The 127,497-nt window shown below is 41.9% G+C and overlaps 3 protein-coding genes across 10 annotated transcripts; all 3 read left to right on the top strand.

The window, feature by feature from the left end:
• Positions 1–8,220: 8,220 nt before the first annotated feature.
• LOC100565127 (cytochrome P450 2J6) lies at positions 8,221–64,900 on the top strand. 8 transcript variants are annotated; one of them, XM_062976861.1, is made up of 12 exons: positions 8,221–8,293; positions 15,286–15,326; positions 15,982–16,203; positions 18,691–18,853; positions 21,154–21,303; positions 21,702–21,812; positions 22,652–22,812; positions 23,551–23,727; positions 24,558–24,699; positions 28,921–29,105; positions 31,399–31,540; positions 36,373–36,586. In XM_062976861.1, exons 3-12 carry the CDS (start codon positions 16,033–16,035, stop codon positions 36,558–36,560), a joined length of 1,590 nt encoding a protein of 529 aa, XP_062832931.1. In that variant the 5' UTR covers positions 8,221–8,293; positions 15,286–15,326; positions 15,982–16,032; the 3' UTR covers positions 36,561–36,586. The 8 variants fall into 8 exon arrangements, with proteins under 8 accessions (XP_062832931.1, XP_062832932.1, XP_062832935.1 ...); XM_062976862.1 differs by lacking the exons at positions 8,221–8,293; positions 28,921–29,105; positions 31,399–31,540; positions 36,373–36,586 and adding exons at positions 8,324–8,465; positions 60,125–60,309; positions 62,962–63,103; positions 64,688–64,900; XM_062976860.1 differs by lacking the exon at positions 8,221–8,293 and adding an exon at positions 8,326–8,465.
• Positions 64,901–69,917: 5,017 nt separating this feature from the next.
• LOC100559999 (cytochrome P450 2J5) lies at positions 69,918–93,325 on the top strand. Its single transcript, XM_003224325.3, has 9 exons — positions 69,918–70,450; positions 78,963–79,125; positions 81,044–81,193; positions 81,389–81,549; positions 84,493–84,669; positions 87,449–87,590; positions 88,818–89,002; positions 92,565–92,706; positions 93,120–93,325. Exons 1-9 carry the CDS (start codon positions 70,280–70,282, stop codon positions 93,305–93,307), a joined length of 1,479 nt encoding a protein of 492 aa, XP_003224373.2. The 5' UTR covers positions 69,918–70,279; the 3' UTR covers positions 93,308–93,325.
• A 5,050-nt stretch (positions 93,326–98,375) lies between these two features.
• LOC100559803 (cytochrome P450 2K4) lies at positions 98,376–105,323 on the top strand. Its single transcript, XM_003224324.3, has 4 exons — positions 98,376–98,700; positions 100,847–101,031; positions 102,476–102,605; positions 105,069–105,323. The coding sequence occupies exons 1-4, from the start codon at positions 98,634–98,636 to the stop codon at positions 105,257–105,259; spliced, it is 573 nt and encodes a 190-aa protein (XP_003224372.2). The 5' UTR covers positions 98,376–98,633; the 3' UTR covers positions 105,260–105,323.
• Positions 105,324–127,497: the final 22,174 nt, after the last annotated feature.

Genomic DNA, 127,497 nt, shown 5'->3' with positions numbered 1-127,497 from the left:
GTGGAACTGCGGTGTCGGCTCTTCCGAGCGGGGGGTTTGAAGTGAGGGCCGATTTGACAGCTGTCAAAGTGAGCTGTCAAATGTTTGTAGGTCCAAATAGGGGCGTTCCCGTGGTGCTAGAGGGATGGGATTTGGAGGGGTCCTTGGAGGGGGTCTTGTGCTTTGGTCTCTGGCTTTTGGTCTTTCTCCGGGCCTCGGGAGGGTGTGGGTCAGGACAGTTCGCGGGCGGCGGGCCCTGAGGAGGTGTTTTCCGGAACAACACCTTCAGGTCGTCTCCCAGCTCAGCAGTCCACAGATCTTTGTCTTCCTCACCGCTGGTGGGGGCTGGCTCAGGTTCAGGAGCGCTCTTGAGCCTGGTGTGATGGATCCAGGCACGGATTCTAGCAACCTTGCAAGCGGTGTAGGAGGTCAGGAGGACTTGGTGAGGTCCGACCCACTTCTCAGTCAGAGGCTCCGGTCGCCACGTCCGCACGAAGACCCAATCTCCAATGGAAAAGTCATGGACTGGAGCATCCAAGGGGACAGGAAGGTGGGAGAGTAGGTACCTGTTTAGAGAAGAGAGGACAGAGGTAAGAGAAGACAGTCTAGCTCTAAGGCTTTCGGAACCCACCTCATGTAGGTGTTCAGCCTTCAAGGGAACCTGGGAAGAAGGAAAAGGCCTTCCATAAAGAATCTCAAAAGGACTTAATTTTAACTTGCCCCTAGGGGCAGCCCTGACTCGAGTGAGAGCGAGTGGGAGAGCCTCTGGCCAAGGTAGGTTAGCTTGCTGACAGATTTTCGCCACTTGTCTCTTAAGGGTTTGGTTCATCCTTTCAACCTTGCCGCTTGCTTCTGGGTGCCAGCTGGAGTGTAAGTCCCACCGGATCTGAAGGGCCTGAGAGACCTGTTGGGTGACCTTGGAGATGAAGGAACTCCCGTTGTCCGAAGAAATGCAGAGGGGCAGACCGAAACGTGGGATGATGTCATGGAGGAGGGCTTGAGTGACTTCTTTGGCAGTACAAGTATAGCAGGCGAAAGCTTCAGGCCACCCGCTGTAGCAATCCACAAACACCAACAGGTATTTGTACTTCTTACTGGGGGGCAATTCAGCAAAATCCACCTGCCATACCTGTCCTGGTTGCAATCCTGCCCTGAGATGCCCCACTTCTGGCTTCTTCTGGATCTTGGGATTGTTCTTCAGGCAGAGGAGGCATCGCTTGCAGGCCCAGATAGACTGTTGGGCCATGCGTGGTCCAATGAAGAAGGATCTGAGGTGTTCCAGCATGGCATCATGACCCCAGTGGGTGCTTTTGTGAAGACGGAGGGCCACTTCACGCATCAGGGGATCTGTGAGGAGCAGACGGCCTTGGCTGTCCTTCCACTAACCCCCATCCCGTGTCAGGCCTTCCTTCCTAGCAAACTCATCGTCTATAGTTCCGTACAGAGGGAGGCTGGTGATGGTGGTATCTGGGATGAGGGCACCCTGGAAGGTGAGCGTTTGGTTGGCGGCCCCCTTAGCCGCGGCATCTGCTCTCCTGTTTCCCCTGGCGGCGTCCTGGTCTCCCGTCTGGTGTCCCCGACAGTGAATGACAGCGACGGCAGTGGGCTTGCAGACAGCATCCAGCAGCCTCAGGATTTCTGCCTGGTGCTTGACTGGGCTGCCAGCAGTGGTCAGCAGTCCCCTCTCCTTCCAGATGGCTCCGTGGGCATGCAGGACATTGAAGGCGAATTTAGAGTCTGTGTAGATGTTAACAGTCCTTCCTTCTGCCAGCTCCAGAGCTCTGGTGAGGGCGATGAGTTCTGCCTTTTGGGCGGAGGTGCCGGCTGGCAATGGTTCTGCCTCTATGGTGTCCCACAGAGTAACAACTGCATAGCCCGCCTTCCTCACGCCCTGATGGACACTGCTCGACCCATCAGTGTAGTATTCCAAATCTGCCTGGGGAAGTGGTTGGTCCTTGAGGTCCGGCCGGCTGGAGTAGACTTCTTCAATGGTGGCGATGCAATCATGTGGTTCCTGGTCGTCCCCTTCGGCTGGTTCGATGGGCATCAGGGTGGCTGGGTTGAGGCAGTTGGTGGTGGCCAGGGTGAGGTCTCCCTGGTCGATGAGCAAAGCCTGGTAGCGAGTGAGCCGTCCTGCTGACAGCCAGTTGGTCCCCTTAACATCCAGGACTGCCAGGACGCTATGGGGCACATAGACAGTCATTGGTTGGCCCAGTGTCAGCTTCCGGGCTTCCTCAGCCAGCATAGCGGTGGCAGCCACGGCACGAAGACAGGCTGGCCACCCAAGGCTGGTGGGGTCCAGTCGCTTGGAGAAGTATGCGACCGGCCTTTTGGTGTTGCCCAGAGGTTGGGTCAACACCCCCGCTGCCACCCCCCGACGTTCGTGGACATAGAGGAAGAAGGGCTTGGTCATGTCAGGCAGTCCCAAAGCTGGTGCAGACATGAGGGCTTTCTTGATGGCATCAAAGGCTGTCCTGCATTCTGCGGTCCAGGTGAGGAAAGTCTCCGGTCCGGTGGTTGCCTCGTAAAGAGGCCTGGCGAGCAGTCCGAAGTTAGGCACCCAGATCCTGCAGAAGCCAGCCATGCCCAGAAAACCCCGCAGTTGCTTCTTGGTCTTGGGCTCTCGGACCTTGCAGATGGCTTCCTTCCGCTCCGGTCCCAGAGCCCGCTGTCCTTGAGAGACATCAAACCCCAAGTAACGCACAGTGTCCTTGCAGATTTGAGCTTTCTTTTTGGAGACCTTGAAGCCAGCCTCTCCCAGGTAGTTGAGGAGACTGATGGTAAGTCTTTCACAGGTAGGTACATCCTCACAACAAAGCAGAAGATCGTCAATGTATTGGAGAAGGACCCCCTGGTCCCGATCCGGCCACCTGTCCAGCTCCGAAGCGAGGCTTTGGCTGAAGATCGTAGGAGAACAAGTGAAACCTTGCGGAAGAACCTGCCAGCAAAGCTGCACCTTCCTGGCCGAGTCCACATGCTCCCACTCAAAGGCAAATATTTCTTGGCTATCTACTAGGCTTGCTCAAATAATTCGATTTTCCCGTTACCCGTTATTAATTCGTTATTTTCGTTTGTTTTGAAGCAATATAGAACCTTGGTTGTCCACACGTCTGGATATCGCGGTTTCGAATCGCGAGAGGCCGTTTTTTCTTATTTCTTCGTTTTTTTCGTTAAGAAAAAAAAGCTTTTGCAAATCACCCAAACTCCTTTCCTTTTGCCCCTCAGCCAATGGGAGGCTCAGCCAATGGGAGGGGGCGAGGGGGAAGGAGGCCGAGGAGGAGGAGGAAGACGGAGGGGGGAAATGGCCGCCGCCGCCGCCTCGCCTCAGCTCAGGCCTGGAGAGACCGAGAGGGGCCCGGCGGTGAGGAGGAAGAGGCCCGGGATGCGAGGGGGTGTGGGCCAGGCCCGTCCTCGGCTGCTCCCAGGGGCCCAGATTCGCACCCTCCCTCCCCCCAATACAGGTCTCCAGTCCATACCACGCTACATGAACTTGAATGGATACTGTGGTTGTGTTGTCGAAAGCTTTCATGGCCGGGATCACACTGTTGTGGTATGTATGGCTCTATGGCCATGTGCCAGAAGCATTCTCTCCTGACGTTTCACCCACATCTGTGGCAGACATAGAGGTTTTGACGTCTGTGCGAAGCTAGGCAAGTGGGGTTTATATATCTGTGGAAGGTCCAGGGTGGGAGAAAGAACTCTTGTCTGTGGGAGGCAAGTGTGAATGTTGCAATTGGTCACCTTGATTAGCATTGAATAGCCTTGCAGCTTCAAAGCCTGGCTGCTTCCTACCTGGGGGAATCCTTTGTTGGGAGGTATTAGCTGGCCCTGATTGTTTCCTGTCTGGAATTCCCATTTTCTGGGTGTTTCTGGGAAGGTAATGGCACTCCATGTAGTCATGCCGGCCACATGACCTTGGAGGTGTCTATGGACAACACTGGCTCTTGGGCTTAGAAATGGAGATGAGCACCAACCCCCAGAGTCAGACATGACTGAACTTAACGTCAAGGGATACCTTTACCTTTACCTATACACACACACACACACACACACATTATGCAGGGACTATATACACAGTATATATCACACACACACCAATTTAACAAAGTTTCAGCCACAAAAACAAAGTTTCTGAAGTAGAACAATGACTTTCACAGTAAAGACAACCCAATTTAACAGGAAATAAGACTTTCAAACCAGGAACAGATTTCTGCAATTATTAAAAAATGGTTTATTATAAAAGCTATGAAAATTCGCCAAAAATCAGAGGATAAGGGAAACGTTCCAAATTTTGGTGAGCTATCAGTTTTAAATGTGTTCTACCACTGTACCAAGTTGGAAGAAGATCACTCAAAAATGAGGGTGGGAGAGTCCTGTAAAGTCCTCTCCCTCTGTGCTGTTTTTGGGAATTGCGCATGCGCGTCCGCCATTAACGAATTAATTTAGAAAATAATGAATTTTCGTTAATCTCGAAAAATTTTGGGGGCCAAATTCGTTATTAGCAACAAAAACGAAAAACTGCCCCCTCTAGTTTTGAAACGAGTTTAGAATCAAATTTTTCATGGATCGATCAAGCCTACTATCTATGTGTAGAGGGATAGAAAAAAACGCATCTTTTAAGTCCAAAACAGTAAAGCAAGAGCAGGAAGGAGGGATAGTAGAAAGAAGAGTATAGGGGTTAGGCACCACGGGATGAATGTCCACCACAACGGCATTGATGGCTCTGAGGTCCTGTACAAAGCGGTATTCATCTGAGTTGGGCTTCTTGACTGGCAGCACAGGTGTGTTGTAAGGGGAGGCGCACTCTCTCAGCAGAGAGTACTTCAGAAAATTTTCAATGATGGGCTGGAGGCCCTTTTTGGCTTCGAGGGGGATGCGGTATTGGGGAATCCTAGGAGGCCTGATGTCAGGTTTTAGGGCAATTTTGACTGGGGCAATGTTCTTGGCCCTCCCTGGAATCCCATCGGCCCACACAACAGGGTCGACTTGTTCCAGAATGGCCAAAGGGATCAGGTCAGCCTCTGGGCTGGGCTGATGAAGCAGGAGAGCCTGTATCCTCCACCCCTCCTCCTCTGGGACAGCCAAGATGATCTTTTCTGGCCCAAAGGTGACCTGCGCCCTGATCTTACAAAGGATGTCTCGGCCCAGAAGGGGAACTGGACACTCAGGCATGTACAGGAACTCATGAGACAGAGTCTTCCCTCCCACCTCACACTCCATGGGCTTGAGGAAAGACCTCTCTGCCTCCTTCCCTGAGACCCCCACTACCTGAGTCTTCCTAGCTCCCATGTCTGTTCCCCGAAACCCTTCGGTGACCACTGAATGGGTGGCCCCACTGTCTAGAAGGAAATCCACAGTTCTTTTTCCTAACTTCAATGGCACCAACGGGTCACTGGGAGCCAAGACGATCCGCTGTCCTAGTCACATGACCCGGCTCCCTGCCCCCTTATCCTTGAGATCGGGACATTCTCTCCTGAAGTGCCCCCTCTGCTGGCAGTAGTAACAACGGAGTTCCCTTGGTGGCTCCCTCCCTTGTCCTCTGTCCCTCCAAACTGGCCTCTCTCTGTTCTCCCCAAATCCTCGTCCCCTGTCACGTTCTGCCAGTGCAGCCACCATACTGGCTGCTTGGACCTGCGCTTGAGCCTGTCGGTCATCTTCTTCCTTCTGGGCTGCTGCGTCCTCCCGGTTGTGGAATACCTTAAAAGCAATGTTGATTAACTGGGAGATGGGCATACCTTCTCCCCCCTCCAGTTTCTGGAGTTTTAGCCGAATGTCCCTGTATGACCTGCCAATGAACAGGGAATTTAAAGCGGACGCATTTCGGGGGTCAGAGGGGTCAATGTGTGTCCACTGTTTTGCAGTGCGACATAACCGATCATAAAAATCAGAGGGGCTTTCTTCAGGAGTCTGTTTTATGTCATAGTATTTAGAAAGATTTATAGGTCGAGGATAGACCAACGGCAGGCCAGCCAAGATGGCACGGTGGAAAGCCTTTAAAGACATCATACCAGCGTTGGTATTGTAGTCCCAGCCGGGGTCTTCCTTGGTTGGAAAAATAATTCAGAATCTCTACCGTCATCTACATCTGCCTTCATGATTTCAGCCTGAGCTGCGGCCAGTAGGCGGCGCTTCTCCTCTTGAGTAAGGAGAGAAGCTAAGAGAGTCATAACATCTGCCCAGGAGGGGCGATGAGTTAGAAAAATAGTTCTAAAAAGTTCGGTCATTTCCGAGGGGTCTTGGGAAAGTGGTGCAGTTGTCTTCTTCCAGGTAATGAGGTCTGTTGTACTGAAAGGGACATGGATTAGGACCGGGTCTCCCCTTGCCCCGACCACCTCCCGTAGGGGGGCCATTACAGTGGCGGGGCGGGTCCGCAGGCTATTTTTGGTGATGAGGGGCTCAAAGGGATCCTCTGACGCTTGGGAAACCCTTCGAGGGGGGGGGGGATGAAGTTTCTGATGAGGGGGTAGGAGAGGGACAGTTGAGGCTGGGTCTTTCGGGTGCTAGGAGGACTGGTGGGGGGGTCTGAGAAGCTGGGGGTGCTGAGGAGACAGGGGGAGTTCCTGCGGGGGGCGCAGATGGGAGTAATAGAGGGTGGAAAATCTGAGAGGCGAGAGGGTCTGGGATCTGGAAGGGTGATCCTTTGGGAAGCGTGTATGGGAGGTAGCCATTAAAAAATGGGAAAGGAAGTTGAGAAGGAGAGAGAGAAGTGGATTGGAGAATGGGGGGGTTGAGAGGAGGAGAGAGAAGAGAGGATTGGGGGGGCTGAGGGGAAATAGGAGGTTGGGAAACGGAGGGGAGATGGGGCTGAGAGAAAATAGACGGCTGGGAAACGGAGGGGGGACGGGGGGGAAATGGCAGGAGGTTGGGAGAGTGAGTCTGGAAGAGTGGGGATCCCGGGAAGCAGAGGTTCCCTAGACGGGTCAATTTGGGGGTTCTGGATCGGTGCAGGGCTCAGGACAGGGGGAGAAAGCGGGGAATGAGGAGGGGCGAGGGATGGGGGTCAGGGTTGGTAAGGTGGGGGGCAAGCGAATGTCTCCAGAAGTTCCTCTTCTGGTGGAGGCGGGAGGGGGAGTAGGTCTAGAGAGGAGCTTCTGAGGAGGGTTGGTTTGGAGCCCACGTCCCTGCATGGGAAGACTTGGATCCCCTCTCCCCTTCCACTCTCCCTCTGGCTTAAGGCCATGAACATCGCGGCGTAAGCAAGTTGGGACCACTTGCCCTCCCCATGGCAATGGCTCTGGAGTCTCAAAATGAGATTCTCATCCTCACTGCCGTGCGGAGGCCAAGCGACTCCCCCTTCAAGGGCCACGAGGGGCCACTTACGCGTGCTGAGTTGGACCAACCTGGCCTGCACCATGTTTTTCGATGCAAACCCACCCCAATTGGCCAGGATCTTACCCAATGGAGAATCCCTGGGGATGTCTGCTGGGGTGGGACACCCTAGACATGCTGAACAAACACCCATTCTTGGCTCAGCCCCTGCCTACCCTGACAGTTCCCGCGTTTCACCAGGAATTTGTTACCGAGCTTGGGACCTATGCACCCGGGCCTCGCAGGGCCTGCAGCTGAGTGCTGAGTACAGAGTGCTCCTTACTTGGCAATCGGCTGCAGGCCCTGCAAGGCCCGGGTGCATAGGCCCAAAGCCTGCACCCATAGGCCCGGGAGCTTTGGGCCTATGGGTGCAGGCTTTGGACCTATGCACCCGGGCCTCGCAGGGCCTGCAGCTGAGTACAGAGCGCTCCTTACTTGGACGGTACGAAACGGAAATACAAATGAAACAAATGCAACAAATACCGCACACATCTCTAGTTCTGACTACTTGGAGGAAGAGTCCCCAAGAAAACCTAAATGTCCTAAAGGTTGGATTGTGCAGGAGAAGGCCCAATCCACCCAAACCATGTAGGGCTTGAAAGGTCAAATCCAACACTTGTACTTTGCCTAGAAACTAACTGGCAACCAGTGGAGTGACTTTAGGATAGGTGTAATATGCTCACTCCTAGATGTTCCTGTAACTAATCTGGCTGCCGTGTCAATCTGTGGAACTTGATGGCAGTGCTTCAAAAATCTTGATGCCTTCTTTTCCAGATTGGCAGGCACCCTGTCAATTGGCAGCGTCATATACTACGAAGGGAGGAAGCGAACCCTTGCATTTCCCTGCATCACAGCAACTTCAGACACAGATGTGCGTATTTGAATGTTATTTTCGTTGGTTTAATCACTCCGGTCCCCCACTAGAGGACTCTGCTCTGCTACGTGTATGGACGGTATTCCAGTTTGGTTGAGTGGCTCCAATTCTGCAAGAGAGAACTTTGCTCTGGTATGTTATGCATCTGTGTGTAAAGGCTATTTCAATTGGTTAAGTTCCTCCAATTCCCCATGAGACACCTCTCTTCACAAAAAAACTGCCTTCAGTTTCTGCTCTTGTTTACTCAAAGTGCGACCTTTATGGCAAGAGAGAGAGAGTTGAAACAGAATCTCGGAAACATCTGGTAGGTTTGTTTTCTTCTCTTTCCCCCTTCTTCTCCAAAGTTTGGCTTTAGTTGACGACTGTTTTAAATTCCTTTCTTCCATGTTCAGAGCTTCTGCTCTTGTGGGTTTATCAGAAGCCAACAAACAGAAGGAGTTACGCATAAAGAGAATAAAAAGGGACATTTAAGATGTTCTCTTTGTTGCTTTTAAACAGGATAAAAAACGAACTCCTCAACAGTCTTATCTTAGCATGGGGGACTCCCTCCTCCTTAGTGCCACAGTATAATTTTGTAATTCAAAAAGTTTGAGGGGTTGCCAAAGTAGATGGTTTGTATCTTCTATCAGATTACATCCACCATCTAGAAACACTCTACATTGAAAGAAGCTATAAATAATTGTATTATAATTTCAAACAATTTCAATTTCAAATGTAGAGGCTTTAATTAAAAGTCATGCTTTAACTTGGCCCTGGAATGGTGATCATCATCATCATCATCATCTTCTTCTTCTTCTTCTTCTTCTTCTTCTTCTTCTTCTTCTTCTTCTTCTTCTTCTTCTTCTTCTTCTTCTTCTTTTTACCAGCAGACATCTAAAAAACAAAACAAACACAGTACTAATAAAACAACAGCCTGCAAATATGTCAAAGGAAAAATGACATAGAGACAAGGTGGGTGTATCCACACTACATAATTACAGAAATCAAAGCAATAAATTCTTTTAAAAGTATAGGAGGACATAGTGCTTGGGTTGTTGTATCCATGCTACATAATTATAGAAATTTGATGCTTTTTAAATTGCCATGGCTCCATTATATGGAAGTTGGGATTTATAGTTTGGTGATGTACTTAGAATCCTCTGGTAGAATGCTCTGGTTCTGAAATCCAGAATAATCTATCAGGGAATTTTAAGTACCTCGCCAACCTACAAATTTCAGACAATTACACTGATGTCAATCAGCTTTAATTGCTTATTATGACAACATCAATATTACCATTGATATTAATATCGGTAGGCATACTGAATGAATGAGGGAGAGAAGATCACTCATAAGCTGCTCCCTACTTTCTTGGGAAAGGGCGTGATTTATTCGAATTGGTTTAAATAATAATAATAATAATAATAATAATAATAATAATACACTATTTATATTCCGCTTTATCTCCTCGGAGGGACTCAGAGCTGATTACAGAATACATATAAGGCAAACATTCAGTGCCTTTTAATACAGTTAACAACAGTTACATACAATACACAAACAAAGGTATGGTCTCCCCTTTCATCTCCAGCGTCTGGAGGCGATGCTCAACTCTGGACATGGGGAGGTGCTCTTGTTCCATTTTTCCATGCTGAAGAGCCTTGTTGTCTGCCGACATCTGCAATCATGTTTTGCTGCCATGTCTGCATGGGGCTCCTTTTTCCCTTTTCCACCAAGGCGGTACCTATTGATCTACTCGCATTGTATGCTTTCAAACTGCTAGGTTGGCAGAAGTTAGGGCTGACAGTAGGAACTCACCCCAACTCATGGCTTCAAATTGCCAGCCCTCCGGTGAGCAGATTCCCTGCAGCTAGTGTTTACACTGCTGTGCTACCACGGACCCCAGGCCTAAAGGTCTTGATTTAGTATCTTCTTCTTGATAAGATATGCATCCCATTATCAATATATCTGGCCTGCTGGGGTTCATTTTCCCTTACCCAGTCTTAAATATCAAAGGCCATTAACATACAAAGGATATAGCATTCCTGAAACCTTAGCTATGAAAAAAATTCACTTCTTTTATGTAGGGAATAAGAGCAACACTGAAACACATTGTCTCCATCACCATTCATATCCATGTTGGCAACATGATGTTGTCGACCGCGTTTTTTAGGGGATCGGGCCCTTAAGGAGAGACCCGATCCGGTCCTGAGGGAACGGACCTTGGCGAAGCCAAAAGGAGAATATAAGCCGCAATACAACCTGAAGCCTGAAATGAAGAAGGTCCGCCAAGGGTGAAGGAAAATCCGCCAAGGAGTCTTTATTGAGCAATTCAGCTGAAAAGGACGCTAATAGCGATCATTCAATCTACTAGCGTAACATATGTTTCAAATAAAGCCATATTTATACAATGTTTCGGTCTGACAGCCCTTTGAATTTCCCGCCCCGCTCCCCCGCCCATCTGATCGCGGATAGGCTGGGAGGTTGAACGAGGCGGGCTTTCGTTTCCCGCCTTGCTTTGCTGGCCCAATGGGGAGCCGCTTTTTGTCCCCACTCGGGCCAATCAGAGAGGAGGAGGCGGGAGCTATTGAAACAATGAAGTGACCGGACAGGAAATATCAGATTAATCCTGGCCCGGCCGATTTCTAAAGGAATTAATGGCACCCATCAAGGATGTCCGGGGTCCTGTCACGTTCACATATTTTAGATATGCCTTGGGGTGTCAGGGGGAAGTAAAGAAGGGTGGTGATGAGCCGTCATTGACGGGCCCCACAGGGTGCCTTCCTGAGGCGTCCTGGCCTGGGATATGACAATGTTTGCCTTGGGGTCGAATCACCTTTAGGAATTTGGTGACTCAAGCCCTATATTGTCCATGCGATCGGAATGAGATTGGATTAAACTGTGGCAGATTATCCTTTTGTTTTTGGGAAGGGAGGTCTGGATCATGGGGACTAGGGTTCACGTTGGGGTCATAATATTTTCCATTTGATTTCATGATTTGACAATTATATGGGATAGAATGAAAATTAAAATAAAGTTGGAACATAAACCCAGCTGGGAAAAACACATATTTTCCGGGGATCCCAAAGAGTACAAATACATATAGGCAGATAGATAGATTTCATGGAAATAAGGGAGAATCCATAAAAGTGAGTTACATTGCATAAAGGGGAATCATGAATGATATAAACAATTGAAAACATTTGATAAGAACGCGGTTTACAACATCTGGGGAACCCAATATAGAAGTGGAGTTCTAGCAGCATGATTTCACAATTCATGAAGTTAGCCCGACGATCAGAAACTCATACAACAGTGGGTCACGAGGGTGTCCAGGTACATAGAATATGAAAATTCACAGATACATGAGGAAAAAGAGTTCATAAGGAATTCATAGAGATGGCATGGGGAAGGGGCACATGTGGGTTGTAGTCTTTGGAAGTATAAGATTTCATAAGTCCAGGGATAGGTCTGGGGAAGAGTGTTCTTCTCCTTCATAAAATTATGAAGGTATGAATGAAACGTGGAGGGCACCCGTCCGGGCACCCCCTGGCAGCTGCAGAGAGGGTGAGGGTACTTGGAGATCCATGTCTCCCCCGCGAGAGAGCAATCTCCCCATCCCCAGTTCACAGAAAGGGGCTAGGGATCTCTTAAAACCATTCCGCGAGTCGCGGGGAGAGGAAAGTCCGGGATAAGGCTGGAAGGAAGCGGTCGGTCCCGTTTGACAATCAGCTGTTGAGGTGCCGAAAACTGGTCCGATTCCGGTTCCGCTGGTTGTCTTCGAGTCAGGAGCCTTAGAAAGGGTTAGGACTAAAAGAGGAGCGTTCTAGGGGTAATTTTGATAGAGATATGAGCCGATTTGTATCGTCCGCCATATTAATCTATGGCGGAGAAACCTCAGCCGGAGTTAAAGGGACGGGAGAGAGAGAGAGATTGCATGCAAAGGAAGGAGTCAGAGAAAGATACAAAATAACCAGATAGAGAGTGTTACTGTTAAAATAAATGCTACTTTTATTGGGGGGATTTGTTACATAGTTCAGGGAAGGGAAAAATGAAGAAAAAAGATCTTTTAATAATAGTCTGCTGCGGTCCCGTTCCGTTCCTTTGGTGAGCGATCTGCGGAACTCTCCGCTGCATTTTCAAATCAATTTGAAAGCCGGGGTGACGGTCATCAATGATGTTGCAATTTATTTATTTATTTATTTACAACATTTATATTCCGCCCTTCTCACCCCGAAGAGGACTCAGGGCGGATCACATTACACATATAGGCAAACATTCAATGCCTTTTAACATAGAACAAAGACAAACAAACATAGGCTCCGAGCGGCCTCGAACTCATGACCTCCTGGTCAGAGTGATTCATTGCAGTTAATTGCAGCTGGCTTGCTCTCCCACCTGCGCCACAGCCCGGGCCCATTTTGTTGCCTCTTGCTTGTATTGTTGCTAGTCTTTACATTAACAATGTTGTCTCTATTTTTATTTGTAGCTTCTCATCTAAAAAAACCCACTGTATCAGAACATTTCCCTAAAATGGGAACTCAAAATCTACATGTAACAAATTAAATGTGAACAGATACATAAAGCCAAAACATTCCACGATGAAATGAAAATAGACCATAACATTAAAAAAACCCTAAAATAAACAAAACCACTACAGAAAATATTTAGAGGCTTATTTATTTATTTCGTGTCAAAAGCATTGCATAACAAATAGAGTCATGACTCTGCAAAGAGCTAGAAACTTCACTGGAATTAGAGGCAGCCAATAGCAACGTGTAACGCCTTCCTTTAGCCTCTAAATCCAATCTAAATCATTGGCTTTAGAGGCTAAAGAAAGGCATTACACATTGCTATTGGCTGCCTCTATTCCAGTGAAGTTTCTAGCTCTTTGCAGAATTATGACTCTACTCTTTGCAGGATTAAGAGCCTGTTGGAGTGCTAATATAAAGGGCAGAAGGCGATATAGAGCAAAAGGCAATTACAATATCATGTAAAAAGGAATTTGCATAATCCTCAACAGCATATAACTGTTACACAATCACAGAAAAGGAACAATTGCTTATATAAGCTATGTAAGATGACAACAACAACATTTTCTCCTCCCTCTGGTCCTCCTCCTCCTTCTACGACCCACCCTTTGTCTCATGCTGGCTTACAAATTGCTTTTAAATGGTGAGACAATTTAAATAAGACAAAGCATACTAAACAATATAATGTGCCAAAACAAGTTTATTATTTTAAAACTTACACACACACACACACACACATATATATAACATTCTTTGGGTTGACTTAATGAGGCCTAAAGCTTTGGTGAATAGCTTTGTTTGATACCATGGGATTCAAGCCAATTATGTACTGGTTTATTCAAGTTCATATGTTTACCAGCATTCTGAAAAATACCGAAACAAGGCAGGCTTTTACATCAAACATGTCGTTTTTATCGTGGCAGGGATTATGCTTGGTTTGCTAAATACAGTAGAGTCTCACTTGTCCAACATAAATGGGCCGGCAGAACATTGGATAAGTGAAAATGTTGCATAATAAGAAGGGATTAAGGAAAAGCCTATTAAATGTCAAATTAAATTATGATTTTACAAATTAAGCACCAAATCGACAGAAAAAGCAGTTCAATACACGGTAATGTTATGTAATAATTACGAATTTCGCACCAAAACATTGCAATGTATTGAAAACATTGACTACAAATACATTGGCTACTAACAAATTGACTACAAATAAAGATAGAATTGCATAAAATGAACTTACAGTAACAACATTTTCAGAAATTAAATCCGTAAAAACTTCAGTCCTTATTGCCTAGAGAAACAGCTGTGGATCCGGGTGGGAGGCCGACTGCGTTGGATAATCCAGAACGTTGGATAAGAGAATGTTGGATAAGTGAGACTCTATTGTAGTTGTATCTTGAATAAACTATATCTTCAATAATGCTTTCTATCAGTATGCCTATCAATGTACTAACAGGCATAGGATTTACCAGATTTGTGATATTAATTCATCTCATGCAGAGGCTTCACTGATCCATGAAACTCAATGGGTGATCTTGGGCTAGTTGCTGTCTCTAGTTATGATCCTTTCAGGCCCCTTCTACACTGCCATATAAAATCCAGATTATCTGCTTTGAACTGGATTATATGGCAGCATAGACTCACATAATCCAGTTAATGTGGATAATCTGCTTTGAAAATCTGGATTATAGAGCAGTGTAGAAGGTGCCCCAGAATAATGCCATTAAGAGCTAGCTGAGATACCATATCCATGGTCTCTGAACCCATGGAGTCAACCAACCACAGCTTAAAAATATTTGGGGAAAAAAATCTGAAAAAGCAATCCTTGCTTTTGCCACATGCTTTTGCACAACCTGTTGCACCTTCTAGCCATTACAAAGAACTTCAGATTTTCTTGAGCACCCATTGGAGTTGTTTGCCATTTTATATATGGAAACATTCATAGATATGGTTATCCATGGGAGGCCTTGGAACCCAACCTGGGGGGTATCAGGAGCACACTGTAATCAATATTTTAATATGTTAAACTTCCTCTCCTGTCATTAGTATTTCCTTCAGATTCTTGGACTTCTTTGCTGAGAACATCAGCTTAGTATCTTCTCTGTGTCTTCGGCATCAAAGGCAGATAGATAGATTTATTTACCGGTAACTTTTCTGCGATCTCTTTACTCTTCTTTTATTGTTAAATCTGTTGCCACAGTGACACAACAGATTCCATGAACAGACTTCTGCTTTTAATGTACATTCTGGTACTTAAATGAGTGAACTTGTAGATTCCTAGAGATGTATTATCTCAGTTTTTTTTTTAAACAAAAAAAAGGTTTTCCCACTTTCACAGGGATCCTGCAGCTCCTAACCTTAGCCAATGTGGAAGGCTGACTGTATTTTGCTACAAAACTGATCCCATGCTAGCCACAAAATGACGCTGAAGTCTTTGACTTTCTCTCACCTAATTTGAAAGGCTGCTTTGTTGCTTGTTGTTGTTTTTAAATATCTGAAATATATTCAATGTGAGTAGGAAAGAGAGGGAGAAGTGGAACCAACGCTGAGAAAGGCAAAAAGAAATTGGCGGAAGAGCATCTAACCTCTTTCTTTCAACCTCTCCCATTGCAGGTTGGAAAGAGTCAAATAGAAAGAGAAGTCTGGAGAATAGTGTGAGTATATTTGATTGTACCTTTGGAGATGGCAACGGCACCCCCCTGGGCCTCTTTCACCTCCCTTTATTAGAAGCCTATGGCGAATTGTGTTTGAATATTGTGAAGGTACTTTGTGAAAGGTACTTCTTTCTCAAGAATTAGCCAGTAGCATATTAAATTAAGTACGCTATTTAGTAAAGACTATGACCCTAATGGCGCTACATGCAGTCATGCCGGCCACATGACCTTGGAGGTGTCTATGGACAATGCTGGCTCTTTGGCTTAGAAATGGAGATGAGCACCAACCCCCAGAATCGGTCACAACTGGATTTAACATCAGGGGAAACCTTTACCTTTATTATGACACCTTATTATCTCTCTGTGACATCTGTGTGCAAAACTGACCCCATTCTAGCCCCAAATGTAGGCTGAATTCCTTGACTTCTTTTCTCATAATAAGTTTATGCAACACCTGATGCATAAGAAATAAACATGTTGAAAACTGCTATGTGCTCCTATGGCGGATGCCCAGCATCAAATATGAATTGTTTGTTGTTTTGAATATTTGAAGTATATGAAAGAGGTGTGAGTAGGGAAAAGAGGGAGGAGTAGAGCCAGCAGTGAGAAAAGCAAAAAGACATTGGAGAAAGAAAATCTAACCTTCTTCTTTCAGCTTCACCCATCTCAGGTTGAAAAGAGTCAAAGAGAAAGAGAAGTCTAGAGAATGGAAGGAGTGTGGGTATATTTGATTGCTCTCCTGGTGATTCTTCTGATCCTGTACCTTTGGAGACAACAACGATCACTCCGGACTTACCCCCCTGGGCCTCTTCCACTTCCTTTCATTGGAGGTCTATGGCGAATTGTGTTTCGATATCGTGAGGATACTCTGATAAAGGTACTTCTTTTTCAAGAATTCACCAGTCGCATATTAAGCTATGTAAAATAATTAGCAAAGTCAATGACACCGTATTATCCCTCTGTGATGTCTTTGTGCAAACATGCTATATGTTAAAAAAATAACCTTGAATGAACCTCTAGTTCGACGTTTCTCAACCTGGGGGGTTGGGACCCTGTGGGGAGTCATGAAGGGGGTTTCAGAGGGGTCACCAAAGACCATCAGAAAACACATATTTCTGATGGTCTTAGGAACCCAAACCCCTCCAGTATATTCTGTTGGTCAGGGGGGTTCTGTGCTGGAAGTTTGGCCCAATTCTATCGTTGGTGGGGTTCAAGGGACTCTTTGATTGTAGGTGAACTATAAATCCCAGCAACTACAATTCCCAAATGTCGAGGTGTATTTTTCCCAAACTCCACAAATGCTCATATTTGGGTATCTTGAGTATTCATGCCAAATTTGATCCAGATCCATCATCGTTTGGAATCCATAGTGCTCTCTGGATGTAGGTGAACTGCAACTCCAAAACTCAAGGTCAATGCCCATCAAACACTTCCAGTGTTTTCTGTTGGTCATGGGAGTTCTGTGTGCCAAGTTTGGTTCAAGTCCATCATTGGTGGAGTTCAGAGTGCTCTTTGATTGTAGGTTAACTATAAATCCCAGCAACTACAATTCCCAAATGACAAAATCAATCTCCCCCCAACCCCACCAGTATCCAAATGTGGCAGTATTGGGTATTTGTGCCAAATTTGTGCCACGTTTACATCCTGCATATTGTCAGAGTAATGCGCGCAGCGTAGCAGCAGATGAATGACGTCAGTTGAGCGCAGAACGAAGGAACATCAGAGACGATGTTAAAAATATTTACAAAGTTTTACTTGACAAGACAAACAGACTTGCAGACAATGGACATAAGACTTTCAATCTAGACAAACAGCACAGATCTTCTCAGCAGGCAGAATAGATTTCATCTGATGCAATCAGCAATATACAAACACACTTGAGTCTGGACACTCCTATCTGGCTCCAGCCACATATCCAAGGTCAATACAGCTTCTTACCAAATTAATTCTTTACACACTATAGCATTTCCTGGATGATGCAATACATGCTAGACACAAATTTCATTTAAACACTACCAATACACAAATCCTACATTAACACATATCAGATATTTACATTACAATTCATAAAAATTCATAACAGGAGCAAAATTGCAGTTATTTATTTATTATTTATTTTTCCCCATCATTTCTATCTCGCCCTTCTCACCCACTCAGGGCGGCTTACAAAACTGGCAGAATTCAACGCCAATACACAACAATACAAAAGAATAAAAACATAAGCAGTTAAATACAGATTTAATGAAGTAGCAACGAAAAATGTTTTATGGTTAGGGGTCATCACAACTCAAAGGACTGTATTAAAGGGGCTGTCTAAGGATCCTTCTGCACTGCCATATAATCCAGAATATCAAGGCAGATAATCCACATCAATCTGTTTTGAACTGGATTATATGAGTCTACACTGCCATATAATCCAGTTCAAAGCAGATAATTTGGATTTTATATGGCAATGTAGAAGGGACCTTAATCATAACAAGGATGGAGACTGGAGAAAGAAAGAAAAAAAATGCCCCCGATGCACATTTTGGGAGAAATCTCTCAGTAGTCTAAAGAACGGTCAAAATGCTTTTGGGTGGCTGCTAATGGAGAAAAATCATCTGAATGTACCAAGAATTTACAATTATTTTTATTTTGATTATTCATGGCCTTGTATCCAATCTATCTTTTGAAAAATATCCCTGATTTCCCTTTCTCCTTCCATTTATTCCATGCCAACATTTCAGAAAACGATTCTCACCTATTTTCATAGATTACACTGCCCAACACACATTTTGGTGCATCAAATGTTAGCCCTGTTTCTGTATATCTTTGACCTTCTGATTCCAAAAATGGCACCAGTTTTCCCTTCTCTTCTGAGCCCTGCCACATGCACAATGGATGACATTCTCACCCTAACACCAGAGGCAATCCAAGTGGCCAGCTTCTGGTCAAAGGAAATATAGTATAAGGGCAAGTGTTTAACTTTATTTGTTTTTTAAAAATACATTATACCTGTACCCTCAATTTGCTTCTGACACAATAAATAAACCAGTTTTCCCCTATCAGCTCCTGTTTTTGAGATACAGAACATATGCCATCTGTCATCTTTGCCTATAGAAAACCATGATAACCATATCTAAGAAACTAGAGGTGAACTCATAAAGAAGTTTAGGAGAGGTATTGTTTTGGGAACATGAAGAAGAGTAGAGAAGACCTCAACAGCAATCTGAGAGGGTATAGAAAACTGGAAAACAGGAGGCCAGAGATGGGTAGAAGCTGCAAAAATAAGGACTCGAGGAAAGCTGGTGTTCACATGTTAATCTAAAATAATTCGATTCATGTAGTGAAACATTTCTTTCTTCTATTTTGTACCCAATGGCAGCTGGCCAAACAATACGGAAACATTTATACCCTATGGGTGGCAAATTTACCTGTAGTGGTATTGTCTGGATTCCATGCCGTCAAAGAAGGACTGGTCAACCACTTGGAAGAATTATCCGACAGGCCACTGACTCCTTTCTTTAGAGTAATAGGACGAGAAAAGGGTAAGTTATGAAGAGGATACATGAGACCTTTCTTTAGGGAAAATAGACAAGGAGGAAGGATTACAGTGTTTCCTCACTTATCGCGAGGGTTAGATTCCAGGACCACCTGTAATAAGTGAAAATTCGTGAAGTAGGGACGCTATATTTATTTTAATATTTATACATTATTTTAGTAGTTATGCACTATTTTAAGTCTTTATCAACCAATTGTGTGTTGATAAATCGCCTCGTTCTCCTCCCGTTGCCGCTTGGGCTCCTTTTCTCTCCCTTCGGTTTCTCTTTCCTCCCTTCCTTAGGCTGTAAATTGTAATTTTTTATGATTTATAATAGCCTTTTAGAGTTTATTGAAATACAGCAAAATAGCAAATCTGCAAAAAGTGAACTGCGGAATAGGGAGGGAACACTGCACTCTGTGAAAGCTTTAGCGTCTCAGGATAGGGTCCTGCCACTGTGCTTTTTTCTCCTTTCCTTCCACTCATTTAACACTAAGGGTGTGAGCTCTGGAAATACCAACCGTAATGTACTTGCCAGCTTTCTCCCTTGGCACCAGGACTGCCACACAGGCTGGATCTACACTGTAGAAGTAATGCAGTTTGACACTGCTTTGACTGCCATGGCTCATTGCTGTGGAATCATGGAATGTGTGGTTTGGTGAGTTTCATAAAATCTCCAACTTCACCAAACTACAAAGTCCAATAAACTTTAATTTCCGTATGTTAACATGTCATGAGATAGTCCCAAAAAATCTAACATAGCACCTTCTTAATACTAGTTTATATTTAAGATAATAAACATCTTAAGATCTAGTTCAGTGAGTTAAACCACTAGCTGCAGGAAATCTGCTGACCAGAGGGTTGGCGGTTCGAAGCCGCAAGTTGGGGTGAGCTCCTGCTGTTAGTCCTAGCTTCTGCTAACCTAGTAGTTTGAAAGCATGCAATGCGAGTAGATTAATAGGTATCACCTTGGCGGGAAGGTAAAAAGGTTTTCTCATGCAGACATGCAAGCATGCTGGCAACACAATCGGAGATGTCTATGGACAACAAGGCTCCTTAGCTTGGAGAAGGAACAACAGCACCTCCCCATGGCCTGAGTTGAGCATTGCCTCCGGATGCCGGAGATGAAAAAAGGGGAGGCCTTTAACCTTTGTCTATGTATTATATGTTGTTGTTCACTGTGTAAAAGGCACTGAATGTTTGCCTTATATATGTATACGTTAATCCTCTCTGAGTTCCTCCAGGGAGATAAAGTGGAATATAAATAAAAGTGTATCATTATCATTATCATCATTATCATAATTATTATCATTATCATTATTATTAAACCTCTTGGGAATAAATGCCTACAAGTAATCACATAAATAAAATCATATAAATAAAAGTGTATCATTATCATTATAATTATTATCATTATCATTATTAAACCTCTTGGGAATAAATGCCTACAAGTAATCACATTGATTAAAATGATAGGACAAATACTTAATCCCATTTAAGGTAGACTGGAAAGGAATCTTTAAAAACAGCCAAAGGGAGGAATCATATCTACCATAGAGTTGTCTTTGCAGAATTTGTTCAGAAGGTTTTTATCTTTGCCTTCCTTTGAGGCTAAGAGAATGTGACTTGCCCACGGTCACTCAGTGTATCCCAAAAGCCAAGCAGGGATTCAAACCCTGGTCTTCAGTTGTCATCTTCCAACACTCAGAATATTATACCATACTGATAGTGACACCTCTCTATGTTTCACCATCATAATAAGCAGAAACTTGTCAGAGTAATTTATGCAGCAGTAGCAGCAGTTGGATGGAGTCAGAGGAATGGAGAACAAAGAGACATCAGAGATGATGGTAAAACTATATACAAAGTTTTACTGTACAAGACAAACAGACTTGCAGACAATGGACACAGGACTCTCACTCTAGGCAGACAGAACAGAACTCAACTGATGCAATCAGCAATGCACGCACACTTGTGTCTGGACACTCCCCAGTTCCAGCCACACATCAAGGTCAACACAGCTTCTCAGCAATTAACTCTTTCCAGACTATAGTACACTCTGGATGATGCAATCAGTATGCAATACAAGCAAGACACAAATTACATTTAAACACTACCAATACACAAATCCCACATTAACAAAACTGGTTCTGTATCAAGTCAGCAAAGGACACTGTTGGTATTGAATGCATATCCAATTTATGGGCACATTTGCATATTCTGTAGTAAAGGTTACCTTGTTTAGACTAGCAACTTAATTGTTTTGCATGAATTTTTTACCTAATAACTACATTTTGATGTCTGCAGGTGTTGCGCTTTCAAATGGTCACACATGGAAGCAGCAGAGACGGTTTGGGCTACATTCACTGCGGAAACTGGGATTGGGGAAAAAAAGCATGGAAAGGCAAATAGAAGCAGAAGCCCAGCAACTTGTAGAGATATTTGCACGTGAAAAAGGTATGCAGATCCGTAGCCAGAAAAAAGATTCGAGAGGGGTTGAAACATTTTTTTAGTGAATCATGAAGCGTAGATCCATAACACAAAATAATTTAAATTATATTATTTATTCTATATTTGTATATAGACTTAAAACACATTTCTATTTTAGTTACAAAGTTTCAAGTCTAAAAAAAACCTGAAAATGACACTTAAATGGTAATTTTGTGGTTACAAAAGAATACCTCAATGTCTGTTGGAAACACTTGAAACCTGTGTTAAAACACTTTGGCAGAAATCAGGCTCCATGGATAAACTTTGGCGGACAATCAAGAGTCCAGTCAGTCTTGCTTGCCCAATTGTGCTTCTTATGTAGGTTTCCAAATGTTTAAGAGTTGAAAACGACCTTTCATTTGTAGCTGTTGACACTGGTAATGTTGCGGAAATCGGAAGAAGTTTCTTCACATTCGGAAAAGACTGTCCATCACAGACAAGATATGTTTCCAGTGCATTTGATGGTTTTTCTGCAGGTGCAATCTTTTTTCATTTTCTATACCACAGGTCACATTCTTCTATCAGTGTTTCAGTATCTTGAACATATTCATTCTAAAGTTCTGTACACTTGTTCAAGTTGAATTTGAAATGGCCACAATTAATAGGGAGGAACACGTGCAGTTCCTCAACTACTTCCCTGTGCCTTGTAAACTTTTCTGGAGGCTGACTGCAGCAAATATCCAGAAATGGGATGTACACATTTAGCCTATAATATTCCATTGGTGTTTGTGAAATTGCCTGCATGTTGCTTTTACAAGGCTGCCTTGAACAGATGCAAGGAATCCATCACAGATTCTATGTAAATCTCCCAGTTTTTTCTAAGAAACTGTTGACATATTGCTGACCACAGAAAATGTCCATATCTACTCTTTGTAATGTTTTGCTAAGCTGAAGAGATGATGACAAAAGCTTTCTTAGGTTACTACAAATTCAGCATTCAGAACAACTAAAAGAAAGTATTCCGCTTGGGAAGAAGTCTCATTGTTGTATAGAAGACTCTCTTTTAGTGCTTCAAGTGTTCCCACCACCACACTGTACAGTTCAACAAAACTGCATCATGCCGCTCAACCCAATGCAGCAACAGGGTTTTTGCTCTTGATTCAGGGAAACAGCCTTTTATATTTTTCTTCAGCCATTCTATTTTGATGGGCCATTGTATGGTCTGTTCTGAAGATGAATTTTACATATTTCAATTAATTTGTAATGCAATAGTAAACTCATGGAGATGCCAACAATTTCTCTTCACCCAAAGAAAGAACAACTCCTACTATTAGCCTAAGGCATTGAATTCATATTAACAGAACTTTATTTACAGGGCAACCATTCAATCCTTCAATGGCCATCACAAATTCCGTCTCCAATGTGATATGTGCTGTGACATTTGGACAACGATTTTCTCTTGAAGATGAAAACTTCAAGAAATTAATTGAAGCCCTTGATCTTGCTTTAATAGCCATAGGAAGCTTCTCTCATGCAGTAAGTGAGCTTTTTTCTTACCCATTAAGTTAGGACCCTTCCAGACATAGCTAAATCCCTGGAGGAATTCCTAGGATTTAGTCCCCACTCCCAACTAAATCCATGGTCTTTCCTTTTGGGGATGGCTTCAGGCCATCCCAGATCAACTCTTCCCCAATCTTAGCGAAATAAGCAAAGGACATATTTGATCCCTGGTTGATGCTTATTGCACAGCAAAGTACCATAACCATTTCACACGGGTCTTCTGCTATTGTTAGTTTAAATCACTGTAGAGAAGGCACGGGCAAACTTCGGCTCTCCAGATGTTTTGGACTTCAACTCCCACAGTTGTACAAGTTGAAGTCAAAAACAGCTGGAAGGCCAAAGTTTTCCCATGTCTGGTGTAGAGCCACTGACTCAACTGCATTTACCTATGTGTCAATTCACCACACAATTGATTAAATGAGTCTGATCCAATTGTGACTAGCCAAAGGAATCTCAGTCATACAATTGTGCATTCGTGGAAGGTGTCAAAATATTTCTTGCTGCCTTCAATGTACCACTGCATTCGCTTGGACTAGAGAAACATCATTGTGCATTATGGATTGTAGGCATATTGATAAGAGAAACAATTGGTTGTGCAGCATTGGTATTCAATGGAAGGGCAGCACAGTGCAACCCCCTGTGTAACTACATTTTTCTAGATTTATACTACAGGTTGAACATACAGGCTGGATCCCACTTTTGTCTTCCCTATAGCTTTATGAAGTAATGCCATGGCTTATGAAAAATATTCCCGGACTTCACAGGAAGGCATTTTATGCCTCAAAGATGATCTTTTCATTAGCAAAGACGAAAATAGAGAAACACAAGGAGGACAACTCCTGCCATGACCCACAGGACTTCATTGATTTCTATCTACTTCAAATGGAGAGAGTAAGCTTTGTATCAGGGATTTTCCAGAAAGGAGGGGGGGGGAGTGTCTAAGGCCCCTTCCACACAATTGTATAAAATCCACATTGAACTGGATTATATGGCAGTGTGGACTCAGATAACCCAGTTCAAAGCACATATTGTGGATTATCTGCATTGATATTCCAGGTTATATGGCTGTGTGGAAGGGCCCTGAGAGTTTCCCATTTTTCTTGTTTAGATTTTTACCTGCATATCCAAATCCTTTTTTTGAAATATCCTTATTCCTGCCCCTTACGTTATTTCTCCTCCCTATCTTGGTGCTCATATGTCACATCTAGAATGAGACATTTCAGAAATTGATTTTTTTAAATAATTTCCACTTTATTATTCAGAATTTATATAGAGTGTGTCCTAAAAGCAATAGCTACCAATTATCTCAGCTAATTCTGATAATGTAGAATCACAACAGGAAATCATGGGTTAATTTAAACTGATCTAGAGAGTAAGAATGAAAAATTGTTGCTAACGCCAGGAAGCCCCAGAAACATTTCAAGTTGCAGAAAATGTCATGTGGGTCTTTAAAATGAAATTGATTTGTGCAGAAACCAAAACTTGGGACTTTCAGAGAATATTATTTCTAATCTGGGGGGAATCTGAGAGTGCTGTCCATTCATTCTATTACAAATTGAGCATTTCTTGTCTGGAAATTTGAAATCCAAAGCGTCCCAAAGTCTAAAAATATCCAGATTTTCTGCTAAAACAATGTGTGGCTACAGAAGTAAAGAAAGCTATGAAGGCATGCCTTTAATTCATTAAAAATTAAAATATCACCTTTTTGTGTTTATTTTCAGAGCAAGAACGATCCTGACTCTACGTATGATGAAGAAAACCTGGCTCAGTATATTCAAGACTTATTTATTACTGGAACAGAAACAACTGCCACTGTCTTGAAATGGGCAATCCTCCTTTTGGCAAATTATCCAGATATACAGGGTAAGAGAGATCTACCGTGTTTCCCCTAAAATAAGACCTAGCAGGGGTTTGGGGGGATTGCCAAATATAAGGCCTCTCCTGAAAGTAAGACCTAGCAACTAAGGCTGCAGCAGAGTTCCATTGGGAAACATGGCTGCAGGGCAGAAGCAGCACTCATTCATACACACCGGAGGGAGGGAGGGAGAGAAAGTGCTTGCTGGCCTTGCCTTGCCTGTCCCCGAGCCTCCGTGGCTGCTGCTGCGCTGCCATTTCTTCCTTCCGAGAGAAGGCTCTGTCCTTGCCATGCTCCCTTCGCCCCCAAGGCTTCTGATTGGCTCCTGGAGCCAGGGCAAGGGAGGGTGGGAGGGAAGGAAGGAAGAGGGCTTTCCACTTGTCCTGCTCCTTCTGCTTCTTAAAGGTACAGGACGCATAGGGATTCTCCTCTCATCCTTATTCCTATCCTATGCCATGAAACTTATTATTTTATACTATTATTCTATTACCTAATTATTATCATCATATTCTGTTACTATTATTATATCCCATTATTATATTATCCTATTAATATATTTTATATCATTATATTTTTCTATTATTATTATTATATCATTATATTATTATTCTATTATTATTCTATTATATTTTCATATTATTATATTATTATTCTGTTATTATTATATTCCATTTTATATTATGCTATTAATATATTTTATATCATTCTATTCCATTCTATTATTCTATTATATTATCCTATTATTATATTATTATGCTATTCTGTTATTATATCCCATTATTATATTATCCTATTAATACCATATTATTATCATATTCTGTTATTATTATATCCTATTATTATATTATCTCATTAATATATTGTATATCATTATAATATTATTATATTATCATATTATTATTATAGTATATTATATTATTCATCATTCATGACTACATTGAAACTAGAATATAGAGAAATCAGCGTGGAAACCTTGTGAAACCTAAATTGCAAGAGGTACCATAGATTGTTGTACATGTAAATAATGGTAGTAACAAGAAATTCTTGATAGGATTCATAGTTTGTCTGGTTATGCTGGTTTGTGATGACAACTACTTTACAGTATATAATAAATGTTCATTTTGTTGTTCAACAATAAATGTGAGCTCTTCTTCATGGAAAAATAAGACATCCCCTGAAAATAAGACTTAGTGCATCTTTGGGAGCAAAAATTAATATAAGACCCTGACTTATTTTCGGGGAAACACGGTATGTGCAATGGGAGCAACTCCTCCTTTTTTACCCTTACTGTGTGAATTGTAATGCTGTTAAGATGTAATATCTCTCGAAGAATATGTTACATTTCTGGGAAGAATCATATTCAGCTTGTCGTCTAATAGTTTCTGTTGGTGATGATGGATGTGAGGCGATTAAATTGAGACACTTACAGCCTTCCATCTCAATTCTCCCCTCCGTTTGGCAACTCAGCATTTGCATAGAAGCACAAACAAATAAACACACATAGCTGTCTGCCGATCCTGGTGGTAATTATCTTTTATTTACAGCTATATACACAAAGAGCAGCTGGAGCTGCTTGCACACATGTCTCTCCAACAGCAGGATTAATGGCAACATAATGACCGAAGCTTATCTGTAAACTAGCACCTCCCAAATTCCGTACTCAGTGACGTATGTCTTCTACATACGCACAAATGAAAGCTGCATTTCTGTCACTCTATCCAGTAAATCTTTACTCTGTGCAATTAACCATTTCTACTGGATTGCTTGCCGAGGCACACACATATACATTGAAACAATGAGTTAACATTTCACTACATTAACCATAGTTTCTGGTCTAATACAAATCACACTCACTTTCTAAGAGGCCTAATTTCAGTCCTACTGTCTTTCCAAGATAGAGAGCCTCCTTCATGGCTGCTCACAGGCTTTGCAATTCCCTTCCTAAAGAGATTAGGATGGGAATCTACACTGCAGATTTAAAGCAATTTGACCCCACTTTAACTACCATGCCTCAGGGCAATGAAATTATGGGATTTCTGATTTGGTGAAGCACCAACTATTTTTGTCAGGGAAGCTTAAAGGCCTTACAATACTACAACTCCCGGAGTTCTAATAGGCTTACAGGAATTGACTGCAATAAGACTTTACTGGTCGTGCTTTATTTGTATCACAGCCTTTAATTAATTTTTGAATGGTCTTAATTGTCTGTTTCTCCCTGTCTGTTTTTAATATGATGTCTACAGAACCTGGGGTGGCAATATAAGCCATACAGGGTGGAGGGAGATATGGGGATGGCAGAGTCATATTGTCATTATAGAGGAATGAGAGAAAGGGGTTTAATACCTGTCTCACCTTGCCAGCCCAGGGAACTTGGAGAGGGAGGCAGACCACCCACAAAACCTCACCTTGCTCTTAAGTGATACCAGGTAGGTGAAAAAGAAAACACATATCATAGATTCTATTATCTCCTCCAAGATGAAGGGGCTGACCTGGCATGCTTCACTGAACTGTCACTATAAAGACCACTTTAACCATAGATGATTTACCTAACTTTAAAGCAAATTATGAAGAGCTTGAATTACTTTAAGATTTTCCTGACCTTGGCTCAGTCATTGATCAGACTGGAGACTGCAGTCAAGGCAAAACTAGGATTTGGAAGAGCAGCTGAGAAGGAACTACACATGATTGTGAAGTGTAGAGATATCATTAAATAATAAAGCTAGGATTGTTTACACCATCATATTTCTGTGTGTTGTCGAAGGCTTTCATGGCTGGAATCACAGGGTTGTTGTGTGTTTTTCGGGCTGTATTGCCATGTTCCAGAAGTATGAGAGAATACTTCTGGGACATGGCCATACAGCCCGAAAAACACACAACAACCCCATCATATTTCTCATTTCTATATATGACTGTGAGAACTGGGCAGTGAAAAGAGCTAATTGTTTAACCATGAAAATTAACAAAATCTGGCTACCACTATTAAAAAACTCTAGAATCAGGATAGCAAATAAAGAACAAAACTCTGAAAACAGGGGAATTCCAGACAGGAAACAATCAGGGCCAGTTAACACCTCCCAACAAAGCATTCCTCCAAGCAGGAATCAGCCAGGCCTTGAAGCTGCAAGGCCTTTCAATGCTAATCAAAGTGGCCAATTGCAACATTCACACCTGCCTCAAGCAGACAAGAGTTTTTTTTATCCTTCCCTGAACCTTCCACAGATATATAAACACCCCTTGCCTAGTTTCCAACAGACCTCACAACCTCTGAGGATGCCTGCCATAGATGTGGGCGAAATGTCAGGAGAGAATACTTCTGGAACACAGCTATACAGCCCGGAAAACACACAACAACCCCATCATATATCTCATTTCTATGTATGACTGTGAAAACTGGGCAGTGAAAAGAGCTAATTGTTTAACCATGAAAATGAACAAAATCTGGCTACCAGTATTTTTTTAAAAAAACTCTAGAATCAGGACAGTAAATAAAGAGCAGCACTCTGAAAACAGGGGAAACAATCAGGGCCAGACAGTAAACAATCAGGGCCAGCTAACATCTTCCAACAAAGACAAAACCAGCAATTCAATTGGTGACTTATACATATGTAAGTTCCCTATAGAAACAGTTGAACATTTTTCTGCCAAAGAGTGTTGTTGTCTCACAAAACTACAAATTCCAGGATCCTATAGCATGGAGTCATGGCAGCTAAAGTGGTATCAAACATTTTATAATGTAGATGCAGCCTAAGAAACAACCATGTTTTAAAGATATCTTGTACAACTGAAATATTTACTAACTGAATAAATACATAATAATAAGATAGTGTAATTAGAAATCCAGAGTCTTTGTGGATGGCTTGGGTGTGCTTGGAACCAATTTTTTTTAAAAATTGTGGGCTTTATGTACCTAAAAGACTATACTTTCTCCATTCTGGATTAGAACATGGTACTGGGATTAGGATGAACCAAATTCATATTCCCACTGAGGCGTGAGCCTGACTTTGAAGTAGTTGGAGGAAAGGTTTGATGGAAATGTAGCAAACTGACTGTGACTGAGTGTCATTAACGTGTGTTGCATATATATATATATATATATATATATATATATATATATATATATATATATATCATTGGGTCAAAATATCACCAATGGTTTCTCAAAGTTTTTTTTTGAAACAAAATGTACTATTCAAAATGAAACTTCCATCCATTTCTACAATTTTCCCCAGATAAAGTCTACAAGGAGATAGAAGATGTTTTGGTTTCTTCCTCCATCTGCTATCAAGACCTAAAGAAACTTCCTTATACGAATGCTGTGTTTCATGAGATCCAGCGTTCAAAGTATATCTTGTTAGTTGGGTTCCCAAGACAATCAACCAAAGACATGAACCTGAGAGGCTTTCACATTCCCAAGGTACAGAATGTTGTCATGGCTGCACTTGAACATGTCCTAAGATATATCCCATATATATCTTCCACTGGATGACTTTTTGAGAAATGTGTTCACACATCTTCATAATTCCTTTCCCCCCAATGCCAAGAATGCCATCCTGGCCCTAAACCGGTGCCTGTCATCAGTAATGGACTGGATGAGGGCTAGCAAATTGAGATTAAATCCAGGCAAGACAGAGGTACTCCTGGTTAGTGGTAAGACAGAACAGGGTATAGGGTTACAGCCTGCTAGTGTATTTCTGTTGTTAGATTGAAATGTTATATCAAGTTAAGCTGTTGGGTGTTTGCAACTGTGTGTTTCCGGCAAAGCATTCCAGCAGCACAAGGGTTAAGCACAAGCCTGCTTGATTGATTGTCCACAGGACCAATAGGTCAGGGTTCCTGTTTGAATTGTCTGGCCGGAACTCATGAAATCAGGATGCGGGAGGTGCCAGGTTTGTAGAGATAACAGCCAAGCCAAGCGGAGAAGACGCGCCATGTGTCCGGAGAGTTATGGCTCTGAGTAATTATATATATCTTGTATATATCTTATATAATAAAGCAATTAGACCTGCTGGGATCAGCAGTAATTAACAACTAAGCTGTAGTTTTGTTGGTGCCACTTTTGCTGCTGCATCAGGTGGTCCTTCGGGTGAGCAGATGGAGAGAACTGACTCACCAAATCAGTCAGGGTGACGGATGATAGATTCAACTCCCTATCCCATCATCCACACCACCCTGACACAGCCTGTGTTGGATGGGGCCACACTCTCCCTGAAAATGCAGGTTTGCAGTCTGGGGGTGATCCTGGATTAATCGCTGACCCTGGAACCTCAGGTGTCAGTGGTGGCCAGGAGCGCCTTTGCACAGTTAAAACTTGTGTGCCAGCTGCGCTGAAATCTTGAGACGCCAGACTTGGCCATAGTAGTCCATGCCTTAATCACATCTCATCTAGACTACTGCAACTCTCTCTATGTGGGGCTGCCTTTGAAAACTAGCACAGTGGGTTAAACTGCCAGCTACAGAAGATCTTGCTGACTGGAAGGTTGGCAGTTCGAGCCGTGGTTAAGGTGAGCTCCCAATGTCAGCTCCAGCTTCTGCCTACCTAGCAGTTCAAAAATAACAATGTAAGTAGATAAATAAGCACTGCTTTGGCAGGGAGTTAAAAGGCACTTCTGGAAGCATGCCGGTAAAATCCGACTAGGAATGACAGGCTCTTTGGGGTGGAAAAATGAAACAACAGCACCTCCCCATGGCCAGGTCGAGCACAGCCAAATGCAGGAGATGGAAAGAGGGAAGCCTTGCCTCTGTTTATGTACTGTCTATCTTTGTCAATTGTATAACAGCATTGAATGTTTGCCATATATGTACCTGTAATCTGCTCTGAGTCGCCTCGAGGAGACAGAGTAGAATATAAATAAAGTATATTATTATAATATTATTGTTATAGAGTTTGACACCATTTGAGCTTCTATTGAGCAATACTATGGAATCCTGGGAGTTGTGATTTTACAATGCCTTTGTTGTGACTCAGCCTTTGTGTGACTCTGATGAGGATTTTGGGATGCAGTTTCAAGATGATGGGATTCAGGTTCAGGATGAGTTTCAAGATGACTCTGATGGGAATTATGGGATTCAGGTGCAGGATGTCCCTGCTGTGGGAGATGAGGAGCAGGGAGGCTTTTCCATGGGAGGGAATGATGTTGTTACTGATGATGGTTTTCAGGTGCAAGAAGCAGAAAGGGAGAGTAGCTCCCAGCCTGATAACACTAACGAGCTCTGTGGCCTTGAAAGCGATGATGAGGCCGCGTCTTTAGATCGGGCTAGTCGTTTGGAATTTCAGGGGTTGCGTAGAAGTCTCAGAATAGCAAATAAGAGGGAGGTCAAAGGGCAAAGAAATGCCTTCATGGTATGCTATTAAAACAGTATGCTGAGAGGGAAATTTATTTATTAAAATTAGCATACAGTGTAAATTATTTCATAGTATTGAGCCATGGAAGTTCAAGTGGTGCCAGGATGAATTAATTTTACAGTGTAAATGTACCCAAAGGGTCCCCATTCCTCATTAACCAAAGGGGCTATAAGCTCACATTTGTGGAACTGATTTTATCTCCCAGCGCTGATATTCAGAAGCAGGATGGTAGTTAGCTAGACCAGCATCTGACTTTGTGAGTATTGATGTACACACACAGCTCATTCCCACTGAATTTGCATTTCCAAGAGAAGTGTGCTCATGTGTGTCTCTGTGGGTGCCAATCCCTTTCTTTTTCTTTCAGGGGACCATTATTATACCAAATGTACGCTCTGTTCTTCTTGATCCTGAGCAATGGGAGACTCCTGAAGAGTTCAATCCGAATCATTTCTTGGACAAGGAGGGGAATTTTGTGGCTAGAGAAGAATTTCTGCCATTTGGTGCAGGTAACAGTAGAAGTTCAAACTTGTAGAAATGTTGAGAAACCACAGCCGAAATCCTATGTGTACTATCTTAGTTAGTTAAGTTGTCATCTTTCAAACAAAATTCAGTAAATACCCCCAATAAAAAGATAACTCAATAAGTTTTACAATGGATATTACCATAAACAATGAGTTAACTTAATGAAGGGACATCTACTCATCCAATTCCCTCTGTCAAATCCTCGTGGAAACACAATTCTCCTACAGAATGAACCTACTTCTCCCCACACAGTTGATGCTTGGTAAAGTAGGTCAATGAGGAGGGAGTTAAAATTATGACTAAGTAGGGATTGTGAATCCAAATGAATAAATGCAAATAACTGTTTCATATTCATGGTTGCTACTGGGTTATGACTGAGACACCACTGCCACAATTACTTTCCCCTTATCCCAACTCTATTACCAGTTTTATTCTGCTGGCATTTGGAGAATGGATGAGAATAATATTTACATCAAGTAAGAGTGTATGGTCAGGTCAGGAGAGGTAACTTTGGATGCATCTGCATTGTAGAATTAATGTGGTTTCCATATGTCACCGGAGGGCTACCCAGAAGTTTAAAAAAGAACAGAGACAATGGATACAGACATGGTAATTTACGCTGACCTGTATCAGAAACTCCTCGACTAGGTTGACAAGAAGCCAAACTTATGGCAAATGTGTGTTTGGGAGGTCTTCAGCAGCCACAGGTAGAGAAAGGATTCCAAGAAGCAGAAGAGGATATAACATGTTAGTGATGTAAATTTTACACATAGGATGTGCAGAGAACACTAAGTGGCAATGAGAAATTGTGGCAGGGAGATTCATCTGTTGGACACTTGCCTTTGTGTATGTGAGAAGGATTGCAGTGTGTGTAGGCTAGGGATAGCTGAGAATTTAATTTCAGTTTTTGATCACAGTATTCTGTATTGGAGAAAGTAAAACAATCTCCCCATCCCTAGCGTGAGTGCTCATTTTAGTTCAGACCAAAATTTAACAACACTTGGGTATGTTGTTGAAGCAAAACATAAGATCTGTCCGTTCCTCCTAGGGAAGGACTTGGATTTTATGTTCCTGTGACAAACTATTCTTGGGGATAGGGTTGGGGTAGGGTTGTACCCTGTGTTCATCTCAACAAGATTTTGGTAGGAGCTTTAACAATTATTTTGTTGCTTGACTAAGTCAGAACAGCAAGATTATTATTTATTTACATCATTTTTACCCCGCCCTTCTCACCCGGAGGGACTCAGGGCGGCTTACAACAGTTGGCAAATTACATTGCCCAAAATACATTCAATAAAACAAAGCCATTAATAAACAATAAAACAGTACCACATCAATTAAAACTCTAATTAGACTCTATTAAACCATGAATTATAAAATTTAAAATTTTTAAATCTGTTTGCTAGGATAGTTGTGGAAATTTTGTAATCGGTATTTCAGAGGGATATGGATTGGTAATTTTGTACATCTGTCGTGTCCACATTTTCTTTTGGGATAGTTACTATGTGTGCGGGAATCCAGGATTCTGGAATTTCTTTATTTTGTAGTACTAGGTTCATTACTTTCTTTAAATGGGGGGGGGGGGGGTTATTTCTGTCAGGGGATGATGGGTAGCAGAGTGAAATCCAAAAATTCACCATCCCGGTCTTCACCTCCTTCTCCAGACTGTCTCCCGGTGTGGAAAAACAGCACTGGACAAACACACTCCAGCAGACGAGGGTTCGGTTGGAAATCCAACGGCAATATATCTTTATTTACATGTCTATATACAAACAGAGCAAATCAGTCCTTCTCTCCATGAGTGCTTGCCGAAGCAACTCATGCACACACAGCACACTGCTCTTCTGCTCACGGAAACTCCTCTGCATTCCACAGGAACAAGAAAGAAAGTCCCGGTCAAAACAAACTTGACCCCATTGGTCCTGTGATACATCAATCATAGCAGACTCTCATTAACTCCATAACTGCTGAAATGCCTTGCCGAAAAACTAACACATAAGGCATTTCTAATAACCCAGATTGATTTTAACATTTCACAATACACAATACCCTGACAATTCCCCTCCGAAATGTTCAAATCAATTCTCTACATACTTTAACACTCTACACATTTGATCAATCTTTCTAGAACTTCCACAGGATAATACATGTATACATACAGTCTTTTTCAATCACATGTAAATTGCTTTGATCACAATATATCAACACTTTTCTTGCATCTTTATTAACACAATCGATGCTAGAACCATAACACAATACACTGATTCTTCACTTCATTAATCAATAGTTTTCCCAACCTCTGAAAACTTGATTCATTGTGCCACATAGATTCATTTGATACTGCCAGGCTATATTCCAACTCACTGCTGGCTTAACCATGGATTTCAATTTCTCTTAAAATCCAATTTCTTAAAACCAAATTAATCTCATAATCATACTTTTCCATCACAATTATTCACAAAAATGATTTTAACTCTCTCTGAACATATATACATATTTCAATTTCCGTTCAGACTAATAAACAGGCACACTCTTTTTGCATTTCTCGCGCTTTGGCAACACATGTGCCAATTGACATGTTGGAGACCACTGATCATCTGATTCAATCTCGGTCTCGAGAAGAGATATATCCTCACTCTTATCTGTCACCTGCTCCTCACTCTCAAGCTTAGGTGATTTTTTCCATTTACCCCCTCTCTTCTGACTCTTCTGGGGAGTCTGTACTTCCCCGTGTTTCACTGGAGTAACCATTTCCTCCTTAATGGTTCGTTGCATATCCTTTTCAACAACAGAACCCCCTCCACTTGAAGCTTTCTGTACCTCTGCTTCCTTGGTGGAATTGTTATGAAACAACATCTCTTTGTTCAAATGCAACCTGTCCCAGCCTTCATCCCTCTCAAAGTACGCCCTCTTTGAGAAAATAAGCCTCCCAGGACCACTGTGGAATTTAAGCTTGTCTTGGTAGTAGCCTAAGAATTGCATTCTCCTCCACTTAGGCTCTCCCTTTTTCCTCTGCTTGGCAGGAACTTGTACCTGGGCATACTGGCCATAAATTCTTAGGTGTTTTAGATTTGGAGATCTTTTGTACATTCTCCGAAATGGGTTGTCATCCAATTCCTCATCCCATAACCTGTTTAAAATATAATTACTTGTGTGTGAACACTCTGGCCAATTCTTAGTTGAGCTTTTGGAATCTCTAATCAAACACTCATTCATCCTATTTTGAGCCACGCCTTCTTCATTTGGCTTATATGATTTTACATTTTTCAATCCTATATTCCTTTCACTCAACATTGTCTTCATCTCTTCATTACACACATTAATTCCTTTGTCAAAAACTATTTGACCTACATGCTGTTCATAGACCCTTTGAACCATGTCTATCCAATTAGACACCTTTACAACAGCTTCCTTCAAATCCTTAAGGAAGTATACAAAACCAAATCTTGTGTGTCTATCAACTAACAGTAAACAAAATTGAGAACCTCCCTGGCTTTTTACATTAGATTCTGTCACATGTAGATGGACCATTTCAAACATTTCCTGGGCCTTAATTCCAGATCTTTTAGGATGCTCATTTGATTTAATTCCCATCTCTGAACAAACTGCACAGTCTAACAAATTTTCACATTTCTCACACCCAAAATCTGTGCATATTTCTAAAGTCTTTCTGAGCACCTCTACATGTGCATGACCCATCGCTCTGGGAAGATGATGGATACACCTGTCATGCATAATCTTCTGTTTCACACAATGGACTTGTGCCCCATCTGGAAAGTTATTTTTATCAAACATCATATACCTTTTGTTTCACCTTTTGGATCCTGTAGTACTCTGTAGAAGGTTTACGGTGAAACCGTTGGGTCCACGTGCCTTATTGGCTTTCATTGTCTTGATGGCTTCCCTAATTTCATTGTCTGTGATTTCCATATTTAAAGAGTCTCTCTGTGCATCTGTAATTTTTTTGCAAGTTTTGTTCCCCTAGATATTGAGAAATTTTAATTGGATCAATTTCTTCCTTCTTATATACTTGACTATAAAATCTGTTAAACACCTTTAAAATTTCTTCCTCTGATAAATGTTTTATCATCTTCCCATCATACTGTATATTCTTGTCATTCTCATTTCACAAGGGAAAATATTTAAGATTAGTAAAAAAAAGTCCCAGTTTTACTGTTGAACTAATCTCCTGTATAAATGGTGGGGAGGGAGAGAGGGAGGGAGGGAGAGAGAGAGAAGGAAAGAAAGAAGGAAAGAAAGAAGGAAAGAAAGAAGGAAAGAAAGAAGGAAAGAAGGAAACAAAGAAGGAAAGAAAGAAGGAAGGAAAGAAAGAAGGAAAGGAAAGGAAAGGAAGAAGGAAAGGAAGGAAGGAAGGAAAGAAGGAAAGAAGGAAAGAAAGAAACAAACTCCTTGAATAGGAAAGAGGTAGCCATGAATATTTGAATTCAGGACAAGCAGACAAAAAGTCACAATTACTCTTGGAATATCTCAAGCAATAGACTGGGATGGAAAGGACCTTGTGTGTGTGTGTGTGCGAGCGTATGTGTGTGTGTGTGTGTGTGTGTGTGTGTGTGTGTATACACACACACACACACACACACACACACACATACATACATACACACACACACATATATACATACTGTATTCTAACAGGTACAAGAGTAACTCCAACAAAGTCTCAAAAGCTTTGTCCAACATAGAAGAGCACTGTGACAAAAAGAATGGACTATAAGTTCCCATTAATATTCTAGTCCCAGAACCACAACTATATGCTGTCTGAGATATATACTCACTTTCTTTATTTCCTCTTCAGGTGCCCGGGTGTGTTTGGGAGAGCAACTGGCGAGAATGGAGTACTTCCTCTTCTTGACCAACCTGCTAAGGGCTTTCCACTTTCAACTGCCAGAAGGAGTCAAAAAACTCAATCAAACCCCTATAATAGGATTAACAACACCACCCCATCCATATAAAGTGTGTGCTGTTCCTCGCCATAGCCCCTAATAAAATAAAGAAAATATATTGGTTTATATATGGCTGTATTTTAAAGCTTCTGGAAAGTGAATCCCAAACACATGGAGGACCAAAGTTTGGAAGCCACTGGTTTAGAGAAGCCAAGTAGTTTCAGCACCCAGAGCAGCTTCTTGAAAATTTGGGCTAAAACCTGGAGTGCATTCACTGGATAGGCGACACTTTCACATTGTTCATCTCTTCCAAACAACTTTTTACAATTTTTCAGGTTTCTTTGGGAAAAGTAGCTAGAGTCCAAACTGTGAGCTTATTGAAGGTATTGATCTTCCACTTGTAAGAAAGGTCTGTACAGAGATGTATAGCGCAGAGTGTAACATATATCATGTGCTTATTTATTGCTGTATGTTAAAGCGTTTGCAAATTGAAACACTTGAAGGACCAAAGTTTGGAAAGCATTACTTCAGAGAAGTCAAGGAGCTTCAGCACCTAGGGCACAGTCTTTAAAATTTGGGCTAAATCCTGGAGCCGATTCCTTGGATAGGTGACACTTTCATTTTTATTTGTCTCTTCCAAGCAACTTTAAAAAATCAGAGCCTCAGGTTTCTTTAGGGAAAGTAGCTGGAGACCAAACTCTTCATCTTCTTGATGAGCTTAATGAGAATCTTGAGATGCATAGTGTATAGTGCAGAGTAGAGTGTTTCAGAAATCAATGGGGACTATAAATATTCATCCTTATATGACATATATTATTGTTAAATAAATTGCTGTTGCCTATTGTCATGCTATGTAAATTTATTTATATGGTGATTTACAGTCAAAATTAGAAACACAATGGGTACTACCAAAGGTGTACAGTAGAGTCTCACTTATCCAAAATAAACAGGCCAGCAGAATGTTGGATAAGAGAAAATGTTGTATAATAAGGAGGGATAAAGGAAAGGTCTATTAAACATCAAATGACATTATGATTTTACAAAGGTCAACATTGACATTGAAATACAACACCGCCTGAGCTCTGTGAGTGCAGCATTTTTCAGAATGAAGCAGAGAGTGTTTGAAGACCGGGACATCCGTAGAGATACCAAGGTGCTTGTTTACAAAGCCATTGTCCTCCCAACCCTGCTCTACGCCTGCGAAACGTGGACTGTCTACAGGCGTCACACCAAACTCCTGGAGCGTTTCCATCAGCGTTGCCTCAGGAAAATCCTGCAGATCTCTTGGGAAGACAGGCGGACAAATGTCAGTGTGCTGGAAGAAGCAAAGACCACCAGCATTGAAGCGATGCTCCTACGCCATCAACTCCGCTGGACTGGCCACGTTGTCCGAATGCCCGATCACCGTCTCCCAAAGCAGCTCCTCTACTCCGAACTCAAGAATGGGAAACGGAATGTTGGTGGGCAGGAAAAGAGATTTAAAGATGGTCTTAAAGCCAACCTTAAAATCTGTGGCATAGACAATAAGAACTGGGAAGCCCTGGCCCTTGAGCGCTCTAATTGGAGGTCAGCTGTGACCAGCAGTGCTGAGGAGTTTGAAGAGGCATGAATGGAGGGCTTAAGGGAGAAACGTGCCAAGAGGAAGGCCCATCAAGCCAACCCTGACTGGGACTGCTTTCCACCTGGAAACTGATGTCCTCACTGCGGGAGAACATGCAGATCAAGAATAGGTCTCTTCAACCACTTACGAACACCCCCCCCCCCAAGACAATAGAGACGGAAGTCCATCATCCTCGGCCTACAAGGGATCACCTAAGTAAGTAGTAAGTAAGTACTATTTTTATTTCATCATAGAATGTTTCGGCTTTATGGATCTGTTTCGATTTAATTTGTTACATGTAGATTTTGAGTCCCTATTTTGGGGAAATGGTCTGATCCTTCATAGTGGAGAGGTGGCTGCTAAGGTAGCGGAAACTGTCAACATTTTCTAATGTTACACCATTAAGCTGTATTCCTGGCATTGCAGAGGGATTAGCTGGTGCCTGTTGGAAGAGCACTTTGGTTTTCTCGATGTTCAGTGAGAGGCCGAGCTTCTCGTATGCTTCTGCAAAGGTGTTTAGAGTGGCTTGTAGGTCTTCTTCTGAATGCGCACAGATTACATTGTCATCGGCATATTGGAGTTCTATAATAAATGTTCACAAATTTGTCAGGGCACCCGATTTTTTGGAGGATGGTCCAGAGAGCATTGCGATTCACTGTGTCAAATCCTGAAGGGCTTGGATGTTCATTTTATGCCTTATTTTTCTTTCTTGGAGTCTGCATTTGGGGGCGATCTTAATAGCCATCGTGGATCGGATTAACCTGTGGTCCGTCCAGCAGTCATCGGAAGCTGTCATGGCTCTTGTGAGAAGCACGTCGCGGCGGTCTCTGGCACGTGTAATTACATAGTCCAAGAGGTGTCAATGCTTGACCGGGGGTGCTTCCATGATGTCTTGAGCTTGTTTTTCTTGCGGAAGACCATGTTGGTGATGACAAGGTTGTGCTCTCCACATTTGGTGAGAAGCAAGAGCTGTTTCCGATCCCGTCTTTTCCTATGTTCCCTGGCCCAGATCAGAGTCCCGTCTGACTCTGGCATTAAAGTCCCCCAGGAGGATGATTTTTTCCTCCTTAGGTATCTCCGATAGGATGGTGTCCAGCTGACAATAAAATTTTTCCTTGATGTCTTCGTCAGCATCTAGAGTTGGTGCATAGGCGCATATGATGGTTGCCTGTTGGTTTTTGGCAAGGTTAATTCGGAGGGTTGAAAGTTGTTCGTTGATGCCAGTGGGTGCTTCAGTCAGGTGCTTCACCAGGTCATTTCTGATAGCAAAGCCAACTCCTTGTATTATTCGCTCTTCTTCAGGCAGTCCCTTCCAGAAGAAGGTGTAGCCTCCCTTTTCTTCCTTCAGCTGTCCCTCTCCTGCTCTCCGGGTCTCCTGAAGGGCTGCTATGTCAATCTTAAAGCGTCCCAGCTCCCTTGCAATGATAGCAGTCCTGCGTTCGGGGCGTTCGCTGTCAGTGTTATCCAACAGTGTCCGTACGTTCCATGTTCCAAAGTTCATTTCTCTTTTTTGGCCGCAGAGTGGTGACCCCACTGGACACAACAGTCCACTCAGGGATAAGAGAGGCAGACTATGTTTAGGGCACCTTTTCTTGCCCTTTCTCCATGTGGGGTGAGCAGAGCGGATCCTAAAAAGGGCTGCTCAGTCATGGATACAGCTGCCGGACTACTCAACTGCCTTGGTCTTTGAGGTAGAACGACTGAGTCCATATCCACTGCCCATGTGCCAGTCTGTGACTAGGGGCTTCCAGATTTCACAGTCCTGCCCCCGTCGCCACTCGCTGATCGCCATGGGACTTTTGTAGGTTTGTTTTTATTTTTCTTGGAAGACGCCTGTGTGTGATTTTTTTTAAATGTGTAGAGGTCGGTGCACGGCTGGTCAACACACAGTCTTCACAGAGTGAGGTCCCAGCAGTGGTGTGGTTAACACAACGAAGAGTGGCTTCTCAGTCTGTTGCAGCCTTCTTCCGCCTTCACAGCCGTTGTAACATGTACCATGTTATCCTCCGCCTGCTCCGCCATTGAGGTCCTTGGGTCTTCGGATTGTGCTTAGTCTGGAACCTCCCCTGCGGCCACTCCTGGGAGTGCATCACTCCAGTGGTTGTGCCCACAGGTTCATCGGAACAACGCAAGCCAAATTCCAGTGAAGTTTCTAGCTCTGCAGAATTATGACTCTACTCTTTGTAGGATTAAGGCCCTGTTGGAGTTCTAGTCTAAAGGGCAGAAAGAGATACAGAGCAAAAGGCAATTACAATATCATGTGAAAAGGAATTTGCATAATCTTGAACTGCATATAACTGTTACACAACCACAGCAAAAGCTAAGGTGACAATTGCTTAAGTAAGCTATGTAAGATGACAACAACAACATTTTCTCCTCCCTCTGGTCCTCCTCCTCCTTCTACACCCCACCCCTTGTCTCATGGTGGCTTACAAATTGCTTTTAAATAGTGATACAATTTAAATAAGCTAAAGCATACTAAATAATATAATGTGCTAAAACAAGTTTATTATTTCAAAACTTACACACACACATATAAAATTCTTTGGGTTGAATTAATGAGGCCTAATGCTTTGGTGATTTGTTTGATACCACGGGATTCAAGCCAACTATGTACAGGTTTATCCAAGTTCATAGTTTAACAGCATTCTGAAAAATACTGAAACAAGGCTTGATTTTACATCAAACATTTATTTAATTATTTATTTACAACATTTATACCCCGCCCTTCTCACCCGAGGGGACTCAGTGCGGCTTACAAAAATTGGCAAAATTTAATGCCCAAAATGCAATCATAAAAACAAAACAATATAAACAGATCTATTAATAACATTATTAAAACACATTATAAAAACCTTAAAAACGTATATATAAGCAATTCAATTCGTTTTTATTGTGGCAGTGAAGGGACACAAGGGGCCTGATTTAATTTGATTCAATCTGATTCATAAATTGCAATGGTATTAAAAATAGTTTGATTAAATAAATAGTCTTCTTAAGAGTTAGAAGAGGTCAGTAAGAAATGTTTGCCATGGACACCACCAAATGGCCAGCAATGAACAAGCCCATCAATCAAAGGTCTGGGAATGTCAAGCCCAGGAACTCACACAGGCAGGCAGGGCAATAAAACCTTAGAAACAACCATCCAAGATGTGAGGGTCAGAGATGGTGTTTTCTTTCGGTTTGATTTTGATAGATGGACATTTGTTGTTTGTTGTTTTGATAAATGTCAGGATGAAACAAGATGAAAGAAGGAGGGGGCATGAGAACAAGGATGTTTGTGAAATGAATTGTACCTGCAAGAATATTATAAATACCCTATGTGAAATCTCAGTCGGGATGCCACTCCTTTTCATGATGGCCACTCACAGCTCTATTTGCAAATAAATCTGTGCATTTCTATCTCCTCTGCATCTTAGTTCCTTTCTCAGAGTTCTTTCCTGAGAACATCAGCTTAGTATCTTCCCTGTATCTTCAGCATCATAGGCAGATATATGTAACTTTTATGCACTCTCCTTACCCTTCTTTTATTGTTAGGTCTGTTGCCACAGTGAGACAACAGATTCCTTGGACAGTCTTCTGCTTTTCATGTACATTCTGGTACTTAAAAGAGCGGACCTGAAGATTCCCAGAGATGTACGAGGGTTGAATGAAAAGTAATGCCTCCACCTTCGTTACTTGGGTTTGGATGGGAATATTTTAATAAATCAAACGCAGAAATAATCCTTAGAATGTGCTCTTTAACTATCACTATTCACTTTTCTACATAGTCACCAGACAATTGGATACATTTCTACCAACGATGAACAAGTTTTCTGAAGCCGCCACAGAAGAAGTCGACACTCTGTTTCCGCAACCAGCGTCTCACAGTTCTCTCAACGTCTTCATCAGAAGCATGCTGCAGGAAAACATTTCCCTTTTCCTTTCAGACCCTTGTTAGCCATCGTTTCAAAGTTCGTAGCATTGTGATGTAACGCTCTGAATTTATTGTTGTTCCATATTCAAGGAAATCAACATAGATAACACCATCTGCATCCCAGAACACTGTTGCCATGATTTTTCCAGCTGAGGGCTGTGTCTTGAATTTCTTTCTCTGGGGCTAGTCTTTGTGTTGATATTCCATAGACTGATGCTTCTTCTCCGGGTCATAATGGTGTACCCACATTTCGTCTCCTGTCACAATTGAATGGAGAAAGGCGTCACCTTCATTCTCATAATGTGAGAGGAGTTCCTGGCAAATTTCAAGTCTGTGTGGTGTCATTTCAGGCGTCAGCATCCTGAGTACCCACCAAGCACAGATCTTCCGATAGCCAAGCAAAGCAATAATGTGACCCACACGTTCTTGTGAAATGCCAATTATGCTTGAAATTTCTCTCGGAGTGATACGACGATAATCCTGAATAAACCTTTTGCTTGCGAAACTTGGTGGTTGCTGTCACAGGATGTCCAACTCTTTGTTTGCCACGCAAGTCAGATGTTCCCATCTCAAATCTTTAAACTTACTTGCTTGCATTCTCTGATGAACCTCCTTTGGGGTGACACCTTCTGCTGTCAAGAATTCAATGACTGCACGTTGCTTATGTCACATTGACTGACCATCTGCGCAGGGTTCCATACTTCGCACTTTAACAACACAAATGTTCAATACTAAGGCTTCCCGCCAAATGGAACTTTAGTGGAGAGTCTATAACCTTAGCCAATGTGGAAGGCTGACTGTACTTTGCTACAAAACCGATCCCATGCTAGCCACAAAATGACGCTGAAGTATTTGACTTTCTTTCACCTAATTTGAAAGGCTGTTTTGTTGCTTGTTGTTGTTTTCAAATATCTGAAATATATTCAATGTGAGCAGGAAAGAGAGGGAGAAGTGGAACCAACACTGAGGAAGGCAAAAAGAAATTGGCGGAAGGGCATCTAACCTCTTTCTTTCAACCTCTCCCATCGCAGAAAGAGAAGTCTGGAGAATAGAGGGAGTGTGAGTATATTTGATTGTTCTGATCCTGTACTTTCGGAGATGGAAACGGCACCCCCCCCCCCCGGGCCTTTTTCACCTCCTTTTATTAGAAGCCTATGGCGAATTGTGTTTGGATATTGTGATGATACTTTGTGAAAGGTACTTCTTTCTCAAGAATTAGCCAGTAGCATATTAACCCAAGTAATCACTTTAGCAAAGACAACGGCACCTTATTATCTCTTTGTGACATCTGTGTGCAAAACAGATCCCATTCTAGCGCCAAAAGTAGGTTGAATTCCTTGACTTCTTTTCTCATAATTAGTTTATGCAATACCTGATGCAAAAGAAATAAACATGTTGAAAACTGCTATGTGTTCCTATGGCAGATGCCAGAGGGCAAATTGTTAAGACGATTTGGATGTGGCATTAAACATGAACCACTTATTGTTTTTAATGTTTGAGGTGTGAGTTGAAAAGAGAGGGAGGAGTGGGGCCAGCACTGACAAAAGCAAAAGGACGTTGGAGAAAGAGCATCTAACCTTCTTCTTTCAGCTTCACCCATCGCAGGTTGAAAAGAGTCAAAGAGAAAGAGAAGTCTAGAGAATGGAGGGAGTGTGGGTATATTTGACTCCTCTCCTGGTGATCCTTCTGATCCTGTACTTTTGGAGACAACAACGATCACTCCGAACTTTCCCCCCTGGGCCTCTTCCACTTCCTTTCATTGGAAGCCTATGGAGAACTGGGTTTGGATATCGTGAAGATACTCTGATAAAGGTACTTCTTTCTCAAGAATTCACCATTAGCATATTAAGCTGTGTAAGATATTTAGCGAAGACAATGGTGCCTTATTATCTCTCTTTGTTGTCTGTGTGCAAATATGTTGTATGTTAAAAAATAACAACAACCTTGAGTGTGACCCTCTAGTACAGTGGTTCTCAACCTTTCTAATGCCACGACCACTTAATATAGTTCCTCATGTTGTGGTGACCCCCAACCATAAAATTATTTTCATTGCTACTTCATAACTATAATTTTGCTGCTGTTATGAATTGGGAGGCGGGCTGTGGCAGAGCTGGTTAAGTAGCCAGCTGCAATAAATCACTCTGATCAAGAGGTCATGAGTTCGAGGACAGCCTGTGTTGGAGTGAGCACCCGACAATAAAAAAAAATAGTCCCTGCTTGTTGTTGACCTAAGCAACCGAAAGATAGTTGCATCTATCAAGTAGAAATTTAGGTACCAGGGTTGTTGTATGTCTTTCGGGCTGTGTGGCCATGTTCCAGAAGCATTCTCTCCTGACGTTTCGCCCACATCTATGGCAGGCATCCTCAGAGGTTGTGAGGTATGGAGTTTTCTCCATACCTCACAACCTCTGAGGATGCCTGCCATAGATGTGGGCGAAACGTCAGGAGAGAATGCTTCTGGAACATGGCCACACAGCCCGAAAGACATACAACAACCCTGTGATCCCGGCCATGAAAGCCTTCGACAACACAATTTAGGTACCACTTTGCAGGGAGGCAAATTTAACTAATTTACGACACCATAAAAAGTCGTCCAGCTGCCATTTGGAATGAGGAAGAAACCATCAAGATGTCATAGTGGATGATGAAGCAGCTGCTCCCCCTGTGGCCGGAATAAAGCATCCCCTCAGGAGCTGGAAGCTGGAGAAGGTTTAAATTGCCTCTGCGTCTGTCTCTGTCTCTGTTCTATTTTTATATGGCATTGAATATGTACAATGTGATCTGCCCTGAGTCCCCTTAGGGGTGAGAAGGGCGGAATATAAATACAGTAGAGTCTCACTTATCCAACACTCACTTATCCAACATTCTGGATTATCCAACGCCTTTTTGTAGTCAATGTTTTCAATACATCATGATTTTTCGGTGCTAAATTCATAAATACAGTAATTACTAGACATGTCCGATCAATGAAAAAAATGTTTCAATTCTCGTTTCTAAAGTAGGGGGTGCTGGCGCTTCGATATAGAAAGTATTTCCGATTTTTTCACCCAAAAATTTCGGATATTTCTGAAAATTCATAATGATTCTAAATGTTTCTAAAATGGCGGACGCGCATGCGCAATCACAAAAAAAAAGGAACCTGGGGGGGGACTTTTACAGGGCTCTCCCACCCTCATTTCTTGAGCTATCCTCATCAACCCTAGCCCCCATCTTTGCGTCCATCGTGGAAGTTTCTGATTGGCCGGGGAGCGGCAGCCATGTTAGGCTGCGCTAAGCTCCCATTCTAGGTAGGTTGCAGAAACAAAAAAAAACCTTTAAAAATATTTTTTAAAATATATATTTTTTAAAAAATTGGGGAAAAAAATTTAACGAAACATTAAGAGACAATTAGAGAATGGGCCAAAAATGGTTCGAATTACATTGCCGGTTGCGCTGTGAGACAATGTCTCGGAATGCGTATCAAAAAGCGAGAACAATCCGAAATAATTCCGATATACGATTCAAAACGATTTTTTGGACATGTCTAGTAATTACTATGTAGCATTACTACCTATTGAACTACTTTTTCTGTTGAATTTGTTGTATAACATGATGTTTTTGTAAAATCATAACCTAATTTGAAGTTTAATAGGTTTCTCCTTAATCTCTCCTTGTTATCCAACATATTCGCTTATCCAACGTTCTGCTGGCCCGTTTATGTTGGATAAGTGAGACTCTACTGTACTGTACTGTACTATAAATAATAATGTAAATGTCTGATATGCAGGATGTATTTTCATTCACTAGACCAAATTTGGCACAAATTCCTGATATGCCCAAATTTGAATACTGGTGGGATTGGGTGGGTTGATTTTGTCATTTGGGAGTTGGAGTTGCTGGGATTTTTATTTCACCTACAATCAAAGAGCATTCTGAACTCCACCAATGATGGGCTTGAACCAAAATTGGCACACAGAACTCCTATGACAAACGGAAAATACTGGAAGGGTCTGGTGGGCATTGACTTTGAGTTTTGGAGTTGTAGTTCACCTACATCCATCCAGAGAATATTGCGGACTCAAACAATGGTGGATCTGGAACAAAACTTGGCATGAATACTCAATACCCATCTAGTGAAACATTTCTTTCTCCTATTTTGTACCCAATGGCAGCTGGCAAAACAATACGGAAACATTTATACCCTATGGATGGCAAATTTACCTGTAGTGGTATTGTCTGGATTCCATGCCGTCAAAGAAGGACTGGTCAACCACTTGGAAGAATTATCCGACAGGCCACTGACTCCTTTCTTTAGAGTAATAGGACGAGAAATGGGTAAGTCATGAAAAGGATGCAGGAGACCTTTGTTTAGGGAAAATAGACAAGGAGGGAGGATTACAGTGTTCCGGTCGCGAGGGTTCGGTTCCAGGACCACCCGCAATAAGTGAAAATCCGCAAAGTAGGGATGCTATATTTATTTTAATATTTATACATTATTTTAGTAGTTATGCACTATTTTAAGTCTTTATCAACCAATTGTGTGTTGATAAATTGCCTCCTTCTACACTGTAGAAATAATGCAGTTTGACACCACTTTAACTGCCATGGCTCATTGCTGTGGAATCATGGAATGTGTGGTTTGGTGAGTTTCATAAAATCTCTAACCTCACCAAACCACAAATCCCAATAAACTTTAATTTCCGTATGTTAACATATCATTAGACAGTCCCAGAAATCTAACCAAGCACCTTCTCAATGCTAGTTTATATTTAAGGTAATAAAAATCTTAAGATCATAGAGCAGCGGGTTAAACTGCTAGCTGCAGGAAACCTGCTGACCAGAGGGTTGGCAGTTCGAAGTCGCAAGTTGGGGTGAGCTCCCACTGTTAGTCCTAGCTTCTGCCAACCTAGTAGTTTGAAAGCATGCAATGAGAGAGTAGATCAATAGGTACCATCTCGGCGGCAAGGTAAGAAGGGCGCCCCGTGCAGACAACACGATCAGAGAGGTCTATGAACAACAAAGAGCACCTCCCCATGGCCAGAGTTGAGCATTGCCGCCAGAAGCCGGAGATAAAAAGGGAAGAACTTTAACCTTATCTGTGTATGGTATGTTGTTGTTGTTCACTGTGTAAAGGCATTGAATATTTGCCTTATATGTGTATGCTGTAATCCGCTCTGAGTCTCTCCGGGGGGATAAAGCGGAATAAAAGTGTATCATCATAATTATTTATTAAACCTCTAGGGAATAAATACCTAAAAGTAATTGCATTGATAAAAATGATAAGACAAATAACTAATCCCATTTAAGGTAGATTGAAAAGGAATCATTAAAAACAGCCAGAGGAAGGAGCCATATACAGTAGAGTCTCACTTATCCAACACTCACTTATCCAACGATTATCCAACGCATTTTTGTAGTCAATGTTTTCAATATATCGTGATATTTTGGTGCTAAATTCATAAATACAGTAATTTCTACATAGCATTACTGCGTATTGAACTACTTTTTCTGCCAAATTTGTTGTCTAACATGATGTTTTGGTGCTTCATTTGTAAAATCATAATCTAATTTGATGTTTAATAGGCTTTTCCTTAATGCCTCCTTATTATCCAACATATTCGCTTATCCAACATTCTGCTGGCCAATTTATGTTGGATAAGTGAGACTCTACTGTATCTAATGCTTGTCATTTTGGTGGTATAAATGTAATACAAATTTTCTCTCAAGCTGCCATAATCTTTATCACTCACGACAGAGTATACCTTTTTATCACCATATGAATTGTAAGGATATCTGGGACCATCTGACGTCTCAGTACTCAAATTAAGATGGCTAAGGCTTCTTCATGGAGAAAGTGGTCTGATTCAGCAGCGAGTCTTTGGATGCTTTTGCTTAGCACTTTACCCACTTCCTTGTCCACTCAGTACTGTGGCATCTGACACCCCTAGCACCTTATAGTAGGCCACTCCGATGTTGAATCCTGGTCACTGTATCTCGCTTAGTTGATGGAGTTTTCGTCATGAGGTTTTAAGTCTTTGTTAATTGACTGTATCTCTTATGCACTTATGTTTATGTGTATTATGTTGTACTTGCTGTATGGTTTTTAATGTTTTTTATGTTGTACTGGAAACTACCCTGAGTCCCTTGAGGAGATAGGGCTGTTTATAAATAAAGATTTATTTATTTATTATGCCTCTACACTGTAGAATTAATGCAGTTTGATACCACTTTAACTGCTATAGCTCCATGCAGTGGAGCCAATGGAGCAGTAGTTTTACATGGTATTTCACCTTATCTGCCAAAAAGTGTGAATCCCTCATCAAATTACAAATCCTGGGATTCCATAGCATTTAGCCATGCCACTTAAAGTGGTATCAAACTGCATTAATTTTACAATGTAGAAGTAACCTTTGAGATGGGTGAGGAGGGCCTTTTCAGTAGTTTATGAAGCACATAATAGCATTAGTAACCTTAGTGTTGTTGTTTGCCTTGAAACCACTTCCAAATTAGAGCAACCTTAAGATAATTCTACCATAGGGTTGTCTTTGAAAAATTTGTTCAGAAGGTTTTTATCTTTGCCTTTCTCTGAGGCTAAGAGAATGTGACTTGCCCATGGTCACTCAGTGTATCCCAAAAGCCAAGCAAGGATTCAAAACCTGGTCTTCTGTAGTCCTCTTCCAACACTCAGAACATTACACCATACTGACAGTGACTCCTCCTTGTGTTTCACCATCGTAATAAGCAGAGACTGGTTCTGTATCGAGTCAGCAAAGGACACTGTTGGTATTGAAATCCAATACCAATGTATCCAATGTATGGACACATTTGCCTATTCTGTAGTAAAGATTGCCTTGTTTAGACTAGGAGCTTAATTATTTTGTATGAATTTTGTACCTAATAATTACATTTTGATGCCTGCAGGTGTTGCACTTTCAAATGGTCACACATGGAAGCAGCAGAGACGGTTTGGGCTACATTCGCTGCGGAAACTGGGATTGGGGAAAAAAAACATGGAAAGCCAAATAGAAGCAGAAGCCCAGCAGCTTGTAGAGATATTTGCACGTGAAAAAGGTATGCAGGCCTGTAGCCAGAAAAAAGATTCGAGAGGGGTTGAAACATTTTTTTTAGTGAATCATGAAGCGTAGATCCATTACACAAAATAATTTAAATTATATTATTCATTCTATATTTTTATATAGACTTAAATAAAATTTCTGTTTTAGTTACAAAGCTTTCTTGGGTTACTACAAATTCAGCATTCAGAACAACTAAAAGAAGGTGTTCTGCTTGGGAAGAAGTCTCATTGTTGTATAGAAGACTCTCTTTTAGTGCTTCAAGTGTTCTCACCACCACACTGTACAGTACAACAAAATGTAAAACTGCATCATGTTGCTTAACCCAAAGCAGCAACAGGGTGTTTGCTCTTGATTCAGGGAAACAGCCTTTTATATTTTTCTTCAGCCGTTCTATTTTGATGGGCCATTGTATGGTCTGTTCTGGAGATGAATTGTACATATTTCAATTAATTTGTAATGCAATAGTAAACTCATGGAGATGCCAACAATTTCTCTTCACCAAAAGAAAGAACAACTCCTACTATTAGACTAAGGCATTGAATTCATATTAACAGAACTTTATTTACAGGGCAACCATTTGATCCTTCAATGGCCATCACAAATTCCATCTCCAATATGATATGTGCTGTGACATTTGGACAACGGTTTTCTCTTGAAGATGAAAACTTCAAGAAATTAATTGAAGCCCTTGATCTTGGTGTAATGGCCATAGGAAGCTTTTCTCATGCAGTAAGTGAGTTTTTTCTTACCCTCTAAATTAGGGGCCTTCCAGACATAGCTAAATCCTGGGAGGAACTGGAATATTACATACCAGGTGCTCCCAGGATTTAGATCAAGAATTTAGTCCCCACCCACAACCCAAACCCTAGGCTTTTCCTCTGGGGGTGGCCACATGCAATCCCAGGTCAACCTCCCCCCCCCCCCATCTTCTTCTTCTTCTTCTTCTTTTTAAAAATAATTTTTATTCAGATTTTCTTTTGTGTACATAATTAAAAAGGGAAAGGTAAGTGAGGGAGGGTTGGTGGTGAAATTGGAATAAAGCAAAAGAAAAGGAATAAAAAATTAAAACATTAAAAAGTGATGAAAGAGAGATGAGGGGATACAGGTAAATAGTCTGGGATAAAAAGGTATAATGGGGTAAAAAGGGGTAAAAAGAGTTGGACAGTCTTATCTTATTAAAGTCTTATTATAATCTTAAATTACAGTTTTATATAAATATTCAAAAACATTTAACCTACTGCTGACTCAAATAATATAATTTTATTAATATCTATTTTTATTTTTGAAATTGACCCGTAGCTGCTGTATTTCCCACCCTTGTCTTATACTTGAGTCAATGCATTTTCCCAGTTTTTGTGGTAGAATTAGGTGCCTCGGCTTATATTCGGGTCGGCTTATACTCAAATATATATGGTATTTTCTTTGGGGCAGGGGATGGGTGGCTGGGAGGGGAGGGGGTGGGTGCCATTCCACACCTTCCGGTGTCCAAAGAACCGGGATTGCTGTGGGGATTGACACCCGGGACTGTGGAAACACTCACAGGAGTCAATCCACACAGGGCCTTCACCTGCAAAGGTCCAGACCTTAGCGAAATAAACAAAAGACATATTTGTTCCCTGGTTGATGCTTATGGTACAGCAAAGTACCATAAGCATAATCATTTCACACAGGCCGTTTGCTATTGTTAGTTTAGATCAGCGTAGAGATGGCATGGGCAAACTTTGGCCTTCCAGGTGTTTTGGACTTCATCTACCACAGTTGTACAAGTTGAAGTCAAAAACAGTGGCAGGGCCGAAGTTTTCCCATGCCTGGTGTAGAGCCACTGACTCAACCACATTTGCCTATTGTCACACCTCAGGTTAGCTTCACCTTGCTAAAGACACCAGGCTGCAAACAGAATGTAGTCTTTTGTAGTTTATTAGGAAATAAGGAAAATATAGATCATAAAAGGTAAAAGTTCGGTTCCAGAAGATAGTTACAAAAACAAGGCTGTAAGAAACAAATCCATGGAAACATTAGGCATGAAACAAGGTCCTTAAAATGAAGCCAAAGTCCCAGAAACAAGGATACATCCAGGCTGCAAAATAACACAAGAGAGCAGACTTGGTTCTTGATTCAAGCAAGGAAAATTGCTTGGACGAATATTTCCCTCTCAGCAGACTGTTTTAATAGCATAACATGAAGGCATTTCTTTGCCCTTTGAACTCCCTCTTATTTGCTATTCTGAGACTTCTGCGCAACCCCCGAAATTCCAAATGACTAGCCCGATCTAGAAAGCGGCCTCATCGTTTTCAAGGCCACAGGGCTCGTTAGTGTTATCAGACAGAGACTGGGAGCTGCTCTCCCTTTCTGCTTCTTGCACGTGAACACCATCATCATTAACAACAACATTTCTTCCCATGGGAAAGCCTCCCTGCTCCTCATCTCCAACAGCCGGAACACTCTGCACCTGAATCCCATAATTTATTTATTTATTTATTACAATATTTATATCCCGCCCTTCTCACCCAACAGGGGACTCAGGGCGGCTTACAATAAAACAGACATATCAAAACAGTACAATACACTATAAATCAGTTAAAAAATTTACTTACATATAACATTCATAAAATGCATTTATAAAATATAGATAGGCGTGTACAAGTTTAAAAGACTGGGTCTGTCAATTGAGTTCCAGCATACATAATAGTAATTAATGCTGCTGATTCTTATTCGAAAGCCTGGCCCCACAACCAAGTTTTTACCTTCCTACGGAAGGATAGGAGGGAGGGAGCCTGCCTGATTTCAATGGGGAGGGCATTCCATAGGCGGGGAGCCACTACTGAAAAGGCCCTGTCTCTCGTCCCCGCCAGCCGCACCTGTCAGGCTGATGGGACCGCGAGCAGGGCCTCATCCGACGATCTTAAGCTTCGAGGTGGGTCATAGCGGGAGACACATTTGGACAGATAAGCTGGGCCGGAACCGTTTAGAGCTTTATAGGCTAAAGCCAGCACCTTGAATTGTGCTCGGTAGCTAATTGGCAGCCAGTGGAGCTGACGTAACAGAGGAGTGGTACGCTCCCTGAACGCCGCTCCAGTTATTAACCTGGCAGCCTCCCGTTGGACTAACTGAAGCTTCCGAACAGTCTTCAAAGGCAGCCCCACATAGAGTGCGTTGCAGTAGTCTAAACGGGATGTAACAAAGGCGTGGACCACCGTGGCCAAGTCCGGCTTCCCAAGGTATGGTCGCAGCTGGCGCACAAGTTTTAATTGTGCGAAGGCTCCCCTAGCCACCGCTGAGACCTGGGGCTCCAGGCTCAACGAAGAGTCCAGGATCACCCCCAGACTGCGCACCTGCGCCTTCAGGGGGAGTGTGACCCCATCCAGCACAGGCTGTAACCCTATACCCTGTTCGGCCTTCCGACTGACCAGGAGGACCTCTGTCTTGTCTGGATTCAATTTCAATTTGTTGGCCCTCATCCAGTCCGACAGTGTTGCAGTAATACAAACAGGATGTAACCAGAGTGTGGACCACTGTGGCCAAGTCAGACTTCCCAAGATACAAGCGCAGCTGGTGCACAAGTCTTAGTTGGTCGAATGCTCCCCTGGCCACCGTGAAGACCTCAGGATCCAGGCTCAGTGATGAGTCCAGGAGAACCCCCAGACTATGCACCTGTGTCTTCAGGGAGAGTGCGATCCCCTCCAACACAGGCTGTAACCCCATACCCTGTTCGGCCCTGTGATTGACCAGGAGGACCTCTGTCTTATCTGGATTCAATTTCAATTTGTTCGCCCTCATCCAGTCCAACACAGTGGCCAAGCACCGGTTCAGGACCTGAACAGCCTCCTTAGTGACAGGTGGGAAGGAGTGACAGAGCTGGACATCATCTGCGTACAGATGACACAGCACCCCGAAACTCCTGATGATCTCTCCCAGCGGCTTCATGTAGATGTTAAACAACATGGGAGACAATACAGAGCCCTGCGGGACCCCACAAGTCAACGGTTGTGGGGCCGAGCAGGCTTCCCCCAATGACACCATCTGGGACCGACCCTCCAGGAATGAGTGGAGCCACTGCAGGACAGTACCTCCAAGTCCAGTCATCTTGAAACTCATCCTGAACCTGAATCCCATCATCTTGAAACTGCATTCCAGAATCCTCATCAGAGTCACACAAAGGCTGAGTCACAACACCCATTTGTCAATTCACCACTCAGTTGATTAAATGAATCTGATCCAAATGGGATTAGCCAAAAGAATCCCAGTCATACAATTGTGCATTCATGGAAGGTGTCAAAATATTTCTTGGTGCCTTCAATGTACCACTGCATTTGCTTGGACTAGGGAAACATCATTGTGCATTCTGGATTGTAGGCATATTGATAAGAGAAACAATTGGTTGTGCAGCATTGGTATTCAATGGAAGTGTGGTGCAGTGCAACCCCCATGCAACTACATTTTTCTACAGGCTGGATTTTACTTTTGTCTTCCCTGTAGCTTTATGAAGTAATGCCATGGCTTATGAAAAAACTTCCTGGACTTCACAGGAAGGCATTTTATGCCTCAAATATGATCTTTTCATTAGCAAAGACGAAAATAGAGAAACACAAGGAGGACAACTCCTGCCATGACCCACAGGACTTCATTGATTTCTATCTACTTCAAATGGAGAAAGTAAGTTTTGTTTCAGGGATTTTCCAGAAAGGAGGGGGGAGGGGAAGTCTGTGAAACACATCTATTGCTTCTAGGACACACTTTCTATAAATTCTGAGTAATGAAGTGGAAATTATTAAAATAACAATTTCTAAAATGTCTCATTCTAGATGTGACATATGAGCACCAAGATAGGGAGGAGAAAGAATACAAGGGACAGGAATAAGGTATATTTTAGAAAAGGGTTTGGATATGCAGGTAAAATCCAAAGAAGATGAATGGGAAACTCTCAGGGCCCTTCCACACAGCCATATAACTCAAAATATCAATGCAGATAATCCACAATATGTGATTTGAACTGGGTGATCTGAGTCCACACTGCCATATAATCCACTTCAATGTGGATTTTATACAGCTGTGTGGAAGGGGCTTACCAATTAGCTCAGTTAATTCTGAGAATGTAGAATCATGCAAAGCAATTAGAGATCTGTTTCTCATCAGAAAATCATGGATTGCTTTAAACTGATCTAGAGAGTAGGAATGAAAAGTTGTTGCAAATGCCAGGAACCCCCAGAAATATTTCCAGATACAGAAAATGTCATGTGGGTCTTCAAAATGAAATTGATTTGTGCAGAAACCAAAATTTGGGACTTTCAGAGAATGTTATTTCTCATCTTGAGAGACTCTGAGAATGCTGCCCTTCCATTCAATCACAGATTGAGAATTTCTTATCTGGAAATCTGAAACCCAAAGCGTCCCAAAGTCTAAAAATATCCAGATTTTCTGCTAAAACAATGTGTGGCTACAGAAGTAAAGAAAGCTATGAAGGCATGCCTTTAATTCATTAAAAATATCACCTTTTTGTGTTTATTTTCAGAGCAAGAACGATCCTGACTCTACGTATGATGAAGAAAACCTGGCTCAGTATATTCAAGACTTATTTATTACTGGAACAGAAACGACTGCCACTGCCTTGAAATGGGCAATCCTCCTTTTGACAAATTATCCAGATATACAGGGTAAGAGAGATTTATGTGCAATAGGAGCAAATCCAACTTAAAAACCTTATTGTGTGAATTGTAATGCTGTTAAGATGTACCACAGTATCTGATTTCAAGAGTTTCTTTGGACAAAGGTGACAGCCCAGCTGTGCTGGAGAAGAAACTGCCACACCAAAACTAGGTGGGCTTGCTCTTTATAACATCCTTCTGTTATGTGCACACTAAACTGCACTAAAGTTTCTATTTTTAAAAAATAACATGCTTTACAGGAAATCACATGTATCTAGCTTCTTTGCCCATGCACAATCTTACTTTTGTTGCATACACACTAGGAAATGACCATATAATAATTTGTATAAACTTTATTATGGTCCATCGACCCACAGCTGTTAAGTGGATAACATACAGGAGTTTACAGAACATTCAAAATGGGGAAAATGTGCTAAACAGACACAAACTACACAATGTCAGGCAATACCCTGATTGGAGACTAGGCTCTTCCTCAGCCTTGCTGCCACTGCAAGGAACTTTGCCACTGTGAGGGTCACCTCGTGGTGCTGATCCTCCATAAGATGTCTGACCTTCCCTTGCAGGGCATGGTCAGACAATCCGGTCAGGATTGGGTGTATGAGTTGACCTCGTTGGGCTGAGTAATAGCGGCACGGCAACAAGATCCAGGGAAGTTATGCTACCCCTCTATTCAGGGCCGGCCCTAGGTAATTTTCAAGTGTAAGTGAACAGAATTTTGGCACCCCCCTCCAAACCAATCACTGAAAAATAAAAGTGTTGGATAAGTGAAAATGTTGGATAATAAGGAGGGATTAAGGAAAAACCTATTAAACATCAAATTACATTATGATTTTACAAAATTAAGCACCAAAACATCATGTTTTACAACAAATTGACAGAAAAAGCAGTTCAATACATGGTAATGTTATGTAGGAATTAATATATTTGTGAATTTAGCACCAAACATTGAACTGGGATATAGGGCAGTGTGGACTCAAATAACCCAGTTCAAAGCAGATATTGTGGGTTATTCTGCTTTGATATTCTGGGTTATATGGCTATGTGGAAGTGCACTGAGGGTCCTTTCACACAGCCATATAACCCAGAATATCAAGGCAGATAATCCACAATTAAAAGGCCACTGAAAGGGAATCTGGCCCCTGGTATTAAAAAAAACTCTAAAACCAGGACAATAAATAAAGAACACCACTCAGAAAACAGAGGAATTCCAGACAGGAAACAATCAAAGCCAGCTAACACCTCCCAACAATGGATTCCCCCAGACAGGAAGCAGACAGGCTTTGAAGTTGCAAAGCCATTAAATGCTAATCAAGGTGGCCATTTACAACATTCACACTTGCCTCAAGGACTGACATTCCACATATATATAAACCCTACTTGCCTAGTTTCCAAGAGACCTCTCTGGAAGCGGCAGCGCGTGAGCTCGTCAGCCGCTTCCCCCGGCGGGAGGCAGCCTCAACTGCTCCCCAAAGGACGGCACCTCAGGCAACCGCCCAAATTGCCTTATGGGTGAACCGCCCCTACCTCTATTCTATTCTGCCTTGGTCAGACCACACCTGGAATCACACTGAGTCCAGTTCTGGGCATCACAATTGAAGGGAGATGTTGACAAGCTGGAACGTGTCCAGAGGAGGGCAAATAAAATGATCAAGGGTCTGGAGAACAAGCCCTATGAGGAGCGGCTTAAAGAGCTGGGCATGTTTAGCCTGCAGAAGAGAAGAGGAGACATGATGGCCATGTATAAATATGTGAGGGGAAGTCAAAGGGGAGGAGGGAGTAAGATTGTTTTCTGCTGCTCTGCAGACTAGGACGCGGAACAATGGCTTCAAACTACAGGAAAGAAAGGAGATTCCACCTGAACATCAGGAAGAACTTCCTCACTGTGAGGGCTGTTCGGCAGTGGAACTCTCTTCCCCGGACTGTGGTGGAGGCTCCTTCTTTGGAAGCTTTTAAGCAGAGGCTGGATGCCCATCTGTCGGGGTGTTCTGAATGTGATTTCCTGCTTCTTGGCAGGGGGTGGGACTGGAAAGCCCATGAGGTCTCTTCAAACTCTATGATTCTAAGATTCTAAGATATGTTCTAAAGATTCTGTTTCATTTCCACTGCACGGGCATAATCTTTGGGAGAAGGGGATGCTAGATAGTCTGCCATTTAGCAGCTCTGATGGAAGTACATTTAGTCGGTAATTCGACACTGCGAGACTATTAGGATAATTACATGACTCAAACGGCTCAGTGTATGGTAAATTCAAGGCCCTAGGGCAATGATGGGTAACCTTTTGCACTTGGTGTGTCAAAATTCACCAAAAAACCTAGCATGACTTAGGTGGTGTGTCACTTCGAGAAAAAACCCTTAATTTCACTATATATATATATATATATATATATATATATATATATATGTTTAAATAACAAAAATATATAATTGTAATATATAACTGTATTTAATAAATCCAAAACTATTTACTACCATTATTTCCATGTACAACAATCTATGGTACCTCTTGCAGTTTCCACGCTGATTTCTCTCTATTGTAGTTTCAATGTAGTCATGAATAATGAATATAATAATAATAATAATAATAATATACTAATATACTACAATAATAATAGAATGATATATATGTAATGTGCATAATTCCCATGGAGTAAACAACAAAACCACTGGACCAAATCACACCAAATTTGTCCACAAAAGACATTAGTCATCCAATGAATTTGCATGCGGCAGCGTGTCAGCAAAAATGGCTAGGAGTGACATTGCTGACACGCGTGTCATAGGTTGGCCATCACTGCCCTAGGGGAACGTGGTGAATTTGAGTGAGCTCTGAGCTCTCCCAGGGCAATGTCTCTTATCCGTTGCTTCAGTAATTTCTGTGCCGTTTTGAAACCAAGGTGCAGCAAAAAGGGACACTGATAGACCAATTGAGGTCGCTTTCTAATCAGCCCTCCTTGCCCAAAAGGGTTGAGTGGTTTCGGATGGGATAAAATGTGATAGGCCTGTTCCTGATTTGAATACAATTATTTTCAGCCAGAGATTCATTTTCAGAATCCAGGCCCTTGTGCTTAGAGGATTTTCGCCCATTTCTATTTAATTAATTAATTAATTAATTAATTTCTATACCACTCTTCTCTCCCAGGGGGACCCAGAGCAGTCTTACACAATGGCAGAATTAAATGCCACATATAATACAACACGTAGTAAAAACCAAACATAAAACACAAATAAAGCTGATATCCAAATCAAATTGAAACAATTAAAACCATATGACCATTACAACAGGGGAAGTTTTGAGTCAGTCAGAGCCAGTCTGTCTTCGACTTAATATTAATTCACAGAATTCATCAGGTCATATCAGCTCATATCCTAGGATGGGCCAAAAGCTTGGTCCCACAACCAGGTCTTCAGCTGCTCCTTGGCAAGGAGTTCCACAGCCATAGAGCCACTGCCGAAAAAGCCCTGGTTTGCCAATACCTAATCCAGGGGTCCCCAAACTTTTTAAACAGGGGGCCAGTTCATTATCCTTCGGACCGTTGGAGGGCCGGACTATAGTTGGCCACCAAGCAATAAATAATAATAATAACAATAACAATAATAATAACAGCAACAACAATAATAATAATAATAATAAAAAAGAGGGTTGGAAGAGACCCTTTGGGCCATTGAGTCAAATCCCCTTCTGCCTTTGTGCACCGAAATCACAAGCAAAGCACCCCTGACAGATGGCCACCCAGCCTCAATGTTAATAATAATGATGATGATGATGATAATGATAATGATAATACATTGTTTTGGAACACAATACTCCTGACCTCACAATCGTGTTAAAAAACAAAGTATGGATTGTCGATGTTGCAATCCCAGGTGACAGCAGGATTGAGGAGAAACAACTGGAAAAGCTGACACGATATGAGGATTTAAAGATCGAATTACAAAAACTCTGGCACAAGCCAGTCAAGGTGGTCCCAGTGGTGATCGGCACACTGGGTGCAGGGCCTAAAGGCCTTGGCCTGCACTTAAACACAATCGGCGCTGACAAAATTACCATCTGCCAGCTGCAGAAGGCCACCTTACTGGGACCTGCATGCATTATTTGCTGATACATCACACAGTCCTAGATACTTGGGAAGTGTCCGCTGTGTGATCCAGTACAACAGTCAGCAGAGTGTCTGCTGTGGACTTATCTTGTTGTGCTTCAAATATTAATAATAATAAGGGTTGTAAGAGAAGAAGAGACCCCTTGGGTCATTTAGCCCAACCCCCTTCTGCCCTTGTGCCATGGGGGCCGGATAAATGGCTTTGATAGGCCGCATCTGGCCCCCGGGCCTTAGTTTGGGGACCCCTGAACTAATCTATCATCTCCTCAGAGAATATTATGTTGTAATACAATGTAATAATAATTATAATTCACTATTATAATTGTATATTTATATTACATGCAATATTACTAATAATATTGCAATATAGTTGTATAATATAATATATTGTATGTATATATACTTGTAAACCACCCTGAGTCCCCTTCGGGGTGAGAAGGGTGGTATATAAATGTCGCAAATAAATAAAAATAAAATAAGGGGCTGACCTGGCATGCTTCATTGAATTGTCACTATAAAGACCACCTTAACCAGAGGTGATTTACCTAACTTTAAAGGGAATGGTGAAGAGCTTGAATTAATTTAAGATTTTCCTGACCTTGGCTCAGTCATCGATCAGACTGGAGACTGCAGTCAAGGCATTGGAAGAGAATTAAGATTTCGAAGTGCAGTTGAGAAAGAACTAGACATGATCGTGAAGTGTAAAGATATTAAATAATAAAGCTAAGATCTTTCACACCCTCATATTTCTCATTTCTATGTATGATTGCGAAAGCTGAGCAGCCTAAGAAACAAGCATGTTTTTAAGATATCTTGTACAACTGAAAACAATTTATAAGGCTGCCTTCACTAATTAAATAAATTAATAATAATAATAATAATAATAATAATAATAATAATAATAATAATAATAGAAGAAGAAGAAGAAAACAACAACGTCGACGACAATTGTGTAATTGGAAATCCATGGGCTTTGTGAATGGCTTGGGTATCCTGGGGACTGACATTTTTTAAAAAATGTGAGCTTGATGTTCCCAAAAGGCTGTACTTTCTCCATTCTGGATTAGAATGTGGTACTGGGATTAGGATGAACCAAATTCATATTCCTACTGAGGCATGAACCTGATTTGAACTCCTTGGAGGAAACGTTTGATGGAAATGCAACAAACCAACTGTAATTGAGTGTCATTAAAGTGTGTTGCATTTATATTAATATGCTCATATATATACAATCTCATTGGGTCAAAATATCACCAATGGTTTCTCAAGGTTTTTTGAAGCAATATGTACTATTCAAAATGAAACTTCTATCAATGTCTACCATTTTCCCCAGATAAAGTCTACAAGGAGATAGAAGATGTATTGGTTTCCTCTTCCATCTGCTATCAAGACCTAAAGAAACTTCCTTATACGAATGCTGTGTTTCATGAGATCCAGCGTTCAAAGTATATCTTGTTAGTTGGGTTCCCAAGACAATCAACCAAAGACATGAACCTGAGAGGCTTTCACATTCCCAAGGTACAGAATGTTGTCATGGCTGCACTTGAACATGTCCTAAGATATATCCCATATATATCCTCCACTGGATGACTTTTTGCGAAATGTAATCTCAAAACCGGTGCCTGTCATCAGGAATGGACTGGATGAGGGCTAACAAATTGAGATTAAATCCAGGCAAGACAGAGGTACTCCTGGTTAGTCATAAAACAGAATAAGGTATAGGGTTACAGCCTGTGTTGGATGGGATTACACCCCCCCCTGAAAACACAGGTTTGTAGTCTGGGGGTGATCCTGGATTCATTGCTGACCCTGGAACCTCCGGTGTCAGCAGGGCCAGGAGTGCCTTTGCACAGTTAAAACTTGTGCGCCAGCTGTGCCCCATACCTTGAGACGCCAGACTTGGCCATGGTAGTCCATGAAATAATCCCATCCCATCTGGACTACTGTAAATCTCTTTATGTGGGGCTGCCTTTGAAGACAGTTTGGAGACTTCAACTAGTACAAAGATCCGCAGCCAGGTTATTAACAGGATTGCAGCACAGGAAGAGACCCACTCCCATGTTGCAGCAGCTCCCCTGGCTGCCAATCTGCTTCCGGGCTAGATACAAAGTGCTAGTCATTACCTTTACAGCCCTAAACGGCTCAGGTCTAGGCTATCTGTCAAATCGCATCTCTTTGTATACACCAGAGATTCGCAAAGTGGGCGCTACCGCCCCCCTGTGGGCGCTGGAGCAATCCAGGGGGGCGGTGATGGCACCTATTAGGACACGGGGCAGGGCCAGAGGAGGGGCAGGACCTCTTCCCAAGTGACAGGGCTGAGCACCTGAGGCGCCTGTTAGGACACACAGGAGACGGAGCTAGAGGAGTGGGCGTGGCTTCTTCCCAAGAGCCCGAGACAAGGCTGAGAATCTTCTATACCTCTCCTGAGGCTCTTGTTGAGGCCTCTTGTGAGGGACACAGAGGGCCTTTTAGGACTAAAGTGCAGGGCTAAGGGTGGGGGCGGGGCCTTTTCCCAAGAGCGCAAGACAGGGATGAGCCTCTGTATACCTCCCCTGAGGAGCTTGTTAGAACACAGCGGCGAGGTTCCGCCCCGTCAGGCACTTGGGAAGAGGCCCCGCCCCCTCCTCTAGCCCCGCCCCCTGTGTCCTGGCAGGCGCCACAGGACACGGATAGAAGCTCAGCCCTGCCTCAGAGCTCATAACTCCGCCCATCCCAGTCATGGCTGCCCATTTGTGGCCCCGCCCACCTCTCCTCCCAGCCCTGCATCTTGGACTAGGGGGGAGGCTCAGCCCCACCCCTTTGAGCAGGAGGCATGCCCACCCCTCTAAGCCACTCGCCCCTTTCCAGGGGGCGGTAGGCCAAATAAGTGTGGTAACCACTGGTATACACCATCTAATACACTGCGATCATTGGAGGAGGCCCTTCTCCCGCTCCCACCCATGTCTCAAGCGCAACTAGTGGGAACAAGAGATAGAGAGCCTTTCTTGTAATTGTCCCCCCCCCATCTCCCTAAAGAAATAAAAATGGCCCTTCCCCTCTCTCCTGTATGAAACAATTAAGTCTTGAACTGGCATTCATCTATGGATTCAGTGGGTGGGTCTATTTTAAGTGGAAGTAACCAGAATTCTAGCCATGTAGCTGAGAATTCTTGGATTATGCATATTTATCAACACATAGTGTCCCATTCTTAACTGGGATCACATAACTAACCACAATGGGTGCATCTACACCCATTGTGTAGGGCCCCGGCTAGCACAGTGGGTTAAACCACCAGCTATAGAAGATCTTGCTGACAGGAAGGTTGGCAGTTCAAGCCATGGTCAGGGTGAGCTCCCGATGTCAGCTCATGCTTCTGTCTACAATGTAAGTAGATAAATAAGTACCACTTTGGCGGGGAGTTAAAAGGCACTTCTGGAAGCATGCCAGAAAAATCCGACCAGGAAGGCGTCCATGGATGACAGGCTTTTTGGGGTGGAAAATGAAACAACAGCACCTCCCCATGGCTGAGTCGAGCACAGCCAAATGCGGGAGATGGAAAGAAGGAAGCCTTGCCTCTGTTTATGTACTGCCCGTCTTTGTCAATTGTATAATAGCATTGAATGTTTGCCATATATGTACCTGTAATCCGCTCTGAGTTGCCTCGAGGACATAGAGCAGAATATAAATAAAGTATATTATTATAATATTGTTACGGAGCTTGACACCATTTGAACTTCTTTGGCTCAATACGATGGAATCCTGTGATTTTACAATGCCTTTCCCCTTCTCTGCCTAAGAATGCTGTTGCTTCACCAAACTTCAGCTCCCAGGATCCCATCGTATTTTTTAAAAATTATTTTTATTTATTAAAATTAGTATACAGTGTAAATGATTCCATAGTACTGAGCCATGGAAGTTCAAGTGGTGCCAGGATGAATTAGTTTTACAGTGTAAATGTACCCAAAGGGTCCCCATTCCTCATTAACCAAAGGGTCCAAAAGCTCACATATGTGGAACTGATTTTATCTGCCAGCGCTGATATTCAGAAGCAGGATGGTAGTTAGCTAGACCAGCATCTGACTTTGTGAGTATTGATGTACACACACAGCTCATTCCCACTGAATTTGCAGTTCCAAGAGAAGTGTGCTCATGTGTGTCTCTGTGGGTGCCAATCATTTTTTTTCTTTTTAGGGGACCATTGTTATACCAGATGTACGCTCCGTTCTTTTTGATCCTGAACAATGGGAGACTCCTGAAGAGTTCAATCCGAATCATTTCTTGGACAAGGAGGGGAATTTTGTGGCTAGAGAAGAATTTCTGCCATTTGGTGCAGGTAACTGTAGAAGTTCAAACTTGTAGAAATGTTGAGAAACCATGGCCAAAATCCTATGTCTACTTCAGTAGTTACTATTGAAACAAAATTCAGTAAATATCCCCAATAAAAAGATAACTCAATAAGTTTTGCAATGGATCCTATCATAAACAATGAGTTAACTTAATGAAGGGACATCTACTCATCCGACTCCCTCTATCAAAACCTCATGGAAACACAATTCTCGTACAGAATGAACCTCTTTCTCCCCACACAGTTGATGCTTGGTAAAGTAGATACCAAGGATTGTGAATTCAAATAAGTAAATACAAATAATTACAGTAGAGTCTCGCTTACCCAACCTTCGCTTATCCAACGTTCTGTATTATCCAACGCAGTCTGCCTCCTGCCTGGATCCATAGCTGTTTCTCTCGGCAGCAACGCGCAGCGGGCCAACATGTCCAACAACAACACAAGTGCAGCCACACTCCTAAACATGATGTTTTTGTGCTTAATTTGTAAAATAATAATGTAATTTGATATTTAATAGGCTTTTCCTTAATCCCTTCTTATTATCCAACATTTTTGCTTATCCAATCTTCTGTCGGCCAGTTTATGTTGGATAAGCGAGACTCTACTGTACTTCATATTCACAATTGCTACTGTGTTATGACTGCAGCACTTCTGTCACAATTACTATCCCCCCACCTCACCTATTTTACCACGTTTCTTCTGCTGGCAGTTGGAGAATGGATGAGAATAACATTTACATCAGGTTTCGGGGAGAAGTGTGTGGTCAGGTCAGGAGAGGTGACTTTGGATGCATCTGCATTGCAGAATTAACATGGTTTCCATATGTCACCGGAGGGCTACGCAGAAGTTTAAAAAGGAACCGAGACAATGGATACAGACATGGGAATTTACGCTGACCTGTATCAGAAACTCCTTGAATAGGAAAGAAGTAGCCATGAATATTTGAATTCAGGACAAGCAGACAAAAGTCATGATTAGTCTTGAAATATCTCAAGCAACTGACTCAGTTGAAAAGAACCTCGTATGTATATATATATTTAAAAATCTAATAAGTACAGGAGTAAATCCAACAAAAGCTTTTTGTCCAACATAGAAGAGCACTTTGACAAAAGGAATGGATTATAGGTTACCAACAGAGGCGGTCCAACCGCTAGGGGAGGTAGGCTTTTGCCTGTGGCGCCAGCGTCCCGGGGGGCGCCGTCGAGGCCCCAGGAGGATGGAGCCACCCCCGCCTCCTTCTCCTCCTTTCTGGGCCTTCCTGCAGGGGCTATGTGGGGGGCCACACGGGGGAGGGGTCAGGCTGCGCAGCGGGAAGGTCCAGCCAGGCTACTGGCAATGGAAGAAGCATTGGAGAGGAATTCAGGCAGAAAGGACACTGCCAGAATTGGGAAAGTGGCCCCGCCCCCGCCCCGCGTGACCCTGTGCCACGGGGGGGGGGGGGGCAAAAATTACCTTTGCCTACTATAGAAAACTACCTAAGGATGGCTCTGGTTACCAATTCATATTCTGGTCCCAGAACCACAACTATATTCTGTCTGGAATATATACTCACTTTCTTTATTTCCTCTTCAGGTGCCCGGGTGTGTTTGGGAGAGCAACTGGCGAGAATGGAGTACTTCCTCTTCTTGACCAACCTGCTGAGGGCTTTCCGCTTCCAGCTGCCAAAAGGAGTCAAAGAACTTAACCCAAACCCTATAATAGGAATAACAACACCACCCCACCCATATAAAGTGTGTGCTGTTCCTCGCCATAGCCCCTGATAAAATAAACAAACAAAATAAATTTTATCACCTTATTTATTTCTATATTTTCAAGCTTCTAGAAATTGAATTCCTAACATCTGGAGGACGAAAATTTGGAAACCACTGGTTTAGAGAAGCCAAGTAGTTCAGCACCCAGAGCATCTTCTTTAAAACTTGGGCTAAAACCTGGAGTGGATTCACTGGATAGGTGACACTTCCACTTTGCTCATCTCTTCCAAACAACTTTATACAATTTTTCAGGTTTCTTTGGGAAAAGTAGCTAGAGTCCAAACTGTGAGCTTGTTGAAGGTATTGATCTTCTACTTGCAAGAAAGGTCTGTAAAGAGGTGTGTAGCGCAGTGTGTGTGTGTGTGTATAATATTTATTATATAGTGATGACTGTGTACCTGGACAACAATATAGAGATGTTTACAGTAGAAAAATGGGCAAGAGAAACAAGAAATAATCTTCATTACCTAGATTATATTGTAATACTAAAATACAATTTCAAAAAAAAGGAAAGAAAGAGAAATAAGTAATCTTTATTATCCAAATTATATTCCAATACACAATATTTCAAAAAATAGGCAAGAAAGACAGTTAAGTAGTCTTCATTATCCAAATTATTTTCTAATATATACGATTTAAAAAGCACATACTTCATTCACCTCTATTCTACATTTACATGTTTCATTACTTGATAAGTCTGTGGTTTCAACCTCATATTTAGAATATCTCCTACTATGTTTTCAATATGTATTTCTGTATTTCATTAAAGATTTTCTGGAAAAATAAACCATTGTTTTGCAAATCCTGTAACTTTTTATTTTTTATTATAAAAATCTTTCTACTAACAAATTTAAATCTTAATACAAAAAATACAGTGTAATACAAAAATTAGAAGATAATAAAAATTCTACCACAAGACAATAATTTACATACAACAATAGAAGGTGATAGAATCACAATCCCAGTAGGCAGCCCTCTATAACCACCTTCTCTGTGTCTCAAAGTCCCTGCTTTTAAGTTTTCTGGAACTCTTTCTTTCCTTTCGGAGGAATAACAGGGGACATTTCTTCTTCTGAGCATTTCCCTGGTTTTAGAGGAGGGTGATAATTACTTGCACTCAGAGACTCATCCACATAAATGTTCACTTTGGGGCTTCTGCTCCCTATCCTGTCTGAATTTTATCAGATCTATTTATATCAATAATAATAATAGTAATAATAATAGTAATAAATAATAATAATAATAATAATAATAATAATAATAATAATAATAATATACTTTATTTATATTCCACCCTATCACCCCAAGGGGACCCAGGGCGGATCACAATACACATACACGGCAAACATTTAATTATGTTTGGAGACAGGACAGAACAGAATAAGACAGACAGAAGGGGGTAGGTAGTTTTGAAGTCCAATTTTTTTGGTGCCTTGTGTTTTACTCTAGGGCTACGAGAGCACTTTGAAAACCACACTTGAGCCAGTATCAAAAGCAAAGCAGTTTATTGAAGAATATAAGCAAGCAAATATTAAAAGGTCTCTGAAGTATATAGTCTATAATAAAAGGTACTTGACTGTGCAATTATAGTCCAACAAAGTCTTTGGAAGTTATAATCCACAGACAGAACTCGATAGTTCCACACAAAGAGTCAAAGACAGCAAGTAATCCGAGGTTGCAGAGATCCAAACAAGGCATAGCAATTTCAACAACTGTAATCCACATGGAAAACATCCACTAGGAGTAACGAGAAACAGGAGCAACAAGGCAAGGTCTACTTGAGAGTCAGCAGGCTCGAACTTTCTCCAGGTATCTTGAGAAACAGCACAGGAAACAAGGCAAGAAACAGGGACTGGAACGGAGATGCTTCTCCCAAGGAAAGCAATGTTGATACTGCAAGGAAATCCAGGAACGAGGTCCCTTTAAGGGATTCTCAAGCCTACCTGCCCTGAGAATCCAGGCAATTCCCGTTTCACAAGGGAAAGTTGACTCAACAGCATTTGGGAGCTCTGCTGCACCTTAGGCATTCTATTTCACTCCTTTCTTGTGAGATAGATTGTCTGCGGTCAAATAATGTATCCTCCCCTGCCTCCTCTCCATCTGATGAATCCAAACTTGGGTGATCATTGGAATGTTCCCCAATTAACTGTTTTTTCTGAAGGTTCAACAACAGGCAGCTGCAAGGTCACCTGGTCTCGGATCCTGCAGAGGCCCATCATCCGATTCTGCCTCTGAGTCAACCTCCATCTCCTGTGGAGGGCCTGATCCTGACGGCTGGGCTACAACACCTTGGAGGTTGAGGTTGCACTTAGATTCAGTCACAAGGGGTGCTATTGCTTCATTCTCTATGACAAAGAGCTATCAGGACTTCCTCCTTTCACCTTCCTCTTGGTCACCATATTTCTGGTCTTGTTGTTGTCGTAAGATATTTCCCCCGCAATTTGCAGTACCTAATTTCTCTACTTACAGCTTATAAGCTGTTTTGGAACTGCTTGGGTAAACAGTGAGTTGGGTTTGAGGTCGAGTGCTCACCCTGACCGGGCTTTGAACTGGCCACCTTTCGGTTGGTAGATCTTATTACTGCTGGTGATTTTCCAGCTGTGCTACAGCTCAGCCCCTTTCCCCTTTTGCATTGAAGTGGTGTAATAGAAGACTAATCCTATCTATGTAGCTCTCATACACTTTTAAAGGTCTTTGTTAGAAAAAGTAATAGTTCCACCACAACCTTGTAAAGCTGCAGTTTTAAAACTCGGCAGGCAATAACCAAGCATTTCTTGATTTATTTTGGAAAATAAGTAAAATGATAGAAGTAAAACAAAACAAAAAAAGGCAGGCAAAAAGACATTGGAGGAACTGCATCTAACCCAGGCATGGACAAACTCTGTCCCCCCAGGTGTTTTGGACTTCAACTCCCACAATTCCTAACAGCCGGTAGGGAGTTGTGGGAGTTGAAATCTAAAACACCTGGAGGGCTCAAGTTATCCCATGCCTAATCTAACCTCTCTCTTTCAACCTCTCCCATCACAGGTTGGAAAGCATCAACAAGAAACAGAAAAGGATGTCTCTAATACTTATTTGCATGACAACCTAAAATTTAAAATAATCCAATTTTCACAAGGACAGAAAGTGAGATGAAATCTTCAGTACGGGAGACTGACAGCAAAGCAAACATTATAGGGATGTTGACCATTCCCTATGCTATCAAAACTAAATAATACATTTTTTGGCTGGAGTTACACTCCAAAATGTACGTGTTCTGACTTGTATACAAATTCAACTTAAGGACAAACCTCTTGTTTGTAACCCGGGAACAAATGGAAATAATTTTAAAACAAAATGGTTTCTAACTTCCATATTCATTTGTAAATCAAATATTTGACTATAGAACATCCTCCCTGCTTAGAGCCCAAAATCTAGCCAATGTAAATCTGGAAAATAGGGTTTGAATCTCCACTCAGACTGGATCTACACTGCCCTATATTCCAGGATCTGATCCCAGATATCTTATCCCAGATGATCTGGCAGTGTAGACTCATGTAATCCAGTTCAAAGCAGATAATGTGGGATCAGAATCTGGGATATAGGGCAGTGTAGATCCAGCTTCAGTCATGGCTTAACATTATGGCATATGGGAGTTGTAGTTTTGCAAGGTTTTTAGTCTTTTCTGCCAAAGTGGGACAAAGTGCCTCGCCAATCCCGTACAGCCCCTACGATTTTATAACATTGAATCCCGGCTGTTAAAGTGATGTTGAATCATATTAATTCTACAGTGTAAATGCATACAATGATAGTTATCAAAGTCTGTAGGTGGAACATTTCAAAAGAAAGAGAAGGAAAGTAGTGGTATCATGCATTACAATAAACAAGAGAAGGGAGAAAAAGTGGGGAATCAAGAAGCGGAAACTGGAGTTGATGCATGCAGAAGGAGATACATGACAGGATATAATTACAATATCATGGGAGAGAAAAAGTTACCATAAATAATCATGAACTGAATGTCTGTTACACAATCACAAAAAAGGACAATTGCCAATGCTTATGTAAGACAAAAACAACAGCTTCTTCTCTTTCTATATCCCACTTGGAGGCTTACAAACTGCATTTAAATGGTGAGATAATTTAAATAAGCTAAAACATACTGAACAATATAACGAGTTAGAAGAGATTTCATTTTTTAAAGCTGTAAACATTATATATAGCAGTCTTTGGGTTGAATTAATGAGGCCCAAAGGCTTTGATGTTTGACTCCAGTAGGAATCAAGCCAATATTTACTGTTTCTTTCAAGTTCATGCATTTACTAGCATTCTGAAATGTAGTGAAACAAGAATTAAACTATGTTGTTGTTGTTATTATTGTTTTTGCCTAGTTGCTAAATATTTTTGTCTTTAATAATATTTACCATTTATTTTCAATATTGCTTTCTATCAATGTGCCTGGAATGTATACTAATGGGCATGTAATTTACTAGATTTGTGGTAACATTAATCCCACACAGTGGCTGGTTTTACAGGCTTGTTTCATACTTTTATCCAAGGATGCAGTGAGGTGGAATAGAAAGGTTGACTGTTAAGTGTGTTGAATTGCTAATTGGATGACGCAGAAAGGCAGGATACAAATGTGGTGTGTGTATGTGTGTATGCAAATACAGTAGAGTCTCACTTATCCAACACTCGCTTATCCAATGTTCTGGATTATCCAATGCATTTTTGTAGTCAATGTTTTCAATATATCGTGATATTTTGGTGCTAAATTCATAAATACAGTAATTACTACATAGCATTACTGTGCATTGAACTACTTTTTCTGCCAAATTTGTTGTATAACATGATGTTTTGGTGCTTCATTTGTAAAATCATAACCTAATTTGATGTTTAATAGGCTTTTCCTTAATCTCTCCTTATTATCCAACATATTCGCTTATCCAACATTCTGCCGGCCCGTTTATGTTGGATAGGTGAGACTCTACTGTATTGGAGTTCTTGAATAACTCCAAGAAGGATGCTATTAAGAGCTAATGATGACAGTTGGCCTGCCATATCAATGGGTTTTGCATGTATTTTGGTGCAAAACAGATTTCTTGCCAGCCACAAAAGTATATTCTTTGACTTCTTTTCTTAGTTTGTGCAACACCTGACATATCAGAAATAAACATGTTGAAAACTGTTATGTGCTCTTCTTGCTGATGCCCAGAGGGCATGGCATAGCTTGGCTATGGCATCAGATATGAATCGATTGTTGTTTTAATATGTAAAATATATGAAAGAGGTGTGAGTAGGAAAGAGAGGGAGGAGTGGAACCAGCAGTGAGAAAAGCAAAAAGACCTTGGAGAAAGAGCATCTAACCTTCTTCTTTCAGCTTCACCCATCACAAGTTGAAAAGAGTCAAAAAGAAAGAGAAAGAGAAGTCTAGAGAATGGAAGGAGTGTGGGTATATTTGACTGCTCTCCTGGTGATTCTTCTGGTCCTGTACTTTCGGAGACAACAACGATCATTTCAAACTTTCCCCCCTGGGCCTCTTTCACTTCCTTTCATTGGAGGCCTATGGCGAATTGGGTTTGGATATCGTGAAGATACTCTGATAAAGGTACTTCTTTCTCAAGAATTAGCTAGTAGCATATTAAGTGGAGTAAGATACTGTATTTAGCGAAAATAACGGTGCCTTATTTTCTTTCTGTGATGGCTCTGTGTGAAAAAACAACAACCCTCTGGAAGATATGTTTGATATGGAAGCATATTTCTCCTTCTGCCAAATGCAGCCCTGTTTCTGGTGGAACTTTGCATGATGTCTTTCTACTCCAGGATCAGTTGCAGTGGTCTTCAACCTGTGGGTCCACAGATGTTTTGGCCTTCAACTCCCAGAAACCCTAACAGCTAGTAAACTGGCTGTGATTTCTGGGAGTTGTAGGTCAAAACACCTGGGGACTCAAAGATTGAGAACCACTGAGTTAATGTTAAAAGTGTAGCTGCCTCACATGTAATGAGACAACTTGACATGATGGACATAAACAAAGGAAAGACCCCACAACGAAATCTGGTAATTTGGCTTTTAGTGATTAATAATATGTCCTGAGGTTTAGTCCAAACTTTAAAGAACTTATCCAAGATGATGAATGAACTTTATCTGCAAATAGGTCTGCTAATTCAAGATCATTCTGGGCCCTGAAGTTTCTAGACCAGAACTAGGGATAGCTCTTGAATTATGCATTCAATACCAACTATAGTTGCTTACAGCTTGTCATTTAAACACACTTAGGACTTTATTGCAAAGTCTTATATCCTGATGATCTTTGCCTACTGGTGCCTGTGGGTCCTACCACATGATGCAACGTCCCTTTTGTCAGACACTCATAGGCAAAGAATCTTTTAGAAATATGGGAAACAATCAGCTTCAATCATCTTTAATTTTGCCACACATGTCAGAAATGTGATAGGTGGACATGCCTGCATCTCATCTTCTGTGCCAGTGTGTTTTTGGGGCATGTTTTGGGGCTGGTCTTTTTATCATGTTTGATTCTCCTTTGTATATAGTTTTACCATCGTCTTGGATGTCTCTTCATTCTGATTCCATCCAACTGCTGCTGCGCTGCTAATTACTCTGACAAGTCCCTCAGCCCCGAATGGCACAGCGGGCTAAACCACTGAGCTGCTGAACTTGCTGACCGAAAAATCGGTGGTTCAAATCCGGGGAGTAGCGTGAGCTCCCACTGTTAGCCCAAGCTTCTGCCAACCTAGCAGTTTGAAAACATGCAAATGTCAGTTGATAAATAGATACTGCTCCAGCAAGAAGGTAACAGTGCTCCATGCAGTCATGCTGGCCACATGACCTTGGAGGCGTCTATGGACAACGGCTCTTCGGCTTAGAAATGGAGATGAGCACCAACCCCAGAGTTGGACACAACTAGACTTAATGTCAGGAGAAAACCTTTATCTTTACCTGTAGTCCTTTACATTCCTCCTTGGTGGAATTCATTTTGTTAGTTTTAGTTCAGCTCAATAATCTGCTGAATTCATTAGGAGTCCTAATCTGGTGTTCTCTGCAAATTTGATAAACAAGTCCTCTATTTCATCATCTTTTCATTGTTGTGCAAAGACTATTCTGTGAATATTTGATTTCATAGGTAAGGTAAAGGTTTTCCCCTGACATTAAGTCCAGTCGTGTTCGACTCTGGGGGTTGGTGCTCATCTCCGTTTCTAAGCCAAAGAGCCGGCATTGTCTGTAGACACCTCCAAGGTCATGTGGATGGCATGACTGCATGGAGCACCGTTACTCTCCCGCCAGAGCAGTACCTATTGATCTACTAACATTTGCATGTTTTCGAACTACTAGGTTGGCAGAAGCTGGAGCTAACAGCTGGCGCTCACTTCGTTCCCTGGATTCGAACCTGTGACCTTTCGGTCCGTAAGTCCAGCAGCTCAGCACTTGAACATGCTGTGCCACATATAGGAACCATAAGGAAGGTAAGGAGATGTATTGTTCCAGCAACATGGAGAAGAGTGGAGAAGATATCACTTACCTGAGTGTGATGACCCATGGGCCATGTAGTCCTGCTCATGACATTGTGATGCCTGATGAAGAAGAAAACTTGGGTTTTTTACCTTCCCAGTCAGAACTGGATTCTTCCCAGACAGATTCTTCCCAGCCAGATCTGGGAACCTTGCACCTGCAAGAGGGTTATGTTCCAGAAGTATGTCAAACAAACACTGAGGCTACATCTCCTGTGTTTTCTCGCCATGAGTTTTGTAAACAACAGAGAGGTTTGGAAGCGGCCTCGCGCAGGAGTGCTAGAATAATTGCTAAGAATTTAGCCAATTAAGCCTGCTTTCCATGAGAATCTTTAAGGAGTCAAACATCTGGTCTCAGAGATTAGCTTTCGTTTCTGGTTCCCAGAGAACTGCTCTCGGCGGGAAAGTTAGACTCTATATAGGTGTTTTACCCGCGGAATAACTTTGCGGAGTCAATTCGTCAGCCTCCGGAGCGAGTTGTGTCTGGACAGCGCGCTCCGATCCAAGCCTCGTTCCTGTTCAAGCCTTGTTCTTGTTTTCAAGCCTTCGCTCCTGTTTCCCAGCCTTGTTTACCTACGGACCTTGCCTCGCCTTTCAGGACTAAACCTTGCCTTGTTTCACGGATTTTACCAAGTAATTCCACGGATCTTGTTCTTGTTCCTTGTTACCTTGTGCCACGATTCAAGCCTTGTTTTCAAGTATCAAGTTAATTCCTAGCCTTGCTCAAGTTCATGGACTAAAGGACCTTGTCATCTCCCCTCACTTTGCCTGGCAAAGTGAGTGTTTCGGTTATTGGATTACAACTTTGGACCTTAATATTTCATATTGGACATTGTTTCTTTGGACTAATTTTGACCTTTCCTGAAAGGTCTGCTTCTGGACTAACTTTTACATTTGCTTTTATTAACTTTATATATTTCCTTAATAAAGATATTAGATAGAATCTGGCCTCTGCGTATGGTTATTGGTGCTCTGTAGCCTGGGTCGTGACAGTTTGACTCCGCCACCCTAAGCACCAATTAACCTCGGCCAGAATGTCTACCGGAGCCGGACCTGGACCGGGCGGCCAGCCGATTACCTACACCATCGACAAGGATGAGGTGGACCGAATCCGTGATAAGCTCAATGCACAGGATGGGGAAATAAAGGGTTTGAAGGAACGCGGAATCCGACTTCCGGCCATGGCGTTGCCAACCAAGTTTACTGGAGAAGCTTCTAAGGTTCATGTTTTCCGTCGCCAATGCCAAGCTTATCTAGAGGCCCGTGATGCCGAGTTTCCCCAGGAAGACATCAAGGTGGCGTGGATTTACAGTCTCCTAGACGGGCCAGCGGCTAACTGGGCGACGGCTCTGTTCGACCAAGCCTCCCCACATCTAAGGTCAGCGCAACATTTCTTGGACCACCTTAAGGCGACCTGGGGAATCGAGGACAATTTGGAGGCAGCCGGTCACAAACTCCGCCGCCTCTTCCAAGGAGACAGACCCATGTCTCAGTACATAGCCGAGTTCCGAGTGCTGGCCCACAACACCGGCTGGAACGATGTTGCCCTCAGAGGACAATTTCGGGAGGGTCTCAACATTGAAATGCTGGAGGAAATCTCCAAGGTGGATCCTCCCCAAACGCTTGAAGCACTCATCGATCAATGTTTACGGGCTGAAGTCATGATTGCCAACAGGAAACAGTGGGTACGAGGCCAGAGCGGTAGAGCTGGGGCAAAACCCCCCGCTCCCGCCAGCGTTCAGCCGCGTCCAGTGTGGAGACCCCCACCACCATCCCCATACCCCAGAGGGAGCGAGGAGGTGCCGATGCAGTTGGGCAATGTGCGTCCCAGATTAGATGCCGCCGAGAAGGCCCGCCGCCAACGCCTAAATCTCTGTTGGTATTGCGGAAATGGGGGCCACTTCGCCAGAGAGTGCCCAGCCAAAGGGAAGCCCGCCGCCCGTCTTGCGGCGGCGTCCTCCACGGAGACGAAGGCGTCTGAGGCGGCTGGCACACAGCCGGCGGGGGAAGCCAACGACCGGGCGTAGAGAGGCTCGCCAACCCAGTCAAGAAACCCATTCAAGAGCCGCCAACCGGGGTCCTGTTCCTTCTAGTGGTCACCTTATGGTCAGCAAAAAAGGGACCCGTCATGATCCACGCCATGATAGACTCAGGAGCTACCAACAATTTCATTGATAGAGAGTATGCCGACTCTCTGGGATTACAATATCATGACTTCAAGAATGCCCGTGTGGTGCAAGCCATCGATGGCCGCCCTCTCAAGACGGGCCCCGTAAGCCAGTGGTCGGAACCCACCAGGATGTGGATAAGGGAACATATGGAAGAGATTTCCTTCTTTGTTACTGAGGTTCCCCATTTCCCTGTGATTTTGGGGATTCCATGGCTGACACTTCACGACCCAAGCATCTCCTGGTCCAACAGAGAACTGCAGTTTGCTTCAAGGTACTGCCAAAACCATTGCCTCGTAGCCAAGGTCTGCCATGCCACAGACACCGAGCCCATTATCACCTTGCCAAAGAAGTACTCCGAGTATTGGGATGTATTCAATGAAAAAGAAGCCGAAAAATTACCCCCACATAGACCTTATGACTGTGCCATTGACTTGGTGGAGGGGGCCCCGATCCCGCGAGGGCATCTCTACTCCCTGACTGAACCAGAGCAAGAAGCTCTCAGGGAATTTATAGAGACAAACCTTCGCAAGGGTTTCATCAGACCCTCTCAATCCCCAGCCGCCTCCCCAGTGATGTTTGTGAAGAAGAAGTCAGGGGAATTACGCTTGGTGGTGGACTACAGAGCATTGAACAATATCACTAAGCGGAACAGCTATCCCCTGCCCTTAATCTCGGATCTACTAGACCGACTTCGAGGAGCCAAGGTCTACACCAAGCTGGACCTACGGGGGGCTTATAATCTAGTTCGCATCAGAGAAGGGGACGAGTGGAAGACCGCCTTCCAGACTAAATTCGGATTATTCGAGTCCCGAGTGATGAATTATGGTTTATGCGGAGCTCCCGCAACGTTCCAGCATTTTGTCAATGACATTTTTCAGGACTATCTAGATCGGTTCTTGATCATCTACCTGGACGATTTTTTGGTGTTTTCTAGATCACAATCAGAACATGAGAACCACGTTAAAATGGTGTTACAACGATTGCGGGATCATGGACTTTATGCCAAGCTGGAAAAATGCGCTTTTGATCTACAAGAGGTAGATTTCCTGGGGTACCGCATCTCGCCTCTAGGGCTCTCCATGGACCCGGCAAAAGTTTCAGCAGTATTGGAATGGCGGGCGCCAACCAACAAGAAAGAGGTGCAGCGATTCTTGGGGTTCGCGAACTATTACCGCAAGTTCATTCCAGATTTTGCCCGCTGGTCTGACCCAATCACCAGCTGCATCCGTGGGAAACAGCCCTTCCGCTGGACTGATCAAGCAGAGAAAGGGTTCCAGCAACTAAAGAAATTATTCACGTCCCAGCCAATCCTTCAGCATCCAGATCCTGAAACCCTTTTTGTGGTGCAAGCGGACGCCTCTGATGTGGCAATTGGGGCTGTGCTCCTACAACCGGTGGGAGATCACCTTCATCCTTGTGCCTATTATTCTCGTCAACTAACCGCACCAGAGAGGAACTATACCATTTGGGAAAAAGAACTATTAGCCATAAAGGCAGCTTTTGAAACTTGGAGACATTGGCTAGAAGGGGCCAAATTTCCCATTGAAGTCCACACTGATCATCGGAATCTAGAACATCTAAGAACTGCCCGCAAGCTAAATCAGAGGCAGCAACGTTGGGCTTTATTCTTTGAACGTTTCAACTTCCAGATTCATTATGTGACCCCAGCCCAAACCAAGCAAGCAGACGCCCTGTCACGTAAACCGGAATACGCTGCAGGACGCAAGGAGACCTTTGAATCCCAACTACTACAACCCGAGAACTTTGCCACGCTCACAGTGGGGAACACCAAATCCACTCCCATTGATTCAACTCCCTCTACTCCAGGACCCATCTGTGCTCAAGAAATCAGGGCTAGTCAGCAAGCAGATGCCTGGGCGCAGGACCAACTTCGTCAAGGTTTGCATTTTCCCTTTTCGCTTAAAGATGGACTGCTTTGCTATAGAAATCATGTTTATATCCCACCCGGACCGGGCAGGGAAAAAGCACTTCGTCTGTGTCATGACTGCAAACCAGCAGGGCATTTCGGACTATTTAAAACCATGCATTTGATCCTAAGAGATTTCTGGTGGCCCAAGATCCGCAAAGATGTGGAAAAATATGTCAACACCTGCCCAGTATGCCAGCGCTCCAAGATAAGAAGGGAGAAGCCCTCAGGGCTTCTACACCCCCTTCCTACCCCATCTCGCCCATGGGAAATAATTTCTGCGGATTTTATCACTGACTTACCACCTTCCTGTGGATTCACCACGATCCTAGTGGTGGTGGACCTTTTCACCAAGTTAGCCCATTTCATTCCCTGTGAAGGCCTTCCCACGGCCCAAGAGACTGCAGATTTATTCCTCCAACATGTTTTCAGACTACATGGATTGCCCAAGAGTTTGGTCACAGACCGTGGATCCCAATTCACCTCTCGTTTCTGGAAGGCACTACAAAAACTATTGGGCATAGACTCTCGTTTATCTTCAGCTCATCATCCCCAAACGGATGGGCAAACGGAGCGCACCAATGCCACTTTGGAACAGTACCTTCGCTGTTATGTAAACTACCAACAGGACAATTGGGCTTCTCTGTTACCACTGTCGGAGTTTGCCTACAACAATGGAGTCCAGGCTTCTACAAAAGAAACGCCGTTCTTTGCAAACTACGGCTTCCATCCACGTTTCTTTCCCCCTGTCATTGAAACTTCAGAAGTTCCCGCAGCAGAAGATTGGCTGCAGGAACTCACAGCGGTGCAACAACTTTTGCTCCAGCAACTGGAACAAGCCAAGGAGGACTATAAACGTCACGCGGACAAACATCGCCAGCCGGGCCCCGAAATCAAGGTAGGAGATCGGGTTTTTCTGTCCACTCGCTTTTTGCCCTCCCATCGCCCTTGCCGGAAGTTAGATGCCCGTTTCATTGGCCCCTATCCAGTGGTGGCGCAATTAAACCCCGTGACTTTCAAACTCCAACTTCCGCGTTCAATGCGCATTCACCCAGTGTTTCACCGCTCCCTGCTCCTTCCGGCGGATGGGGTGCGGCCAGATGTAGACCGGCCGGCCCCCGTCACTATTTTGGTAGATGGGGAGGACGAGTTCGAGGTTCAGGACATTTTGGATTCTCGCTTTCACCGCCGCCGCCTGCAATATCTCATTGACTGGGTGGGTTTTGGCCCTGAGGAACGCTCTTGGGAAGACGCCTCCACAGTCCATGCTCCTGATCTAACCCGTCGCTTTCATCAGACCTATCCCGCCAAGCCACGACCTCGCGCCTCGGGGAGAGAGTCCCAGTTTGGGAGGGGGCTTGAGGAGGGGGATAGTGTGATGACCCATGGGCCATGTAGTCCTGCTCATGACATTGTGATGCCTGATGAAGAAGAAAACTTGGGTTTTTTACCTTCCCAGTCAGAACTGGATTCTTCCCAGACAGATTCTTCCCAGCCAGATCTGGGAACCTTGCACCTGCAAGAGGGTTATGTTCCAGAAGTATGTCAAACAAACACTGAGGCTACATCTCCTGTGTTTTCTCGCCATGAGTTTTGTAAACAACAGAGAGGTTTGGAAGCGGCCTCGCGCAGGAGTGCTAGAATAATTGCTAAGAATTTAGCCAATTAAGCCTGCTTTCCATGAGAATCTTTAAGGAGTCAAACATCTGGTCTCAGAGATTAGCTTTCGTTTCTGGTTCCCAGAGAACTGCTCTCGGCGGGAAAGTTAGACTCTATATAGGTGTTTTACCCGCGGAATAACTTTGCGGAGTCAATTCGTCAGCCTCCGGAGCGAGTTGTGTCTGGACAGCGCGCTCCGATCCAAGCCTCGTTCCTGTTCAAGCCTTGTTCTTGTTTTCAAGCCTTCGCTCCTGTTTCCCAGCCTTGTTTACCTACGGACCTTGCCTCGCCTTTCAGGACTAAACCTTGCCTTGTTTCACGGATTTTACCAAGTAATTCCACGGATCTTGTTCTTGTTCCTTGTTACCTTGTGCCACGATTCAAGCCTTGTTTTCAAGTATCAAGTTAATTCCTAGCCTTGCTCAAGTTCATGGACTAAAGGACCTTGTCATCTCCCCTCACTTTGCCTGGCAAAGTGAGTGTTTCGGTTATTGGATTACAACTTTGGACCTTAATATTTCATATTGGACATTGTTTCTTTGGACTAATTTTGACCTTTCCTGAAAGGTCTGCTTCTGGACTAACTTTTACATTTGCTTTTATTAACTTTATATATTTCCTTAATAAAGATATTAGATAGAATCTGGCCTCTGCGTATGGTTATTGGTGCTCTGTAGCCTGGGTCGTGACACTGAGGGGGAATGATAAACTGGAGACCATGGGCAGAAGCTGCACAAGTAAACATTTCAGGACAGCTGGCATTCACATATTAATGTAAAATAACCCGATTCATCTGAGTGTAACATCTCTTTCTTCTACTTTGTTCCTAATGGCAGATGGCAAAGCAATATGGAAACATTTATACAATATGGGTGGCAAATTTACCTGTTGTGGTACTATCTGGATTCCAAGTTGTGAAGGAAGGACTGGTCAACCACTTGGAAGAATTATCTGACAGGCCACTGACACCTTTCTTTAGAGATTTAGGAAGAGAAAAGGGTAAGTTGTGAAGAGGCTGCACTAGACCTTTCTCAATGGAAAAAGGCAAGAAGAAATGAATACTCTATGAAAGTTTCAGTCAGTGAAAAACAGCACTGTGGTGCTGCCACAATCTTTCTTCCCCACTCTTTTTCTCCTTTTTAACACTAAGAAAGTGAATTACCTAAACCCTGAGGAGCACAACATCTCTTATCACAAAAGTTTTGATGGATAAGCTTGGCTTGAAAAGTATGAATGGGAAAAAAATCAAGCAGAAAGAAGGCAAGCATGTGGGTAGTTCTGGAAAAGAAACCAAGGAAGTCAAGAGGAGATGAGTTATCTGCAAGATGAAAGGTAGTAAGGAAAGCACGCAGAACTAAATCTATGGCACTACTACAGCTAGGCCACATTGCAAAGCAACTCAAAGTGGTAGCCCCCAAATTGGGCATTCCAAACAAGTTTCCAGGAAAGACAGATGATGACCAGGGATCTTGGAGGTCTTTCATTCATAGGGTCACCATAACTCAATGGCAAACAACAACACAAAAGTAACATTCACTCAGTTGACTCTGAGATCCACATAGTTTGTCTGTGGGACTTGCAAAAAACATTATCCTTCTGATGAAATAATGTTTTAAATTGAAAATATAAAATCAACTACACACAGTGCTGGTATTGGAAGCATATGCACACATCGGCACATTCTGTAGTAAAAGATGCCTAGCTTGGGCTAGCAATAATAATAATAATAATAATAATAATAATAATCATCATCATCATCATCATCATCATCATCGTTGTCATTGTCGTCATCATCGTCATCATCATTATTTATATTCAATCCTATCTCCCCGGAGGAACTCAGGGCGAATTTCAAACATAAAAGGCAAACATTCAATTCACCCGGGCTGTGGTGCAGCTGGCTATTAACCAGCTGCAATAAATCACTACTGACCGAGAGGTCATGAGTTCGAAGCCCGGGTTGGGTTAAGCCCCCGACCATTAAATAGCCCAGCTTGCTGTTGAAGCCATAGATGTGGGCGAAACATCAGGAGAGAATACATCTAGAACATGGCCATACAAACTGGAAAACATACAACAACCACAGTTGCATCTGTTAAGTAGGGAAATTTATGTATGCTTTACGTGGGAGGCTAATTTAACTAATTTACAACACCATAAAACTGCCAGCAAAACTGGAAGTACAGCCACTAGTGGACGGTGAAGCAACTGCTCCCCCTGTGGCCGGAATCGTGAAGCTGGAAAAATGTTAAATGCCTCTGTGTCTGTCTATACTGTATGTTGTTTGTCTGTTGGCATTGAATGTTTGCCATATATGTGTTCATTGTAATCCACCCTGAGTCCCCTTCAGGGTGAGAAGGGCAGAATAGAAATACTGTAAATAAAATAAATAAATAAATAATGCCCGAACATAACAACAATACACCCATAATAATGACAATTGACAACCTAACATATGAAAACAAATTATGACTTAAGAACTAAAATTAAATTAAAACTTATGTCTGTTATATCAGACATAAAACAAAACATCAAACATCTAACAGAAGCATTCCCAGTTCCTTGGGGGCAGATAGATTGATCATTGCTCATGATATCTATTGAGCTGGTGGGGCGAACAGGGCGTAGATACGTGGTAGCTATTAATCAGAGGTATAATGGTAGTATTACCATTAATTCCTCCTCCTCTTCATAAGCCAGTGTGCAAAGGTACGTCTTCAGCTGTTTCTTGAAGGCGAGGAGGGAGGGAGCTGTCTTTAACTCCTTAGGAAGGGAGTTCCAGAGGTGGGGTGGCCACGGAGAAGGCCCTTTCTCTCATTCCCACCAGCCATGCTTGAGACGGAGTGGGACCGAGAGCTACCTAAGTATTTTGGCATGAATTTTGTAAATAATAGTATCATATGGATTCATTATGCAGGTATTATACTTTCCAATGGTCACTTGTGGAAGCAGCAGAGACGATTTGGACTACTTACGATGCGGAAACTGGGATTGGGGAAAAAAGATATGGAGAGCCAAATAGAAGCTGAAGCCCAGCAGCTTGTAGAGATATTTGCACATGAAAAAGGTATGTAATATTAGGCACTAGTTTCTAGCACTTGTCTCAGCTTGAAGAAATAATTGTATAACCTGTTCTGCTCTTTGGAGAGGAATTTAGCTTATTGCGGTTGATTTGTAATACAGAGGTAAGCTCCCAAAGAAAGAACAACTCCTGCTATTAGAGGAAGGTGGTGAATTCTTGTTAATAGAACTTTATTTACAGGGCAGCCATTTGATCCCTCAATGGCCATCACAAATTCTGTCTCCAATGTGATATGTGCTGTGATGTTTGGACAACGGTTTTCTCTTGAAGATGAAAACTTCAAGAAATTAATTGAAGGCCTTGATCTTGGTTTAAAATTCATAGGAAGCTTTTCTCATGCAGTAAGTAAGCTTTTTCTTACCCGCTAAGTTCAATAGAACTCCAAAGGCTCTAATCTATAAGAATTATGAAAAAATAAGTTAGGTTTAAATTCTTCCTCAGCCATAGGTTCTTATTTCATTGTGAGAAATCATTTAGGCAATGTATTGTCAAAGGCTTTTATGGAAGGAATCACTGGGTTGCTGTGAGTCTTTTGAGCTGTATGGTCAAAAACTTCTGAATGGCCATACAGCCCAAAAGACTCACAGTAACCTATTTAGGCAATGCTTTCTCACAATGCTTTAGAAGTTAGAAGAGTGATGGATAGATCGTGTAGCCACACTGAACACTTTGCAGCAAAGAGGAATTAAAATCAAGAAATAATTGTGTGCATGAAAGTGGAACAGCTCACAACATTCCCAAATTAAACCAGTAAAGTCAGTTCAGAGCTTTACAAATATCTCATTATGGGTCAAGGATAAGTATGGTGCTCAAATTAGCCCAGTCCATACATTCACCAAATTTAGATGTCTTGAAGCAGTGCATACATTATCTGGAGTAGGCAGCATAAAAAGGCACCATTCAGAATAACTGATATATTTCTGTATGAGCTTTTGAAGATATCAAGCTACTTCTATTCTTTCAATGGAACAGAATATTAGAATAGCCACAAATATTAAAGCTGTAGAAGCCCAGCTGCCTGCTTGATCCCCTTTTCACCCAAACATCACATAGATCAACAACAACAATATGTTTATTAAGAAAAGAGTATCTAATATAAAAACCAGTTTCAAAATAATGTTAAAATAAGCAGACTAAGCATTCACTAAAGTACCAGCAAAACCCAGTATGTAAAAGGGCTGTGGCACAGCTGTTGAGCAGCTGCCTTAAATCACTCTGACCATGAGGTCATGAGTTCGAGGCCAGCCCGTGGCGGGGTGAGCACCCGTCAATTAAAAATAAAAAATAGCCCCTGCTCGTTGCTGACCTAGCAACCCGAAAGATAGTTGCATCTATCAAGTAGGAGATAAGGTACCACTTATAAAGTGGGGAGGCAAGATTAACTAATTTACGACCTGGAATGAGGAAGTGCCGTCAGTGTGGATGATGAAGCAGTTGCTCCCCCCTGTGGCCAGAATCTAACATCCCCTCAGAAGAACGTTAACTTGCCTCTGCGTGTGTCTCTCAGTCTCTGTTTGATGTGTTTATGGGCATTGAATGTTTGCCCTATGTGTGTTATAATGTGATCCGCCCTGAGTCCCCTTTGGGGTGAGAAGGGCGGAATATAAATACTGTAAATAAATAAATAAATAAAAGTAGTTTGCAAGTTACATCCATGACCTAGATTTCCAGGAGCTTAACAAAAAGCAATGACCAACGCTGAATATGAATTCCAAACCGAAGGTAAAAGCAAGAAACTGTAATCTAAGGTTTGTTGCACTCAAACTAGAATTATATCCAAAATCTTGAAAACATGAACATGGCCATAATCCAAAGGCTTGATACTTGAACTTGACCATAGTGTGAAGATTTGTAACTTGAAACAAAATTTGTAATCCAAACAGGAGGCAAGGAATTTAAACAGGAAAACAAGATACAGACCCAAGAACAGAACTCATAACTTGGAACTCCCAAGACAGGCAACTTGACAAATGAAAATCCAACGTTGATCTCCTCACCAAATGTTGACTCCAATTCCTTAAGAATACTCCCTCTTGCCCATGACATCACGCTTTCTCACACCTAGGCTCCCTTTGTTTATCTTTCCGCCTCTGGGAACAATGAATTTGTCTCTGCTTCACGCTATTTCTTCTGAGTTATAAACGCTGGGTTATCAGTAACCTTTTTGTCTCCTCCACATTCCTTTCAGTGTCAATACCTGGCTGATTCTCATGAGAATCATTGCCTGTTTCCCTGACAACAGATCTACCCAAAACATTTTCATCTTCTCAAAAAATACTTTTGCTTTTCCCCAGAGAAACACCAGGCTCAAACAGAAAATCCCTGTCCTCATCCTCAGATGCTTCACAGGCCTGAACAAAAGCATAATTACCAGTTGTGAAAGTGGGACCAGAGTGTAATTGAATATAGAAAGATGCAGATTGTAAACATGATCTCGCAAAAGGTCCATATCTAAAAAGGTTCACTGAACTCTTGAGTTGTCACTTGTCCTATCCAAAAGTATTGAAAGGTCCCATATAAGGTTTTACTAGTTTTTATTGTGTTCTCATAGCATTGGTGAATATTTAAGCAATTGGAAGAATTGACTCAGGGCCCTTTTGTAGTTTAGAATTCAAGCTTTATTATTCATCCTTTGTTGACATGACAACATTCTGTGAAATCCCAGGATCTGCTTTTTAGGGGGACTTATTAAGAAATCTCTGCCAAAATGCAATTTGATCCTGATTCAGACATGGCTGAGATGGGGAGGATATAACTCATTTCAAGAGAAATTCAGACTCTATCAATAATATTATTGTAAATCTGATAATAATTAAATTTATAGAAATGGTCCTATTGCATATCTGCCTCTCTTTCTCTCCCCTTACTTCTGTTGGTTGTCTAACAAGAGAATTACACCAATGCAACCATGAAATCTGCAGCCAGTGCAATGTAAAGGCATCACCCTCTTCTCCTTTCACAAAGCATAAAGCAATGAAAGAATGCAAGTATTGGGAAGGAAGTGATGGGAGACACTGGCATTTTTCTCCATTTTCCAGCGGCCAGAGCAAGAGCTGATATGAATTATTTAGTGAGTTTAATTAAACTCTAAATAGATCTTAGAGTTTGAGGGTCGTCATGGATAAAGTTAGGAGTTTGGTAAGTGAAACAGTTGGTCAACAAGAAAAACAATTGGTTTTGCAGTGTTGTTGTTCATAAGAAGGGTTCCTGCATAACTGCATCTATCTAGATTTATTCTACAGGTTAAACATACAGGCTGGATTTTATTTTTGTCTTCCCTGTAGCTTTATGAAGTAATTCCATGCCTCATGAAGCATCTTCCTGGACCTCACAAGCAGGCATTAGGTGTTTCAGAGATGCTGCTTTCATTAGCAAAGGAGAAAATAGAGAAGCACAAGGAGGAAAACTCCTACCACGAGCCACAGGACTTCATTGATTTCTATCTACTTCAGATGGAGAAAGTAAGTGGGGTATCAGGGATTATCCAGAAGGGAGCAGAAGAGTCTCTGAAAATACTGAGAGTTTCCCATTCTTCTTGTTTGGATTTTACCTACATATGGAAACCCTTCCTTGAAATTTTCCAACTCCCCTCATTCCCACCCCTTGTGTTCCTTCTCCTCCCTATTTAGCTGCTTACATGTCACATCTAGATCAAAAAACAGTTTTTCACTCATTTCCAATTCTAAGATAATTGCCATCTTAAAACCTGGTAAAGATGCCTCCAATGCCAGGAACTATCGACCAATCTCCCTCTTATGTCATCTATAATAAAGTCTATGAGAGAATGCTATTAAATCGACTAGGACCTGTTATCGAACCCAAGCTTATTGCACAACAAGCAGGTTTCAGACCAGGGAAAAACTGTACAGGTCAAATTCTTCATCTGACTGAACATATCGAGAAAGGCTGCATTACGGGAACAGTCTTTGTGGACCTTACGGCAGCCTATGACACATAGAAAAATGCTGCATAAAGTCTACCATATCACCCGGGACTTTGACTTTACAAAAACTGTCCAGACCCTCTTGGAAAACCGCAGCTTCTATGTAGAGTATCAGGGCCAGAAAAGCAGATGGAGGAGGCAAAAGAATGGTTTACCCCAAGGCAGCGTTCTTGCACCAACCTTATTTAATATCTTCACGAACGATCAGCCACTACCACCACTCACAAAGAGCTTTATATATGCGGATGACCTTGGCCTTACAACACAAGCAAAAGATTTTGAAACAGTTGAAAAGCAACTCACCAATGCCTTGAAAGATCTCTCCAGCTACTACAAAGAGAACCACCTGAAGCCTAACCCTGCCAAGACACAAGTGTGTGCTTTCCACCTACGTAACCGCGAAGCCAACAGGAAACTGAAAGTTACTTGGGAAGGCCAAGAGCTCGAACACTGTTTCCATCCTAAATACCTTGGTGTCACCTTAGACCGAACACTAACATATAGGAAACACTGCATGAACACCAAGCACAAAGTAGCTGCATGCAATAACATCCTGCGGAAACTGACTGGCAGCGCATGGGGTGCAGACCCACAAATAGTAAGAACATCAGCCCTGGCCTTGTCTTTCTCAACTGCAGAGTACGCCTGTCCTGTTTGGCACAAGTCTGCCCATGCAAAGCAGGTGGACATAGCACTGAATGAAACATGCAGAATCATCACGGGATGCCTTAAACCTACACCTGTTGATAAATTCTACAAGTTAGCTGGCATTGCCCCTCCTGAAGTGCGACGGGAAGTTGCTGCTAATGGTGAGAGAAAAAAGGTTGAACATTGTGAAAGCCACCCACTGCATGACCATCAGCCTCCTCCCACCAGACTCAAATCAAGGAAGGGCTTCATGAGAACCACCAGTCCTCTTGATGTTCCTCCAGCAGCAGCAAGGGTGTCTCTCTGGGCAGCTAAACCTGGCAATTCTAACTGGATGGCCCCCCAAGAGGGTCTTCCTCCAGGGGCAAACCAAGAATGGGCAACTTGGAAGTCCCTGAACAGACTCAGAAGTGGAGTGGGCAGATCAAAAGACAACTTAGCAAGGTGGCACTACCTGGAGGAATCCTCCACCTTGTGTGACTGTGGAGCTGAACAAACAACTCAGCATATGTATGCTTGCCCACAATGCCCTGCCTCATGTACGGAGGAGGAGTTGTTTAAAGCTACGGACAATGCGGTTGCTGTTGCCCGCTTTTGGTCCAAAACTATTTAGTTGCTTGTGATTTCTTTTTTTTTTTTTTAAATTATTTTTATTTCCATTATTTGAAATGTACAATGCTTTTGACACGAAATAAATAAATAAACTCATTTCCAATGAGCATTCTTTATTATTAATCAGGAGCATGATTTCAACCAAGATGTTTTAAGGAAGAGTAGATGTTTTTGGGCAACTGAAAGGAACACTTCTAAAACTCTGCTATATACATATACAGTAGAGTTTCACTTATCCAACATTCACTTATCTAACATTCTGGATTATCCAACGCATTTTTGTAGTCAATGTTTTCAATACATCATGATATTTTGGTGCTAAATTCGTAAATACAGTAATTACTACATAGCATTCCTGCGTATTGAACTACTTTTTCTGTCAATTTGTTATATAACATGATGTTTTGGTGCTTAATTTGTAAAATCATAACCTAATTTGATGTTTAATAGACTTTTCCTTGATCCCTCCTTATTATCCAACATATTCGCTTATCCAATGTTCTGCCGGCCCGTTTATGTTGGATAAATGAGACTCTACTGTATGTGTGTGTTTTTGTGCATTGGCATATCTTTGTTCCTAACAGTTCAAAGAGATATCTAGGTACATCAGTTTAACAGCTGAGAAACCTAATGGCCTTGCATGAATGCCATTTTCCCAAAAGGTTATGGCATCATTTTCCAAAAAAGGTTATGACTTCTAACAAGGTCATGCCTTTATTTATTTATTTATTTACTACATTTATATCCCGCTGTTCTCACCCCGAAGAGGACTCACAGCAGCTTACAAATCAAATGTACATACAATATATTATTAGCATAGCACAATATAAGCATTAAATTACTATATTGTACTATATTGTACTTTCCAAAGATCATAAAATTTCCAAAAGGTTATGGAGATTTTCATTTTCCAAAAATCTCAGATCTCTTTAAAGGTGACTGGATGGCTTTAATTATGACAGGGATAAAGGAAGCTCTGAAGGCATGATTATAATTAATCAAAAAATTAATTTCACCTTTCATATTTTCATCATCAGAGCAAGAATGACCTTAATACTACATATGATGAAGACAACTTGGCTCAGTGTATCCATGACTTCTTTATTGCTGGATCAGAAACAACTGCCACTACTTTGAAATGGGCAATCCTCCTTTTGACAAATCATCCAGATATCCAAGGTAAGAGAGATCTCTGTGCAATGGGAACAAGGGCTCCTTTTGAAAACTCCTATTGCATGAATTGTAATGTTTACAAGATTTAACATCTTTCAAATGTATGTTAAAATGAAGGGAAATCATATTCAGCTTCTAGTCTAATAGCTTCTGTTCTAAAACAAACACACTTACCTTGTAAGAACTCATCCTTTCAGTCTGTCTTTCCAAGAGAGAGGGCTTTCTCTATATCTGCTCACAAGCTTTGCAGCTCCCTCCTTAAAGTGATAAGGGCCCATTTATAGAGCCCACTTAGGTCAGTGTAGATTTGGATCAGCCCTGTGATGGCTCCACACCATATGTGACTGATCCAAGGTAATGTGAGCCAAATATACTTTAACACATCATTCCCCATGTTACCCAAACTTGCAGGTTATTCTGAATTCTGCCCCTGACAGAGGCAGCAAAGACAATTGGGCCACTCATCTCCATTGACCATATAATGCAGTTCAAAGTTAGCAAAAGCACTTTCTTCGATTTGGTTTGAAACTGCATTAAATGGTCAGAGTAGATGGGCACTATGAGTAGTGCTATGGCTAAAGATGCCACTGAATTTAAACAAAAGGGATGGCCAGCTCTTGATTTGCTCAGAAGATAAAGAAAAGTCTGAATTTGCATAAGCTGTACAGCACATGTTCTAGGAACATGGAGTCTGTAAAGCACAAATTAGGGAAAGCTAAACATAGCAAAACAAGAAATGGAACATTGGTGTGAATTAGTCAAAGTGGACAGGAATTACTAATGAAATAAATACAAATAATAATTCAATTGTGTCTGGTTTGGATAATCTTTGGTTGATTTTCACCTGAAAATTTGTTTTTGAAAAAGATTTGGAGATGCAGGGGCTTTGTCAGTGGCTTGAGCATGCTGGATGCCAACAACAACAACAACAACAACAACAACAACAACAACAACAACAACAACCCCACAGACTATGTGCTCAACAACGTGTACTTTCTCGCCCTGGATTAGAATGTGATCCTGGGATTAGGAAGAACTCCTTAAAGAAAAAATCAGATAAAAATGTAGCAAACTGACTGAACTGAGATTCATTAAAGTGTATTGCATTTATATTAGTACACTCATATGAATAATTTCATTGTGTGTAAATATCATTAATGATTTCTCAAGGTTTTTGAAACAAAATGTATTGTTTAAAGTGAAGCTTTTGTTTATTTCTAACATTTTCCTCAGATAAAGTCCACAAGGAGATAGAAGACGTTTTGGTTTCCTCCTCCATCTGCTATCAAGACCTAAAGAAACTGCCTTATACAAATGCTGTGTTTCATGAGATCCAGCGTTCAAAATATATCTTGTTAGTTGGATTCGCAAGGCAATCAACTAAAGACATGAACTTGAGAGGCTTTTGCATTCCCAAGGTACAGAATGTTTATGGCTGCACATGCATATAGAGCTCCAGAGGATGGCATTTTGACAAATGGACACACCCAGATATATCTTGTGTAGTGCCAATATATATATATATTTATTTATTTGCCATATTTGTACCCTGCTTTTCAAGGCGGCCTTACAACAGGCAGCAATTCGATGCCATACACACATATATTAAAATAATAGTTACAATTAAAACCAAAACAATGAAAATGTAAATTATAAAAACAACAATTAAAACCACACCATTCAAATCATAATCCAGGGCCATTCCATTTGTCAATCACTTTCATTCATGTTTACTTATTACACTGCTCTAATTACTTGAAAAAAGTAATTGGAGCAGATCCCAAAGCTTACAAAATATATTTTGTGTATTACAAAATTTATAATATTTTGTAATAGGCTCATTAAAAAAAATTGATTAAAACTGGGAAGTAATGAAAATACCATTGTATATAAACATCCAATAATTATTACAGAAATAGTACATGAAACCTGGGAATGAACTACGATTCCTAACTCCCATTTGCCATACTGGTGGTTTTCGAAGTGGGAGCAGAAAAAGATATAAAGTCTAGTTGAGCTGCTTGCCATGGGTGGCTAATAGGGCTGTACAAAATAATCTTTAGTTCTCGTAAGTTGGATCAAATAGTTAAATTCTTACTTACGATTCAATATCTGACACATGGGTGTGGCCTGTGCCAAAAACTTAAGAATTGAAACTTACCCCATGCTTTTCGTTTGAATTTTGTAAACCTTGGATGCCTCTCAAAGTCAGTTTCATTTTGATCTCAAGGAAGAAAACAAAGCCAAAAAGGCTCCTTTCTTCTTTAAATTAGTGTCCTATAGCTAGCCATTAGGAGAGGGAAGCAGAGTTTCCTGGGAAATAGACTGAGAAAGCACAACATTCTGGTAAACATAGTTTGTGAAGGCAAGGAGCCCTATTCCAGAGAATTCAAAAGGCCCTTCCCTAAACTATATTTCCCAAAATTCTGCTCAGCATCAGAAAGCCCTAATCAGGAGAGGGGAGAAATGTGTCCCTCCGTATTGCTGAATCTGTAAAGAGGAGGACTGGCTGATACTTCTAGTAAGGAAATCTCTGTGCTGGGCTGGGAAGAAACCCCTAAGTGGAACTTCTATTGGTTAATACAAGGACTATCCAGAAAGTACATTACGTTTTGGAATTTAAAATTAACAAAACGTTGTCAACCACTTGTTTCCAACCACTGGCAACACAGCGTTTTGGCGACGCTGCACAGCTGCGGGAAGGGGGAAGGGTTGATGACAGAGGCGGCAGAATTTAGTGGGGAAGGAGTTTCCAAGCTCATTTATCGCTATGATAAGTGCCTAGGTTTGAATGGTGACTACGTGAGATGTGGTATTTGGATGTGGCTTTCAACTGCATATGGTAAATGTTTTCTCCTATACGTTGCTCATTTTTAATTCCAAAACCCTCATATGAGAGATATTCAATGAGACAGCTCTTGTGGCTTTTTTTTTTTTTTTAAAAGTTTTTGTCAAAACTTTTTTAAAATCCCAAAACTAGTCGATCTATGAATACAGTGCTCCCTCACTTATTGTGGGGGTTGTGTTCCAGGACCACCCGCAATAAGTGAAAATCCACAAAGTAGGGACACTATATTTATTTTAATATTTATACATTATTTTAGTAGTTATACACTATTTTAAGTCTTTATCAACCAGTTGTGTGTTGATAAATTGCCTTCTACTCCTCCTGTTTCCACTTGGGCTCCTTTTCTCTCCCTTGGGCTTCTATTTCCTCTCTTCCTTAGGCTGTAAATTGTAATTTTTTTATGATTTATAATATATTTTTTAGAATTTATTGAAAACCGCAAAACAGTAAATCTGTGAAAAGTGAACTGCAAAGTAGTGAGGGAACACTGTATTTCGGAAAGTTGGGGGGAATGATCCCCTGTTATCTTGTGTCATTGGATAGAAAATTCAAGGTGATAGCTCTTGTAGTTTTTTTAAAAATATGTTGTTTATAAAAACTTTGAAAATTCTTCAAAATTTCATGGATAAGTAAAACACTCTGAAACTTGATGGGCTAACAGTGGTAAATGTGTTCTACCACTGTAGCAACTTTCACCCCAATAGCTGTAAAAATGAGGGAGAAAGGAGCCCCTGAAGCTTCGCCACTTCCACGATTACTATAACAAAAAAACAACAAAATTTCCTTACTCTCGTTATAGTAATGTAATTTTCACTAACTATACTTTAGAAACACTTTAGAAATGAAACACCCGTGCCCCGAATTTTGTAATGAGTTTTGAAACTTTTTTCATCCGTCCCACTGCCCTGGTGGCTAATTCTCCTGAAGACATTCCTTTATTGATAAGTTGCTTATGCCGATAATAACAAGAATATCCAAGGGATTAATTTCTCCGCCCACCCATTAAATGTCAAGTTTTAAACCAGGATTCTGCCTCTTTGCAACACCATTGGCCTAACACCATTTCAGGGCTGTGCCTGAGTGAGGAAATCTGGGTGCAGCTCTTGATTTGAGGCTTTGGGTCTGATGGCACAGTCGAGGAAAAGGAAATAATCCAGTCTTGTTTACCTGCTAACACTTACACATACAAAATATGTTGCCAATATACAGACCATGGGAAATTATCCCAAACAAAATGTCTGGAATCTTGTTGGTGTCACAAACCTGTGTTGGTTCCCTTGCACTTCCGGTGGTAATTTTTTGGCCATTATGCATACGTTCATTTTCAGTTCATGGTTGTATGAATAAGTTTAAACATCTCACATGGGTCTTAGTCCTACTGTTAATAGAGTAGAACTGTTGAATCCTATGTCTTGATTCAATGAGTTTATTTTGGTTGGGAGTAGTGCTTTCTCTGTGCCACTTCCTTAACTAAGGTGCCTTCTACATAGCTGTATAAAATCCACATTGAACTGGATTATATAGCAGTGTGGACTCAGACAATCCTTGATATTCTGGATAATATGGCCCTTAGATCACACAAATAACCTCAATAAGTAAATCTACACTGTAAAATTATTGCAGGTTGACACCAGTTTAGCTGCTATGGCTCAATGCTATGGAATCATGGGAACTGTTGTTTATAAGTCCTTTCACCTGCTCTACAATGAAAGGCTGGTGCTTCACCAAACTACAACTCCAAGGATTTTATAGCATTGAGTCATGGCAGTTCAAGTGGTGTCAAACTGCACTACTTCTACTGTGTAGGCCAGGCATGGACAAACTTTGGTCCCTCCAGGTGTTTCGGACTTACACTCCCACAATCCCTAACAGCCTACCGGTGGTTAGGAATTGTGGGAGTTGGAATCCAAAACACCTGGAGGGCCGAAGTTTGCCCATGCCTGGTGTAAATGCACCCAATGCGTTCCTCATTGGCCAATGGGACAATAAGTTCACATATGTGAAATTGACTCTGCCTGTTAATGGTGATATTCAGCAGTAGGATAACTAGACTGACATCCGATCTTGGTCACTTGCAGTTCCAAGAGAAGTGTGTCTCTGTGGGTGCCAATCATTTTTTCTTTTTCTTTTAGGGGACCATTGTTATACCAGATGTACGCTCCGTTCTTTTTGATCCTGAGCAATGGGAGACTCCTGAAGAGTTCAATCCGAATCATTTTTTGGACAAGGAGGGGAATTTTGTGGCTAGAGAAGAATTTCTGCCATTTGGTGCAGGTAAAAGTAGAAGTCCAAACTTGTGGAAATGTTGAGAAATTATGGCCAAAATCCTATCAGTATTATCCTATAAGTATATTAGTGTAAGTATTATTATTTTTTAAATTCAACTCATGGGAATTTACTCCTGCCTGTATCTGTAGCTCCCAGGACAGAAAGAAGTGGCCATGACTTCTTGAATCCAGGGCTAGTAGCCAAAAACATGGCTAGTCCTGGAAATTCACAAGTAATGGACAAAGACAGAAAGTTACTCATACGTGCAATTTTTAAAAAATCTCAATCTCAGTGTAGATGAGCACTTGTAGAAAAAGTATGGACACTTGGTTACCAATTCATATTCTGGTCCCTGAACCACCCTTATACGCTGTCTGGGATATATACTCACTTTCTGCTCTTCTTTACATCCTTTTCAGGTGCTCGGGTGTGTCTGGGAGAGCATCTGGCAAGAATTGAGTACTTCCTCTTCTTGACCAACCTGCTGAGGACCTTCCGCTTCCAGCTGCCAGAAGGAGTCAAAGAACTCAACCAAAGCCCTATAATTGGGATAACAACACCACCTCGTCCATATCAAGTGTGTGCTGTTCCTCGCCATAGACCCTGATAAAATAAACAAAGAAAATAAATTGTATTGGCTTATTGATTGCTGTATTAAGTTTCTGGAAACTGAATTCCAAACACCCAGAGAAACAAAGTTTAGAAACCACTGGTTTAGGCCCCTTCCACACAGTTTTATAAAATCCACATTGTACTGGGTTATATGGCAGTGTGGACTCAGATAATTCAGTTCAAAGCAGATATTGTGGATTATCTGCCTTGACATTCTGGTTATCTGGCTGTCTGGAAGGGCCTTTAGAGAAGCCAAGTAGTTTCAGCACCCAGGGCAGCTTCTTTGAAACTTGGGCTAAAACCTGGAGTAGATTCACTGGATAAGCAACTCTTTCACTTTGTTCATCTCTTTCAAGCAACTTTTTACAATTTGTCAGATTTCTTTGAGAAAAGTAGCTAGAGTCCAAACTCTGAGCTTGTTGAGGGTGTTGATCTTCCAACTGCAAGGAAGGTCTGCACAGAGCTGTATAGTGCTGAGTAGAGTCTACTATGTATTATCAGGGAATATAAATTAGGATTGTGCACAGATCTGTTTTGAAAAATGGGCTCCAGCTGGTCCAGCTTGTTCAGCTAGCCATTATGGCACAGGCTCCACTGCCATTTTTTCTGGCCACAGCAGACCACGTGGCTGCCAAAACCAGCTGCTTTTGGCTTCTTTTGGCTGAAAAATCCTGGGATAGGTTCATCTTAGAGTAGCCCTACATCTGAAACAACTTGAAAGCACACTACAGCAGTCAATAAATTTAGAAAGGTGGCAGAGCTTCCTGAGAGAGCTGCAGTAGTACTTGTGTCTAGAACACTACTGGTAAGAGCACCGCTGATAACATTTGCATAAGAACCCAAATGTTGGGCTGGCCATCAAATTGTGATTTACAGGAGCCAACCTGTTCACAAGCCTAAACTTGACCAGGTAGTGATCAGTCCATGACAATGAATATGTGGATAGTTCCCCTACACCGCTGTCACCTTCCTTCTATCCCAAACAAAAAAGACCAGATCTAAGGTGTGTCCAGCCACATGGGTGGGCCAGAAACAACTTGGGACAACCCCATGGTTGTCATGGTGGCCATGAAGTCCTCAGCCACTCCCAACAAGGTGGTATCTGCATGGACATTGAAGTCCTTCAGCACTATTAGTTGCTGGGACTTCAATGTCAGGCCTGAAATCACCCCGGCTAGCTCAGGTAGGGATACTGTTGAGCAGTATCCCTATTCTGTCCTGGTCACCCACCCTGAAGTAGACACATTCAGATGAGGTCGATTGAGGGATGGGGCACCTGGTCAGGGAGATGGAATCTCGACAGACCACAGTGACTCCTCCTCCTCCTCGCCCCCCTGGGTCTAGCCTGCTGCTGCACCGAGAAACCTGGTGGACAAAGCTGAGTGAGATTAACTCCCCCAACATCGTCCAACCAGGTCTCTGTAATGCATGCCAGGTCTGCATATTCATCCTGATGATAGTTGTTTTATCATTAACAAACCTGGTGTTTAGCAACAGCATTTTCAACTTGGGGGGACCGGCAGCTCGGTTACCCAAACTCTCTATGGGGGACAATCTGGGAACAGCCAGAACTCTCTTGCAGCCCCTAGAGCGCTGAAATGGCCAGTGTCCCCCCTCTTCCACATCTCCTTTTGTCGGTTATTACTCTGATAGGGGCCCCTTGGCTCTTCCCTCTCCCTCTTCTATATGAAGATAACATGTATACGGTATCCTTCTGGGACGCCTTGCCCGGATGGGTCTCGGGGGTACTGTTTTGCAGTGGCTCTGGTCCTTTCTGGAGGGTCGTTCCCAGATGGTGTCATTGGGGGACACCTGCTCGGCCCCACAACCGTTGACTTGTGGGGTCCCGCAGGGGTCAATACTGTCCCCCATGTTATTCAACATATACATGAAGCCACTGGGAGAGATCATCCGGAGTTTCGGGGTGCGGTGTCATCTGTATGCAGATGATGTCCAGCTCCATCACTCTTTTCCACCTGTCACTAAGGAGGCTGTTCAGGTCCTGAACTGGTGTCTGGCTGCTGTGTCGGACTGGATGAGGGTGAACAAATTGAAACTTAATCCAGACAAGACAGAGGTCCTCCTGATCAGTCGCAGGGCTGAACAGGGAATAGGGTTACAGCCTGTGTTGGATGGGGTCACATTCCCCCTGAAGACACAGGTTCGCAGTCTGGGGATGATCCTGGACTCATCGCTGAGCCTGGAGCCCCAGATCTCAGCGGAGGCCAGGGGAGCTTTCGCGCAACTAAGACTTGTGCGCCAGCTGCGCCCATACCTTGGGAGGTCTGACTTGGCCACGGTGGTCCGCGCTCTGGTTACATCCCATTTGGATTACTGCAATGCTCTCTATGTGGGGCTACCTTTGAAGACGGCTCGGAAGCTTCAACTAGTACAACGGGCGGCAGCCAGACTAATAACAGGAGCGGCTTACAGGGAGCGTAGCACTCCCATGTTGAGTCAGCTCCACTGGCTGCCGATATGCTACCGAGCCCAATTCAAAGTGCTGTTCTTGGTCTACAAAGCCCTAAATGGTTCTGGCCCATCTTACCTGTCCGAATGTATCTCCCCCTACGAGCCTTCTAGAACTCTTAGATCATTGGGGGAGGCCCTGCTCTTGGTCCCACCAGCCTCGCAGGTAAGGCTGGTGGGAACGAGGGCCAGGGCCTTCTCGGTGGTGGCTCCTCAGCTATGGAACACCCTCCCCAGCAACATACGGCAGATACCAACTCTCCTAGGCGTCAGGAAAGCCTTAAAGACATGGTTGTGCATGCAAGCTTTTAATGAATGAGAACATGGATTTTACATGACCTGTACGAAGACTTATTGTGGATTCTGGATGAATGGATTTTAATCTTGGACATGCTCAAAATTTTATATAATGTGATTTTATTTTGTAATGGTATCTGTTTTATATAAATTGTTGTTTTGTAGATTGTTTTATATGAATTGTTGTTTTTACATTGTTTTTAGGCATTGAATTTCTGCCTATTTACTGTAAGCCGTTTTGAGTCCCCTCGGAGAGAAAGGCGGGGTAAAAGTGATGCAAATAAATAAATAAATATTATGACAAAGTGCTAATTAGTGAGGTCTAGTTCTGCTGGGTCATGCGGCACTCTCATGGGGAACAGTGAAACCTGTGAGTCTCTTATAATTAACTTCACAATTCAGACAATTACTTAGCCTTGATCTTAATCCTATTATATGCAATGCCAGTATCTTGCTCAGGATTGATAAGAGTGGCCGCAGAAGATCTTTCTAGTGCCCTTTCTTCTCCTTCCTTCCTCCTCCTCCTGTTATATATGCAGGCAGAAAGGCAGCATATGATGCTTGTCTCAGATGCATCTAAAAAAAAGAACTTTCTTTCACAGAAGGGAAAATTACTCTCCACATGCTCTGGAGACCCTTTGTAATTCCATTTGGCAGGGAGGATGCAATATACTGTATCACTTTGGTAAAGTTGACTGAGAAACCAGATCAGGCAAACTTGATAAAACCAAAATTCAGAATCCAGAAACAGGGTGCAAGGTTGGTGAAAACCCTTCTTGAAGCTTTAAAGAAAAGATTCAGCAAGAAGGTTGACAAGATTTATTAACAGGTCTGCCTCAAGGACAATTAGAAAAACACTCATAGAAAAGCAGTGGCTACTTTGGAAGATGGCAAAATTGTGACTGAGCTATTTTGAAGGGGCCTGCTTATGGAAACATTCATATCCATCAAAATGAAGTGAAAAAGAAGAGGAGGAGGACCTTTGGAATGGACCATTTCCTTATGACAAACCATCTGTCACACAGAAAACATGTCTTGGATAATGGCTATCAAAGATTTGCTAACTAATTGAGATGGATGAATTGATTAGGCTGAATATTGGTCTAATTCAGGAGAGTTTGGGAACAGTATTTTCCAACATTTGGGAATGTTGGAAAATGTTACTTGTCAGATTAATGAGTTTGTAGTATTAAAAGTACAAGTGTGACTATACAATATTTCTTAAAGGAAGCAGACTATTTCGAATTAAAAATCCAGCAGAAAGAGAGTGAGAGGTCTGCAGACTAGTCTATGTGTTTGTTAGTTCATAATTTTAGTATATATGTGACGTATGTATGTCTGTATGCTGGTGTGCTTTATTTTTTCTATTCTTTGTGTTGTTGGGTCTAATTTATTGGTGATAGTTTAAAGTAGATTGGTAAATTGTTTAAAAATGTATAAGGGCAAGGCCAAGGGCAAGATGGATGGATGGTATCCTTGAAGCGACTGGCTTGACCTTGAAGGAGCTGGGGGTGGCAACGGCCAACAGGGAGCTCTGGTGTTGGCTGGCCCATGAGGTCACAAAGATTTGGAACTGATTAAATGAATAACAACAACATAACTTTATCATGTGTTTGCTGACTTTATCATAGTTGTATTACTTTTTTTCTTTTCTATCAATATAAATTAATAGCAAAAAAGAAAGAAAGAAAGAAAGAAAGAAAGAAAGAAAGAAAGAAAGAAAGAAAGAAAGAAAGAAAGAAAGAAAGAAAGAAAGAGAGATTCCGTGGATATGGAGGGCCAGCTGTACTTACATTCTCTGCTATGACTGAATACAGTCAGCCCTCCACTTTTGCGGTGGGTAGAAACACAACTGTGAATATCTCTGGGACACACACATACACAGACTTTGCCAATGAGCAGAAATTAAAAGCAGGTATAAAATGACTGGCTTTCAGCTGCTTGCACAAAGGAACAACCCCATGCTAAGGGAAATCCCCAGTTCTAAGGAATTCTCATTAAATCCCAGACCAAAGAGACAGCAGGGCTGTATAGTATAGACATATCTCCTGGATGAGCACCTCAGTCCTGCCAAGAAATTCTTGGCTAGGAGTCCTGCTGTTAAAATAGCACCCAAATTCACACACTTATGAAACCTGTTTCACTAGTAGAATAATATAGTGCTACAGAAATAGGATCTAAATACTCTAAAGGCATCAGATCCCATCTGATCTTGGAAGCTATATAGGGTCAGTCCTAGTTACTACTTGGGTGGAGCCTGTCAATGACTACCAGGTGCTGCAGTCCATATTTCAGAGGAAGAAATTGGCAGAACCACCTCTGAGTGTTCCTTGCTTTAAGAAACCCTTCAAAATACATGGGGTTACCATAAACCAATAGGCAACGTGAAGGCACATGCATACACATAGAAAGAAAGCCTTGAAGAGAAGTTTTGTAATCAATGATAAGTCATACTTCATCTTTCATATTGTCACCTTCAGAGGAAGAATGATCCTACCTCTACATATGATGAAGAGAACCTGGCTCAGGATATTCATGACTTATTTGTTGCTGGAATGGAAACGACTGCCACTTCTCTGAAATGGGCAATCCTCCTTTTGGCAAATCGTCCAGATATTCAAGGTAAGAGAGATCTCTGTGCAACAAGAACAACATCCTGCTGTGTCAGCAGTAACTTTTAAACTATGGGCTAAATCAAATAAGACAAAAAGTCAGATCCAGCTTTTATTCTTTCTATGAAGCAGGTAGACATTTACAATAAACTGGGGAGGGCCTTTTCTTTGTCCCGCCACCTGCTTAAGAGTGTTTGGGGAGAATATGTGAGAAGCAGGGCCTTTTTAGTAGCTGTTCCCAAAATGTGGAACTCTCTACCAAGGGAGACTGACCAGGATGTCCCCATCCTCACCTTCCGCAAGCCTCCTTCCGCAAGCAGGTCAAGGCTTTTCTCTGCCAGCAGGCTTTTGGGAAAGCATAAGAGGCATGTTGCTGGGGAGATTGTGGGGGGCATTTCTCGAACGAGCAAAGATTAGCCACACAAGCAGGGAATTAGTGTTTGGTGATGAATGAAAACATTTGACAATAAAAGTAGGATAGAAAATCTCCCTGCAGGATGCATGTGGATAACAGCAAAATTGAAATTGAAATGGAAATGGCTGCCCAAGATATTAACAGCTAAATGGTATTGGTGCTCGGCCGGCGCCATCCAGACAGTGAAGAAAAATGGCAAAATGGGGCTATTTAGCCTTGTGTGAAGAGGTCCTTAGTCTACACTGCTATAAAATCCAGTTCAAAGCAGATAATGTGCATTTTATATAGCTGTAGAAGGGGTCAAAGAAGACACATATGGAATAAACACACATTGGAAATATATGTGAAACACATGCACCACAGAAGACTTACTTTCCTCTGAGTAAGTCTTGCCACAATCTAAGGGTCACAATCTAAGGCTCGATGGCACGCCTATCTGTGGTACGAAAAGGATAAGCTAAACAAAGATTTCAAAATAATTATATAATAAGACCGAATCTAATGGTTATGCCCATTAGACGTGATCCTAAGGCCAACATCCAAAGATGAAATAAGATATTATAGGGAATATCTATTTAAAGAAAAAGATCATTGGAACCTAAAAGGAAGAGAAGAGCTAGGCATTAATGTAGTCCATTCATGTGGAATTGTTGTTCGTTTTGTGTAGTTTCATTCATGTCGTCTCATTATCATATTCATGTTCCGCAAACTAAAATGGGCTGCCTATATGACATGAATTTTTTTCGCTAATGAAGAACACGAAAGTTTCCGTACCATTGGTGGCAATGGGAGGGCTTCAGGGGCTCACTCCCCTCTCAGATTTAGGGCTAGAGGGGTGAAAATCACCACACATGGAGGGCATATCGACCCCTTTTAGCCCACGAAGGACGTGGAAGGCCGGGCTGTGGCGCAGCTGGCTAGTAACCAGCTGCTATAAATCACTACTGACCGAGAGGTCAGGAGTTCGAAGCCCGGGTCGGGTTAAGCCTCCGACCATTAAAAAAAAAATAGCCCCGGCTTGCTGTTGACCTAGCAGCCCCGAAAGACAGTTGCATCTGTCAAATAGGGAAAATTTAGGTACGCTTTATGCGGGAGGCTAATTTAACTAATCTACAACACCACAAAACTGCTCACAAGGAAAAGAATGAGGAAGAACAACCACCAATGGACGGTGAAGCAACAGCTCCCCCTGTGGCCGGAATCGTGAAGCTGGAAAGATGTTTAAAAATGCCTCTGTGTCTGTCTAAAACTGAATGTTGTTTGTCTGTTGGCATTGAATGTTTGCCATATATGTGTTCATTGTAATCCGCCCTGAGTCCCCTTCAGGGTGAGAAGGGCGGAATATAAATACTGTAAATAAATAAATAAATAAAATTATTTGTTGTGCTTGTTATTGTCTCTGTATATTGCATGCTCTGTTTGTAAACGTATATCACTGTTTTTCCTTTTTTACTAATAAAATTTTAAACATATTAACTAGAAAAAGACAAAATAGGATAAGACTATTGGGTTGGGGGAAATCAGGCTCAGATTCCCATAGAGTCATGAAAGTGACATGAACTCTTTAGAGAGAAAGTGGGACATAAATCTCATAAACTAATTGTGATTTGGAAGTTGTTGTTGATTAAACTCTAATGGATAGACCAATAACTGGGCATTATTAAAATCCATGAATAATTATTCTGAAATAAACTTTAGTATTCATAATAAAACTTTCATCCATTTCCCTCTTATTCCACAGATAAAGCCTATAAGGAAATAGAAGATGTTTTGTGCTCCGCTTCCTTCAGCTATCAAGATCTAAAGAAGCTCCCTTATACAAATGCTGTGATTCATGAGATTCAGCGTTCAAAATATCCCTTTCTATTTGGAGTTCCAAGACAAACTGCCAAAGATGTGACAATAAGAGGTTTTCTTATCCCTAAGGTAGAGAATGTAGATATGCACTTCTGTATCCCAAGAACAAGGCTAGGATATAGAAGATTTTGGGAAATGTACTCACACAGGACAGAGATAGCATGGAGTAGTAGTTTGAACATTGGGCTAGTGGCACAGCTATAAACATCTATGCAGACTACTTAATGTTGACTGAAGATTTTGAGACATATACCCACATAGGACAGTGTGGAGTAATGGTTTGAACATTGGATTTGGGGCTCATCTACATTGATCATTCAATGTGAATAGGATTGAAGGCAACTCAAAAACGTGGTGCCAAAGCTTGCATAAATATGTACTTTTGAGGTCTTAAACTGGAAGAAGTGTGGAATAATTGTGTTATTCCCCAAAATAGGCCACTGAATGCACTTCTGTGCATGTAGGTGTAAATCACATTGCATGGCAAAACTGATTGAGGGGCGAGTGGTCTGATGATTCTCACATGCTCATTGGGGGTGGGAGGAGGCTTTGAAAACCCCCCCAAATCCTCCACAGCTCTGAAGCAACAAATACTATGGATTCTGGATTCATGTTGGCGCCAACTTTTTCAGTGGACTGCCAGGCCTTCACTTAGTTTCTATGCTTGACCTGTGATCAGGTGCGCATTCGCTTCACTTTTGCCTGTGCCACTTCCATCTTGCATTACATGGTTCTTGTAGATGTGCCCAACACTCTGCAGATCAAGGTTAGAATCATCCATGGAAATCCAGTGGGTGATCTTCTGCAAGTCATGCTCTTTTAGTCTCAGAAGACTGCAAAGGCAAACTCCCCTCACAAAACAAATATCATCAAGAATATCTCATGATTTTAGGGTTATGAAAAATCCAAAATGTGAAAGTGCCCCATAACAATCCACAGAAGAAATGTCTTGTTCAGTGGAATGTTTTAATAAGTTCCAATATTCCCTTTTATATGAATTAAAAGATACAATTGAGAAAGGATTCATGGCTCCTAATACCTACATTGCATTAAAAATACATGAAACCTGGCAGTGTACTGAGAAGCTCATGTGCCATTTGCCACAGCAGTGAGTTTCAAAATGGAAACTGACAAAAATTTGAACTGTGGTAGAAGTGCTTACATGGAGGTTAAGTTCCCCTGCTGTCTTGCTTTCCTTGCTTTGTTTTTTTAACTGACTTTTTGTAAAAAGAGGAAAGGATGTGTACTTATATATCAACTGATAAATCTATTAATGGTCTAGACTTTACACACACACACACACACACACACACACACACACACACACACACACACTAGCTGGGAGTATGTTTGCATTATGCATGCATGATGAAGGGTCTCAGCAATTGCAAAAAAACAAAAACAAAAACCTTAGTTGGGTTAAAATAAGCGATCAGATCCCATTTCCACAAAATACTCATTCCTAAGAGCGATGTATGTGCTTGTTTGTCTGACATTTCTTTCTGCCTTTCAGGGGACAATCTGTGCTCTGTTCTTCTTGATCCAGAGCACTGGGAATCTCCTAAAGAGTTCAATCCAAAACATTTTTTTGGACCAGGATGGACATTTTGTTGCTAGGGAAGAATATCTGGCATTTGGTGGAGGTAAGAGTAGTTCAAAGCGGTTTGTGATTTATCAGTTAAGCATGGGCAAATTTATCAGAATTGGGTTGTTGTATGTCTTTCGGGCTGTGTGGCCATGTTCCAGAAGTATTGTCTCCTGACATTTCGCCCACATCTATGGCAGGCATCCTCAGAGGTTGTGAGGTATGGAACATGGCCACACAGCCCGAAAGACATACAACAACCCTGTGATCCCGGCCATGAAAGCCTTCGACAACACATTTGTCAGAATTGTCATTAATCGTAATAAAATCATTAATCATAATACAATCCAACAGGGTTCCAAGGTGGTTTGGCCCTTTGGAATTAACCTTCCAATTTGAAGCGTTGGAGCCCATCCACAGAATACCTTCTGGAATACTTTCAGATATATGAGAAAGTGTTTTTAACCAATCTCCTGCATCGAGCTTAAGAGCCCCATAGAAAGCAAGCCTGAAACGTTTTCACTTCTGGCTATATCATGGGGCATACCATACCGTGTTCTTCTTTTCCTCCCTCCTCCTCCACTGAAGGTGAAGGAGAAGGAGGGAAAGAAGGAAAAGGGGTCAAGGGAAGCAGGGAAAGCCATGCATCAAAGGAGGAGGAATAGAAGGGGCGCGTTGTGCAAAACGTGGAGCGAGGAATCCAGATTCTCCTCCTCCTCCTCCCAAAGCATCTTAATCTGAATCAAGCACCACCTTTCCCTCCTTCTCCTTTGCTTTCTTCGGCAGAGGAGCCGCCACTGCCAATTGGAGGCTTTGCAAAGGGAAAGGGGTCATGATTAAGGAGAAGAGGAATCAAGCGGCTCCCTCCTAGGTCTTATTTTCAGGGGATGTCCTATTTTTGGGGAAACACAGTAGAAACCAAGCCATGGAAACCCACTGGGTGATCTGGGGCAAGTCACACACTCTCAGTCCCAGAAAACCCAATGAAACAGGAAATAACACTTTCAAACCAGGAATAGATGTCCTTATTCAGAGGCTGATGGCCATCTGTCAGGAATGATTTGATGGTGTGCTATGATTTCTGTTCCTGGTTGATACATGTCATTTCCTAATTGGTTCTGTCATAAAAACATGGTAAAACTTGATTATACTGCCAAAACTTTGTCTTTGCGCAAGGGACATCGTCCTATAAAAATAGCACATTATGGTTTGTTGAGTCTCTTTCCACTAATTTAACAAAGTTTCATCCACCAAAACAAAGTTTCTGAAGTAGAACAACAACTTTCAATGTAAAGACAACCCAATGAAACAGGAAATAACACTTTCAAACCAGGAACAGATTTTTGTTACCATTAAAAATTGTTTTTTTTAAATAAAAACTTTGAAAATTCACCAAAAATCTAAGGATAAGTCAAACGTTCTTAGATTTGGTGAGCTAACAGTGGTAAACGTGTTCTGCCACAAATTTCATTAGGATAGCTCAAAAATGAGGGAGAGAGAAACCGCTCAATTTTCATCATTGACAATAATGTTTTCCTTCATGCGCATGCGCATGAAGCCATTAATGAGGTAGTTACGAAGATTTGGAAGCTTTGGAAAGTTTTGAATTTTTTTCTTCAAAATTTGGAAATGACTTTAGAAATGAAGCGCCAGTGCCCCCTACTTTCAAAGCGAGTATTGAACCATTTTTTTCATGGATTGCACATGCCTATTATCAGTGTGTCTTCTGGAGAGTTTCCATGATAAGATCTTCTTCAACCTCTGTCCTTTGTGAATCAGTGCAGCTACTGCTCTGCAGCACATATTCATCAAGACAGCAAAACATTCATTGCAATTATGGTGCAATTGAGAACCATAAACTAATACACTATGATGCAGTTATGAGAAACCAAAGATTTTCTGCCAATAAATCCTATAAAAATCCATGAGAGGGAAAAATGGAGAGAAAGACAAGGGTGATGTTGGTATGGGTGAAGAGGTTATTCTACTATTTCTGCTTGCTCTGTTTGTCTTTAGTCATTCATAGCATTATGAAAATGCTTTTAGGAAAAAATGTTTACCAGTGACCTGGTTGTAGGTGTCCTTAGCTTCCACATCAGTTGCCCTCACTTTTTCTTGCTGGTATGTAGGAATACTGAAATGTTTATGCTGCTTTCTTCTTAATTAAAACTGTTACTTTGGTTTTTTAAAAATACACCTTTATCTTATTCATGCCAGGGAGAAAACAAATCAAAGACATAGAAGAGATTGCAAGGCGTACACTCCTGAAAGATGTCCTTTCAACCTTTGCTTACAATTGCCCAATGATGGAGAGTTCACTATCTTTCAATGCAGTCTATTCCAGTTTAGTCAGCATTTTCAGACAACCAGTTCTTTCCAAGGCTTAGGCAGAATGGCTTCTCTTGTAGTTTGAAGAGTGTGGACTGGACCATGACTTACAAATCTATAGTCCAGTTTTCAAATCCATCCCTGTTTGCCGAATGGGAAAGATACTCATGTTCTGCCTTTGTTTCCCTTCCAGGGGCTCGGATTTGTTTGGGGGAGCATCTGGCCAGGATGGAGTTCTTCATCTTCTTGGTCAATCTTATGAGGGCCTTCCATTTCCAGCTGCCTCCAGGAGTCAAAGAACTCAATGAAGAACCTGTAGCAGCAGTAACAACACCACCCCATCCTTATAAAGTGTGTGCTGTTCCTCGCTGTAGTTCATCATAAAACATACATGAATAATTACAATGGCATATACTTTATTGCTGTAATATTAAACCAAATCCACACTTCATTTCATTTTCCAAATTTCTTTCCTATGCTTAGAACCTGAAGCATACCTGTGATATAACTCAGTCATAAAGAGATTCTGTCTCATACTTGTTCACTCCCCCCCCCCCCCCCACAAACTGTTCTGTTTAAAACATTCTTGCTATGTATGGATGTAGTGGGGCTAAAGTAGTATAGTATATTGTGGGTTGGTCTACTTCTCTGGCAGATCTGTTTTCATATCCTCACTTTGCCATGGAAATGCCTAGGCAATCTTGGGAAACTGAACATTCACGGAATCATAGAATCATAGAGTTGGAAGAGACATCATTGTCATCCAGTCCAACCCCCTGCCAAGAAGCAGGAAAATCACATTCAAAACACCCCTGACAGATGGCCTCTGGTTTAAAGCCTCCAAAGAAGGAACCTCCACCGTACTCTGGGGCAGAGAGTTCCACTGCCAAACAGCTCTCACTAATGTAGCAGCTCTTGAATATTTTATTTAAAGACCCTAAAATCCCTTACCTAGATGACCCTTACTCAAAAATCTTGTTTTTCCATGAAAGTGTAGACAGGACATGTTCTGCCTGACATTTGCTCTTTGCTCACAATATAAGGTCATGCAAACTGCAGTAATGATTTGGCTGCCCGGATGATGTAAACGTGGGATGAACTATGAACATGTCACCTGAGGATAGTGCATACATGGAGCAAACTATGGACACTTCACCTGATGTGATGAGTAATGAGTTATATAAGTTACAAGGCAACTACGCATGTCCAAAAGGATTGTAATAGTCAGCAAATTCCATTGTCAGTTAGCTTTCTGCGCATGCTCTGTAAAATTGTATAAATTGGAAAGCCACTACAGGCAAGGGGTGGCATTGCGTTTCTTGGGCATTAGCTAACATTGTCACCTGCTCTTGGCCAAAAGTAAACTATCTTGAAGACAACTTCTGCTGCCAGTCTGCTTTCTTCACCCGCGTCCAAACGAAATTCCACAACATCACAGTGAGGAAGTTCTTCCTTATGTTCACGTGGAATGTCCTTTCCACTCTCAGAGGAAGGTCATGGCAAACTATTATGAACAAATGTTACTGAGAAAACCCTGTGATAGGCTCACCTTAGGGTTCTCCTACTTCTGAAAGGCACACTATAGCAACCCATGCATTTAGAAAAGTGGCAGGGCTCTCTGAAAAATCCCATGTTTCTCAGCTGCAGTAGGAGCTGTGTCCAGACCACAACATGTATCAGTGTCTGCTCATAGTGTTTTAGCAAGAACCCATATGCTGGATTGACTCAGACAGGTGGGAGAATATAGACAACCTGGAACAAAGAGCTATTGAAATGGTGTGAAGATAAAAAGGACAGAAGTGTGATCGAGGTGACCCCCCCCCCCCCAGGACTTTGTAAAAGATAGTTCAAAATCAAGACTTTATGTGCTATATTTCATATATTTATAGCAGAAGGTGATTGAGATTTTTTACTGGAGTTTACTGTGGTTTACTAAAATCCCTGCACAAAAGGTGTTTGACCTTTTAGCCTGAGGCAAGAGATAACAACTTCCCTAATCCTTTCCTTAACCAGTGACAAAAGCACTCCCTTTTGTTTATCCAGACAAAGGAGTTAGCAAAGGAAAAAAGCCAGTTTTAAGCCACATGCTTTACAATCCTTTCCCTTGGATTCTGGACTTTCCTATGAAACTTTATGAACTCATTCTAGACCTTTGGGTGGCTGGGAGCAGGCAATATGATTTCTGATTCTATGAATGTATTCCTATATGTCTCCCTTTCCAAAATGCCTCATATATGAAAAATAGAGTGACTGAGGTTTGACTCAGCTACGTGCAGACAGCCCCCCCCCCCCCCCGGATGGGCTGGAGTACCCTGCCCAGAGGAGATCATCACCTACCCTTGCATGGACAATTATTCGGGCTGTTCCCCCTTCTGAGTTCGGAGCAGGCCATCAGAAGGAAAAATGGCTCACCCTTCATCCACACAATTATTCAGGAAACAGCTCTCCTTTTGTCAATAAACCACACCAGCGTGTCAGACACATTTGTAGATTGGACATATTGACTCATCCATCTTTTTCATAATCTGCTTGGCTGTCCATTGATCGCTACTCAGCCCGCCCCTTGTCTCTGATTGGTAGAGACGCTGGACCGTAGGAAGCCATCTGATTGGGGGGATTTCGCCCACCCAGTCAAAGAGCCAATCAGAGTGGAACTGGGCGGGGAAAGGCGGGGAGGGAGATTTGAATTGCTCCGCCTGTCTTTTTGCTTATAAAAATTGCTGCACTGTATTATGTGACATTTCATCACTGCGAGCAATTGCATCTTGACATCCGCGTCAGCTGACTCGAAATAAAGACAACTCGGTTCTCTCTCTTCAAGATCTGGGTGAGATTATTGTGGGAAATAGGGTTTTTAATTCGCAGTGCCCCCGTTGGCCAGGATCGAATCCTGAGGTCAGAGGGCATCGGTTGGTCCCTGCTCCAGAGACGAACCCTAAATTTGCCCGACAACAGAAGGATGAAGATGACAAGGGCCCTATCTGCATTATATGGCAGTGTCGATGGGGCCAGGAAGATGCTGTGGCAGCAATGTCAGTGAGGAACAGATAATCTTCTATAGAGAGGGGAACATAGAAAAAAAAACACTTCACCCACTTTGCATTGTTTTGTGAAGCCATAGACTCCAAGGGACAAGTTGATATATCACGAAATCAGCATTCATAATCCAGGAACACTACTGGGCATAAGACAATATAGGACTTCATCAGATTACGCTGGGAAGTGTTTAGAAGTGCTCAGAAGAAGAGAGTTCAGTCTAACCCCATTCCATAATAAAAAGGAGTTTTCCCCTACCTTGGAATCACACTGTTTAGTGCACTCAGTTGTCTCGCATATTTTTCAATGAAGAGGTTTCCACACTGCAGACACTTGACCCCACCCACCCTCCCTCTCAGTGCTTTTTGGTACTTCGACTCCCACAATTTTCAAAAGCAGAGAGGGGGAGAAAAGAGGGGAGAATCCTAATTGGAACTGCCAGCAACACAGGCTCAGCTGGTGTTTTGGACTACAACTCCAACAATTCCCAACTGCAGAGAGGGAGAGAAAAACGATGGGAGGGAGGATTCCCATTTGGAATGCAGCACAGGCTGACAAATCATGACACAGACAAATCATGGAAGGAAGAAATAAAGGTACCCTAAAAGGCTATTTTATTTTTTGGCAAAGTAGAAGCATTATGAGGTAGCTTACAACCGAACCTTCCTGCTTGGGGAACAAAAGGAAATGACGAAAATTGCCCCAAAAGTTTATTTTGATCCCTCCCCAAACCTGCTCCTAACCTGAGAGAAACAAGAGCAATTTCATTAGAAATTTGGCAAAACACCCAGAGTTTTGAGAAAAATCCATTTCCTCACCTTTTCCTGATACTTTGGAAAAAATTGCTGCCCTCATCGTTTAAAAGACTAAAAAAAACTGCACTTTAACCAAAACGACTGTAGTGGACTAGTGGAATACCAGATTTTAAGTATAAAACTCAGTGGAATTTAAGTTATGTTATTAAGTGGATAGAGGTCTTTTCTCTGTTCCTGGGGGAAAAATAATACTCAAATATAATACACTATGAGACCACTAGATGGTGATACCGAATAAGCAGTTGCCTTCTTGTATAAACTCTTGTTGAAAAAAAGCTGTTCCACCTGGAGGCAGCTTTTATCCATCTTACTACAAAATAGATCCAATGGCTGCAAGATGATTCTAATAATAATAATAATAATAATAATAATAATAATAATAATAATAACAACAACCGCACTACAAACTAGAGCTGACAGCTGGCCCCACAAAACATTGCATGGAAGGTTCATTGATAAAATTGAAGGAAAAGCTGATAAGGAGAAGACCTGGCTATGGCTCACAAATGGGACCCTGAAGAAGGAGACAGAAGGCCTGATCCTTGCAGCCCAGGAGAAAGCCATCAGAACAAAGGCTACTCAGGCCAAGATCGAAAAATCAGCTGATGACCCAAAATGCTGACTGTGCAAGGAAACCGATGAAGCCATTGATCATATCCTCAGCTGCTGTAAGAAAATCGCACAGACAGACTACAAACAGAGGCACAACCATGTGGCCCAAGTGATTCATTGGAACTTATGTTTCAAGTACCACCTCCCAGCAGTAAAGAACTGTTGGGATCACAAACCTGCAAAAGTATTGGAAAATGAGCACACAAAGATACTGTGGGACTTCTGAATCCAGACTGACAAAGTTCTGGAACACAACACACCAGACATCACAGTTGTGGAAAAGGAAAAGGTTTGGATCATTGATGTCGCCATCCCAGGTGACAGTCACATTGACGAAAAACAACAGGAAAAACTCAGCCGCTATCAGGACCTCAAGATTGAACTTCAAAGACTCTGGCAGAAACCAGTGCAGGTGGTCCCGGTGGTGATGGGCACACTGGGTGCCGTGCCAAAAGATCTCAGCCGGCCTTTGGAAACAATAGACATTGACAAAATTTACGGCTACAGCACGAGGATTTTGGAGGAATGGATTTTAAACATATGTTTTATATTTTTATATTGTTTTAATTGTTTTATTGGATTTTCATTGTGGTTTTAATTATGTGCAGGCATTGAATTGTTGCCAATTTGTACGCCGCCCTGAGTCCCTTCAGGTGAGAAGGGCGGGATATAAATGTTGCAAATAAATAAATAAATAAATAAAATTACGATCTGTCAACTGCAAAAGGCCACCCTACTGGGATCTGCACGCATCATCCGAAAATACATCACACAGTTCTAGACACTTGAGAAGTGTTCAACTTGTGATTTTGTGATATGAAATCCAGCATATCTATCTTGTTTGCTGTGTCATACAATATAATAATAATAATAATAATAATAATAATAATAATAATAATAATGCTTCTTGTTTGCTGTGTCATAATAAAAAATAATAACCAACACACACTCTGAATGCTTTATTTATAAACAGGACTCAAAGTGGCTCACAATCACATTTTAAAAACAATACAAATCAACCATATGTATAACAATAAAACCAACTATGAAATAAAACATTTCCTGCTTCTTGTAGGGGGTTGGACTTGATGACCTGTGAGGTCTCTTCCAACTCTACGATTCTATGATTCTAAAACATAAACATTTAAAAATCATTTAACAGATACAATTGTTGCGGGAACATATCAGTTCATATAATACACTTAACTCACTGAAATTTAGCCTTCCTGTCATTCCAAATTAAATTCTTATTGTGATTTTCAACCTTTGTGTTCACATTCTGCCAGGACTGTATTGTGTATACTATTTTCCTGAAAGTGGTCACTATGTGGTGATATGCTAGGGAGGTCTGCCCCAGCATACTGGGGAAATGTCTGGATATGCCTCTTCCAAGGCTTTTACCTGGGTGACTTGTTTTAGGATCTGTTCTACTTCATCAATCTGTGACCCCAAATTCTGTTTTTCACCATCAGCAAACATGACATCTCGTTCTTTTAATTCCATTAGTAGATTAACGTGGAAACATTCAGTATTATTGGTCACATTGAAACAATATAAAATACACTTGTTGTTGTTTATTTGTTCAGTCACTTCAACTCTTCATGACCTCATGGACCAGCCCACGCTAGAGCTCTTGGTCGGCCTTCCTTCCTTTTTCCTTCCATTTTCCCCAACATCATGATCTTTTCCAAGCTTTCCTGTCTTCTCATTATGTGGCCAACATACTTCATCTTTGCCTCTAATATCCTTCCCTCCAGTGAGCAGCTGAGCATTATTTCTTGGAATATGGACTGGTTGGATCTTCTTGTGGTCCAAGGCACTCTCAGAATTTTCTTCCAACATCACAGTTCAAAATACACTACCACCACAACCAATATCTCTTGGACAGAATTATGTCTTTAAAACAGGCCAAGATATGCAAGCAGAGAGAGAAAAGTTCCTTTTCCTATGATTCACTTGATCTGTTTTTATTCTCACTGGTTATGTTGCTAGCAAAATTATCTTGCGAAGGAAAATTATGCGTAATTAAATCTCTCATCTCAAACAGATGCCATTTGTTATTTCTTATTATTTTGGGTTTTTTTTAAAAGATGGCTTTGTTCAGAGCTGTGTTCCTAAGACAGATGCCTGATGGCACTTTGAATATGGTTTATCTGCTTCTCTGTGGTGGCCCCTCGGCTCTGGAACTCACTCCCCAGGGAGATTAGGCAAGCCCCCACCTTGGTAGCATTTAAGAAGAGCCTAAAAACTTGGCTCTTCCAACAGGCTTTTGGAGAATGAACTCCCCATCCCCATGAGAGACCTTATATTTGCAGCCATTTCCTCATTTACTGCACTTTATCTTGCCTTATCAGTCTGTTTACAGTCACAGGGTCCGCCCCTCCCAAGTCACCTTCTCATTGATGGTTATATTCAATCAACTCGTATTATCACATTCACTCATTGCACTTTGCCCAATTTGTTTTTACCCCTTTACTTGGGTGCCAAAACAGTGTTTTAATATGTTTTAATATGGTTATTATTTTATTTTATTAGAAGATGTGTGCAGTCGTGCCTGGGGCTATAACTCCTAGCGAAAGAGGCATGGATGTGACATCTTTCCCCAGGGGATTCGCTTCTTGCCCTCCTTTAGGGAAACTGGAACTCCCAAGGACCAAAACACTGTAGATAACTCAAAACTGGTTTTATTGTTCACAAAAGGTTATCCCTTTAAGGCAATAAGCTGGAAGTTTCAAAGGGGTAAAGGAAAATACATTACAGTCTTAAGTCCAAGGAGCTCTGCAGCTGAAAAGCTTTTCCAGGTCCCTCTTTCTCAATGGCTGTGAATGCCGGAGCAATCCTCAGCCTCAGTCCAAATGGCCTATGTTTGAAGACACAGTCTTCCTTTGGTGCCAAAGAACTGATTTGAAGGCACTTGACTCTCCTCAACGTCGTCCAGGTTGGCCCTGAACATGAAGCATAAGTCTCAAGGGTAAGAACCTCAGAATTGGTGCTGAGAGGTAACTTAATCAAGGGCTTTTAGAGCCAAGTCTCTCTCTCACATCCATCTGGTAGAAAGCTTGATGGTGGAATGAAAAAGGAAGCATTGACCCACTCCAGGAAAGGGTGGAGTCAAACAATTAAACTGAAGGAGCAATACAACTGGTGCAAACAACATTGATTGACAGCTATAAATAACCAATCAATCCAACTACATTTACAGGGCAAAGGCAAAATCAGGCATGATACAACAATTCAAATCTTGCAAGTTACAGTTCAACATATAGATGGCGCCACCCGCGCCATCACAAGATGTTTTGGTTTCCTTCTCCATCTGCTATCAAGACCTAAAGAAACTGCCTTATACAAATGCTGTGTTTCATGAGATCCAGCGTTCAAAATATATCTTGTTAGTTGGATTCGCAAGACAATCAACTAAAGACATGAACTTGAAGGGCTTTTGTATTCCCAAGGTACAAAATGTATGGCTACACATGCATGTAGAGCTCCAGAGGATGGCATTTTGACAAATGTACCCACCCAGATATATCTTGTGTAGTGCCACACACCATATTTGTACCCCACCTTACTCACCCTGGAGGGGATTCAAGGTGGCCTTACAACAGGCAGCAATTCGCTGCCATACACGTATATATTAAAATAATAGTTACAATTAAAACCAAACAATTGAAACATAAATTATTAAAATAACAATTAAAACCATGCCATTCAAATCATGATCCAGGACCGTTCCAATTTTCAATCATTTTGATTCATGTTTACCTAGTGCACTGCTCTAATTACTTGTCAAAAGTAATTGGAGAAAATCCCAAAGCTTACAAAATATATTTTGTGTATTACAAAATGTATAATATTTTGTAATAGGCTCATTTTTTAAAAAATGATTAAAAGATAAAAATTGGGAATTAATGAAGATACCATTGTATATAAACATCCAATGTTTATTACAGAAATAGTACATGAAACATCAATATTTATTACAGAAATAGTACATAAGACTTGGGAATGAACTACAATTCCTGACTCCCATTTGCCATATTAGTGGTTTTCAAAGTGGGAGCAGAAAAAGATATAGTGTTGTTGAGCTGCTTGCCATAGGTAGCTAATAGGGCTGTGCAAAAGCATCGTTAGTTCTCTTAAGTAGGATCAAATAGTTAAATTCTTACTGACGACACAATATCTGACACGTGGGCGTGGCTCATGACAAAAACTTAAAAATTGAAACTAACCCATGCTTTTTATTTGGATTTTGTAAACCTTGGATGCCTCTCAAAGTCAGTTTCATTTTCAGCGCAAGGAAGAAAACAAAGCCAAAAAGGTTGCTTTCCTCTTTAAATTAATGTCCTCTAGCTAGCCATTAGGAGAGGGAAGCAGAGTTTCCTGGGAAAGAGACTGAACAAGCACAAAATTCTGATAAATATAGTTTGTGAAGGCAAGGAGCCCTATACCATAGAATTCAAAAGGCCCTGAACTATATTTCCCTGAATCCTGCTCAGCATCAGAAAGCCCTAATCAGGAGAGGGGAGAAATATGTCCCTCTGTATTGCTCCGTATTATTGAATTTGTAAAGAGGAGGACTGACTGATACTTCTAGTAAGTAAATCTCTGTGCTGGGCTGGGAAGAAATCCCTAAATGAAGGTTCTATTGGTTAATAAGAGACATTCAATGAGATATCTGCTATGGCTTTTAAAAAAAGTTTTTGTCAAAACTTTAAAAAATCCCTAAAACCAGTAGATGTGTGAATATTTCTGAAAGTTGGGAAGAATGTTATCTTGTGTCATTGGATAGAAAATTCAAGGAAATACCTCTTGTGGGTTTTTTTTTTAAAAAAATGTTGTTTATAAGGACTTTGGAAATTTCCCAAAATTTTGTGTATAAGTAAAATGTCCTGAAACTTTATGGGCTAACAGTGCTAAATGTGGTCTACCATTCTAGTAAATTTCACCCCAATAGCTGTAAAAATGAGGGAGAAGGGAGCCCCTGAAACTTCTCCACTTGCACAACAAAAAAGTAGCAAATTCTCATTACTCTTGTTATAGTAATGTAATTTTCACTAACTATACTTTAGAAACACTTTAGAAAGCAAACACCTGTGGCCCAAATTTTGCAATGAGTTTTGAAACCTTTTTCATCAGTCACACTGCCCTGGTGGCTAATTCTCCTGAAGACATTCCTTTGTTGGTAAGCGGCTTATGCAGACAATAACAAGAATGTCAAAGGGATTCCTTTCTCCACCCACCCATTAAATGTCAAGCTTTAAACCAGGATTCTGCCTCTTTGCAACACCATTGGCCTAACACCATTTCAGGGCTGTGCCTGAGTGAGGAAATCTGGGTGCAGCTCTTGATTTGAGGCTTTGGGTCTGATGGCACAGTCAAGGAAAAGGAAATAATCCAGTCTTGTTTACCTGCTAACACTTACACATACAAAATATGTTGCCAATATACAGACCTTGGCAAAGCATCCCAAACACAAAGTCTGGAATCTTGTTGGTGTCACAAACCTGTGTTTTGGTTTCCTTGCATTTCCGGTGGTAATTTTTTGGCCATTATGCATACATTCATTTTCAGTTCATGGTTGTATCTTGTATGAATAAGTTTAAACATCTCACATGGGTCTTAGTCCTACTGTTAATAGAGTAGAACTATTGAGTCTATTCTAGTTGGGAGTAGTCCATTCTCTGTGCCACTTCCTTAACTAAGCCCCGTTCTGCACAGCTGTATAAAATCCACATGGCAAGGTGGACTCTCATAATCCAATTCAAAACAGATGTTGTGGATTATCTGCCTTGATATTCTGGGTAATATGGCTGTGTGGAAGGGCCCTCAGATCACGCAAATAACCACAATAAGTAAATCTACACTGTAAAATTATTGCAGGTTGACACCACTTTAGCTGCTATGGCTCAATGCTATGGAACCATGGGAATTGTTGTTTTATAAGGCCTGTCACCTACTCTACAACGAAAGGATGGTGCTTTACCAAACGACAACTCCAAGGATTTCATAGCATCGGGTCATGGCAGTTCAAACTGCATTACTCCTACAGTGTAGACACACCCAATGTGTTCCTTATTGGCCAATGGGACAATAAGTTCACATATGTGCCATTGACTCTGCCAATTGTAATCTTCAGCAATAGGATAATATAACTAGACTGACATCAAATCTAAGTCAGTATAAAATGTAGACAACTCATTCCCATTGAATCTGCAGTTTCAAGAGAAGTGTGTTTTTGTGGGTGCCAATCATTTTTTTCTTTTGGGGACCATTGTTATACCAGATGTACGCTCCGTTCTTTTTTATTCTGAGCAATGGTAGACTCCTGAAGAGTTCAATCCGAATAATTTTTTGGACAAAGAGGGGAATTTTGTTGCTATAGAAGAATTTCTGCCATTTGGTGCCGGTAAACATAGACATCCAAACTTGTGGAAATGTTGAGAAACTATGGCCAAAATCCTATCAGTATTATCCTATAAGTATATTATTATAAGTACTATTTTTGAAAAAATTCAACACATGGGAATTTACTCCCATCTGTATCTGAAACTCCTAGGACAGAAAGAAGTATCCATGACTTCTTGAACTCAGGGCAAGTAGCAAAAAACATGGCTAGTCCTGGAAATTCACAAGTAATGGACAAAGTGTTAATGTAATGTTTTTATGTAGTTTGAAATTGTACTTGTAATTTAAAGCTAGCAACCAGAGTGTGTGTGTCTGTAATGCAGCATGTAATCCAGTAATCTAGTAATGCAAGAGTTAAATGCATAGAGTAGAGATTTATGGCTAGAGCGAAGCAGTTGAAGCTTCCAATAAGTAACAGGACATTCATCATGTAATGGAATGTGGGAGGTGACAGTGCTTCCCATGTGGTCTTCTGAAGAAGGTCGGATGCACAAATACTAAGGTCCGGCAAACTGTGTAAATATTAGAACTGCAATAAAATATAAGCCACTGTTTTCAGCTGACATCTGGGAAGTCTGGATTTTGTTTCGTGTATCTGAGCAGTTTTGCCAGAATGTCGGAGGAGAAAATTGAGACCAAGAAGTGATTCAGTCTCAATTTAACCATTTTCAGACACAAAGACAGATAGTTCCTCATACGTGCAATTAAAAAAAAATCTCAACCCAATGTAGAAGAGCACTTGTAGAAAAAGAATGGATAAGTTACCAATTCATATTCTGATCTCTGAACCACCCTTATATGCTGTCTGGGATGTATACTCACTTTCTATTCTTCTTTACATCCTCTTCAGGTGCCCGGGTGTGTCTGGGAGAGCATCTGGCGAGAACTGAGTACTTCCTCTACTTGACCAACCTGCTGAGGGCCTTCTGCTTCCAGCTGCCAGAAGGAGTCAAAGAACTCAAACAAACCCCTATAATAGGATTAAAACACCACCCCATCCATATAAAGTGTGTGCTGTTCCTCACCATAGCCCCTGATAAAATAAACAAACCAAATAAATTATATTGACTTGTTTATTGCTGTATTAAGTTTCTGAAAATTGAATTCCAAACACCTGGTGGAGGAACAAAGTTTAGAAACCACGGGTTTAGGCTCCTTCCACACAGTTGTATAAAATTCACATTTTACTGGATTACATGGCAGTGTGGACTCAGATAATTCAGTTCAAAGCAGATGTTGTGGATTATCTGCCTTGGTATTCTGGTTATATGGCTGTGTGGTAGGGCCTTTAAAGAAGCCAAGTAGTTTCAGCACCCAGGGCAGCTTCTTTAAAACTTAAACGGTTCAGGACCTGCCTATCTCTGTAATCGCCTCCTCTCCTACGAACCAACGCGAACCCTAAGATCATCCGGGAGGAGCTCCTCTCGCTCCCGCCTTTGTCTCAAATGCGGCTGGTGGGGACGAGGGAGAGGGCCTTGTCGGCAGTGGTCCCCCGGCTCTGGAACTCTCTCCCTAAGGAGATCAGGTTAGCTCCTTCCTTGCCCATTTTCCGCTGGGAATTGAAAACATGGTTGTTCCAGAGCGCGTTTGAATGAATAGGCCCAATAGAGTTGTCACTAGAATACATCTTTCTGTTTTAAAAGCATATGGCACTTTATCACTGTTACTTATTTCCATGATACAGCACTTTATGAAACCTGTCCCCACTGGTTTGCTTTTAATTACTCTGATTTTATCTGCTTGGATTTTAATGTATTGTCCATTATTTTATTTTGTGTATCGTTGGAATGTTTTAAGTTTTTGTCAAATATGTTGTGTTGTTGTTTTGGGCTTGTCCCTGTTGTGAGCCGCCCCGAGTCCCTTCGGGGAGATGGGGCGGGATATAAAAATAAAGTTTATTTATTATTTATTATTTAAAACTTGGAGTGGATTCACTGGATAGGCGACTCTTTCACTTTTTTCATCTCTTCCAAGCACCTTTTTTTTTTTTTTTTTACAATTTGTTAGATTTCTTTGAGAAAAGTAGCTAGACTCCAAACTCTGAGCTTGTTGAAGGTGTTGATCTTTCAGCAGCAAGAAGGTCTGCACAGAGCTGTATAACGCTGAGTAGAGTGTATCATATATCAGCGGGGAATATAAACTAAGGTTGTTCAATGATCCGTTTTGAAAAATGGGCTCCAGCTGGTCCAGCTGGTTCTGCCAGCTGTAACGGCACAGGCTCCACCGCCATTTTTTTCTGGTGGCAACAGACCATGTGGCTTCAGAAAACTTCTACTTTCAGTTTCTTTTGGCATGGAGAAGCAACTACAGGCAGGAACACAGATTTCCCTGTGATCCCTGCCTGTTTCGCCAATCGTATGTTTTAGCCAAGCTGAGCTTCCATTTTTCTGTTGCAAGCAGGCTTTTGAGAGAGACAGATCAGTGATGTAAATTCTCAGTGCTGCTCGCAGCTCTGCGTGGCTTGGCTTGCTTTTTGACTCCAAAAGCAATAAATAAGCAGTTTACTGCCACATGCCCTTCAAATGTGGGGTAAAGGTATCTTACAACTTCTAAAGCCACCCGAAAAAGAGGAGGTAATTTACATATTTTTATAAGAATGGCTAATGCTCCTTCAGGTGGTGTAACTCCCATTGAAATAAGAGACTCAGCTGCATTGAAAGGGTGCTGAGGGCAAAGGATCCCAGAAAGGATGGTATCTTAACTCTGGTGCTTTTAATCCAATTCTTAATGAAGTATAAAACGACAAACAATGCCAGAAAGTGTTGTCGAAGGCTTTCATGGCTGGAATCACAGGGTTGTTGTGTGTTTTCCAGGCTGTATGGCTATGTTCCAAAAGTATTCCCTCCTGACACTTCCCCACATCTATGGCAGGCACCCTCAGAGGATCCCTAAGAGAATACCTCACAACCTCTGAGGATGCCTGGCATATATGTGGGCAAAACATCAGGAGAGAATACTTCTGGAACATGACCGTACAGCCTAGAAAACACACAACAACCCGATGCCAGAAAGGGTGGTGCTTTTAATCCAGTTTTTAATAAAGGAATTAAGGACAAGCTATGCCAGAAAGAGTGGTTTCTTAACTCTGATTCATTTAAATGTTGCCAGAAATGTGGTTTCTTTACTCCGGTGCTTTTAATCCAGTTCATAATAAAGGATATAACGACATACAGTGCCAGAAAGAGTGGTTTCTTAAGACTGATGCCCCAAATATGACAAGAAGGGGAGCCAGGGAAGTCCCTCCCATTGCTGCCAATGGGCCAGATTGAAAATGGATTTTTCAGATTTCCGAATTTCACAACCCCAATATAAATCTTCATCCTTATATAATGTAAATGATTGTTAAATAACTTATTGTTGCTTACTGTTGTGCTATGTAAATTATTGTCTGCCTTTCAGATATAAAAAGTTGTCATTTATATGGTATTTTGCAGTAAAACAGCCAAAAATTATTGGTCCTTTCAAAATTTGAAATCATAGAATGATAGAATTGTAGAGTTGGAAGAGGCCACAAGGATCATCCAGTCCCACCCCATTCTGCCATGTAGGAATACACAGTCAAGCCTCCTCACAAATGGTCTCTGTTTAACATCCTCAAGAGGAGAGTCCACTGGCTTCCCAGCAACATTTTCCACTGCTGAACAGGTCTTACCAAAAGGAAATTTTTCCTAAAGTTTAAGTGGAATAACTGAATAGTTAATAGCTGTTTTGAATATTTATATTAATACTGCAAATATAAAACTAACATAAAATGGTAACTTCCTGTTCTGACAACCGGTTGCTGCTGCAGCACAGAGACTAGCTACTTTGTCTGTAGGTTTAGAAAACTGCTTGTCCATGAGGTGGTCAATGTGAGACATTTCATGTCTACCTGGGATATGCTGTGAAAGAACAGTATAATAACACATGCCCACAGTTTCTACTTCCTCTCCCTCAAGAACACTGAATTTAGCCACAAAACTCAAAAGATTAAGAATATTTCGTAACATTTTATCTGAATAGATTCAAAAGCCGTGAGACTGCTCATTGCACGTGCTCCATATAACATTTATGGTAATATCTTAGCATTAAACACTTGAGTTGCTGAGATTACATGCTGGCCTCCTTTTCCAGTTCACCCTATGACAATAATTACAATGGGTTATACTTTATTAATACCACATTCATTTAATGATCCCAAACTACTTCTCTATGTACAGAACCTGAAGCACACCTGTGATATATCTCAATCATAAAGAGATTCTCTACCATTTCGTTTTGCTTTTCTTACCCCACCATTTTTTCAGTTTAATGAAATCTTGTTATGGATGGATGTAGGAGATGTAATGTAGTATAATGGGCTGAGGGTTGAACTAGTTGTCTGGGAGATCTGGTTTCAAATGTTCACTTTGCCATGGAAACCCACTAGACAACCTTGGAAAACTATACTCTCTCAGACGAAGGTCATGGCAAATCCCTCTGAACAAACCTTGCTGAGAAAATCCTGGGATAGGTTCATCTTAGGGTAGCCCTACATCTGAAACAACTTGAAAGCACACTACAGATGGCAGAGCTCCCTGAGAGAGCTGCAGTAGGACTTGTGTCTAGAACACTACTGGTATCAGCACTACTGATAACATTTGCATAAGAACCCAAATGTTGGGCTGGCCATCAAATTGTGATTTACAGGAGCCAACCTAAGTTCACAAGCCTAAACTTGACCAGGTAGTGATCGGTCCATGACAATGAATATGTGGATAGTTCCCCTACACCACTGTCACCTTCCTTCTATCCCAAACAAAAAGACCAGATCTAAGGTGTGTCCAGCCACATGGGTGGGCCAGAAACAACATAGGACAACCCCATGGTTGTCATGGTGGCCATGAAGTCCTCAGCCACTCCCAACAAGGTGGTATCTGCATGGACATTGAAGTCCTTCAGCACTATTAGTTGCTGGAACTTCAATGCTAGGCCCGAAATCACTCCGGCTAGCTCAGGTATTCTGTCTTGGTCACCCGCCCTGAGGTAGACACATTCAGATGAGGTCGATTGAGGGATGGGGCACCTGGTCAGGGAGATGGAATCTCGACAGACCACAGCGACTCCTCCTCCCCGCCCCCTGGGTCTAGCCTGCTGCTGCACCGAGAAACCTAGTGGACAAAGCTGAGTGAGATCAACTCCCCCAACTTCGTCCAACCAGGTCTCCGTAATGCACGCCAGGTCTGCATATTCATCCTGAATGATAGTTGTTTTAACATTAACAAACCTGGTATTTAGCAACAGCATTTTCAACCTGGGTGGACCACCAGCTTGGTTACTCAAACTGTCTATCAGGGATAATCTAGGGACAGGCAGAACTCTCCCACATCTCCTTTTGTTGGTTATTACTCCAATAGGTGCCTGTTGGCTCTTCTCCCTCCCTCTTCTATCACCTGTATCCCTCCCTGTTTCCATACGTGCCAAGTATAAAACACAATTGACTGTCTTATAGACTTGTCTCCCAAGCTGACAGTGATGACAGTTCACCCTCTTTTAAAATGTAATTATACAATACCGAGGTGTTAATAATATGTATTATGACAAGGTGCTAATTAGTAAGTCTAATTCTGCTAGGTCACGCTGAACTCTCATGGGGAACAGGACTGTGAGTCTCTTATAATTAACTTCACAATTCACACTCTTACTGTACTTAGTCATGATCTTAATCCTATTATAAGCAATGCCAGTATCTTGCTCAGAATTGACAAAAGTGACCACGGAAGATCTCTCCAGGCCAAACTCCTTCAACAGCTCATGCCATTTCAAACAGCATGATATGGCAGTCTAGTTGAAGCCTCAGTCTCTACCTATCCCTGTTGGGCTGGTAGCAGGAGTAAGTTGACTCTTGAGAGGTGAAGGTCATTACAGACGGGAAGTAGTGAATGAGTGTCTGCAACAGCAATGAAAAGACTTAGGGCCCTATCACACTACACTACTGTAGTGCTGTGATGCTGGGAATATCCTTATGGGAACTGTTCAGTCCCCAACCTAATTCTCTCAGGGCTCTTCTGCTCCCAAACTAGGGAGAAACTGGGTTATTTTATTTATCCAGGAACTCACTGAGTTAATATCAGGGAGGAGGCAGATTGACAAGATAACAGGTAGGACCTATTGCATGATTTGATTTCTTGATGTGATAATGTCCTTATCCCAATTAAAAATGTTATATCTCATGTGCAAGATGTACTGAATGTTCATTTAATGTAGGACTTTTTTTGAACATACATGGCACAAAACTGGTCCTATGTTGTGTAATGTGTATATATATGTGTATATATATGAGGAGGTGTGCAGGAAAGAGAGGAAAGAACATTGAACCATCATCTTTCAGCCTTTTCCATAGCTGGTTGAAAATAACCAAAGAGAAAGGCGACAGGAGGATGGAGGGGACTGGGATATTTTTGATTGTTCTGCTTGCGATTCTTCTGCTTCTCTACTTTCTGAAACAGCAGTGGTCACGCCGACATTTTCCCCCTGGGCCTCTTGCCCTTCCTGTTATTGGAGGCCTATGGAGAATTAACTTTGGAATTGGATTTAATATAGACATACCAATAAAGGTACTTTTTTCTAAATAATTAAGTAATAACTTATGAATCTGAATCAATATTAGTGAAAAACATTGTGCATTTTTTCTATGTTAACTGTGGACAAAAGAATTGTGAGTTACAGAAATACATAGTTAAATGTTTGGCATGAAAATATATTATTAATATGTTTGGTTATTGTAGTCATTTCATTAAAGTTTTGTTAGAGTTTGGAGATATTGCTTACTCGAGATATTTGCTTATTTATTTATTTACTACATTTATATCCCGCTCTTCTCACCCCGAAGGGGACTCAGAGCGGCTTACAAATCAAATGAACATACAATATATTATTAGCATAGCACAATATAAGCATTAAATTACTATATTGTACTATATCATTATATGGTAATATTATTAGTAATATTACATTTAATATATAATATATACTTAATATTATTATATTGTATTATTAGTAGGCGGGGTATAAAATAAAGTTATTATTGACACAACGACATTGTATGACACAGCAAACAAGATAGATATGCTGGATTTCGTTTCACAAAACCACAAGTCGAACACTTCCCAAGTGTCTAGGACTGTGTGATGTATTTTCGGATGATGCGTGCAGATCCCAGTAGGGTGGCCTTTTGCAGTTGGCAGATCGTAATTTTGTCAATGTCTATTGTTTCCAAATGCCGGCTGAGATCTTTTGGCACGGCACCCAGTGTGCCCATCACCACCGGGACCACCTGCACTGGTTTCTGCCAGAGTCTTTGAAGTTCAATCTTGAGGTCCTGATAGCGGCTGAGTTTTTCCTGTTGTTTTTCATCAATGCGACTGTCACCTGGGATGGCAACATCAATTATCCAAACCTTGTTCTTTTCCACAACTGTGATGTGGATTATTATTATTATTATTAGTAGTAGTAGTAGTAGTAGTAGTAGTATAATATATAACTCTCAGAATCTTCTCAGCAGTATAGACATTGTGTGTTATCGCTACAGTCCAAAACGTAACTTTTCCCAGCTCTGCTTTTTGTTCCAAAGATTCCCCCAGTGGTACCAACAAGTTCTTGAATGGACAATGAACAGAATATTTCTGTGCATGCCATGAGACATCGTCTCTCCCTCTGTTCTGAGCAGTCCTCAGTTTCCCACATTTCTTCTTTCAAGGCCCCAGAGCAATTTTGCCTTCACAGAATCAATTCCATCAATAGAACAGCTTCATAGAAACTACATCTGGTAAAGATAAGAATATAGATGAGGTGTAGGATGCTCTATAGAAAAGAAGGGAAAGGTGGATGGCAGGAAATCCTATGGAATGTAACAGTGTTGGGATTTAAAGCTCCACAAAGTCTTTTGTATGTAGTGGAAAAGCACACTGGTCATGGTTAGAATAACACTGAATAGACATCAAAGAGATGGTTGTGGCAGCCTGTTTCAGCATTAAATTGAAAATATGGTGTGCATGTAGTGAAGGAATCAACCAGCACCTTTGAGACGAACTCATTTATTTTAGCACTAGCTTAGTTACCTGGTGATGCCTGGGTTAGGTGTACTATTTGGTAAGGAAAACATTAGAAAAAGTTCCCATTAGAAAATGCATAAGGATGTGGATAAATTATAACTCCCATAATCCTCTGTCATTGTCCCCAAACTCCACAAGTAATTAAAGTTGGTCATATGGGAATGTGTGCCAAGTTTGGTTCAGATCCATCATCAGTGGGGTTCACAGTGCGGACGGCAACACCCACCATCCTGCCAGAATTTAAATTTGGCCAAGTCTGGTCCAAATCCACTGTGGGTTAGCTTTGGAATACTCTTGATTATGGATGAACTATAACTCCCATCTTTTTATGTCACTGCCCCCCTAAACTTTATTCTATTCCTTCAGCTGGAAATAACTCCAATCGTCTACTTCATCCCAAGTTGTCCTATTAACTGTAGCATTTTGGTCACCTACCTCTTTTTCCAGTTTATTCACCAATGCGCTTTCACCCCGTTTGCTTTTATGAATCTTGCTCAGGATTTTACGTTGTGTGTTTTGATGTCATAATTATTTTACTATGTTTACATGTGTAATTGAATTGCATTTTATTTGATGTGTTTTATTTTTTAACGATTGTAATTACCTAGGCATGGCCCCATGTAAGCCTCCCTAAGTCCCCTTGGGAAGATGGAGGTGGGGTGTAAAAATAAAGTAGTTATTATTATTATTATTATTATTATTATTATTATTATTATTGACACAGAGACATAGTATGACACAGTGATCAAGATCTATATGCTGGATTTCGTATCACAAAATCACAAGTCGAACACTTCCCAAGTGTTTAGGACTGTGTGATGTATTTTCAGATGATGCGTGCAGATCCCAGTAAGGTGGCCTTTTGCAGTTGACAGATCGTGATTTTGTCAATATTTATTGCTTTCCAAATGCTGGCTGAGATCTTTTGGCATGGCACCCATTGCACCAGTTACCACTGGGACCACCTGCACTGGTTTATGCCAGAGCCTTTGCAGTTCAGTCTTGAGATCCTGATAATGGCTGAGTTTTTCCTGTTGTTTTTCATCAGTCCAACTGTCCCCTGGTATGGCAACCTCAATAATCCAAACTTTTTTATTTTCCACAACCATGAGGTCTGGTGTGTTGTGTTCCAGAACTTTGTCAGTCTGGATTTGAAAGTCCCACAGCATTTTTGCATGTTCATTTTCCATTACCTTTGCAGATTTGTGATCCCACCAGTTCTTTACTGCTGGTAGGTGGCACTTGTGACATAGATTCCAATGAATCTTTTGGGCCACATAGTTGTGCCTTTGTTTGTAGTCCGTCTGTGTGATTTTTTTATAGTAGCTCAGGATATGATCAATAGTTTCATCAGCTTCCTTGCACAGTCTGCATTTTGGGTCATTAGCTGATTTTTTGATCTTGGTTTTAATTGCATATGTTCTGATGGCTTGCTCCTGGGCTGCAAGAATCAGGCCTTCTGTCTCCTTCAGTGTCCCATTGGTGACCCATAGCCAGGTCTTCACCGTATCAGCTTTTCCTTCAATTTTGTCAAGGAACTGCCCATGCAATGCTTTGTTGTGCCAGCTGTCAGCTCTAGTTTGTAGTGCAGTCTTCTTGTACTGATTCTTTGTCTACTGTGTTTTGAGGAGTTTCTGATTTTTGACTTCAATCAAAGCAGGTTCTTCACTTTGCTTTATATATTCTGCCAGAGCATGTTCTTCTTCTTTGACTGCTTGTTTTACTTGTAAGAGTCCTCTGCCACCAGATCTTCTAGGTAGATATAGCCGGTCAACAACACTGTGAGGATGAAGTGAATGGTCATGAGTTTTCTTGTTTTTCTGTCCAAATTGTCCAATTCCATCTGCGTCCAATTTATGATGCCAGCAGTATATCTTATGACAGGTATGGCCCAGGTGTTCATGGCCTTGATGGTGTTGTCTCCATTGAGTTTGCTTTTGAGAATTTTTCTGACCCTTTGAGCCTATTCTTTGCTGACCACAGTTTTTACATGTTCATGCTTGATGTTGTCCAGCTGTAATATGCCCAGATATTTATAAGCCTCTGGCTGGTGACACTTTATCGTTTGGCCATTAGGCACATTATGCCCTCACTTTCAATTATTTTTCCCTTCTTCAATGCCACTGCCGAACATTTTTCCAGACCAAACTCCATGTTGATATCAACGCTAAAGATTCGGACAGTGTTAGTCAGAGACTCGATTTCAGATTCAATTTTCCCATACAGCTTCAGGTCATCCATGTACATCAGATGTGAAATTTTGTGAGATTTCTTGGAGGTTTGATAGTTGAGGGTTGTTTTTTGTAAGATTGTTGACAGAGGGATCACGGCAATAGTGAAAATCAGAGGGGACAATGAATCTCCCTGGAAAATTCCTCTTCTGATGTTGACAAGTCCATAGCTTTCATTTCCAACAAACACTTCAGTTTTCCAGCACCAATAAAAGTGCCAATGTTTTTACAAATCCTGATGGCATCCAGGCACTTGATGATCCAGCTGTGGGTGAGTGAGTCAAAGGCCTTTTTGTAGTCAATCCATGTCATGTGAAGATTCATCCAATGAATCTTCACATGACATGGATTGACTACAAAAAAAAGTAATAAGTAATAATTCAAGTAATAAGAACATCAGCCCTGGCCTTGTCTTTCTCAACTGCAGAGTACGCCTGTCCTGTTTGGCACAAGTCTGCCCATGCAAAGCAGGTGGACATAGCACTGAATGAAACATGCAGAATCATCACAGGATGCCTTAAACCTACACCTGTTGATAAACTCTACAAGTTAGCTGGCATTGCCCCTCCTGATGTGCGACGGGAAGTTGCTGCTAACGGTGAGAGAAATAAGGTCGAACATTGTGAAAGCCACCCACTGCATGACTATCAGCCTCCTCCCAACAGACTCAAATCAAGGAAGGGCTTCATGAGAACCACCACTCCTCTTGATGTTCCTCCAGCAGCAGCAAGGGTGTCCCTCTGGGCAGCTAAACCAGGCAATTCCAACTGGATGGCCCCCCATGAGGGTCTTCTTCCAGGGGCAAACCAAGAATGGGCAACTTGGAAGTCCCTGAACAGACTCAGAAGTGGAGTGGGCAGATCTAAAGACAACTTGGCAAGGTGGCACAACCTGGAGGAATCCTCCACCTTGTGTGACTGTGGAGCAGAACAAACAACTCCTCATATGTATGCTTGCCCACAATGCCCTGCCTCATGTACGGAGGAGGAGTTGTTTAAAGCTACAGACAATGCGGTTGCTGTTGCCCGCTTTTGGTCCAAAACTATTTAGTTGCTTGTGATTTCCTTTTTTTCATCATTTTAAAATGTATTTGTTTGCAATGCTTTTTGACACGAAATAAATAAATGTGAAGATTAGTTTTTTGGCTTTTACAGTTCTCCAGATTCATTTTGTCAATTAATAACTGGTCTTTATTGTTGTTGTTGTTGTTGTTGTTGTTGTTGTTGTTGTTATTGTTATTATTACTATTACTACTATTATTAAATCCCATCAATATTTCATTTGATCATGATGGTTATGTGTGCCACATTTGGTCCAGACAGACATACATGCTTCAGCTTAGATAGAGACAGATGGTTCTCCATGGGCATGATACTACTTCTCCAGGTGCAGGGATGAAGAAAATGGCCTGATAAAGGTTTTGTAGTTACTTTGTCAATTGTAAGGAAATC

The sequence above is a fragment of the Anolis carolinensis genome, chromosome 3 (genome assembly GCF_035594765.1).
Source record: "Anolis carolinensis isolate JA03-04 chromosome 3, rAnoCar3.1.pri, whole genome shotgun sequence".
NCBI lineage: Eukaryota > Metazoa > Chordata > Lepidosauria > Squamata > Dactyloidae > Anolis > Anolis carolinensis.
The sequence above is the reverse complement of the archived record's forward strand: the minus strand, read 5'-3'. Positions and strand labels throughout refer to the sequence as shown.

Excerpts from the sequence above, each read along its gene's own strand:
- LOC100559803 (XM_003224324.3), top strand. The coding sequence starts at position 98,634 with ATGGAAACGACTGCCACTTCTCTGAAATGGGCAATCCTCCTTTTGGCA. Across the intron at positions 101,032-102,475 it reads GAGGTTTTCTTATCCCTAAG|GGGACAATCTGTGCTCTGTT; the intron begins GTAGAGAATGTA and ends TCTGCCTTTCAG. Across the intron at positions 102,606-105,068 it reads ATATCTGGCATTTGGTGGAG|GGGCTCGGATTTGTTTGGGG; the intron begins GTAAGAGTAGTT and ends TTTCCCTTCCAG.
- LOC100559999 (XM_003224325.3), top strand. The coding sequence starts at position 70,280 with ATGGAAGGAGTGTGGGTATATTTGACTGCTCTCCTGGTGATTCTTCTG. Across the intron at positions 84,670-87,448 it reads ATCTACTTCAGATGGAGAAA|AGCAAGAATGACCTTAATAC; the intron begins GTAAGTGGGGTA and ends TTTCATCATCAG. Across the intron at positions 92,707-93,119 it reads ATTTCTGCCATTTGGTGCAG|GTGCTCGGGTGTGTCTGGGA; the intron begins GTAAAAGTAGAA and ends CATCCTTTTCAG.
- LOC100565127 (XM_062976862.1), top strand. The coding sequence starts at position 16,033 with ATGGAAGGAGTGTGGGTATATTTGATTGCTCTCCTGGTGATTCTTCTG. Across the intron at positions 21,304-21,701 it reads GATATTTGCACGTGAAAAAG|CTGTTGACACTGGTAATGTT; the intron begins GTATGCAGATCC and ends TTTCATTTGTAG. Across the intron at positions 22,813-23,550 it reads TAGGAAGCTTCTCTCATGCA|CTTTATGAAGTAATGCCATG; the intron begins GTAAGTGAGCTT and ends TCTTCCCTATAG.